The sequence below is a fragment of the Aythya ferina genome (assembly GCF_964211825.1).
Source record: "Aythya ferina genome assembly, chromosome: 2".
Lineage (NCBI taxonomy): Eukaryota > Metazoa > Chordata > Aves > Anseriformes > Anatidae > Aythya > Aythya ferina.
In genome coordinates, this window is record NC_140297.1 from 50,487,564 (window position 1) to 50,631,742 (window position 144,179).

Consider the following 144,179-nt stretch of genomic DNA (forward strand, 5'->3'; position numbering starts at 1 on the left):
GGGTCCATCTTGATCAAGCTAAGGGAAGTCTTAGCTCAGAGACTCTGCTAATATAACCTTTATACATATATATATATATATATATACATAAATATATAAATATATAAATATATATATATAAATAAAATAATATATAAATATATATATATACATAAATATATATATATATTTTTATATATATATATACACACACATATGTAAACCAGAACATTCCTTTATTTCTTCTTTTTATTTTTAATCCCATTTCTCCCTTCTTTTTTTTTTTTTTTTTGGCAGTGGCACACCTTGTACCATTTTAACAGTTTTTGCCCACATTAGCGTAAGATTCTTCTAATAGATATTGCAGAAACCCAAGAATTCCTATAAAAGTAGATAATCCCCAAACATTCAAATAAGGGTTTGATTCAGCAATATGACCTTATGTGATGTTTGCTAATGCAGTTGATATTCCTCCCAAAGAATTAATGTGAAGAACACAAGATCCATTGCAAGTTGAACAAATAGGTAGGCCTACCTTATGTTATTCTTAATGGACAAGGACAAAATGATTACTTTTCCATATTTGTGTTCCCACTTACTACTTAAACAATTACAAGTACTACTCAAATAGAAGACTATCATAGTCAAAATAAGATTAAATTTGGAGAGTTCTGGTTTCAGCCTTATTTTCTTCCTCCTTAAAGTTTTAAAACATTATCTTGGGCTTCTTACCTCCTGAAAATTTTAATCTGAGACATTAAGTTTAAACATAGCTATAACAATGAGACACCGCATCTGGACTAATATATATACACCTTCAAAATTGTTAGAAAAAATGGCAGTTCTGAATATTTAAGATTAATGTTCTGAATATATTGTTCTTAATATCCATCATTCTCACCTTCAGACAATATTCAAGTTAATTCAAGTTGGTTTTAAACTGATTTAGTTGATTATTTTATCCTTTCTGGCTGATGAAAACATCAGCCCTTCTAATTAATAGCTTCTCTTGAGAAATCGCCCCCACAGTACTAGCAAATGCACTGGACTAGAGTCTTACTCAACATGATCTCTTAGGTTTATAAATCTGAGCGACCAGCTGAATAGTCATGAAAGTCAGACAGTAAAAGCCTTGTCTTCATACATACAGAAAATGTACACTACAACACCAGGAAAAGAATTTTAGTCCTACTTACAATCTTGGACTAGTTTAAGAGGGCTTTGTTATCATATCAAATACTAGTTTGTAGCTTAATAACATATGTTAGTGCTTTATTAATATGACCAGACAGACAGATAGATGAATAGTAATCTATAGGGTTTTAGTGGTTGGCCGAAAATCTAATTTGGGACTTCCCCATCTCCGCAGACATAAGCAGTCCTCCAAAAACATGCTTCATGTGGCCTGGGTGTGGTTACAGTCTGTAGCCCTAAAAAAAAAAAAAAAAAAAAAAAAAAAAAAAAAAATCTGCAATAGAGTGCACACTTCCCCTGCATGCAGGCATGCAGGAAGGGGTAGGAGAAGAACAGAGAGAACAAAGCTCCCCCTGACCCTGGACGTCCCCCTCAAGTCCAGCAAGGACTGGAGCACCTCAAGGGGGCAATTCTTCTGGGAGAGCTGGAGAGTGCAGGGTGAATGAAAGGACAAGGGTGCAGGCTGGGAAAAGGCAAAAGATGGATAGAAGATGGATAACAGATTCTGCTATCCTGCCAGAATCTATTCTTCCCTGCTATCCTGCAAGTGGGGAAAGCCTTCTCCAAGCACGAGTCTGCCAGAACCACCACAGGGCTGCTTTGCAAACTCAGCTCACACCAATACAACAGGGTTTTTCTACTGAATAATGATACATCCTCCTGGTCAGACGTATAACAAGCCAGCCCAGTCCTGCAGCTTTGACTTTGGCGTGTGAGTATCAGTGTTCCACATCTCTAAATCTTATGAGTTTGACCCTTCTCCTGTGGAAATAAGTATGACAAAAATACCTGCCATGGTGAAAGACAATGGAACAATTTGTTTTTGCACAAAGTGTCAAGGTCACCCCAAGCTCAAAAATACCGTGGCAGCTCCAGTAAAACCAGCCTAGTAAATATAGACATGAGATAAACTGACTGTCTGGTCTTCCATTTTCCTGTGACCTCTATTACTGTTCTTTGTTCCTCTGCCTATAACCTCTATAATTGTCTTTGTGATCCTTTGGGTCAATATGTTTATCAGTCTAAACACTGCCACTGCTCTCAAATTTTGCAGATGACACCTAATCTGTAAAGTTACATACCTATTCTGCTCATTATTTATTCAAAAACTTATGCATTTGACTAATACAGAACACTATCTCAGTAATAGATCTATATTCATTAACATATAACTATGCAGTCTTACCAATTTATTTTGCTTTTTTCACTGCTTACACACACACACACACACACACACACAAAAAAAAAAAAAAAAAAAAAAAGCCTACCCTACTAACATTTTCCAAGGCATACCATTGTTTTAATAAGCATATATCAAAATACAGACTGTTCTTGAATGACAGTCTCTAGATGAGTCCCAGACCTGAATAAGGCTACTGGGCTTAACTGAACTTCTCATAACACCAATGACAGTCTTCTAAGAATGAGTTTATCTCTACATGCAATGAGTCAACAGAATAGACACAGTGTCACAATGCAATATTGCTTGAGCCCCCTCAGGAAAGTTGAGGTGCTATGTTGATCAATATTGATAAAACAGAATTATTTTTTTTCCTTAAGCCTGTGATTTTGCAGTAGGGATTCAATCCAGATGTTAGTAGAATGACTGCAAAAAATTAATCTACAACAATATCGATACTGCCCATCACCATGCAAACCCAAACATATGTCATTACTGTATAAATAAAAGCATGTTTTCTCAGGCCCCACTGTTGCAAACTCCCATGCAAATTACTTCATGCAAATGTCTAACTGGTCAAGCCCTGGTCAAGCACATGGCACATTCCAAAGGCAACAGCCTGAAACATTGAAACTTACTCCCACATGCTTTTCCCCATTTTTTCCTCTGCCTAGTGTTATTTTTAAGAAAAAGTGCCAAATTAAAAACAATAAAACTCCAGTAAGCCTATTCTCTGCAAATTTGGTGCTTCACACGAGGCCAGAGGTGTCATGAAAGAAAAATGTCATCCATAATATGAGACTGTTTGGAATCAGATTAGAGACCTATAATGTCAGTAAACTCTGCCTATAAGGTCAAATTACAAATTCTATATTTATTACATATAAACACACTACATTTCCAGAGTCTGCCTTCACAGGCACTGAGTAACGTATGGGGTTTATCAGTCAATAGCTCTTTTATATCATACTACAACTATATGCATATAAATATTCTGAGTAATACATTCACAGGACAGTAATCTTTTTTTTTTCCCCTTAAGTGAAAAAGAGTGTGGGAGATGGTAATGTTAAGCTGCTTCCTCAGTGATGACAGGAAAAGCCTGGAGAAATCACCATATGCATAATGAGAGGTAAATATTTACTAGATAAAAGCCAGGCAGAGGAGAAATGACTACCTAAAGGCTGCAGCTGGTTGTCTCTGCAGATTTAAAGGATCAGCTACCACGACAGTAATTCTAAGAAAATCTCCTATTAATGGATAAAACTAAACTGTGTGCAGGGAGTTTTGCTGGCAGGATGCATCCCCCGGCAGACTCTGTTCTGTCCCTGCTGAGACGGATGCACCAGCGTGCCTGAGGGCAGCAGGAGCTGGCCAATGACACCCATGAGCATAGACGTGGGGTTTCCTCAACTGGATGCTGACCTCCATTGTCCCCACAGGAAGGAGGGCAGGGGTGAGCATGGGCTCCACAGCTCACAAGGAAAGGCTGCCCCCATGTCAGGACCTGTCCAGGTAGGTGGGCGAGGGGATGCAGGAGGTTCCCTGCCACCACTTCATTTCATAGGTCACCAACCCACCATTGGGTTCTGATGGTTTCTGGCTGGTGCTAATGGAGACTTAAATCAGTGACCTGAAGTAAAGACACTCATCCTATTACAAGCCTTCCTGAGCCATCTAAATTCCAACACAGCATTTTTTTATTATTTAATTCTTCTTAAGCTCACTTCGCACAGATGTAAGTGATCACAGAAGATTCAAGCCAAAGAAGAGACAGGCCCTAAATACTGATATATTCTTCAATGAAAACTCTAGAAACGTCTGTTTTGCATTATTCATCCAGTAATCCCACCTATATAAGTGGTACACATGTGAGAGCTGTTTCAGAAGTTTATGAGCTCTATGAAATTTGAATAATCAGATTTTATATTTTGATACAAATATCAGAAGCACTTGGATACAGATATCAAAAGCATTCTTGTGATAGGTTATTTCATGAAGATGTACTGTATGGAAAAGTCCAGTTTAAAGCACTGAAATGACTTACGAGAAATTATCTTTGCTATAAAATGTTATATCATTATATCAATAACTCTGTCCATGAGGTTTGCACTTCAACTGCCCCAAATACTCAAATAATAAAACATTATTGTAAGACATTTTCTCCCACCTTCATTGAAAAATAAAAATTGAAAGCTCTGTTCCAGGAAAAAAAAAGAAAAAAAAAAAAGAAAAAAAAAAAAAGATTCTGCTAATTCAGGTTATAAGTTTCAGGGAAACATTTAAAAATATGTTCACAGAAAACTGCACATGAAAAGTCTAGGTCATTTTGTTTAATCACACAAAATGAAAAAATAGCTGTGAAAAACTGAAATTCTTGGAAGTTGTGTCAATAACTAACTGCAATCAGAGACTGCAGAGCAATTATTAACCTACTGATGTTGATCTTCTAGGCAGTGTAGGCTCACCAGATTATTTTTCAACCTGTTTTAGTCACGAAATTTGTCTAGCTATATTGTTTGCTACCTACATTTTTTTTCTGCAAATTGGATAGACATCTATTATATATCCTACAGTATAATTCAAGTTATTATCCTAACAAGGAATTCTGAGAAATATAAAAATTTTGAAGCTAAAATGAGTGTGAAGGTAGATACTTTCCTTGTTTTATCATCAAGAAAACAATACAAATGTTCTAGCATCATAAAAACTTTAAATATCATTTTAAGTCAAGAATATATATCACTTTTGAATAAATATAACTGATGAAGAAAATGTCCTTTGAAGTAAGCACTGACGAAATTGCTTTCTAGATATGACAAAGAGGATACATTTTACATCATAAGACTAAATACCCAATTAAATGATGATAGTGGATTGTAGATTACGTAGATCACTAGTCAGTCCTGTACTGTTCTCCATACACAGACACCACAGTCACAAGCACACAGAAATAACTTTATATAAAGAGTTATCAGAATTTCAGGTCCCCACCCACACCAGTTCTGCACATGGGTGCATAGAACCAGTCACCTGGCAGAAAATTAACGTTACTGCAGGTTGTTGTCATACTTCATTTTATTTGATTTTAAAATCACTTGGATTCCTGGAGTTGTGGGGTAGGAGACCTGTTCCTATCTGGCAGAAGTATAGGAACCTATAGCTGTGGCTTCAATTATATAATAGAACCTATTAATATATATATATATGTGTGTGTGTGTGTGTAATCAATATTTCCCTTTCTGAGTACCTCTGCACCTCCTATCTTTGGCAAGTAAGCCTTTCTCCCTGCGACTGACTCATGTAACCCCACTGGAGCTGTCAGGTGCCTTATATTATGCTCTGCAACTCCTCCAGGAGGCTCTTTCCATATTATTCCTCAGTTTTAGAATTATTTGTGATGAAAATTACCTCCACTTTTACTGATGAAAAAGTAGTGAGGTGGGGGTTGGTCTGTTCTCCCACGTGCCTGGTGACAGGACAAGGGGCAATTGGCTTAAGTTGCGCCAGGGGAGTTTTAGGTTGGATCTTAGGAAGAACTTCTTTACTGAAAGGGTTGTGAGGCATTGGAACAGGCTGCCCAGGGAAGTGGTGGAGTCACCGTCCCTGGAAGTCTTCAAAAGATGTTTAGATGTAGAACTTAGGGATATGGTTTAGTGGGGACTGTTAGTGTTAGGTCAGAGGTTGGACTCGATGATCTTGAGGTCTCTTCCAACCTAGAAATTCTGTGATTCTGTGAAAACAAAGTAAACTAAGTTTACTGAGTAGAGTGGTCAAGTCTGGACATGGAAGAGAGCCATGTCAGAGGTGTAATATCAGAGCAGAAAAGGTTACTTAAGCTGCCACTGAGGGCATAGTAAAAAAAAATGGTTAAATCAGCTGTGTCTTTTGCACTTGGTTTCAGTGCACTTTGCATCAAATCTTTGTAAAATATCAATTCAGGTGTTCTCATTAGAGTATGAAAGAAAAAACAACCAGATACACCAAGGCACATTTTTACAGTCTCAGGGTGCACTGTGAATAATAACATAAAGGTGGTTAATTAACATGTGAGCCAGCCTCCATTTTCCCATCTCTGTTGTTCCCATTTACGCATAAGCATGTCGTTCCCATTTTTTTTGTCCTGTGGTGCCTCAGCAGAAATGCAGAATAGAAAGAAATTGAGCAAATAAGTCCTATAGCTCTGTGGGAAGGACAAGAACAGGGCTCACTCCTCTAGAGCCTACAAAGCCATCTTCAGGCAAATTTACTCCCTCTCAAGAGCAGGGGAATGCTTATAGTGTAGGTGGACAGGGACAAAGCCAAGGAGCAGCAGGGTATTCCCATGCTGTAGCCATACCAGCTATATATGTATCTTGGCTAAACACGTGATTTTTTCCCCCCTCATTTCCACAGTAAGTCATACCACCTGTCCTGAAGGCAACTGCTTATACATGTCAAGGCTACAAGTTGCTCTGCTAAAAGGAAAATCACTTCACCTGCCTAATTAAGTCCTGTTTCTTCAAGCCTCTTGCATATGCATCAATGGACAGAGCACGCACAAACCTTGTGAGCCACAGGTGCACATGGCCCTGGTTAGGACATTTTATCCATAAGTTAGCCCATTTAGAATAGCTACTGCAAACTAAAGCCTAGTTGCAAGCTATCAAAAGAAAACAGGACTAGAACACAAAGGTTCATTTTCTTCTGATGCTTTTGCTGTCTTTCTTTGTGCTACTGCCTTGTTGTTGAATCCAAAGGTTTGTATTGGTTCACTTATTGAGCAAGACTTCTATAGCAGCACCCAAAGTAGTCTCTGTTACTTCTTAATTGAGGCAGCATTATTTTGTTTACTTTCAATCATAAGCAATTTGAACAGTTGAAAAACCTTTACCTTGGGAATGTGGTTTCTAGTGCATATTCTTATTCCACTGAACAAAGACAAGAGATATTTTATCACCGTAAGTAATTTCTGTGATACCATCAGAGGGAACACGTTATCAAATTTAATACTTATAGAATAATACATTAATTTATCCTTTAATCTGAACTGCTACTTTATTAAAAAAAATAATAATCTTAGCACAAAGAATCAAATTAAGTCTAATCCCCAATATGACATTCAGTAAAATGGACAAGGCCTAAGGCAACTTATATTTTCTTTCATCTCCTATATGGTATGCAGTGGGAAACCTTAAAGTACTGTTTATCAGCTGTTAATCAGAGTTCATCCTTCAAGAAAGGTACTCTCAGAATTTTAATAATTTCCCATCTTCTATTCGTGTACATATTAAATAAATTTATGTTCCACTTCTGCAGAAGATCTTATGAAATTCTGTCTTTATGACTTGTACACACTGGGTACATGAATCTGTTGTGCATAAATATTTGGAGACAACTTTGAACCAAAAAGAACAAGAGTAAAAGAAACACTTTGCATGAGAGCTCTGCAGTACTAGTCAAAGTTAGGCAGGGCTGGTGATAAATCAATATCTTAAGGAAAAAAGGCAAGAAGTTCTTAATGGTAGCTATATGAGCATCAGAGGAACGGGGTGTTTTGAAGTAAAGAGGACTTTGTTTATTTCTCTATGAAGTATAAAAACAGTGGTCTTCTCTGAATGAAGGGAGGTCATTTTCCAGCTTTGTAAGACATGATGGATGCAATAAAACTGTGTCTTTATTAAACATACACACCCCATTTAGAGATTTCTATCTAAAATAAGATATCTCCTTTTAGAAGTTAAATGGCTTAAACTGTTACTAGGACCAACAAACATCCAAACTACAGAATTGCCATCCATTACAGAAGTACCATTTGAGAGGGTTAGTCATGGCTAGGACACATCTAGACAGTCTCATTAACAACATTTTCATCACCATATAAATACTAGATGGAGTTTTGTAATTTTATCTAATTTTCTTTGTTGTTTCCTATATATGTCTTGCTATGCTTACATGTTACTCTATATTTGAGATTGAATGGTCAGGAATTAAGTGTCTCTGCCTTTACAGAGACAAGGTGTTGTCAGATGCTTGGAACCACACTGACAAAACTGTTAACACGTCTGAAATTAGTAGCTTGTTCTGCAAGTGCTGAAGTAATTGTTCTTTAATTTCCATTTATACAGTTGGCTTTGTTAAATGATTAGTTTCTTTAAACTTGAGAAAGTAATTATGAGCATGGATAGCCAGATAAGACTGAGATTAGATAGAACTTCATTAGTACTTTGTTATTTTTGTTAGGCTTGATGATCACATCAGAATTCTTAACAAAGAAATCAGACTTACACAGAAATCAAGAGGTTAACAGAATCAAGTTAACAGTCTTACTAAGAAAAAGAAGTTTCTGGCTATTTGATACTTTCTTCATGCTTAAAACTACCTTAGCCAAGCAAATTAAGACAAATAAGATATTTTTAAATGATGATTTTAGGGAAAACTTCAAACAATTATTACTTACGATTGCCCCTTATAATTCAAACCATCTGCCTTGCATACATTTTTACATGCTTTGGAATGTATTTATGGCAACTTTGATGTTTAGCTTGTGATAAATGCACCAATCTGTTTACATTTACTTTATCACATATAGAGGTGTATGTGTGACACTGAGGGTCAGACAGACTTTCCAAATATATTCACCCAAACTCACACAAGCTTTGGGACTTGTAGCCACAGTAGCTTTACTACCCGAAGGAACACTTGCCCACTGGTATGCTTAACCTCATAGTATTTTCTAATAGGATGAAATGTTAAATATACATATGTCCTGATTGCCTCATTTATTAAAGCAGTATGTTCAAGATAGAGTTTATGTACTACTTTGCAAAGAGCTCTCTCCTTCATTATGCCATACCTGAAGACTCCTAAAGACTCCGTAAATGTATTTAAAACTGAAAAAGAAAGCATCACAGAACTTTGTTGCAATCTTGCTGATTAATACATACAAATGCCTTCTTCAGAGTCAGAAATATAATAAACTATACTTTCAGATGCATCAAATAAAGAACCTTCTCCATCAGCCAGGTCTCCTGGGAGTCCTGCTCATTCCTGCATGTATCACAATACTGCCAAAGCACAAAAAGAGAACATCAGGAGTTAAAAGTAGAAGAACCTTTTTTTTTTTTTTTTCTGTTCAATTAGGCTAAAATGCATTATAAGACATGGAAGTCTGTCTCTAAAATATTGAAAGACACAGTGACAGTTCAGCTCTTCAATCACATGCAATCTATGTAATTTAAAAGTTAGGTAGGACTCACTCTGCAAGTGCTTTCATGCTAGACTCAATGACAGTGCTGGGGTAGCAATAACCCATTTTAATAAAAAGTGATGTTACAAGCCTCCACCAGTGAGCTCTGAACTGGGACAACGTGTCCTTATTCTAGACACTCACCATGGCTGGTGGCTTTTCCTCCTTTCTACACTCTCCACTGACACCAGTTTGGATGGAGGAGCCATCACTGACCACTGACCTTGCAAGATGTCCCGTTCCCCATTAGTTCCCCAGAGTTCCCCATGAGTTCCCCAGAAGTGGCTTCCCCATCTTTCTCCTAGCTCAGACCTCAACTTTACTGCACTTGGACCTGGCTCTGAAACAGGCCTATGAAGGTTTTAGCAATGTCACCCTACACAGTTAGGTGACACAGGCAAGTCGCAGTAACGTAACAGGTCATAGTTACAAGTCAGATATTCACAGCAGATCTGCACCCTGTTTTTTAAAAGAAATATGTTCTAACAAAATTATTTTTAGCTGCACAGCATATTTTAGGTAGCACCCCTTTTTCCTCTGGATTTTATGCATTTTGAAAGTCTATAATTTCTACAATGAAAGTCTGAATTGTCTTCCAAATACAGTTTGAATCAATGCATGAGGAAAAAACAAATCTTTTCAGAAAGTAAGAAAATATTCATTAGTTATTTTCTAGCATTACAGAAGCATAGAAATTAAGAATCTAGGTAAATACATGCTAAAATACTAAGAATCTAGGTAAATACATGCTGAAATATATATATAGTACATACATAATCCTCATGCTTAGTGAAGGGAAATACTGAATTGCACCAGCCAATGAGAATCATCCTCTATTTAGAAAAAACGAACAAACAAACAAAAAAACAACCTAGAATATAACACAACCTAGAATATAAAACAACCTAGAATGTAACACAAGAAGAAAAAGAATTATTTAAATCATCATTTTTATCTTGACAATTTAAATCAGGATTAAACTGGTGATTTTAATGACTTTGATCTAAATCAATCCCCTTGACATGAATCTAGCCCGTTTTTTTTTGTAATCATTATTGTTCTCAGAGCACCCTGATGAAAATGGGGTTTGTAAATATGCTACTATTGTACATGTGGCTATTTCTTTATGGATACACTTTGCTGCATGTGTTTGCAAATTACTCAGAAGAAAAACATTAACTATACCTTAGTGTACTTATGACACAGCCCATTTTACCAAGTAATATTATTAAACGGGAATTTGAATTTAAAGTGATATAACTTCCCATTCTTTAATAACACTGCAATTGTTACAAGGCAATTTAGAATTAACCTAATTTTGGGTCACCAGCAGACCCATCAGTCACAAACAGAGGCACAAAGCCTTAGACCTGCCACTTGGCATCCAGAATCCTCTGGATGAGGCTACAAAAACAATTGTAAACTACCCTTGCTCTGTAAGGCCGTGAGATATCACAACCTCTGTTGAGTGCTAGAGTCACAGTAGTAGTAATGCAACTATAAAATACATCCACTGCCCATCAGCTGTAGCTGATGTCTTTCTGATTGAATGACCATAATAACCCAATCTGTGCTCTTCTCCCCTGACTCTCTTTCACCAGTCATCCTGCTTCAAGATCCTTCCCAGCACTACCACTGTCACCCATTTAGCAAGTATTGTACTATTCCCATGCAACAGCAATAAGTTGCCTGTAATCGCCTCACTATCTCAGCATCTTAACTGTTTGCTTGTTATGGCTTTATGTTTTCCTTCATTGTGACAAATGCTGAGGAAGAGGTTTGTACTCACAGGTGCAAGTTTATGTGTGTTCTTTTTCAAACCCCTTGTTAAAACCTATCTTTATCTATGATACCAGCAAAGAACAAATGAGCATCTAGCTCCGGCTGCTGCTGTGGTGAGATCAGTGCTGCCATACTGACTGGCAAAATTATTTTGTTTTCTACTCATTTCTGTTGCTGCTTTTCTGTCCTACATGTAAACTATAAGCAATCTGAAATGGGTCTTCCCTTTTTGTCCTGTAATCATCATACCTCAAGGACATGAGATGCTGATCTATGACTAAGGGCAGCAACAACTACATAACAGCAATAATAAAATATAACAGGGGAGAAAAGGAGAAGACACTATTATTTCATTCTATCTAAGCCTGGAACAATTGTCTAACGGAATTAGGAAGCTCCCACTACGTAATTATCACTGACTATGTCAGCCAAAGTCTAACTCACTGGGTGCATCTTTCACACAATAAACCATTTAGATAAGTTGAGCTGGAGTTTATGACCCTCCATTTGCCAGCAACTCTGGAGTACTAGTATGCATTTTCAATTTAGAATAGGGAAGCAAAGGACTCTATTTATAAGGTTTCATGTTTGAGCTCTTAAAAGTGAGGAGGGAACTCAAAAGAACATTTTCACACTTGTTTTCCCTAAAAAAAAAACTGTTCCAAGAGACCAAAACCAAAGATAAAATATCCAGGATTGCGCCTATTTCTGAATGAGAATTTAAAAGTTTATTCCAATTTAGTTTCATTGCCCTATCTTCTAGAAACATCATGCATTTTGCAAACAGTTTATAGTAACTTAGAAAACCCTTACACCTGGTGAAACAGTTTCAACATATCTGCTTTTACATATAGCTCATATTTCACAGCATGAGATGCCAATGCAAAAGAAAGCAGCATAACAAGATTTTACAAATCATGTTGTCTTAGACAAGGTTTGCAGGAAGACCAGGAATTAAATTTAAGATGCCTGTTTCTGATCCCCTGTAATACTTGCTTCCCTATAGCTAAAGCTAGAACTGTAAGTTTTAGTAATACATGTACTGTGCATGTTCTTCCATTAGAAAGTAATCCTGTTGTTTTCTTTCATATTAAAAATAATAATAATAATAAATAAATATGTCCCCCTCTGGAAATTAAGCCCTAAAATAACATACAATTAGAGTACATAAGTACTCATATGTACAGTGCATAGGGCCTACCTCAAATAAATATTAAATTGCTGTGTCTTTCTTGGCACCCTGAGTAAATCTGAACAAATAACTTCATGTGAAGAACTGTACTTCAAGTGCCACGTTTCTGAATGATACCATTCCCTAACTTAAATTCTGCCAAGTTTCAAGGTATGTCAATTTGTTTTTATGGGAGTAAAACAGTCCAGATCCAGGTGTTCAAGACTGGAGAAATGCCCAGACTCCCCTTTAAACTGCCATTCTTTTTAACCTGCTATCATCAGCATATGAGCCACTTTATATCTGTTCAATGCACCATCATTAGTAACCATCCCACTGATGTTATCATAGCTTAAGCAGTTCGGTGGTCCTGGAACAATTCTGGTAGTTGCTTCTCCTTCTTCAGAGGAACAGACCATCAGCTGCAGGCAGTCACAAACTTCAGGCTGGAGGCTAAAACGAAAAGTGACTCTGTTATGTTTTCTCTGATACAGCAAGATTTACTCATTTGTAGTGAAAGATGTAGCTTGAGCTGTGTATAGAGGTTTCAGTGAGCTGTGCTGAGATCATGCAGTTGGATCCTGCCTGGTTTCATAGCAATCTCACTTGTTCAAAACAGTCGACCTGAGCAACAGCCTTTTAAATTATTCAGTTAGATACCAGCTGTTTTCATTTAGCTTTCAGAAATGCAGTCACAGTTTGTACCCAGCTTGGTACTATTTTTGAGGCAGACAATGTGCAGAGATACCCTCATCTGAGAGCCTTGGACTGGGCTCAGGATGATAATGTAGCATGGGTACATCTTGGATACATCTTAAATTAGATTTCTTTTCATTCCACTGCCACACATTAGGCAACGTGCCTTTCGCAAGGGAACAAGTTGAATGCTGAAGCAGAAGAAAAAGGGGGTCTGTGAAGTAGGAAAGACATAATGTTCTGGGCCCAATGAATGGAAATTTACATCTCTAACATAACAGTAGCAAAACTCCTCTTGAAGAAGGTTAGAAAGATATCCAGGAAGAAGCAAGGTCGGAGAAAGTGAAGACAGGAAGGGAGAGGGAGAGGGAGAGGGAGAGGGAGAGGGAGAGGGAGAGGGAGAGGGAGAGGGAGAGGGAGAGGGAGAGGGAGAGGGAGAGGGAGAGGGAGAGGGAGAGGGAGAGGGAGAGGGAGAGGGAGAGGGAGAGGGAGAGGGGGAGGGAGAGGGGGAGGGAGAGGGGGAGGGAGAGGGGGAGGGGGAAGGAGAGGGAGATGGAGAGGGAGAGCGGGAGGGGGAGGAGGAGGGGGAGGGGGAGGGGGAGGGGGAAAGGAAGGGGGAGGGGGAGGGGGAGCGGGATGGGGGAGGGGGAGCGGGAGGGGGAGCGGGAGGGGAAACAGGAAAAAAACCAGTGAATCATTGAGAGAGAAAGATAGGAAAGGTATGAAAGACCAATGTTTTCCTTTCTCTTCCACAAGAGAAACATTAGAAGGGCACTGCCTGTACAACAAAGCACAGTTTTGCCAGTGTAACATGCATTTTATCTAGTAATTTTCTGACTTAATGGTGTCAAACAGGATACAAAGCCCATGGCTCCTGTAGCTGACGCCAGCTTTGAGTTTCTACTCCCATCTAATTCCCAAAATTTAATTTATTTTATAAATTAATTAAAAAAAAAAAAAAAAAAAGATTGAAGGGTTGGCTAAGGGGGAAAAAAGATACTAGGAATTACCATATTGCTATGGTAAAAACACATCAGAAGCAACTCAGAATAGCGTAACCTAGCCACAGATGTGCTAGGAAATGTTGCTTAGGTGTGCTCATGAATTATGCCTAAATCATATTCCAGGTGATTTAATTCTGTTGCCTACTATATGTTCGATAAATCATAGAATCATTTAGGTCAGAAAAGACCTTTAAGACCATCAAATCCAACCATCACCTAACAGTACAAGTCCACCGCTAAACCATGTCCCCTAGTGTCACATGCGCTTGTCTCTTAAACACCTTCAGGGATGGTGATTCCACCACCTCCCTGGGCGGCCTGTTCTAAGGCCTAACCACCCTTTCTGTGAAGAAATTGTTCCTAATATCCATTCTAAACCTCCCCTGTGCAACTTGAGACTCTTGCCTCACACCCTATCACTTATCACCTTAGAAAAGAGACCAACACCCTCCTTGCTGCAACCTCCTTTCAGGCAGTTGAGGAAAGCAATGAGGTCTCCCCTGAGCCTCCTCTTCTCCAGACTGAACAGCCCCAGTTCCCTCTGCCGCTCTTCATAAGTCTCGTTTTCTAGTCCCTTCACCAGCTTAACATGATCCTCTCATCAACATCATTGATAAAGATATTAAATAAAACTGTCCCCATTACCAAGCCCTGGGGGACACCACTTGTAAGTGGCTGCCAACCTGATCTACCTCCATGCACAACGCCCCCATTGGGCTGTTGCTGCTACAGGTGTTGAGATGTTTATGTAAAAGGCACAAACCAAAACAGTTACTGACCGGCCAATTATATCCAGGACTGAGTCCTGAATTAATCTCTTGACTTTTGTCCCACAATATTCTCAGCTTGGAAACAGTCACATTTTTTTCCCCATGTTTGTGACAGAAGTCATAGTTTGCATTAGAGCTCACATGAGGACCCTGACAGGAGAGTTTGAAATGGCAGGCAGTAGATAATCATTTTTGAACTTTGAGATACCAAGATGATCACAACATGTATAGACCCAGGAAGTTACATTGTAATACCTTGCTAATGTCTCCCAAGCTTTTCAGAAACCTTTATGGAGTTATTCTACATGAAAAATGAATCCTAATACACACTTTCAAAAACCAGACTCAGTACAGAACAAAGAGCCCTTGAGGGGTGAGTTAAGCTCCAGCCTGCCACTTTTTCAACTTCCATGTGGAAGTAGAAGCATGCAGCAGAGGATGCAGGAGCTGGCTGGCCAGCACAAAGGCTCTGCACTCCCGTGGCTGATAACACGTCCCGTATCACACAAATGTATGTCACAGCAGCTAGTGGGAGGCCTCCAGTCCAGTACTTTTCTTTCTGCCCATTCAGGCCATATCTGCTGGATGTGTGGTGTGGGAGTACAAAGCTTGCAATGTGTTCAGCACGATTGACTCCCAAGGAACGCTACTTTGGTTTGGAAAAGAAAGAAAAAACAATACGGTCGATGTGTGTAGTCACATCACACGCTGCTTCATGAGGAAGGTAATGAAATGACACACAGGAGAGGTGGGCCTGATTTCAGAAAATACTATATGCACTCTTGAGGTGAACAGCCTTCATATAATTTGTAGGTAAGTCAGTGATTTGTAAACAGGTGCAGTCTATTAAAGATAAAACTTAGGCATATACAGCCTACTGTGGTGGTTTTTTATTTAAATCTAGTTCATTTATTATCTGTATCTCTATGCACTATGAGAAGAACTGGTGGAGAAATGGAAAAGAGTTAGTAAAATGAATGGCTTAGCAACGGATAAAGAGGGAACAATATTGTCACAATATAAGAAAGAACAAAATTGTCTAAGCCAAATTTCAAAAATAAAATAGAAACTTCTGCTTTTCTTTCCCTTTCTCTCTTCTCTTCTCTTCTCTTCTCTTCTCTTCTCTTCTCTTCTCTTCTCTTCTCTTCTCTTCTCTTCTCTTCTCTTCTCTTCTCTTCTCTTCTCTTCTCTTCTCTTCTCTTCTCTTCTCTTCTCTTCTCTTCTCTTCTCTTCTCTTCTCTTCTCTTCTCTTCTCTTCTCTTCTCTTCTCTTCTCTTCTCTTCTCTTCTCTTCTCTTCCACAGGGCACGCGGATGAATTCACAGTGTTACCACAAGATGTGGAGGCCACAAGCAGGAAGGGGATCTTGTGGAGGATAGAATAAATCAGCAGAGCGAGATTCAATGGTGGCAATGACAATGCATGGCTGTAAAATGCTGATTGCCAGAGCCCAGGTGAAGGCTCACCAAAGACACAGCAATTTTGCTCTGTTTTGATTCCTCAAGTATGATTGCAGTTTCCCAGAGCTGGGCTGGGGCCACCCGTACCAGCTGGAGCAGAGGCAGCACTGGCAGAGCAGCGTGAGGAAATGACAGCTGCAGGGATCTCGAGTTGGTGATGTGCCAATGCACCTTTTCAGAAGCACTCACCACTCTGGCCCACGTCAAAGACAGGGTCTGGTGTCAGGCAAACCTATGGTCAGGCTCCAGATGTGATTCCTAACATCTAGTTTTCTTTTACATCAATCTTCATTGAAAAGCCCGCCCATAAAGTTGCTAGATTTCACTCATGGTCTACTACTTTTCCTTCCAAAACAGCCAAGCACCCTGTTAAGTAGAAATATGGTCGATACAAAAGAGGTTTTTTTTTTTTTTTTTTTAATGTATTAATGTATTCATGTGTGATTTGGTCTGGTGTACTTCCTCTAGTCAGACCCTTGCCTAGCTCCACATTTCAGGCAGCAATGAGCACATGAGGATTTCCAGCGTGCATCCATATGGATGCTCATATGTTGTGGTGTGTGACTGTATGTTTTAGCCTGACTTCCCCCCCAGCTATCTGGAGGCAACAACTTGTGCCACCAAAGAGTCCCCAGAGAAACAATACGTTTGGCAATGCTGGACTTTATTATAATTGAGAACGAAAACAACGCACGCAGGAAACCATAAAACCCCTCAAGTTAACTGTAGCCAACTGTAGCAGTCCTGGAGCAGCGGAAGGGCTGCTCTCCAAGCCGGTCGCCTGTAAGTGACTGCGGCTTGATAACATCACCTGTCCTTCTGCCACTCCCGGCATTATTATTTTTTTTTTCCCCTTCTCCTTCTGATTTTGATCTCAGTCCCAGGAGCAACGACATCGGTGATGACACAAGCTGGGCACAACAGCGTGCACAGCCCCGGGCAGGGCTGGGTGCACGCCTGCAGCGCCCAACTTGTCGCCCCCTGCCCCGGGCAGGGATGTCGCCCCTGCCTGACACCCGTAGGCTCCGGAGCCACCGGCATACATTTGGTTTGCAAATGGCCTTGGGAAGGCAAAGAGCTGCACGCAAAGTGGCGAGCCAGGAAGCTTTCCAGGCCCTGCAGCGTGTGGGTCTGCAGCTGGGAGGTTTTGCATCGCAAATACAACGCAGGAATTCACCGGGATAACTAACACGGGGCAAACATTAACCTCTTACGCCGGTGGCTTTGCGAAACAGCCGGAACAACTTCCCTTGGCGTTTGCTGCTCTTTTTTCATGGAAAAGAGACTTTATGGCTCGAAGCCAGCCGCAAATTAACAGCCAGGCGAGGCCATTATGTCGGTGGGATGCTTTAATCGGTTTACAAACCAGCGCTCAAGGTGCGATGGCTATCCGCACGGGAAGGGCGGACAGAGGTCCCCGGCTCCCCGCACCCCAGGGAATGCACAGCGCTCGGGGCGCTGCTGGCCGAGCGTTTGCAAGTGCTTTGTATGGGAAAAACCTCATTATAGGTGCTCTCCTAGGGTGTCCCGCCCCCCCGGGTCGCCCCTCCCCGACCCCTGGGCGCTGCCGTCGGGCCCAGGGCACGGCTCCTGCCAGCAGCCTGGGAGCGATGCAATGATGACAAGTGCAGGCCGGTGTTAGGGTTCAGTTCCAGCTGATTTTATTTCCTTCCCGACGAAAAAAAAAAAAAAAAAAAAAAAAGGTTATTTACAGAAGGTATATCAACAATCTGACAGGCAGTGAACTTGACATGGTTAGCTGGCATGATTTTTTTTCTCTTCTTTCCCAACGTTGCGTTGTGGGTGATCGTTAGACAAAAAAAATAAAAAATAATAATAATCTACACAGCATATTGCACAGGATGGATGACCAAAAAAAAAAAAAGTTAAACCCTTAACGGAACCACCTCATTAGGCAGACGTCCTAGTGCCTGTCATGTTATATTAACATACATAAACACACAATCTTCTTTTTTGCTTATTATAATACAGACTTAAATGTACAAAGATGTTTTCACTTTCTTCATCTTAAACACAACAGCTATAAACCTGAATACATATGCTATCATCATGCCATAAGAGACTAAAACAATTATATTTAGCGACAAGTAGAAAAGGATTAAATAGTCAAATACAAGAATGAAAAACGCAGTACATAGTGTCGCGAACTCAAACCGGCATTTAGATAGATCCAGTGGTTTAAACGGCACGTTTTTGCTTCGAAAAAAAGTGCAAAAGATGTGGTTTACAAGTTAAAGGTACAGGATCCCTTCTACGTAAATGCACCAGTTGCTTTACTTCATTTCGGGATGCGAAGTTCCTTTCTCCCCCCCAAGAAGGGTAGCGTACAGTGTACACGGCTCGGGCTGTGCGACCCCCCTGCGCCCCCCTCCCCAAAAATGAACGGGACTGCACCGCGGGCACTGGCGGCGAGGGATGCTGTCACTTTAAGATGCCTGCAGATTGGAGTGTAAACATGGACAAAATAGGGGCTGATTTGTGTGTGTGAGTGAGTGAGTGAGCGAGTGTTTGTGTGTGTGTGTGTGAGAGAGAGTGTGTGTGCGCGCACACGTGTGTGAGATACTAACCAGCGGCCCTGTTGTTAAAATCAGGAAATCCAAACAGCGATTTACACCGATTTACACCCCCTTTATATATTTTTTACAAAAATACACTGAGAAAATAATCAAACGTTTTCATCTCTCTTCTCTTTTTGTTTTTTAAAAGTGTCAAAAGTCTACATTTAAATATAAAAAATTAAAAGTTAAAACTCTAGCCCTTCAGTGAAGGAGACATAAAAACGGTGCGGGTAACAACGAGAACTACCAAAAAAGGACAAAGAAATACAAGTCAAAAATGTTTGGCCAGTATAAATACGTCCACTTATAAAATGGCATCCGATTACATTTACAAGGAAAAAAACCAACGATACGAGGATGGAGCATCGGTGAGAAAAAACAGTCTTTTCATTTACAGCTCTAAGGAACAAACACATACATACTCTGAGAAAAAAATTTGGTCCTGAATTTCTTTTTTTAAAAGTCCAGCACAGATTTGAGTTGCGTTTGAATCCTTTAAAGAGTTAAGAATGAAAAAAAGCTGGTGATATTTTTGTAGGAATCAAACATAGCGCCATCTATCTGCTTTTATATTATCCTAACACTATTTGTTTCAAACTGTTCAACAGTCTTACAGAAATCTTAAAAAGATAGACAGGATAACATGCTATATTAAACCCCACCAGTGAAATAATCCAACACCATCACGATTCTGAGTAAGAAGAAAAAACTACTTTTTTTTTCTTTTTTTTTTTTGTATTTTCTTTTTTTTTTTTTTTTTTTTTTTGCAAAAAGCAATCGCCCTCCACGTCCCCGGTACCACAACGTTACAGAAACTGTTCCGACTCGGTCTCCGTTTCGGAAGAAATTTTCAGTGTTCTTGAAGTTTTCGGCCTTTTTTTTTTTTCTCTCTCTCTCTACATATAGCGTAAGGTGACTGAGAAAAGCGCTGCCGCCACCTCATCGCGTACGTGCAAATCCGTTTCAGTTTATTATTATCTTCCCAAGCCGGCTCCCACGTTTAAGTCTGGCTCCTCTCCTCCTTCGCCAGGCTCTCAGTCCAGCTCCGTCCCCCTCTCCTCCTCCCACCATCGGCGCCTCCTCTCGCTGCAGAAGAAACCGGGACGGGATTTCTCCCCCCCCCCAAAATGTGAACCTTGCAAAGGCTCGGGTGGACTTTTGTGTGTGTCTTTTTCTTTTTTCAAGCAGTTCCTCTCGCTCTTTCGCGAGAAAGGGCGAAACAGTCGAGACATCCAGCACAAGGCATCGCTCCCCTCCTCTTTCGCACCAAGCGGGCGATAACAAAGGCCCCAGAGGTGTCTGCGGTCCCCCATCTGTCCCCCCCCTCTCGTCTCTCTTTTCGGGACAAAACAAAAGAAAGGAAAAAGGTCGCGTTTCGCCGCCGCCAGTCTCTGGAGAAGCAGGGCCGGGCTTGTCCCTCGCAGGGGGTGGGCGCCCATCAGCAGCAGTGTCCCCGGCCCCTGCCCAGCCAAAAAAGCCCCCCGAGAGCCCCGACGGGGCGGGCGAGTCCTCCCGGCACCGCGTCTGCGCCTTCTCCAGCTCGGGCCGGCCGCGGAGCTCAGTAGGTGAAGACCAGGTTGGAGATGCTGGACTCCAGCCAGTCCCCCGAGATCATCTCACTTACCTCCGGCGTGCAGTAGTCCGGGAACTCGAAGTGCGAGCCCGAGCCGGGCTCGAAGTTAAAATCCAGGTCCCGGTCGAGCACGGAGGAGCCGAAGCTGCCCAAGGACATGCTCTCGAAGCCGGGGCTCGGGTTGAGGTCCAAGAGGTCGTCCTCGAACTCGTCGTCCGACGAAGAGGAGCCGGAGGAGGAGGAAGAGGACGAGGAGGAGGAGGACGAGTGGGAGGACGCGGAGGAGGACCGCGCCGTCGAGGGGGCCGGCGACGAGGCCCGCAGGCTGGTGTAGCTGCGGTGGTCGGCGGGCGAGCCCGAGCCCGAGCCCGACCCCGGAGGCGAGGGGCAGGGGGCGCCGCAGTCGCCGTCGGGCCGGCCCGCGCCGCCGCCCCCCTCCTCGTAGAGGCTCAGCGGGTCCCCGGGCTCCGCCGAGCCGCCCAGCGTGGGGCTGCCGGGCACGGCGCCGCCGGGGGAGCCCGAGGAGGAGGAGGAGGAGGCGGCGGCGGCGTTGGCCGCCTGCCCCCCGCCGAAGATGTAGACCCGCTTCAGCTTCTTGTCGGCCGCCGCCGCCCTGCCGGGGCCCGACGGCGGCGCGCTCGCCGCCCCGCGGGGGGGCCGGCACAGCGCCTGGTGCTCGGGCGGCAGCAGCGCGGCCGGCGGCTCCCCGGGGAACGGGGCGGCCTTGGCGGCACCCGCCGCCGCCTTGCCGTGGGGCCGGCCGCCCGACGGGGGGGGCTTGGGGCCGCCGCCGCCGCCCTTCTTCGGGGCGGGCTTGGCCGCGGCCGCCGGCCCGACGGGGCCCCCGCTGCCGCCGCCGCCGCCCGTCCCGCCGCCCCCCCCGGCCTTGTCCGCCTTGTCGCCGGGCTTGGCCGCGCTGTTGCCCGACTTCACCTTCTTCCTGGGCCGGTACTTGTAGTCGGGGTAGTCCGCCATGTGCTTGAGGCGCAGCCGCTCCGCCTCCCGGATGAAGGGGATCTTGTCGCTGTCCTTGAGCAGCTTCCAGCGCTTGCCCAGGCGCTTGGAGATCTCGGCGTTGTGCATGTCGGGCGACTGCTCCATGATCTTCCGCCGCTCGATCTGCGACCACACCATGAAGGCGTTCATCGGCCGCTTGATGTGCCCGCTGGGCGTCTTGCACCAGCTCGGGTCGTCCGCCTTGCCGCCCGTCGAGGCGGTGGAGCCCGGCGTCGGCGACGAGGCGATGCCCAGCTCCAGACCGGCCCCGGACTCGGACGTCTCGGCGGCCAGCAGCGCCTCCGTGTTCTCCGCCGTGCCGCTCTGCTGCACCATGGCGGCGCCGGGGGGCCGACCGGGGCTGGGCGCCGCCGCGGCGCGGGGCAGGGCGCGCAGCTTCTCACGGCGGCCCCGGCCCGGAGCAGCCCCCCGCGGCCGCGGCCCCGCTGCCGGCAGCGCTCGCACGTCCACACCGGCTCTCCCCCTCCGGGCGGCGACGGCAGCGACTCGGGGAGGCTGTTTATTTCTCTTGGAGTGTTTTTAGTTGTTTTTTTTTTTTTTTTTTTTGCTTTGGTCTGTTTCTGGCTTTTTTTTTTTTTTTTTTGGAGGGGGCGGGGGGGGTGTCGGTCTGATCTTTTTTTTTTTTTTTTTTTTTTTGCTTTTCTTTCCTCACCACCTCGAGGCTCGCCCCCCCGCCTCTGCCCGCCCGCGGCGGCTGCTCCAGTGGCCGGGTGCCGTCCGCCTGCCCCCGGCCGCTTCAGGGGGGAGGCGGCGAGCCCCCGAGAGCGCCGGCTGCGGCACCCGTGGCGGCGGCGGGCGGCTCGTGCAGGCAGAACGTGGCCGTGGCGAGAGAAAAGAAAACCTCAGAAGAAAATTAAAAAAAAAAATAATAATAAAATCAAAAATTAGCAATAATTAAAAAAAAAAAAAAAGGCACGGGAAAAAAAAAAAAAAAGAAAAAAGCACGAAGGTGTACGTCCCGGCAGGAAGAGCGGCCAGCCGGGCGCCGAGCCCCGTCCTCCGCTGCTGCTGCTGCTGCTTGCTGCTGCTTTGCTCCGCTCTGCTTTTTGCTCCGCTTTGCTCCGCGCTCCTTTTTGCTCCGCTCCGCTTTGCTCCGCTCCGCTCCCGTCCGCGCGCGCGGAGCCCCGCGGAGCCGCCCCCCGCGCTCTCTCGCTCGCTCGCGCGCGCCCCTCCCGCCCCGCGCGCGCTGCTCCGGCTGCAGCTGAGAGCGGCGCCCGCGCCCGCCCCGCGCCGCTTTATCCTTTCGCGGCCCGCGCCGCGGCCAATGGCGCGCTGTATCCAACGCGCCCGCGTGCCAAGCGCCGCCCGGCGGCCGCCCATTGGCCGCCGGCGCGGCGCAGCAGGGAGGGCGGCGTGCAATGGGAAGCGGCGGCGCTGACCTCATCGCGGCGGGGCGGTGCCGCGCGCCCCGCCCCGCCCCGCCCCGCCCCGCCCCGCCCCGCCCCGCCCGCACGTGCCCGCCCCGCGCCCCGCGCCCGCCGCTGCCAGCAGCAGCAGCAGCACCGCGCGGCCTTGCAGCGGCCCTGCGGGGGCGTGCACCCTGCACCCGCACCCCATGCACGGCAGCGGGGGGTTGGGGGGGGGCGAGGCCGCCTTGCTCCCCACGGGTTGCACGCGCCGCTCGCCGGGACGGCGGCCCCGGCACGGCAGTCTCGGCGGTTTGTTTGTTGGTGGTGGTTGCTGCACGCAGCACCGGTCGAAATCGCTTTTTGAAGCAGAGGGAGAGCACGCTGTGGGGTGGCTGAAAGTTTTAGGTGCTCTGTACGTTGCACGTCACGTATTTGTTTATATATTGCATGCATTTCACACGTATGTTGCATATATGCCACATACATACCACATATATACTACATATACACCACATATATTACATATATGTTACACATTTCTGCAAGAAAATGTATGATAGCACACCTGAGCAGCATTTCCAGCTGGTTTGAGAGCAAGCCTTGAATATTAAGGTGCCGCACTGGACTTACACCATTGCATGGCCACCAAGGGTTTAGGGAAGTCCTGAGTGCCTGACACGCCACCCAGGTCACCTGCATTACTGGAAATGCTTCCCGAGGTACCTCCAAATTAGTGCTTTGCTTGCAAAATCGATACCTAGCTCTTCCTGCTAGGCATTGGGTAAAATGTTGCCTTCTGGCTTCCCTGAGGACACCCGGTGACATTGGTGAGTTTCACACCTTTGGGCTTTGTGAGAGGCAAATCGTTCGATGCTCTTCCCCCCAGCCCCAGAGCTGACACGCAAACTGTTGCACCACAGCCCAGCAGCTCGTATGGACAGCAGTGCCCGTGGTGTCAGGAGGTTATTTACACTCGTGTGTATTTACATTCACGTGCAGCAGCCTGACAAGCTGGGCCTGGAAGAAGTCCCCAGCTTCTGGCTGCTTCACCTGTCAGCAAGGGCATCTAAAGGGAGGGATTTCAGTCCTCATTGGGCACAGAAACGTGAATTTGCTTAAACCACACAGCGTGCAAGATATTCTTCCAGACAGGTTAAAGCAGAACTAAGAACTAGTGGGCAGAGGTGAGGAAACAAAGAACTGCAGAGAACATTTCCATTAGCTGTGTTATGGCGTGCAAGGTCTCGATGCCCCCAGTAGGATGACCCCCAGGTACATTAAGCGTGGCTTTAAATTCAACGTGGCTTCGGTGGGAGCAGCCACCACGCGCGGTGTCACCGTGGTTCAAGCACTGTGTGTGTGTGCGGGATGGACAGGGGTGTACTGGTTCCCAAAAGAAAGCTTCCCACATCTGCAAACTCACAATTTAGAACTCCTTAATGAAGGAATGGCAAGGATACGACGTGAAACTCTGTTAAAGCACTTTGTTACAATTTCTTGGCCGTCTCCTTGTAGCTAATTGCTTCCACCCCTAATCCTCTGACTGAACCGAAAAAGCTCCTGCAGCCTCCCCAGGTTTTCAGCGCGGGGACACACCAGGAGCGTCCAGCTCCCACCTGAAACGCACTTTCAGGATCACGGGCCAAATTCCGCCGCTTTTTAACAACTTGAAAGGAGGAGAAACGTCCCTCCATTTCCTGAGGGCTTCCCCGGCCCGGGGCGCGGCGGGGACGCGAGGTGGCAGCGCTGAGCCTCGCCAGGCCGGGGACCGCGGGGACACGGCCGGGACAGGGCCGGGACACGGCTGGGGCACGGCTGGGACATTGCTGGGACACGGCTGGGGTTTGGTGACAGGACCCAGCCGCCCCGAAGAGCCCCGGGGGCCGCCCCGCAGCCCGGCCCTGCCGCCTGCCTCCATCCAGCCCCTCGGGGCGTGGAGCGGGGCGGAGGGTCCCGGGGAGGAGGAGGAGGTGGAGGAAGAGGAGGAGGACCCAGCCCCCCCCCCCCGGCTCTCATTAGCCGCTTAATTAAACCAAGAGGAGGGCGGAAAGGGCGCGGAGGTGCCCGTGGGGTGCGAGCCCGCGTGGGGCCGCTCGGCGACCCGGGGGGAAACATCCCGGCTCATTACAGCGATTCCCGGGACATCTTGCTTCCTGACAGCCCCTGACAGGCGTCAGCACGGGGAAGAGAGACAGCGTCTTATATCCCTTAAAAAAAAAAAAAAAATACACCCGAGAGTATTTCTGTCTGCTGCTGAAATCCGTCTCCGTAACGTATATTTTGCCTTGCCATTCTGCGCTGCATTTTAAAGAGGCGCATGGCAGCGAATTTGGCCTGCTTGAATTGCAAATGCCGAGGCCAAACCAAAGGGACACTGTTAAAAACACCCTTCCCACCATCATTCTGTTGCCTCTTTTGATATAGGGGTAAGAAAGTTGAAGAGATACTGGCAATAAAGAGGAAGAAAAAAATAATAATAAAACAACCACAAAACAAAACAAAAAACTGGCTTTTCAAATAACATGGTGTTAGCTTATATATTCATGATCAAAGGAGAGTGTGCCCAAGGATCACACATACACTGAGACATTAGCTGGGCCCTCCTACTTCATCCTGTTTGCGAGAAGCAAACCCCATTGTACGGTTGCATCACCCCAGCTCACAGAGTGCCTTTGCTCAACATGATTCATAAACACTTTGAACTCTGTCTGATTTCTTTGTTAAGAAGAATTGTATTGCTTGGAAGCGTTATACAGATGATATTATTTACTCAGGAGTGAAAATCTGTTGCCTAAAAATGTACGGTACCATTTCCTTTAAAAATGTCCATTCCATTGCATTGTACTTGAACACGCATAGATGTGCTGTGCTCCTGTTATGAGAACGCGGAGACATTTCTAGCTCATTTAATACAATAAGTAGGTAAGGAGCCATTTGCGCATACATATTTATATTAATTCAGATATTAATCACTTATATGGAAATGCTTGGTTTGGGAAGGTAGAAACACCTCTCTGGAGTTTTTTAATAAGAAAATATGATAATACCTTTTATCCTTTATCCACTTTGGTGACTTTTTAAGTCTGAACTTGTTCTCTGTGAATAACACATTCAAAAGCCTTGTTAAAAAATAAGAAAGAAACTCAGAAAACACACTGTCCACATTTATTGAGGGGGGAACTGAAAGCCCTATCCAACCATATACGATTTAGGAAATGTATTTAAAAAAAAAAAAAATCTTGTGAGAAAAGCTTTTACTTTATTTTTAAAGCTCTTTTGGCAAGCCTTTTCTGCAAAGGTTGAAGAGGAATTACCAGTCTGCTGCATATGTATCAGCAGATTGCATATGCATGAGCCCAAGCTGCAGTGGAGGCTGCCCCACGAAGGGAGCAGCGGCTGATGCGTGGGTGCAAGGCTGTCCTCCCCTCTGGAGGGTTCACAGGGGGATCACCCAACTCCTTCGGACCACTGAGCTTCTTGAACACAGCTTTCTGCACTGCCCCTCTTGCTCCCTCCCAGCCATCTGCACTCTTCCTTCCTGCATGCTCTCGCCTTCCCATGCCTGCTCCTACACAGTCATCACTATCACTCTTGTAACATTTAGCTCATCTTTTCCTGTCATCTCCACAAGAAAGCAAACAGCTGCAAGAAGGCAGTTCGGAAGAAGCCCACATAAGTATCAAGAATGAGGTAATAGTTCTGCCCACTTCCACAACTTCATTATGTCACCCAGGCTTGAGCATCGTTGATAAGACAGAGCTACAAAACCACCATGCACTGAATTACAGTCTAGCTTTCTAAAATCATTTAGAGAGATATTGCATGCTATTTAATTCAGTGTATGGACAACTTATGTCAAACAAAGCATTGCTTATACTTAGCATTCCTGAAAAAGAAGCATTAGGTAATCTCTGGGCACATAGGATTTTATTTTTTCTAAAATTTAAGTCTTAGCTTTGTTAACTTATTTCTAGAGAGATCATTTATTGAATGATATGTTCAAGGTAACTAAGTTGAAAAAAAAATCTTGCATAGGATTTAGTTGAGATCATTGTCTTTTTTTTTTTTTTTTTTTTTTTTAAATTCTTTGGCTTATTTAGTCCTGTGGATAACTATCCACAGGATTCAACTCTGTGTCAAGAAAATTCCTTTACCAAGCTGCAGCTGGTTTAGGTTAACCTTGCAGTCTAAGACAGGACCAGCAGAGGTACACAAACTTGTGGAGGATCCACCTGGCTTCAGACTGACCAGAAAACTGTCACCAAGCCAGCTTCAGGGTTAGCATGGAGGCTTTCTGCAGAGCCTCCAGCAGAGCCTGTCTCCAAAGTAACGCTGTTTACTGCTCAGGACAGAACAGTAGAGGTAATAACTGCAATTATTTCAAATGTCTTTAATTTTAGGATCTCCTAAGGCACGGAAATAACTGTGAGTAAAAATAGCAGTGTCCTGCCACTAAGACTGCCACTAAAAGTGGCCCATCATTTTCTGACATTTCAAGTTTAGACAATGTTTAGCAGTTTTTATCGTAAAATTACTTTTGAAATTCATCCTTCTCCTCCCCTCATTCAGCCCTGCGTTCCTTCAGAAGTAAAAGATAAATTTCTTTCAGGCAAATTTTACTTTTCTCAGGTTTTTGTTTGTTTGTTTGTTTTGTTTTGTTTTTAATTTGGTGTTTCTGATACACAGTACAAAAGAGCAACAGCAGATTCTGGTGGGAAAAAGCAAAATACATTTTAATCTAAAGTGAATGAGAGAGAAAGGTAATCTTCTTACCATCTTTTTATTTTCTTTTGTGCTCAGGACAAATACAAGTCTGGCTTTCTTCCTGGTTTCCTTCCATATAACATAGTTGTTATTAATGATGGTGGTGGTGTGACAATTAGTACGTGTTTTGTTTTTTTTTTTGAATATTTTGTTCAAATGACACCATTCTGCACTTTCCAGGGTCTATTCTATAACTTCTGTCACCTACCTCACTTGTGCCACTTGTACAGAATAAGGTTACCGGTTTAATATCAAATGTGAATATTTATTTTAAAAATAAAATGTATCTTCAAAAGCTTTTTTTTTTTTTTTTTTTCCCTCTCTAATAACTGTATCTTTTAGAAAAGAATGTCCGCTGGTAAGGTTCTACACTACTCTTTCAATATAGCACTAATCTACCTGTCACACTCCAGAAGTGTATACACTAGTAATCTTAATGTGCAGGTTTGCAGGTGAGGCAGGATGTCTGAATTTACATTGCTTTATGGAACCTGTATTTAAGTTTGATTAATCACTATCAGAAATAACGAATTGTCTGTATGGAGCCTCAGGAAGCCGGAATAGTATACTTTGGTTTTTATTATGAGAATCAGAGATTTTGCATATATTATCACAACATTTTAAATTTCAGCTCATGTGTTTCCCAAATAGACATAGTCTTATCTAAGTATCAGAAATGGGTTTAAAAACCCTGAACAGTTGAATTTTGCTTCCTAAAATTACTGATTTATGAATATTGCATAAGTGGATGCCAACTTATACTATATTCTGTGGGTTATAAATGTAGTAGTTGAAAAATGTGAAAAATATTGTGCTCCTGATAGTCAAAGCACTCACATAAAAAGATTATCTGCTATACCACGCTTTGTTTTGTTTATCAGGACTGCCTTTGAAATTTGAGGTACAAATCGTGCTGGTGTAACAGAAAATGTGCCTGTAGCCAGGAAAGACTGTGCACGGCCGGTTAGTTTATTCTTACACCCATCTCATTCAAAGAAAAAAAACTTTTTTTTTTTTTAAATGCCTGAGTATGCGACAACTTCTCCAGCTATTAGCCTGCCCAGAGCTGTTAACATTACATACTTAGGTCCCAAATAAATGCCAGTAAAGTACCAAATGAGGTGCTCCTATACAGCCAAGCGTCACCCAGGTAATGCAGAAGGTTTGCCTTCAGGCCAGCTCTGACACGCCTGCTCCTACCAGCAGACTGCGACTTACTCCTCCAGGCTCAACCTCATCAAGTGCAGGTTTTGTGGTTTTCCTCTCGTTCCCCATACTTCTCCACCCAGCATCTGGCCAGGGTCTTGCTGCGGTACCCCCACTGTCCCTGCCCCACCATGGTGGCTGCGCCCTGCTTGCCTCCATGCACCCACCAGTGTTTGTGCAGCTGCCTCACAGTCAGCACTGGGGAAACCATCACCAAATGGACACCAAGCAGACAAATGCCTTTTTTTTTTCTTTCTTTCCTCTCTTTTCTTTTACATTTTAACTTGCAATCAGCATCCAGATTTGTTTTACTGCATGGTTATGCAAATGCTTGTGTGGAGTGACAAAAGGGGGACACACATGGCCTGTTAGAGGTTTTGGTAGCAATGCCACCACTTGGGTGGCAGTGGTTGGTGGCTGCCCAGCCCAAACTGTGCCCAGGGGATGCAAAGTGTCACCTCAAATCTTACACACACCTCTGCTGGTGTGGCACGGAAGTTACACGGTTCCTAAGGTAAATGTTTTGCACAGAGTAGAAGTAACCAGGATACAGCATTGTAATATATCCTTTAAACCTGGTGTGTCTTACACCTGGAGTGTAAGTAATGCTCATTCCTGAGGTGTATGACTTTGTCAGGAAACATCCCTGAGGCAACAAGCACATCACTGATACAAGAGCATGCACATTTTGCACATATTGTCGGCAAGAATCCTGCGTGTGATTTTTTCTCCTGCTTATATAAAAAGAAAAAATATTAATCAGCAGACATGAGAAACAAGACCACTGGGGGGAAAAACAATACAAACACCACAAATATTTATATTATGGAACTAAATAACAAAATAAATATATAAAATTATTATTATTATTAATAATAATAATAATAAAAATATCAAGTTCCTATGGGAACAGACACTGGAGATGCTTACTTTTTGGGGTAGCAGTATACTGCCAGCTGTGGTGTAGGATAAAACCACCCAAGCCAGCTGGAAAATGAGCCATCTCAGGAACTAGAAGTAAAAGTAAACGTCAAGGTCTTCATCCCTGGTTTGTGCATCCTCTCGGCAGTGATTCGGGGATTCCCAGAGGTGTGCCCATAGCAGTTGGGTGCAGGCTGCAGTGCAGAGGTGCCCTGTGCTCCATCCAGCTCTTATCTCACCACCCCTCTGTGCATGGCTCTGCTCCCCTGGCATGGAGGCTCAGCAAAGCAGCTGCTGGCAGATGTTCAGCTCCTTTGCATGGCTTCACCCACCCAGAGCTCCTCGTGTCTTGAACTTTCTGCTTCCTTGCTCTCAGCCATGGTGTTGCTCCAATGTAACTCCAGAACTAATTTGTTTTTAATCAGGTAAAGGAAATGAAAACAGAACTCACCCAGCACATAATTCATGTTCACTCTAATCTTGCAAAAATTTACCTATGGGAAGCTTATTGATTTCACTTTCAGAATCACATGTGGCAAGATAAATTGCTCACCTACTGATGAAGATAAAAATCATCCATCATTTAATTTTCTCAAGTAACCTATTCCTGGTTTTCCATTTTCCTATCCCAAAAATAAAATCTCATCCTTCCTTTCTGTTATAAATGGAAAAAAGCTCTGCTGTTCATATATAGATACAGAGTGTTTCTTTTTGTAATCGTATATCCTTCATACCTATATTCACTTACTGAGTTTTCAAAACATGTGCTGCTCTACTTCCTGATATTGATGGTAAAACAAAAAGGGATTGGTTCTGCTTCTTGGGAAAGCTTAATATCCAATGCAAAAACTCTTGCAAGATAGGGGCTCAGAACTGATGTCTGACCGCTCTTTCGACTGCTGACAGATTCCTAAGCAAATCTAGCCATGAAAGGGTATCTGACACCTATCTCACAGACACAGCTGGCATTCAACTCAGATGTTTGATTGCATTTGCAATTTTCTGCCTTCAATTGCTCTTCCTTTGGAATACAGGGCAGTAGCGCTATATTGTCCATACGTTAACAGGAGTAGCGGAATTTGCTGTTTTGTGGGGACTGTAATATTGCATGCAAACCTAAACTGTGTCTGCCTGTGATATGCCATTCTTTAAATGTGAGACTTGCATAACTGACTGTTGCAGTTATTGTGTAAAGAGGACAAATTACAGCACAGGTACGTTTTCAGGAAGCAGTTTTTCAGGTTTAATTCATACAGAACAGCATAGTACCTGGCTGGATTAAAAAGAAAAAAAAAAAAGCTAGCCCTTCATATCCAGAGGGCATATTCCTTACTTTTCAGGTGGGTGATCCCCTGGCACAGGCACCCAACTGCCCTCTCAGTCCAGAACAAGGCTGCTTTGTCAGGGGGGTGCCAAGGATCGTGCCCACAGGACAGCACTGTGCTGTTCTATGCCTCCCACTTGTGAGTAGACCAAACAGCATCCAATGCTACGCATGCAACGAGTCCCCTCTTTTTCTACTTTCAACTGCTTTTTTTTTTTTTTTTTTTCCCTCTCTTTTTGTCTGAAACAAACACATTCAGATGAGTTGTTCAGTCCGTGTGGGTGAGATACAGCCTTGTTTGTTCAACTCACTCCTTCCTTCTTTTAAAGCAGGGAAATACCAGGTCAAATTTTGCACTAACTTGAAAAACAAATCAGCTGCACAAAAGTTTTTCCTTATTATTTCCTCTATTATTTACCAAAAGAAAAAAAAAATAGACAACAGTTACTCTGCATTCATCACAGTGACTCGTATAAAGCATGTGATTCTTATGTTAAGTAGCAATTTACAGATGGCCAGGTGCAATCAACATATCTAATCTTATCATGCATTTGTTTTATTCGCAGCTGCAACAGTTGGTGTCAGTTAATAGGTTACTAAACACGAAGTATATTTATTTCCTTTCATCCTGCTTTGGGGCTACAGAAGTGATTTGTAAACTGTTCTAGCTGTTGAATTTATATTTAATTTTTGTGTGTGGCTTTTTTGTTATTTAGTTCATGCTATTTAGGAAGAAACAAGACGTTCAAGTAAACTTTTTTTTTTTTTCTTCCATTTGTTCTATTTCTTTTTCTATGAATTTACAGACTTCAAAATAAGCTGTTTCCTCTCTTGGTTTCTAATCTAAATTAGACCATTATACTGATGAGGTTAAAAGATTTTGTTGTTATTCTTTGTTTGTTTTTAAAGAACGATGTATCATTAATAAAGGGCTCATTTTTACTAGTTTAGTATGCATCAAGTCATGTGGTGGATTCAGTATGTGGAATCATAATCAGTATAAGCTAATTTTAATAGTAATCATAAAAATAAGGATTGTATTCTGTTCTTGCTTTATGGCTCACACTGTGGCCACCAGGATGTATAGATATATACAATAGTAAACTAATAATCAAAAAACCTCAAAGGTCTATGTATGCTGGAATAAAATTAAAGAGCCTGTCTAAAGTTAATGTTTAGTCCCTAACAATGTTTGTTTGTTTGTAACAGAGTGATAGTGTCATTTTTTTCCTTTTTTTTCCTTTCACTTACATCAAGAAAATTTTGTGTCAGTTAAAGAATGATGCTGTAATAGCTCCTCTATAACTCACATGCTCATACACATTTGTATCTTGAAATCTGCTTCCCAACAAAAGGAGTTTCAATAATAAAGCAAACAGATATTGGTTCAGGTCAATGTCTTCATAAATAATTAGGTATTCTCAAAAGTAAAGAAGGTGCACATGTAAATGAGTTGAACAACAACAGCAACAACAAAAGATAAATAAAGAGAAAAGAATCTCAGATTCTGACCTTGACTATGGTCTTAAAATGTATGGACAGCAGTTTTTTATCACTGAAATAAGCAGAATATATGCATAGTAATTGGCAACCATTACACCTATGAATTTAATGAAGCTGAACAAATAATTGTGGGAAATAATTTGCCTATTTAGATTAGCCTCTTTCTCTGCTTATATTGTTTTCAGGTTGGTTAAGTTCCCTCTGACTTTTTTTTTCCCCTGAATTATATTTTCACTTTTCAATGCATTTTTGTTTATCTCTGATACTTATCCCAGCATGATATATGCATTGCTGTATAAAATACTGAAAATAATGTTTAAAAAGTAGTAGTTGTTCATAGACTGAAAATCTAAGCTGAAGGCCTCAAAATATTTTGTAATTTGATATAAATAATGACTGTATGCATGCCAAGATTTTGCAGAGAAATATAATCCTGTTTTCTCAACTGGCCTGGCTTTGAAATCTCTGGTGGCCATGCTCCCTCATATTGTACATCACCTTATTCTAGATGGGAAGACTCTTCTCCAGGCAATGCTAAAATCTTTCCATCCAGGCTGTATGTACACCAGTTATTCTGTCACTGGGTCTGGAGACAGGATTATCCAGCCTGACTAATACATTGTAAAATGTATGGATTTTCAGTTAGTCAAATAAGGCCATAATTGTGATTTTTAAGCCTCCACCTTAAGGAGTTTTTGTTGTTGGGAGGTGGAGCTGCTGCCTTACATGATTTACTTGTGAAATCTGAACTTTACTTTCAGAGGTTGAATATTTGAATAGTTGACTCCTCATGCTTGGTTAGACATGCTAATTCCAGTCTAATGCAGAAGATGCTGATGCATACATACCTGTTTGCCTGTGCGGTGTTTTGTAGCTCATACTCAGCGAGTTCACTCACTGTCTACCCTGCAACATGGGGCTGGAGGTGTGCTGGTCTCATGTCCCCCACTCCTACCTCTACTTCACCCTGAGTCCCCTGCAGCCAGCACAGTCACTGACCTCACCAGGGTTTGCTGCACTGGGTTGATGCAGCAGAACACTCAGTGTGGAGAGCCACCAGCTTTATATCCCCCCCCAAATACTGATGTGCTAGAGTAAGGAGTAGAAGTGCATTGCCCTGGCTCACCCAAACTGGAGATAGCTGCAGTGTGAGCACCAAAGGAAGCTGGCTGTCAGGGCCAAGCTGTCAGGAGGCAGGCAGATGGGCTGGAGGGGTGCCTGCACCTTGCTCCCAGTGAGCTGTCTTTCTGGCCATGGAGGAAAGCATTAAACATTACAAGTGGCTGGTGGCACCTCTTTTCAGAGTTTTTTTTTTTTTTTTTTTACTGTCTGTGTGTGTTATGTGGCCACAGTAACCCACAGATGCCCCCTGACCATTCTGGATTGCCCTGCCCTTGGAGCTCTGAATGAAGCATCTTTGCAGCTTTTATCCTGTGTTTTATTAGTAAAAAAAAATAAAAGCAAGCTGTAGCACTGATAGTTTTAAAGGATGCTCTGAAACTCTAAAAGGCAGGAACAAAAAATCATAAACTTCTCTTTAGTGAAGCCTGCTCTTATCAGCAGCAAGGGCTAGAAAGGACTTTCCTTATCTCTGGCTCCATTTTCAGCACCCTTTGATGTGATTTCAGTATTGGTACTAATAAGGGTTTCACTACTGATCAAAGTAAGAAAGAAAGGGAGAAACATACAAACAGTTGCCCATTTTGGTGCCACAGCAGGAGGGCATCTAGGCAAACACTGCTGTTCTCTGCCCATGTGAAGTGGTACATCGAGGAAGATGAGCAGGTCACAAGAGTCTCATCACCTATGCATTGAAGGGAAACCAACTTCAGGCATGAAGGAGCACTTGGGACTCCAGCCAAGGCTGTTCCACATGGCAGAGGCACCTTTCCTCTGGGGGCCAGGGAGAGATGTTAGAGACTCCTGAGTCTTGTGACTTCTGCTTGCTGACTCAGGCACACATCTCAGCATCTTTTACAGTCAGTTCATGTTTCCACATTTTTCTTTTTTCTCCCAGAGCAGGGAGAGCAGGAACACTTTGGTTGTTTGCTAAACAAATGCTGAGCTTCAGAAGTCATCACAGGTCTCTGGGAATAAGGATCCACACACCTCCTTTTTGACTATTACTTTTGACTGTAGTGGTCTAAAGACTTAGCAAAAAGAAATCTTCCAAAGGAATATTTAGTCTTAGGAGGAGCCGAGCTCATATATATAATTTTTAGAAACATAGCAAAGCGCAGAGCTGAAATAAGTAGAGCTTTGGAGATGAGTGCTGCTCTCTCCCTCCCCATGTGGTTTCAGTGCAATATAAATCACCAGGTACTAAAATGCTTGTCATCTCACTCATGTCTAGCTGCTCTTTTACTACGTGAATGTGGGCAAATTTCTTATGTGAGGCAATGTTTATTAAGGCTATCTAATCTGATATATTTTCTAGTGAGTGTTTCGGTTTGGTTGTCTTTTGTAGTGCATGGTCCAAATCCAAATATCATGTAGTCAGTCTTTGAAATAGATAATCCATTATATTGATAGCAGTGACCTTGAACTCACCTGGCTCTTCTGTGCCCTAAGACTTCTGGGATTTGCCCTTTTACCATAGATACACAGGGGTGTTTTCATCCTGGGATTTCATCTGTTCAGAATTTATGATTATTTGATTCAGTAATCTTCTCAAGTCAATCTGCAGGCTTTCTGCAAATTTGCCAGTTTAAAACTTGAAATGGAATTGTATTAATTTTTCCTTTCAATGACTAAGCACACCATCTTTTTAATACTGACAGTTCAGACACCCAAGTAGTAATTATTTCTGACAGTCTACAGGTGAGCATATTCAGCTCAGAATACATTACTAAATACAGTCTTCTGGCAGACTTCAGAGCAAGCAAACACTACTGACTTCCCCCCAACCTTCCCCCCCCCCCTCCCCCCTTTACAGGATACTATTTTCTATTAAGGGCCATTTTGTTGAAGTACAGCACTTAAAACTGAGAAGTGATCTTCCGAGACTTTTGTTTGGTCTCTTGGTTTTGGGGCATTTATGGGGAGAGGTAAGAAAACATCCTTCCTTCCATAATCTGTGAAGAGACACCTGGATTTTGAGTCTTAAAAGGAATGTTACCAGATTCAGGTTCCTGCCTCTGAAGGAAATGGGCATTAAATTAAGCATCAGTATCAGCCAAGGGAAATGAGTGCTATTATTTGAGGGATGCAGGAACTTAATTTCCATCCAGGGCAAAATGTTTGAGAGAGGCTGTTCCTCCTGGATGCAACACCATTTATTGTTCAAAGTAGCATGTAAGAGAAATCATGGCTCTCACCAACCTATAAAACAAACCTCCCTGGTATCCCCTATGAGAACTCTTCTACTTGTGCCCTGGACTTTGTGTTTAGGGAAAGACAACACAAGGTAGTGGTAATGGCCTCCTGTTTTGGCACTTACAGATATAAAACTGTGACAAACTGAAGGGACCATACTCTTAATACTGGTACTGATTTGGTATTATTAATTACAACACGGTTTTCCAAACAAAATTATATCTGAATGACAAAAAGAAATTTCTGTGATCCTCATGGGTTCAGGCAGTGTAACACACAGATAGAACTAAATGGTAAATGGGGCAAGCACACTCTTGGCCTTACAAAAGGTGTGTTGTGGCTGAGTAACTCAAAAGATCCATTAGAATAAATTATCTAGAAGGAAAACAAAACAAAACAAAACAAACAAACAAACAAAAAACACAAAACATAAACAAACAAAACAAACAACAACAAAAAATAGCACTCAGAGTTCAGTTAAGTATTTCATATAGTACTGCCCAGAAAATTATTAATTAAACTTGAGAAGATGGGGATCTTTATAGTGTTCTGAGGCTGGGGAGAAACCAAGTCAGGGGCCTCAGCTCTGGACTCTGCTGATCTGGAGGGAAGCTAGCAGTGAAGCTGTGAAAGGATTTGTCTCGGCATTGGTTTTTATTTATTACTTTCATTAATGCTTTGGAAGCACATTAAGGAAATCCACTCATAACACAAAGAAGCATAGCTAATGCAGAGGATGATTTGGATAACATACATGAACTGTGTTTCTGTATGAATGGGGCAGGAGAGATAGGATAAGGAAGTACAAAGTGCAACTCCAGGCTGCTACAGATTACCAGCAATTGTTTTTACTATGGGGTAAGTGTTCAGTGGTTATAAACAACAAAGACAGAGAGAGCAGCCTGGGTATACAAATCTGTCACAGGAAGAATGTCAGTTATCAAGGTGCTGTAGCCACAGAAAGCTATAAATTTCATAATTTAATAAATCATAAATCATATTGTTACTAAGATCAATTTAGCTTTTTATTTATTTATTTATTTATTAGCAGAGGTTATGGAAACCATTAGTGTCGTTGATACAAGGTTCTTACTAGATACAAGTGTCTTACTAGACACTGCTGAAAATTCTTGGGTAATAGTCATATGTTTTCAGGAAAGATGAATTATAGGCTTAGAGAAGAATTACACTCTAAGGAAGTGGAGAAACCTTATATATGTAGGTAGGATAAAAAAGACAAGCTTCATCAGAGTAAAGGTGGAGAGGGGATTGGACCCCCGCCTAATTAAAATAAAGAGCAAATAGGGAAAACTTAAAGATTTAAGCTAAAGATGGGTTGTCAAAAGATTAAATGGCTATAAAAGAGCTCTGAGCAAAATGAGAAGTAATTATTAAATCCAGAGTTCTATCCATTGAAATTAAGTGGAGAGAGCAAGAATATTTAAAATGTAATTTAAAATGTCTGCCTATCAGTCTTTAGACTATATTAGTAAAACATTTCTTTTATTTTAACATTAATCTAGGCATTCTGTTAAAAGAAAAAAAAAAAAAAAAAAAAAAAAAAAGATTAAATCTTTTTGCACATATTCACTTAAAATATGCATTTTTAACATATAAGAAAAGAGACGTTCTCTTGCCAGACAGAGTAGCAATGGTCTTGGTATTGCAGCAGGTTTTCACAGTCAGAAGCACAAGTAGAGTGCATGGTAGCCTTAGGCTGGTGTGTGTCTCCTTGGCATGTCCTGTGCATTGACCAGCTGCACACCCAAAGCTGCAGAGGGATGAACACTGCCAGTCATTCTGGAGGTGGAACAAGCAAAGCCTGGTGGGCAGATCCTAACCTTCCAAAAGATCAAAGGACAGATCTAATTTGTATATAAACTGGTATTCATTTCATAGTACAGTAAATATACACTTTTTTAAAAATATATTTTCATTGATTAACATTACATTTCAAACCTAGAGTTGTATTTCATGGTATTTCAGACCTAGAATTTTGGTCTTGAATTTGACACAATCAATTGAATAAGCTTATTATCAAATAAATAATAATCATATAACAATCTCACTAACCAAAAACTTGATCAAGGAAGATCAACTGGAAAAAAAGAAATCTATTCCAAAAAAGTCAGAAATTTGCATTTATGGGAGTTCTGTACACAGCAACCCCTTGGTTTTGGGGTGCCTGGTCTATGGACATGTGCTGGCTTGCATAGGGCTGGGGACTCAGTTGTATTTCAGCCAATAGGGAATTAATCTATTACTATCAGAAACAGGATCACGTGTTTTATTATTATTCATTAAGATGGAGAACTGTGAAAGAACCTTCAGGAAAATGGTTAACGTAGATCAGAGAAATCTCTTTTAATATAAATGCTTTAACACATTTTAAGCATATGTTTGAACGTGATAAAAATGAAATATGAACACAAAGAAGAAACACACTCGACTTTTTTTTTTTTTTTTTAAATCTGTTAACTGAGGCTTGTATTACTTTGATGCTATCTAGTTCAGTTTTTAAGCTATTCTGGAAAGGAAAAGGGGACCCATTCAAAATGAATGCTAATTGCATGTAACAGCTTAGCTAGAAGAACTGGTTCAGCTTCATTTGCTGACTTTTTTATATATATATATTTTTTAATCATTTGCTATATTGTTGCTTAGCATAACAGCACTTTATAGATTCAGATAAGATCAGAGATACACTGCATTTTGTGTAGTGTCAAATACACACAGAAATGTGATTTCCATCCTCAGACTGTAGACCAAAATCAATACTGTACATAAAATCTTGGCTTGGTTAGACCAATGGGAAAGAATAATCACTATCATTCATTTCAGGTTTCAAAAAAGAAAGTCACATTTTTATTTTCCACAAAAAGAGATTTTTTGTTTTGTTTTATTTTGTTTTGATTGAGCTATATTTGATTTACAGATAGAAGGAGAAAAAAGGACTTTGCAAGGGGCATATAAAACTACAAAAACCAATAAATGCAATGATATTTAAAGTTTAAAGGACAGCAATCTGTAAGCTGTGTGACTGCAAAGTGCTTTCACATGGCTCGTGAAAGCGCTGTGGATTTGAATGCACATCTGCTAATCGGTGTATGCTTGCTGTGTGCTACGTCTCATTGTGCTGGAGTTCCTCTGAATGTCTGAGAGTCCATCAAGCACAGTTTCCTGTTTCCCAACAGCAGACGCTGATGAAAAACAAAGCATAAGAGACTGGGTAAACCCAGACTGGTATTTCCACGGGGATATCCTCCTTGTCCTAGCAATTGGTGCTTTGTCTAACAGAGCATGTTGTGTTTGCCTGCTTGACTTTGTGTCTTAGCATGACACATACATGTGGGTTATCCTCCAAACCCCCCCCCCCCCCCCCCAAAAGATGGAAGGCTCCTAGGTTAAGGATGAGATAGAGAGTGAGGGTCATTGGGTGTGTGGTCCTTATCTGCATGGCAGATGCCAGTGCTCCAGGCACTGTGTGCACTGCTACATGCTGAATGTGTGTGGGGTGGGCCTGCTGAAAAACCATGTACGTGTACAGAGTATGATCCTCTAGCCATGGTCCTCCAGCGCACATGCACCAAAGAAATATGCCACTGAGAATTTCAACAAATTGGTTGTGTTTTTTCTCTGAGTTACTGCAACAATACATATAAACATGACACAAAAGATGACAGTTACATGTGAATTTACATGGTTGCCTCAAGCGCAATTAGAATGTAATTTGCACTTGTTCTGCATGGAGGGTAATTACCATGGACTTTTTAAGGGAGTAATCATGACCTGTAAAGCAAAATGCATCCCTGAGCTGGCAAAACATTCAGTTTTTGCATGTTGTCTCTTCACAGGAGTGCAAGATCTGCATGACATGAGACAAAACTTCTTTTTATGGTGAGGGTGACAGAGCACTGGAACAGGCTGCCCAGGGGGGTTGTGGAGTCTTCTTTTCTGGAGACATTCAAAACCCGCCTGGATGCGTTCCTGTGTGACATGAGTTAGGTGTTCCTGCTCCTGCAGGGGGATTGGACTAGATGGTCTTTCCAGGTCTCTTCCAATCCCTAGAATTCTGTGATTCTGTGACTTCCCTTCAGTATTTGGTACCATTAAAGCTATCTTGCAGCTCTGCATGGTGCTACATGGCAGTAAACATTTATACTGGTAACTGTTTGACCTCTGTTTAATGCAGGTTTGATTGAGTGCTGTGAAAATGTTTATTCCTTTATATAGTAGTATATGCCACAACTTGCTTGTTTCTTACTTTTAAAGATATGCAATTTAAAAACTAAATGATAAGAGGTGGCCTTCAGCAGTATTTTGGGACCAGTTTCAACAATCTTGTTTATTCTGAGTACTTTATTCTGCAAGGAAGTTCACTGCTTTAGAGCACTGAACTAAGCTGTGTGCAGTATAAAAGTCATATGAAAGTGCAAGTACTCTTATGGTTCAACAGTAAAACAAGTTATAAATCTGCATGTAAAATGTTTTCCATTAAGCTAGTGAATGAGCTGATGATTTGGTTAATTCTAACTAAGTCACTGCGTTACCACAGCTTCATAGATCCCAGCAGACTAAACATGAAACCTGCATTACATGGTGATTTATTGCTCTGCTTATTCTAGAATGTCAGAAAGATTATTTGCAGAGAAAGCTTGCTAAATCTCATTAAAAATAGATATTTAGTGTTAGAAAAGCTAAGTTGACATCTGGGGTACAGGGAGCCCTGTGTACAGAGAGGAGGATGATACAGGAGGACCTAGCAGGTTTGCCTGTGGTCAAGCCAAACTCATAGGATGCTTCCCTCTAACCCCATTGGTCTTTTCCTTGGAGGAGATGAGGATTATCTCCTTGCTGCCTCACAGCTAGATGCTTCTTTTGATCCTATGCAAGGCAAGGTGTTCAGCTCCTGAACCTTGCACTGCATATATGTAGGAGAATTTCAAGCTGGGACCTGCCAGATCAACACACCTGGATGGGTGGGACACAGCTGAGCTCTTGCCCCTCTAGCTAGGAAAGGTGAGACCAAGTTGAAATTGTGCCTGAGAACAGGAAAAAAAAAAAAAAAGAGAGAGAGAGAGAGAAGGAAAAAAAAAAGGGGGGGGGGCATGTGGCCACCAGGGCTGTGGTGCGAAGAAGGGAAAGGTGAAAAACATGTAAGTTAAAATGAGAAGAAATACAATAGATTTTCGAATGTTTATTTAGTACCTTAATGGGAACAGAAAAACATGAAGTGACTGTGCTAATGGATCATATAATTAGATTTAATTACACCAGTCCATGAAATATTATCAAATTATTTGTATTCAGAATTTTACACAAAATCCCCAGGTTCTGATATTTTTGAGGCTATTGGATATAATATTAAGCAGTTCTGTGTCACAGAGGGCCTGATTCTGGACATGAGGACTGTTCTGGGAGTATGGTGGCAGATCCATCCTCAGTGACTCATTGAAGTGGCACTGTTTTACTACTGACTGTAAGTCTGGAAGGGAGTCTTTGTTGATCCATTATCACTTTAGCTTGGATCAAGAGGGTCCTTTTGAAGCAAATCTTCCAATTGTTTGCATTTACACTGTTTATGTTGACATTGCAGAGTTCCTTTGAAGCACACAGGCTGGATTCCTTTTGGATGGCACAGAAGTGGAAGATGTGCCCCAGAAGTGCACTCAACACCCATCCACCCTCATGGAACCAGACTGCAGCTAGGACAGCAGAAAGCCCCACAACTGCTACTGCCTCAGAGCTCAGTGCTCTCCTTTTACTTTATATCCTCTCCTCTATAATCTTAGCAAATCAGATCTTGAAGGATAATAGTTTTTTATTTTTTTATTATTTTTTTTTATTATTATTATTTTTTTTTCCCCTAGCCCAAGTTCTCGGGCCTGCAAGAGTCTTCCAGACTCTCACTGCCTCACTGGTCAGAAGTGCTCCACCACCATTTCAGGATTCTGCTTCCTTAGGGGAGTGTTTTGAAATTTAATGGAAAGCTTGTAGAAAATTAAGTTAATACCTACGTTTCTGCCCATTTTAAAGTGAGTGAGTGAAAAACACAAGTCTGGAATGACTCTAAAGAAAACCACTGGTAAGAGCCATGAGTCCGTGACCACCCAGTAGTGGAAACAGGGACGTGTGTGTGTGGGGGGAGGCTGTTTTAAATCTGGAACTGATTGCATTCACTTTAGCACTTCCCTGCATGCTTATTTCTACTTGCAATTTTTAAATCCAATTTTTATTTTTAGCTCGGTGTATTTTAATGGCTTAAATGAACAAATTGGATTTGTTTTCTAACTGTAACCAACAGTGATTGTTAAAACTACGTCTAGTAAGAGAAAGACAATTTTAATGTGACATACCAAGCACACAAAAATACACAGACATGTAAACACTGATGAGGTCTTAGGGTTTTGGATATAGGTGTGAGTTGTTTTTATTAGAGGATTAGAGTCCTGCAAGTTTGGGGAGAATTTCAGGTTTCTGGGTGGGCTGTAGCAGATTGATGGCTTTTTATCTGCAGCCTGCTGCATTTGGCCAATATGTGCTGTGTACTTACTCAGTTTTGTCCTTTTATAGAGGTTCCCCTACTTTATGCCATATTTTTTGCTTTTTATTTCTTTCCAGGATTGTTTCCTCATTCATCCCTGGCACCACTGCAGTCTTTCTTAGCTAACAGAAATACCAATTGGAGCACAAACAAAAGCTGAAGAAACCGAGGCCCCACATGGATAATCTCATAGATTATTCCATGATTAATTATCATAGATTTATCAAATGCCATATCCAAATAAGGTCAAACATGTAATTTTAATCTTCCACAAGACACACAGACACTGGTCTGCACAAGCCTCAATTTCTGTCACAGAAAGCTTGAACCGACTTCCATTAATGATAAAAAAAAAAAAAAAAAAAAAAAAAAAAAAAAAAAAAAAAGATTAAAAATAAAAAGATGTAATGTTGATAGATTCTGAGCTATGTACTCAACATGTCAAGCAGATCATTAGTGACTGACACCAATGATGTGCCATGGACAAAAAGATGTCTCTTTTGTGCTTGTCCTTTACTGACACTCCTGTCGCATCCTATTCACCAGCCTGGAACACTGATCCTCTTGTGCATTGGATCAAAAACATCCATGTTATTGTTAGTAGTTTATGTATATCATTTTTTTTTTCCACAGTTAGCTTTCTTTTCACTTGGATGAAAAAGACTGTTCATAGCACAATAATCATCAATGAAAAAAATATTTAGCTGTTAACTGAATGAGTATCATCTTTTTAATAGGTTATAAGTCCCAAGTCCCAGAGGGAGACTCACGAATTCACTTCATTTCCCTGATTTCACATTTAGGTCTCCACATTAGCTATAAATGTGTAAAACCACATGGAGGTAGTTCCTATTTACTACATCGCTGAGGAGGCACACGGCTCTTTTTTCTTCCACCATATGGTTGAAGTAACTTGCACACAAGCAATTTGTTCTGATTCAGCTGTTTCAGCAGGAAGAATTTGCAGAAGCAGGATTGGGAAATACACAGGATTCTCTTTCACTTCTGTGACAAGAGTTATATTTTTAATTAGCTCCTGTTAGTCTTCAAAGGGCATCCTGTAAAAGTTCAATTCTATATCTCAAGTCTGAGTCCCACTTGATAGGGTCGTTTTTTGGTGTGTGTATTTAGGAACCAGTTTTGAAAGCATTACAGGTTTTTAGAAAAGTCAGTTCCTTGATGAATTATGTTAAATAAAGTAAGATGTTTAGTTTGTTGTTGTTGTTGTGGTTTTTTTTGTTGTTGTTTTGTTTTGTTTTGTTTTTTCCTCCCGATAGATTTGACTTATATGAAGCTTACTGAAGATGCAGGGAGAAGGGGGTGGTAGTGAATATGCTACTTCACTTGAATCTTAAGAAAACCAGCTGTTGGGAAGGTATTCTACAATTTATGTATATTATTTTTAATACCTGAAGGTCCAAGGTTTGTAAGGGAAGGAAGTAAAAATTAGGTCACTTAATAAAGGGTAGGAAGAAATGTAAGATTAGTGCATTTCCTGTTACTTGGTTACACAATAGTATAGTTAAAATAAAATATATTTACTAAAATCTGAGATCAGTAAAGTTGAAAGACTATTGAAAATAAATATTAGCTGATTAAAAAATTTGCACTTAAGTACCTACATTGGCTAAACCTATAACCAACATATATTAAAACAAAACAAAACAACCAGGGAAAAAGCAGAGAACATAAAACAGCCTTACTAATTTGCAGTGATGCTCTGAGATTTTAAAAAAGTAGCAGCTGAATGAATGTGGCATTGCATGTGTTTAGGGAAGGAGAAGACAACATCCAAAGGACTTGTAAAATGTTTTGAGTTCATAATTTCACATAATAAGTGCAATATAATTGGTGATGCCTTAAAAATTCAGCTCTAATTCAACATCCTGTTAGCAGTGCTATGGTTAAGACCCTTTGAGAGAATGTCCCTTTAATGTCACTGGCCCTTAAGTTTTCAGTTTAATATTTAAGCTGTTTCTAATTGAGTTCAGCTAAAACTTGGCATACAATTCATGGGCTTGGATGCAATTTTCATTTTCATAAAAAGGAAAATGGGGAGAGAAAAAAGGCAAATTTTTAATCTGTTCTGTTCCTTGAGTTATTAAGTGGTAAACAAGGTAAAAATTTCAATGTTGTAGTTGCTCTTCCCGAATTTGTCCAAGTGTGATTTCTTACCCTACATTTAATGTAACATAATGCACTGTAATATAGTAAATACATGTGCATACATAGCCAAGAACTAATCAAAACACTGAACTTTGAACCTTTTGCAGTAGACTTTAAGAAAACCAAATCAAAATCTTGGGGAGTAGGGGGGTAGGAGGGAGGAGGGTGAAACGACTAGGAAAGGGGCTCTGTACATGTTACAGGAAATTACATTAGCCTTCATCAACACAAGAAAACTGAAGTGAAAAGCCAATCTCAGAACACAAAACTAATGTGGGTTTTAGGAAAGTTCCTGAACTTTTGTCAGTGGATATGCCCCATCCTGCATTTCACACATCCCTGACCCCGCCAGGGCCTGCCTCCTCCTTGCACTGCTGCCAGAGCCAGCTGGCTTCCTTCACCCTTTCATCAGCAAAGATTGCAAGATATATACTCCAGCTTTGCAGAGCTTTTAGGGAATAAAATACTTCTGCCTATCCCCAAAGAGACAATGGGATTACAGGGAAAAATCTTGGGAGAAGTTTTGTGTTCGTTATATCATCAGCTGGTCGCACAGAGTTGGGAAGAGAAGTGCTTCTTCCTGCCCTGTCCTCACCCACAGCTGTAATGGTTGGTAGAAACACATCTTCTGCCATCTACAGACCATCTTTAGCTTTGGAAGGGCTGCTGCTTGAAAGACCCCTGTTAGAGGAACATCCACCCAGTTTTTTCTGAGGCCAAAGAGGAAAGGAGAGGACCTCAGCAGAAGAGGAGAATCATGGCCAGTTCTGAAAAGAGCCTCCCCCTCTCTCCCTGTCTTTTATCTGGGGCCTCCAAGCACACCTGAGTTTTCTGGTGCTAGCTCTGAGAAGAACCAAGAGACACTGCAAGAGGTTCACTACTACCCATTAAGATAATACTAATCATCCATCAAGTCCATACATAGCAGAAAAACAGGCACCGTTGGCTTTCTGGAGTTTGCCTAAACTTCATGCTTCTTTATAGTTTTTATAAGAGTTATATCAGTATGAAAAAATATTCTTGAATACCACATGCATGGTGCTATGGAGGCACAGCAGGCAACTGAGGATTGTGGTGGTTAACTTGTGAAGGGGAGGAGAGAGGGCAGGAATCTCCCCACTAGACGTCTGTGCTGATTTTGCTGACTGCAGGAATTAAATGCCTTTGGGGCATTTAATAAAATATCATTAAGGAAGTGACAGGATTGTGGCTATATTACTCGTCCATTAACTGGATACACATGAGAACAGACATTTCTCTCCCTGAAGCAATATAGCAATGGACGTGCAGTCCTTGCATGGGTGCTCTACTGTCTGCATTGTCTAAGAGAATTGCACCTTAAAGATACAACACAGCTTTTACCACTATTATGTTTTTAGTATTGCTTGTCTGTTTTTTTTTTTTTTTTTTTTTTTTTTGGTTCAAATTCCTTCATTATAGCAGAATTCTGTATTATGTCCACTTTAATGTAATTTAGCAAGATCAAAGTTATAACAATGGATACCAACTTGGTGTATAGTGTTTGCTCACTTACTTGACTTTATGAGTACTTTATAGTGAAGTTATAAAGTGTCTCATTGAAATGAACAGTCTCCAGAAGTAACTGTGAGAACCAATTTAGTTCTGGCCTGTGCAAGTATGGCACGTCCTTTGAGATGAGTTGAAGCTGAACTGTCCTAGGCCAATGCAATAACAAACATAACATAACATAACATAACATAACATAACATAACATAACATAACATAACATAACATAAATTCTTTCTGTAACTGATTGGCAAGATGATTTATAGCAATTTTGGATGGAGCTGCTCTAGCTTTATGTATCACTTAAGGAGGCAGATATTTTTTCAAGAACATGCCCCACGTTCCCCAAGGGAATTCTTGAAGTCCCAGGTGGTGGTAAGGCACTTCCTGTTGACTCTGAACTTTAAACAGTTCTCATATTTGCCGGCTGTAACTTTAAAGCTTTCCACTCCAATTTCCCAGAGGCATGAGCAACCAAATGTTCCAAGTGGTTTTAGTTGGGAGCTACAGAGAGCCATGAAAATCAGTCTTGGTAGTGAAATGTCTAGATGGGAATTCAGAAATGGGTTCTTGCCAATTAAGACTTGCCATTCAGATGTGTCTACCTGATCACATTACTTCTCCAGAAGTGAGTCTGTAGTCACATTTCTTTTTTTTTTTTTTCTAACCAAAACCTACTTTTTTTTTTTTTTTTTGAGAAATCTGGTTTACAACCAATAATTTTAAGCTAATTTACCTATCAATAATGTTTTAATCAGTTGCATACTATTATATTGACTATTTCACTGCAGGAGGAAAACTGCTCAGTAAATGCCAAGTTCTGTTTTGTAAAGAATGAAAGGAGGAAGGGAAAAGAGACGGCTAAAGACCCACATGTTCCTGATGCAAATGGTACATATCACCCCCAAATCGCTTGCAGGTGTACAAGAGTACGGCCACTCTTTCTAGCCCAATTTTTGTATGCAAGGTCATCCTTCTGGTGCTACCTTAGAAACTGGCCTTATTCTATAGAGGACATTGAATGATAACACTGCAAGTCAGCTGACTGCTGTGTCACAGAGCTGCTGCTTTCTACATTATCGCAACTGCCAGAGCTCTTAGTGCTGCAGTTTTCTAGTCGCAGTGCGGCAAAGCAGACGCATAGACCCAGGCACAAAGCAGCATAGATTTTTTATTCTTGTCTTTTTTTTGTATGAGGGAGATTTTCCTGGTGTTAGCGTAGGAACAGACATGCAGCCTGGATGTGTTGGCTTCAGCCTGGCAGCGCTCTCAGCTGAACAGGGACTGTTCGGAGCTCGGTACCCAAACTGCCTCTGAGGAAGAACGCCTGGTCTCTCATTTTGTATACTAAGAGGTTCTTTATGCCATGATGATATACCTGCAGCCATAGGACAAAGGAGATGATGGTATTTGTCACTGTTTGCCGGACTGGGGCCTTTGCAGGCACTCCACTGCTGAAGCCGTGCCAGCATCCCAGGGTCGTATAGATTGGTAATACAGATTGCCGCAATTTCTAACAGCAGTATAGCAAAGCTCAAATGAGAAACCAGACTCTGAACTAAATCAATCCCAGTCCTTCTGGATACAGGGCAGCAGGCGACTAGCAATGACACAACCAGCCATCAAGTGGAGAGTCTCTGGGACTGCAGTCTGTATCAGTTGGAGTCTGTGAGAACGAAACACTTTCGATTATCCAGTCGCTTCTCCTTCTTCTAATACTACAATTACTACAACTGCTGCTACTACTACTACTACTATTACTTCTTTTTTCTTGCCTGTAAGAAGCTATTACTTGCGCTTGGTCTCTGAGTGTATGTTTGCGTGGATTAGTTTGCCTGTAAAGCAGCCCTTATCTGCTCCTGCTGGAAATCAGGGCACAAAGTCAGCCTGCTTTAACAGTTGTTTCTTCCTGCGTGATGCTATGCAGCTAGAATGGGTTACACTGACAACAAAGGAACCAACACAAAGCATCACTTTATTTGCTGGACTGTTACAGGAACATAACTCTTCTACGATATGATGCCCTGTTCTCTTCTCTTCCTTTTTTTTTTTTTTTTTTTAATTCATCTAATCGAAGAGCATAACAGACACCATCGTGGATGTGGTTTTTAATGATTTGGAAAAGACAGCCTGTGGAGACTGTGATTTGAGACTGCAACACATTTAGGTTATTGCCAATTTGAAATACTCGGTTTGTGAAGCACAGCCCTAAGGGACAAGCGCAGTAACTGAGAAAGAGATTGTAGATAAAGAAATAAAAATGACAAGCGTAATGGAGGCTCTGCAAAAGAGACTGTCAGAGAATCAGTTCATGGATGGCAATTTCACCAGTCTGAATCTGAATAATTCATAGATTGAAATTACCCTGCTTTCACCTTTCCATTTAAACCGGCATGATCTGAATCTCTAATAAATTTTCAAGATAAAGTAAAATGCCAATTTGAATCTGAAGAGCTTTTAAAACCAGATGCTACACCCTGAATTTTTCGATACCTTTTACAATTATCCTGTGAGAACTGCACTTCATCACGAAGCACCATTACCAGTGAAAATTACTGTGATTACAATAGCAACAATAGAATACCATCAAATGATCTCCAATTTACCTAATTTACCAGGGCTGACTGTGTGCCCATTGTGCTTTACTACGTCTGGCATTGGATCAATATCACAGAGGAACAAAAATGCCTTAGTATATGCTTCCTTTTGGTGCCTTTAACTTCGACAGCACAGGAAAATCTATCTACTGTTAAATGGTTTTACAGCCAATCTACATGCCTGCTGTAGGAGCTGATTGATTCTCTATGATTTTCTTTAGTTGCTGGGCATTGGATGTCATTGTGTTACTAATTTGTTTATAACGTATACTTCTGCACAAAGACTGCAGCAAATGAGTAACAGCACAGCGGCTCTGCACTGCTACAGCAGTAGCAGTGCTGTCGCAGGGGAAGCCAAAATGAGTTCGGTGCCTTATGTGAATAATTGCTTGTGTCTGGGTTATAAATGCTCTCTAGCATCACTGGTCTTGGTTGCATGACATGACAATCGAATGCAAAAGCCATGGTCAAGGGAAATGATTGTGTGTAATCCTAACGAGATTTTTTCCCCCCTATTCAGCAGTTAGTAAGAGGTTGTGAGAGATAGGCTGTGACTCTGTTTATAAATGCGTGCCTGTACATATGCATGTACATATGTAAATGTAAAGATAGCATGCTTTGTGAATATGTACCAATCACTGAAAGTAACAACTTTTACGGACAAGCCAGGCACAGTGTTTTGCCACAATCTGCTTGATTGTAACGTATCTCTGTTTTGGAGGTGTAAATTTTCTATAGGATGGTTTGTGACTTCTGGAACAGTAAGAACCATTTATGCAGTATGTTGGTGCCTATACCTATGCTACACAATGTAATTTTAATCATAGAGTCCTTGTAGCATAACTACAGTACAGAGAAGTTAGAAAAATGTACAGAAGGCTATAACAGGCATTCTTCATGGAGACAACTGTGTCTGCTGTCTGTATGTGTGTGAGTTGTACACTTCAATCTTGTTTTTCATTTTGTAACCAGATTTACTCTGCCTCCAGGGAGTACTTGCTAAGGAAGGTAAGCAATATTTCTTCTTATTTATATGACTGTGTTGCATTTCTTTTGGGGAAAAATGCATGTTTATAGCACATAGTTATATAATAAAGCATGATCTTGTGACATCTAATTAAGTGTTTCAGTATTTGTACATGTTAAAACTGGACAAGAAAGCATATTTAAAATACACTTCTTTATTCAAAATACACTTACAGAATTGCTTTGCACAAAGAATTGGTTTTGTATTCAGCTTTGACTCTTTGTTAAATAAGAAACTATTATACCTAAATAACGATGTTCTTGAAACCTTTGGATTGTAGATATTTTGTCTTCTTAAAGCACTGTTCATTGTATTTCTAAATTTCCTGTACACAAATGAATACTGTTCTCTGAGGTAGAAGAGACAGAAGGTTTTAGAGATTGAGCGGTGATAACAAAGGAATTTGAAAGGGGACAAAATATGATTATTGAAAAATCTTGAATTTTAGATTATTCATTAATGTGATTTGGCAGACTGTTTTTCTTAGGCAACATACTCTCAAGTTACCACACCAGCTGGAATTAATCAGTCTATTCAGTACTAAATATATATTCTTAATTTTTCACATGGTATTCACAACTTAACAAAGAAAAATCTGCACATAACAAAGACTTAAACCCTAGTGAAATTATAAAATCTATACTATGATACTGTGGTGATAAAACAAGAGATTCAGACTAAACTTTTCAGAAGATAACTGTGTGTTTTGGTTTAACTGTTCTATGATAACTATTTTATGATTTTGTGTACATAAATATAACATACTTGTATAATTATGATAGGATCATGCAAACAGGATTTTGAATGAAGAATACCATACAAGTACCTGCTAGAATTTATGTGATTATTATTACCATAATCATTTAGAATCATATACTGTTTTGCAATTGTAGTCTGTTAACTATTTTATTTCTGTAGAGCATTTGCGTTCAGATTTTTTTACCAGTCTTATCTGCCGTGACAGTCTGTAGAGAGTGGCTTGTCATGGGTCACTAGATATCCTCATTAACAGCAGCAAAGCAGAAACAATAAGGAGTTTAAATGCTCTTGAAATGTTTATCTCAGGGCCTGAGCCAAATTGTGCTATGATTCACTCTGGCATCTCCTAACTCTGTATTCTGAATTCTTAATGTGCCACTGGCTTTCTCCTACTGCTCTGTACTGGCCTCATCTTTATAATGTTCAGTGCTGGTTAGGCCTAATGCTGTCTCTCAATGTAAGTGCCTTCAGTAGTTGCCATAGGATCTTAGGAGAGTGCCCTCAGGAGGTGAGGTTGTCTGTGAGACTCACTCTGTTATGAAGTACTCTGAAAAAGTTTGAGAACCTCAGTGAGTAAGACCTGCATTTTGGGTTGGTGGTTGTTTCAAAGAAGGCAGGCTGCCTGCAGGGTATATTGCACATTCTAATCAGGTAAAAAAACATTAAAACATTTTCAGCTACAGGATCATGAAGTGAGTATTAGCAATACTACCCCATAAAAAAGCATTAAAATATAGCCAACTGTACCACTAATGTATTTCCTAGTATGGCTATCACTAATCAGACACAGCTACAGCTGAAGAGTTTAAGCTGTGTCATTGTATGTGCTGAAGTAAATGGGAGAACCTACAATATTAAACTTCTAAAATAAAGCCAAAAATTTTAGCAATAGTGATTCAACAGTTAATCTACATTATATTGCAATACAATATTAGTCCATTTTTGTGCTTATGCACAAAAATGCATTGTGTTTTACTTGTCTGTAAATGATTCTGCAAAATTAGGGCCAAACCACTTCTTTAAGTTTCCCATTAAACAGAATTATTCACTTGAGTAAAATTCCATTGATGTATTCTGCTGGATCCACACCCTCACCTACATCTAGGCACTGATTGTGATTCAGTCAGACACATAAAAAACATATGGGAGTCCATTCTACTACCACTAGGGTTAATGGCAAGACGCCCTGCGCCACTGATATAAAAAATGCATTGATTCATTTTCTTCCATTATGAATATTTTGTGAAAGTTATTCCTGGCTTTTTTGTTTGTTTGTTTGTTTTCTTGCTTTGTTTTGATTATAAGGGTACAGGCCACTATAGCTGACATAATGTTGAGCAGAAGATGCTTTCTGTTCACTGGGACACATTACCTCAGCTAAACATACAGTTAAACCAGCAATGCAGGATAGGATCATTTACAAATGGAAGAGACCTTCTTGACCATCTGTTCATAATATTTGTATTCAATACGTTAGCAATTCTTATTAGCTTCTGTACAACACATACGTTTTGATCTGTAATGGTTGTATCTGCTTGGACAAAAGCCCTGAGTAGGAGGGTCTGTTGTGTTTGTTTGTTTGTTTAATTGTTCGTTTTTCACCTTACAATTTCTTGAATTAAATATAGCTGCCTATGGAAATATGATCCCCTGAGAATGCAGATTAATGCATTATTGATAAGTATGTATAAAGCATCTCTAGATGCCTCTGCAATATGGCTGCTATGAAATTGACACCATTATTCCCAGACAAAAGTCTTAAGAATAAAGTAAGACCAAAGTGACTTGAAAGGATAACAGAAGCATTTCCAAAACAACCATTCCAATGCAGAAAACTCAGAATTAAACAGAGGAAAATCCAAATGAGCTCATAAACACAGTTAAAATACGTAAGTGGCTTATCCCCTTTTTGATGCTATGTGATAACCATAGGATGTGATAGAGGTAAACGATTTTGCCATTTCAGTTTATATTATACACACTATCAAAAAGCAAAACCAAACCAAAACAAAAAAGCTTTGGTTTTAAAATATTTGCATAGCACCTCACAGTATCAGTTCACTTATTTTTTTTTAATGAAATATAAACATATACACCTGCTCTGTGATTTTATCTGCACAACTGCAACATAAGCAAAAGTTCTGAAAATTGAATGATTTCTGACAGACAGAAAGGGAAAATGGATTCCAAAATGTGAATTGCAAAGAAGATAATGACTTTCCCAGTTCTTATACCAATAGAGTTTATTGTTGTGTGTTCAAGATCAGGTTACCCCCTAATTACACGTATGTTAAAATTTGTCATATTGAACACAAAGTTAAAAATGAACATTAATTCAAAATAAGGCCCCAGCTGTGCCTGAAAACTTTCCTTTCCTTTCCTTTCCTTTCCTTTCCTTTCCTTTCCTTTCCTTTCCTTTCCTTTCCTTTCCTTTCCTTTCCTTTCCTTTCCTTTCCTTTCCTTTCCTTTCCTTTCCTTTCCTTTCCTTTCCTTTCCTTTCCTTTCCTTTCCTTTCCTTTCCTTTCCTTTCCTTTCCTTCCCTTCCCTTCCCTTCCCTTCCCTTCCCTTCCCTTCCCTTCCCTTCCCTTTCCTTCCCTTCCCTTTTTTATCCAAAAGCATATTTGCAACAATATACTTAATCTGTGACTTGACATGCATAACCTGAATACACAATGAATTAGCACTTGTGGAAAATGTTAAGTTGGGAAATGTTCTTGAAGTAAAAATAAAAGAAAAAGAAAAAGAAACACACACACACACACAAAATCCAATTTGTTTTGATTTAACTCTAGGTTGCCATTGTAATGTTCACTTATACTCAGTATTTTACAGATATTGTGCACTAGGGAATATACAGTTGAATTATACTCAGTTATACACAGTGAAATGTTCAATAGAAAAGGCTTTTCTCATACTTACCAATTTCTGTTTCTTTTGCTCCTTATGTTCATTCAAAAAGTATATCAAATGGCACAAGGGCAAAAGAAACCATCCAATCTTCTGACTTGTAGCGATACCACCTGTAGGTAGTAAGTGCTGAGAAACTTTGCTGAGACTGGGGAACAGGTGTGATCATACATCCTCTGCTCGTAGTAGGAATTGCCTGGTTGTTTGGCTAGGGGAGAGAGAGATATGCAGAGAGGTTTTGAGATCGGTGACTACCCATACAGTTATTAAGTTAAATAAAACATAGTTATTAATTACTTAAAGAGAAGTAGGTACACTTTTAGTTTCTATGTGTTTGTGGGCAGCTCTTGTTATATTCACCTAGAAAATTCAACTTATCAATCAATACTGAGACTGGAGAAAAACTATTTCCATAACCCAATACATTTCAAATATGTTTATTCACATAGACATTCATACAGAGCAGTACTCTTCGAGAACAGCTTAAATACTGTTTTATTTTGGTTTGTTTTGTTTTGGAAGGAAAAGGGGATCTACCTAAGCCCTGCAGATCTAATATCTCTAAGCTGACCATATAGTTCATATTAGCCTGAGTAGCTAGATCCCATTTATACTGGAAAGCCAAAACATTATTTTCACCTTTCCTCTAAGTGACACAGCATGGCTGGTATTATGCACAGAATCAGCATGGATTAAATTCCTTTTCTAAGATGGAATTATTTTCTTCAAATCTTATCAGCATTAAACTTATCAGCTACCTGTTCCTGAGGGACAGTCTTTGTCAGGTAAGCTGAGAGGCCTGAGCTGGTTATGAATTGCATACTGTTTCATCTTTTTTTATATTCAATGGCTCTCTTATTATATTTAAGAGGTAGAGTGTGACCTTTCCTCTGCTACAGAACTTGGTGCTAGGCAATCACTTAAAACAGACTTTTTTATGATATGCGCTTCATCTTCCAAATGGTTGACAGTTGTGTCTAAATTGCTGAAGTACTGAGCTCTCACAACAACATTTGAAGCCAGGGGATGTGCATAGGATGCATTTCTCTGTAAAGGAATCAAAAATATAACCTTCTGGTACTTCACATTGTATGTCCCAAATAAGACAATACTTGATACCTTAATATCGGTGTATTTATTTATTTATTTATTTATAATTAAGATTATCTAAACACAGTTCTTTCATCTTATAGGACACGTCATGAAAATAATTTCATTAACAAATATGAATCAGATAATGTACAGACAAGTATTAGAGGAAAACCTTGTAGGAAATTTGCATTGCTATCACTAGTGTTATGTGGTAAGCAAGGATTGGTTTCTCATTAGAGTGTTTGGTTGCTCATTAGAGTGTTTGTCTTGAGCACAGAGTAAGTTCTTTGCCCCATGCTGTTGCTTCTTTTGTTCCATCTCAGCATTTTTCCATTTTGTATACTGACTTTTTTTGTCACAATCCCTCTGCACGTGCAAAACACCTTCCCTGGGCTTCCCACACCTTTTACAACAGCTATCACTATCACTTCCGAACCTACTTCCCAGTCTTTGGCTAGTCAATACTAATACTTTCTAAACAGACTTTTCTTTGCCATTCTGCTTTACGCTCTCCTTTCTGCCCTCCAGTTGAGCTTTTGTTTTTCAGCTCTGTGGTATGAGGCTGGTTCTTTATTGCTCCAGTCTGGCCTTCAAAGTATAGGCAGCTCCAAGAACCCCATCATGGGTGGATTTTCATAAAGAAACCAATAGGTATATCTCCCAGGGAGAACATCTTCTTCATTGTTCTCCACCTCTACTAGACTCTCCAGACATGCAGGCATGAGAACATTTACTGTATTTTTAAATAGGGGCAAGGCCATGAGCTTCCAAGCAATGGCATGCTAATAATTCATAACAACAACAATAGGAACACATAGGAAAAAGGCAACATGATGCAAATGCTCTGCATAGAAAATACCAGCTGAATGACAGAAGTCTGGCAGGATTGTAAGCAGCAGAGAACAATGTCATGTAAACGAGAAGCACTAAAAGGCTTTAACAGAAGTTAGAGTTACCTGCATACGCTTCCTATGCCTAAACCACATACAGATTTGTATGTGTACACCTTCATATAACTGGGTAAATAATGACTTTATTATGCATTCCTTCTCCTTAAGAACAGTAAGAATATCCTAATTCTGTATTTGTGTTATATATATATAGAGAGAGAGAGACATATAGACATATACACACACAAAAGTTGGTCACTATATATAAAATCTACCATTTAAATAGGAATGTTTCTAGATTTTTCACTCAGAGTAAGTTGTTCATTTTCATCACCCACAGAAACAACTTTACCTTTTTAAGAGACGTATTTTCAAAGGACAAATATGAAATCTAGTAAATAAAATAATATATCCTGGAATATCAGAAGTAGAGAAACTTGTTGGTTTAGACAAACATACAATTTAGATCATGAGAATCTGTGAATATTCCTATTATGTGTACATGAGTTTTAATTATTCTACCTATAATCATAAAGGTTAGGGGTCTTTTTGTTTATTTGTTCATTTGTTTTAAATTATGATTATGAACTGCATCAGAGCCATAAGACCATTTGAATTCATTCATAATCCAGCACTCAGTCAATCTTGCTATGTCTGCATGAGAAAATTATTTAAATAAGCAAGCTGAGACCAAAGTTAGATGAAGGAACATGGTGTATTTTGCACAATGAGAAATGCGGTTTTCATATGGCAGATCAATAACCTAGTTATTTTAGAATTGTTTTTCATCCAGTTTCTAAATAGCGTGTTATGTTTACTTTTTTTCTCCATCTTCAAGGATTTACTGCCATTTGCAAGTACTTTTATGTGATACTCTTCTCTACTCCCAAATTGGTTTATTCCGTTTTCTGACAATTAATGCACATAGAAACTACAGAAGCTACTGAAACCTTATTTAATAGCTTCCCAAATATTACTTTTTCCTGTTGGATTCGAATGTAGTCCACTAGGAAAACTTGCTTCAAAACTCAATGTAACCAAATGGCAGAGGCAAAAGAAGGACCTGCCAAAAATTCAAAGTAGTTTGACCCAAAGATTAACCTAAAACCATACATTCATTGCCCCTATTTCATACTACCCTCAATGTTGATGGAAACCAGAACCATGCTACTAGCTAATTTAATTCCTTAAGCTCAGTTTGCCAGTTAAAACATGAATTTTTTCAGAGGTTGGACTACATGGACCAAAACTTTGGATCTCACCTGTCCATTTGCATCACAGCAGATACATGAAAAGGTCTTAGAACCTGGAGATTATAAATTTAGATAACATCTAACTATATTAAAGAGAATGCTATGAGGGGGCTAATGAGGGGAAGAAATGAAACATAAGGCAGAAATTAGAAGGGATGGGACCAAAATCTGATCTTTATTACTTCTAAAGGTTTACCCTCAGCAGAATACTCTACCTAGTATACGATAGTATATGCCAAAACATCTCTTAGGATCCCTGCCACTCTTCAATTTCAGCTCATGACATCTTCACCATCACTGAAGAGAAGAACTTACTGAGAGACACCTAAGCTCTACTGAGCACTGATTATACTCAGTGTTACATTTCTTCCTCCATTGTGGCTGAACATATGTAACCTTCAGAAACACAAATAACCTGTCAATTAAGAGTAGCTTCTCTTTGTTTCTCCCTGGGAATTGTACTTTCAATTTCAAAAGCTAAATGAAAAGCTATTCACTTACAAGTGACAGTGGAACCTTAAAAAGTTCCATCTGCTGATTGGGTGCTATTGGGATGGGCAGACCAGACTTCAAAGAGGGGAAATGCATTCCTTAGAAGTGCCTTTTCACTTTTCAATATACAAATCATTTTGGCCATTAAGCACTAAATACAAGGAGAAATAAAAACTCCTAATGAGAAACATGTCCTTTTAAAAGAGGACATAACACTATTAAAGTATCTCATTTGTACTTCCCAAGCAAAAGTAAAAAAAGTAAAGAAAAAACTTGAAAATTGTCAGCAAGCTTGCAACATCATGGCTGGTACCTGAGTAACAACTACAGACAAAAAAAAAATAAAAATAATTAATGAGGTGGACTTCTTTATTCTTAAAAACTTACTGAGGCCTTCAGGCCTGTAGTTTCAGTTAGCTGTTAGTTGTAAAAGCTATCACTATCATACAGTGGCTAGTAACTATGAGTAAGGAGTGGTTAAGAAGGAAGAAGAGAAAAAAAGGTTTCATATAAAGCTGAGTTAAAGTAAACTGAAAATTGAGTTTCTTGCTTTTGACTATTTTGCATTATTTCTACTACATCTTTGCACCACTTGATTTCAGCCAGTAACAAAATTATGGAAATATGGAAGTGTCTATTTTTTGCTGTATTTCAGACAGTTAATCCTGAAATCTATTCTGTAGCTGTCCATAAACATGTTTCCAAACATGTACTTTTGCGCTTGATTGCTGGAAAAAAGGTAGACGTTCACATCTTCTTCAGTAAAGAAACAGCATATTTCAATGATAGTAGACATGCAAAAATAAACCAGTATTGGAAATTTTCAATCAAAATCTTGTATCATTTCAATAAAACTCAAATCAATCAAATTAATGTCAATAAACAAATAATTAACCAACTTTTCACTAAAAAAAGCCTTCATCACATGTACATGTTTTTTCTTATTCTAAAGTTATTTAATTTGGTTCTGTGACTATTAGGGCTGTTATATTTTTTTTCAGCAAATGAAGTGAAGCCTGTTATAGCCATCCTGCATAATTGTGCTTCTCCTTGATCAGCAAGGTGGGAAGTTTGTATGTGCCCTTTTCCTCTACATGGTACAGCTAAATTCCTCCACTCTCTGGTCAAGTACACTAACAATGGGACATTTGATATATTATTAGATTATGTTTTGATGTATTTTCAGAATATTTGATGAGCGTATCACCTATAAACTAATAGCTTACGCATACTGCAACTGATTACAGTTTCTTCCACAGTAATCTTTTGTAAGTAGGCTTACAGAGTGAATATAAATAACCAATTTAAGGTGAAAATAAATGTATAATTATATTAATTTGCACACATACATTTGCAAAAAGAATTTTGGCATGACTTTCAAATACACATACGTAATCCTTTCACTGTTTTCAACAGGATTCTGTCAGTTGTTTATATTTTGACACAGATAGGGGAATACCTCTATTTTGATTTTGCAATATTTTCTTTTTCTTTCTGCTCCTTGGCTTTGCTGATGAGAGGATACAGTCCAGTTTCCAAACAAATAATTCCTCAGATGGCATAGTGGCATAACACAGTTTTGAATTTCAAGGGCCACTACAGTGTTAGGTGAACCACATTTATTGGCCATTAACAGGGAGACCATTATGGGCATGACAGGCAGCATGAGAAAAAACCTAAGCACTGCTTTCATGTTGTGTCTCCAGGCAAACCTCATAACTGCAATTTCAGCAAATTCCTTCTGTGTTTGTGGAATTAGTTTCACAACATTTTTCAAGTTATTATTTTAACTCAAAACTCAAACATTGTTTTATGTTTGCTTTTTTTTTTTTTTTTTTCTGATATTCAGACTATGTCTTTCCATAGCAATTGACATTTTTTTTTTTTTCTTTTTCCTGATGCTGTTTTACACTAACAACAAATGCTTATCCGAGGAAACCAGTAGCCAAATGAGGTCAGATTGGTGTAATAGGTAGACTTTTTTTTCCAGCTGTCTCTCATTGCTGACCTCATAAAAGCATTTTCTAGAATGTAAGAGACTAAAAGAATACAACAAGGCAAAATAAAAGAATTAGAATGGTAAACTATGGAAGGAAGGAAGGAAGGAAGGAAGGAAGGAAGGAAGGAAGGAAGGAAGGAAGGAAGGAAGGAAAGAAGGAAGGAAGGAAGGAAGGAAGGAAGGAAGGAAGGAAATCTGCATGTGACAGATTGCATCTTTCCATTTAGAAAAATCAACTTCCAAACACTGGAGTACAATATGATACTGTCTTATCAAGTTAAATTGTTTTCTTGTAGCAAAGCACAAACTTAATTACAGACACATTTACATATGGATGGCATTTTCCTAAGCCCTATTTCTAACAACATGCATAAATGTGATTTAATTCTTATATAATTACATATATATATATTTTGCCCTTGCTTTTACAAAACAGGCAAGCATAATTCTTGGAAACTGTCTCCTGGACGATCAAAATACAGTTCTTTAGTTACACAAGGCAGTTTCATGAATTTAACAATACTCAACATTAAATAACTTTATTTTTTAATTATTATTATGTTTCCCCACTATTTGTACAAGAAACTCACCACTTTTCTGGTCAGAAACCTTCTAATTTCCAGCCTAAATTTATTCATGGCCAAATTACACTCATTTGTTTCTGTGCCAACATTGTTCAGTAGAGTAAATAGTTCTTATCCCTGCCTACTGTTTACCATTGTATTGTGTTTTTAGAGAATAAGTATTTTCTGTATCAGCTTTTGCTTTTGTTAGACTAAACAAGTAAAAATTTTGCAGCGTTGTTCTTAAGATGACTTCTCTCTGGTAATCACTGCAGTTCTTTACCTGTTTTATCTTCCATGATCATGATGAAAAAAAAATTGTGCAGGAGCTCTCAGGTGCTTTAGCACAGATGTTTTCATTTCTCTATGAGAAATACTGTAACTGGTCCATCCTTAGACAACATCTGTTTTTTCATGGTTGTATCCTACTGACAACTTAACTCCACAGTCACCTAATTTGCATACCTAGATCCTTCTATGTTGTTTGCAACTCATCTCCTATTTTATAGCAATTTTTAAAATTAATCTCTCTGCCAACACTAGTGTTTAAGAAATAGTTTAATAGTGTTTGTTCTTAATGTGCTTTTTCTAAAGGTAACGTATGTTTTTAATAAGTTGAAAGAAAAAGGAACAGTGTTGGGAGACAAAGGGAGATAACATACTGAAAGCACTGGGAGTGATGCATTGAAGAGTAAGAATTTTTCAGAAGTCTGTGATAGAACGTAATGGTTTAAGTCTGGTATGATGCACACAGTAACCTAGGATTTTTATCTGTATGTCTGCAAATCTATCTGTTTTCTTTTGTGTACTCATAGATGCTCAGATATTGTATTTTACTTTGTACGGGGAAAAAATAAATCTTGGATCCACTAGAGCAGGAGCTCCCAAACTCACAGAATCTCTCAAAATAGCATAGTAGCATGCAAGAAGTATGGGGGTGTGCAGTCCATCACCTTCTCCCCAGTAAAGCTAGGGAAAAGCTTTCTGGATTGTCCAAGAAGCAGATTTTTTTTTTTTTTCTGTTGTGGATCTGAAGCATGGCACATAGCTTCTAGCTACTTCCACATTGTTAATGGTAGAAAACAATAGTGTCATCTAAATCAAAATAATTTCATAAATCTCTGTGTTAGACTGCTCTATAGTAGCAGTATTATTTACTAGTCTATTTTTAGAAATCACACCATAGTAGATCTGTCCTTTTACTTCTTTTTGATTATTTTTTGAAGTTGACATAACAATTAGCACTTAAGACTCACAGAGTCTATGCTTTTGGAGTAGCATTGAAATATTTTCTTTACATGACTGTTTCAGATTAATTAGGATTTGCCTATTTATTTACATCAGTACTTCTGCAGTTGTTCACAAAGCAAAAGCCTTTTGATGCTATCTGGTTGTAAATGTTGCATCTCAAGTATTAGGCATTTAGAATGAAGAATCTACATCTGTTAGGTTTAAAAAGACATTGAGATTTTCAGAAGCATCTTAATGATTTTGCACTGGTAGTTCCACTAGCCAGGAATGTGGAAACTTTAAATCTTTAAGAAAATGATTTAGATTTCCATATTTTGACATGGAAGCCAGCAATTTTAAAATACCTGTTGCTGTATGATTAAAGAGAGTAGAAGACTAGCACATTGTTGCTAGCTGGAGCTTCTCCATTTATTAGAAAGATGAACTTGCTTTTTGAGGGATTTTTTGGAGGAAGAAAGATAAACCTTTTTAAAATGTGATATAGTTTGTTTTTTCTTTTTTTTTTTTTTTTGAGTGCTGGAAAAATAAAAATCCTTTCAAAAAGGAGTTAATTACTAGGGCATGCAGCTTAATAGAATTCTCAAAAAAATCTTTTTGTCAGTTCTAACTTTGATGGGAATCTGCTTATTGAGATGGGAATTTGTATCTATATAGGATTATTTTATTAAGTTATTAAAAGCTAGTTTTACTTAGTGTGCCCTCCTTGACTATTGCTATATAATACCTTCTTTGATGTTGAAGTGGTTAATTTAACGTACTGACTTTTTGGTGTGTTGCTAGTTTTAATATGTTGTATTCTGTTTAGGGAATCCCTGTGGAGCTGATAGCTGTGGACTAATGACTGGTATAACAAGAAGGTAAGCTCTGAGCATTTTTCAGAGTTAACATAATGACTCTCATCAAAAGAAGAATAAGTCTTGGTATTTTTATTTTCTTAAGCTGAGTTTGGAAGGCTTTGATTTTACAAATCCTGAGATCTGTGACTTATAAACTTAACATATGCAGATAGTAGTTTCAAAAATTAAATGAGTTGATATTTCTGTCAGAAGAGATTATTTCTCTTGACCTATAACTCACAATTTTAAGGAAATATTTGAGACAAGTTCAGACATCAGAAACTTGTAGCAGAAACTTGCAAATGACCATTCTGGCTTGACAAGATTAATTTGAAAGTGATTCTTTCCTCTAACTCTCCTCTTTCAGTTTTACTAGTTGTAGTTTACAAGACTATTTGTCAAACTGGGACATTTTTTTTCATTTCTCTCCTCTTTAGACAGTGATAGACTTACTTTGTTGATAAAGCAAAGGGACTTACAAACTACCTTACAAAGAGAAACACGAGACAAAGTAAAACATGCAGTGGATGGTAATACCATATGACTGATTTTAGTCTGATAGAGTTGTTGGCTAATTAAGAAAGAATTAAAGTACACATGACAGATATCAGTCACATTGCTTAATACAGTGCTGGAGGATACACAGAACCACAAGGGTGATGAAAGCACTGCAAGAACATAAACAGAAGGAAAAATAAAATACAATTACTGCATGCCAGGATAGTGGATTTTGTAGGTAAACATGGTATTCTTGTTTGACAAGATGTTATTTTCCACAGCATAATTTTGCCATGACTACAGTTTCTATACAGAAAGAGATTGTTAAGCTATTTAAAGCAGCTATGATGGCTTCATCGAAGAGCAGAGATTCACCCTTGAACATTTATCTTATTATTGCATTATTCTCAAAGTAAAAAGCAATTATTTTTCCTCTTGTGCAGAACATTCTGGTGCAATTTTAAAATTAAAATCAATATTTTTTTCCTAGCTAAGAAGATTGAACTTATATGAGATGCTTGTCTCACTAATTACTTAATATAAAATAAAACCTTTTCTATGGTATCTATACGAAGAAGTATCCAGAAAATATTTTCTATGTAAAATGGATTTTTTTTTTCCTCAGTCATCTACCTTGAATTTCTTGTGTTGAGTTCCTTTACATTAGATTTCTTAGAGCTCTGACTCAAGATGAAATAACACTGTTGTTTCATAAAAGTAGATTTCTTAGTATGGAGATACAGAAAAGTTGTCTTTAGGTATACCAAAAAATAGTTATCTTTTCCTTGTTTTTATACTATCTCCATTTCTTCATAAACTTGAATCACATAAATATGTTAGACCACCTAATTAGACACCTCAGTTCCCTAACACCAGTGAAATCAATCTGTGTTAAAATAAGAGGGTTAAGGTATATGCTTAGATTAAGTGGTGGTGGTGAAATGCTGAAGAGCAAAAATACATGCTCCACTGTATGTACAGCAGAAAGATTACGTAAGTTGTAATTTCACATTGTAAGAAGATACATTCTGATTCAAGAACAGAAGTGTGGAAAATTCCACTCGAGGAAATAGGGGCTGTGCATCAGCACAGATGCTCCTGTACCATGCAGGCTGATGCAAGTATGCAGCAGCTGATGGGACAGCCCTTCTGCTCCTTGCCCCAGTACTGCCTTCTCTTCTTCAGTCTGTCAAAATGGGAGTGGTTTACAATAATAGTCTACAATGTAAGGCTTTTTTTTTTTTTTTCTTTTCTGCTTCGAAGTAGTTTGATACTTAGAGCAAGTCTATAGCCAGTGAGGATTTTCTTGTCTTTCAAGTAACTACTTAAAAATCAGGTATTTCAGGGCATATCTTAACTTGTGTAGATGACACTAGAGTATTGTATGCAATTAGTTATTGACTTGTGGATTAATTTAAAGAGAAGTCAGTATGAATATTGTGCATGTTACCTATACATAACCATTGAAACAATATAGCAGATCGCATATTTACTCCCACATTTGCTACCCATGCATTTCCTCCTCCTTCACACACACAACTATAGCAGAGAGGGCTGTTCAGATGGCTGTCTGGGATCTGAACAGAGCAAGCAGTCCCAGGTGGGGCTGGGAAATGAAGAAAAAACTGTTCCAACTGAGATACAAACAGAATAATGCAGGAGCTACGCTGCGACTAATGAAGGCTTCTGATATCACAGGTTACCATAATAATTAAAAGAGCAGGAAATAAATAAGCAATTCCTCCCTTACAAGCACTTTCTAAAAGTATATAAAATGACTGCAAACTGGTGGAGTTGAAAGGGAGATAAGGATGTTCATTCTCTGCTGGGACTGGATGTGGGTTACTCCCTTTCAGGTGTGTGGTCTAAGCTTCAGGTGATGGGAGTGGTTCCCTGGTTTTTGAAGTTTGACTTTTTCTTCTTTTTTCATCTTCCTCCTGGCATATCACTTCACTTTCTCATGAACAGTGTCATTAGTAGAGAAACAACCAGATGTCTCAGGAGGGCAGCTTTCATTCTGCTGCCATAGTATATATTTACCCTGAGCCACCATGTTTTCTTTTGTTTTACATGTATTTCCCCTCTACCTGAGCTCCAACTGAGCAGCTGTTCATTTTAAAAACACTACCAAAAATCAGACAGAAGAAAAAAAGCTATCCTTACAAATCATTTGCACATTCACCTCCAAACTGGAAGTTTCTCTTTCATTTTCCCTACCCTGTCAGTTTATTTCTAGCTTTGTTGAGTCTTAGTGGGCTTTGTGCAACTTCCACAGTCCTGTAAAGTGGATTGTTACAAATAAGAACAGACTCATACTGCCTTTCCATGTGAGTATCTAGGTTGCAAGTTCTCTTAACAAAATTAATTAAGACAAAAGGAATTTTCCAAACAATTCTGCCTTTAGCAAGAGAAAAAAAAATAGCTAAAGGAAATAGTTAAAGGAAAATATCTAAACTACTATTTATTACAGAGAAGTATATAATGGTAATTGACAGAGTACTTTTTGAAAAATGTGTTTGAGCACTATGCACATGGACATTGAATATGCACTCCTTTCAAATCCCCTAGTAAGGAAATAAAATAACTATTTGCATTTTACCCTTGCACATAGGTGCACATATTATAAAGATAATATATGTATCTTTTTGTATGCTGAGACATTACTTTGCCTCTGCCTCAGCCTGTCCAAGGTGTATGAATATTGACTGTTTAATGTACACCCCATGGTGAATAACTGCTTACTTAAAGCATAATACTGTGTGACCTTGTTTTTTCTGTTAATTATATTTTTCCCTTGTAGAAAAGTAAGTTTACTCATTCTGAGTCATGCCAAACCACATAATCTGGAAAGGAATATTGTGGCTCTACTTGGAAAGTACTAATTGGGCTTCAGCCATCACTGGGAAAGTTGTATAGTCTTTTATTATTTTAACTGGCCAAATGCCCTTTGTTCCCACATTAACAGCCTCCCTATGGTGCCTGTAACTTTGATATCATTTTCACTTTTACGCTAAATTTCACCAGATGAAAGACACAAACCCTCCAATTTTGAAATAAAAAATAGCATGCTTTGTTAATCTTTTATTTCAGAAGGAAAGTCTGTGAAAATGATAACCTATGTCTGCTGGCCAAAGTTTTTGATCAGTAAACCCATCCTGCCAGCTGTTCTCCTTGGCAAGAGGAAAGATAATATTTTGGTATCTTTAATTTCTCCATTTTAGAGCAGAAGTTTTGCTTGTGTCATCATTTAAATCGTGCATGGTAACATCAGTCTTGCATACAATACAGCACTTTATAAAGAGCTGGGTTTGGACAGTATTACTGCAATGTTGTAACAGAGCTGTTTCAGAACATTAAACACAACTCAAGTCACTTACAGACTAGCAGTTATTGCGGGTGCTCTGGTCAGTGCTACTGAGGAACTGCTTTGAAAGTCCTAAGGAAGACACTGAAGCAGACGTATAGGGGCATTTTAGTCTGATGTAACTGGCAACTGAAGACACAAAATGTCCCAAAAGACTGAGCTCTCACTTACATGCCTGTTATCCTCATCTCATGAGGCAGACTGGAAAAGGATCAGCAAGAGTATTTCAGCTCCAGTCCTCAGTGCATGATGAGGGATGGCCTCAGGCAGGGGACAAGAAAGCTGACACTTCTAAGAGACAAAAAGCAGTCACCTAAAGCTTCAGATTTAACCAGATGCACTTCCTACATTGGGAATATCCTATCCAAAACATGGACAGGGCATGTTCTCCCTCCAATTTGGTCTCTGACCACAACTTTTAATTTCTGTTGAAAAGGAAAGGGTGTTTTTACCATGTTTAAGAATATTTAAGAATGTCTTTCTTGATTTCCAGGTAACCTGAAGCTTGAGTGGTTACAGGCATATTGGATTCCACACCTTGGCAGAGGATTATTTCAGCATATGTTCCAGGACAGCTCAGCACTTAAGACTTACAAGGAGAAAAAAAAAAAAATGATTCTGCAATAATTTGTTTGGATCTCTTGAAGGTTTCAAGGATTGCTTATAGTTCTCAAGGGGCAGGACAAGCAAATTGATTGGGAAGAAAGTAGGTTTCAAGTCTTTGCTTGTCTAAACATAAAGCCTCTTTCACTAAAAAGAAGAATGGGGGAAGACAAGGAATTATTTTAAAAGAAGAATTTCATTCATTTGTGCATTACGGTAATTATACCGCTGTCTTAAACGCTTGGAGGTGGATGGTGTTTGTGACCTCTCTGGTATGTTTCGTATGTTTCATGCAAACCTTCCACTGTCCTGAAACAGAAGTGGGCCCCCTATCTATTAAAGCTGTCTTGGGCAAGTCAGCAAACTCTGTAATGGATCCTTTATATCCCCCTAAACATACCTAATAGTGTAGGGCTCATTCCAATGAAATGGGGGAAGTTCCTACAGTCTGACTACTTCTTGTTGAAACAGCTTGATTTAAAAGCTGACAATAAAATAGATTGTGCATTTTGTTAGCAGGGCTCAGCCCTGTAACCACATTAATGAAACGATAGCTGTATCAGGGATGCAAGCTGACTTAAAGATGTCCCTTCAGCCTCTCTAATATGTGAATTCAGAGGAGGAAAAAAAAAAAAGTTTGTTTCAAGTTTTAATTTTCCCCAGCAGCATATAATGATTTACTGCCTTTATCTGTCTTTCAGGTTCATGTTCATTGCCTCAGATGCAGCTACAAGTCAGTATTTTAGCTGACATTTTTCTTGCCTGCTGAACTGACAGAGCCTATCAGGGTAATTCAGGTAAGGTAAGTCCATTAATCAAATGCAAAATTATTAGAGAAAAAAATATTATTAATATTTATTATTAAAATTTATTATTAATATTAGAGAAAAAGAGCATTTGTTAGTGCTCTTTCCTGAATACTTCCCTGATTTTGGAATTTGCATGCCCCATACAGTGGCCTTCCTAGTTACATTGCATGTACTGCAATTTCACAAAGGTGCTCCAGAGATCTTGGTCAGAGGGAAACCATAAATTCCAGCCCCAGTGGTAACTCACTGCTGCTACTCTCCTGCTCTAAAATACTGCTGCAGGTGGCTGAGGATCCCACACAACACAAAACAGGGCAGCTTTGGGATGTATCCCCAGGTGGTGCACTGGTCACACCCTGTGGGCTACATTGCTGATGCTCAACAGTTTCTAGCTGTATGGAAGCACTTGAACAGCACCCTCTTATCTTAGAAAAGAGAAATATTATTAATTGCAATGACTGTGCAAATAAAGGTAATGCATTAAAAAGTAACATCTTCCATCTTTTAACTTTCTTCACAATAACTTGAAAATTGCAGACAATCACTTATTTTTGAATGAAAGGAATAATAATTGGGGGGGAGGGAAGTGGGGGTGAAGAAGTAATTCTTAAGTCCTTAAGTCCCATATCAAAGAGCTACATTAAAAGTAAAGGTAAAGAAATTAGACATTACACATACATGAACATACAAGAAGAAATCCACTATGGAATAATCAAGTTTAAGAAAAGAAAAGTGGGGAAAGTAGTAGGTTGAAAAAGATACATGAGAACTGACAGTCCCAAGAGGAAGATATTTCCCAGCAGGTTCAATTCTCAGAGTAAATACTTAAGAAAAAGCTTCTATGGTTAAACAGAGGGTAAACGTTCATTTGAAAAGACTATATCCCTCAGAAGTTCAAGGTGAAAATAGAAAATAAACACATCATATGCCTCAAGACACACAGGGCCATCAAAAATTTGCAGTTAATCCTTTTCCGTAGCAAACAGGACACCTATCAATTAGCAGGACCAGCAGATTGCTAAGGTACAAAAGGAGCACACAGAAGAGAGAAGGCCGTGGAAGCAAACTGCATGAGTCATTTGCATCCCTGTTTGTAATAAACTCAAGGAAGCTCCCTTCCTGGAATCTTTCTCTATGTAGTATAAATTGAGCAGTAACAATTTTCCAGGACTAAGAACAGCTAAAACTACAATTTGTCAGCATAGAAGGGAAGATAAACAGAGAAAAGAGCTCTCCAAAACATGAGTAGCAAAGACAGGTCAAATAGGGAATGGAAGTTTTTGTATCACAAAAGACAGTAAACAAGGATGTGACAAATAATTGGTTAATTCAAAGCTAATAAAAACAGAAGCATTGCCTCATTATAACACATAGATAACTTAAAATTTCCTTGCCTCAGGCTGTTGTGGTTTACTGAATTTGATGTGAATTAAAAATTTCTTGGACAAATTGATCCATCAAGATCTATTCAACACAAAGATACTGCCTCTGACTTAGGATGTTGCATCTCTCTGGAAGCTGGGAAGATAAGGCAGATAGCTATGTAGTGATAGCAGATAGCTATCACTTCATGCTTATCATTTTATAACATTCTTCAGTAGTAATCATCCACTTTTCACCACTTCTTATCAGTTTTGGAGCCAAGATGCTGGGCTAGATGGATCTTTTTCAGTCCGAGCTGTGATGGCCCTTCTAGCACTCTGCCTTTAAATAGTCCCTGCAGTTTGTGTAGAACATTCAGTGAATTCATTTGGGTCAATCTGAACAACATGAGTCATATAAAGGACTCCAGACTGAATTAAGACTTAAAAAAAATAAATAAATATTAGGAAGAGATAACTAAAAAAATAGAATCTGTGAGTAACATAAAGGGAAGAAAAAAAAATATTAAACTTGCATATATTCTTTAACTCTTCAAGTAGAGGCAACACACATGAGATGACAGAAAATAATTCTTCATCTCTGTAAAACAAAAAGAAAAACAACAACAACAAAAAATACTCTTTTCCTCCAAGCAGGTGAAATGACAAGAACATTTCGATTTGTTCTCAGTTCACATCCAAATCAATGCTTTTTTAAAAAAATCTCTCTGCAACTTGATGAATTCACAGAAAATGGAGAGTATGTGAATATATCAGAGTGCAAAAATCATAGAAACTTACTTAAAAAAAAATAAAATTAACTGAATTAATTCCATTAATACATAGCCCCTATAAAAAGGGTCTTGGTTGTGTTAGTCCTCTGTCGTGAAAAATGATTGAATGTAGATGTTCTTTCACATTGGTTACATAAGTGGAATCCTCACATAGTACAGACTTCTCAGGCTTCACCCAATTATACCAAACTACATGTATGACTGTTACTACAGCAGCTGAAGATCTGCCCAACAAGCGTACCGTGTTGGCTAACATAGCAAAGTTGTAAATTCTGCCCTAAGGAAATGACCATTTTAAAGTAGCTCATTGCACATGAGACTGTCGGCTGACCATTTACTGAGTCTCTCAAACACCAATCTCTACATGCAAGAAGGGAAAGAGAAGAGAAAAAAAGTGGTACAGTCTGCACTTTCTCTTTTTTGAAACCTTGTGCTCAAAGGGGGCCTCCAAGCACCTACAGAAGAAAGCAATAAAATAAGTCAATGCAGCTTCAGGATCTGTAGCTTTCTTCTTCATGGGTAGTAGTATAGTCCCTATCGCTGTCTTGGGTATGAGGCAACCCAAAACCTTTCTGAACCTGAGCTAGGAAGGAGTTTTCCCACTACTGACACCTACAAAATTCCAGTTGTCAATCCCCTCCTTAGTGAAATGCTGGAAGAGTTATTTACAGTTAAACTCAGATGTTTTCTAAATTGACTGTTCTGTCAGTCAATAGCAAAGATGTGACTGAGCTGCTCTCCAGCGACTTTCCCCTAAAGTGCCTTCAGAGGTTCTTCCACCTGACAAACCACTCCAGTGACAGGATACTCTCATGAGATTCATCATTTCCTTCAATGTAACCAGACCTCAGATCCATCACAATTTTAGAGCCTCCTAAGAGAGTCATCCTCTTATTGGCATTCTTAGTTTATCCAAGGATTTGTAACTTACTGTATGAATTCCTTGGCCAAATTCAGTAATCACATGAATCTCAACCCTCACATTTTTGTTTTAGTCAACTTCTGCTGGTAAAAATTCTCACAATACTCCTTCCTGAGAAATACAGAAATCTTTTGTTCCCTTTTCCCCATATACTCAGTTAAACATCCCTGACCATACATACTTCTACATTTCTTCTCAATGGAACCCTGAGACTTACATATCTTACTTCCAATTGTCCACCTAAGTATTTATTCACTTTAATTTCCAGGCCAAATAACTGAACCAAAACAATTTAAGTGTATAATGTACATGAAAAGTTTTGCTTTGAAATAAAATGCAATAAAATGCAAATAATTTTTGCATTTCCAACTGCTGAAGCAGAATTGGAGACATTTAGCATACATTATAACTTGAAGTTAACCAATATACTAGGTTTCTTTCGGCATAACCTTGAAAAAAATACAAAAAGTATATTTCCATTATTGTATGAAAGAAAGACACAAACATGCAAAAGTGTTCTATTGTTATCAGATTTAAGGAATGAATTTTTAAGCATTTATCTACAATATAGTTAAAATAAATAGCCCTGCTAGAAGGCAGTGAAAGCATTTTGTATTCATTTAATCATTAAACAAAATCATGAACATTTGTTAAAACAATAGATACAGATTATTCACTACCATTATGCTTACCTAGCTGGAATAGATACCTGATAAGAATTATACTAGAACTACAGCTTCTAATGAATGATTAAAGGAAAGGGAACAGATGTGAAGAGAAAGTAGAACAACTATACTTTTTTTTTTTTTTTTTCCTTCCCTGGGGTTGCATAAGTGGTTCTCCTTCATTCCCTTCTTTCAAGCTTTGCTTTCTGCTCTCTATAACATAAGAGACTGAATTAGGACTGTATTTGAACTATTTCCCACATTGTGGAAGGGAGCCATTTTAGAGGAAAACAAACTCTTTAATTTGAAGTGTCAAAAACATGTTTTAACAAATTTATTTATTTGTTTATTTTGGTATTCTGAAATCTAATTTGACTAATTTTCTACAGTTTTGGCTTAGTCAGATAGAGACATTTTTGGGGTGAAAATCATTTTTTCAAAAAGCTCCAAGATAGTTTTGATGTCCATGGTAGTCCATACAAATATCACAGGAAACTTCTGGTATATGCAATGGCCTAATCAGCTGCAACTTGGATAATACACAGAAAGTTATCTAACTGGTTCCCAGATGACAAGGAAATCTGTGTCCCATATGCTGTTTAGAAAGGCAGGTCTTAAAATTTTAATTACACAGGAGAATGAAACAAAGCTTGCTTTTAGAAATATATTTAAAATCATTATCATTCATTTTTTTTCCACGTTATATATCTCCTTGAACCTTGTACATTCATCTAATCCACAGTTTGCTCCTTTCTCACATGCACAACTGCTTGCAAACTTTGTCATGTACTATCTAACTTCACTTAGAGTTTTCTTTTATTGTCATCCCAAGAATTCAGGTCACAGAGAAACAAACTTGACAACCCAGGAGATGAGTAAAGTCATCATGAGTGAACACACATAGTCACCTATGTGAGAAATTAGTATGCAGTTAGCTACTCTACAAATCTAAACTTCTATACCAGTTTGCTGGCTCCTAGTTGTCTTTTTCGTCCCAGTGGAAGTGCAGAACTTTATATAGCAAATAAAAGCTCCCTGATTTTTCACAGGCAAATTTTCATAGACCTCTTATAAAAAGCTCACAGACCTCCAGGGATCTGTGGGCTATCTATGGAAACCAACACAAGCGGAAGCATGCCAATTTGTTCCCGCCATAGAAACTCTTTGTAGTGCATAAAGACTGTAAAGTACTTTTATGCCACTTTCAAAAAACATCTTTTTCAAATTCAATTTCTAGTTAAAAATACAGACCTGTATTTGTAAGTGGCTTGTCTGGGTGAAAATGGGAAATCTATGAATTATCACAGAAAGCTGATTGATTGTGTGTCCAATAGTCCTGTGTTTTCCGATTCTAATTACCCAAATAGTTGAGAAAATTTCCCTCCTGCTCCCTAAAGACATTTGTTTGTGTTTCTAGACAGAAACATTTCTCATGCATAATGAAGTATTCATGGCAGTAGCATAGGCTTTGACTTTATACATCGGTATTATTAGCACTTTTTACTTACCTTTTAAGGTGGTAGAGCACAAAGAGCTCTGCCAGAGAAGCTTTATCAAAACCTACAGTGGCAGTTCAGGGGATTACCAGCCACAGCTGTCTGCCTTCTGCAGGGGGAATGCCAGCCCTCAGCTGCTCCCTTTGCTATCCTGATTGCAGTGTAGATACAAATGCAGTTTGGTTTCCTTATGATACCTGCATATAAAAAGCAAGAAGAAAATTAGTTCATGGAAGAGGCAGTTGCTCTGATATCTCAGGTCACAGACAGCTGCCCTCTAGCAAATCTAGCTGTGGTCATCCCTGCATTGAATATGTTCAAGTTAAAAATAACCTGAGTTTGTTTTTGTTTTTGTTTTTGTTTTGTTTTGTTTCTCCTTTTTTTGAGGGGGTGGGGAATGTCTGATCCAAGTTGTTTCATGGCCCCGTAAACTTTACAAGGACAGCTGAAGGAGGGCATAGGTTGGGAATGAACAGCTGGCAGCTGTTAAGATGGCATTGTCAGTGAATGGCACTGCTTTCCTACATTTGCACTGAAACAGAGTTTGAGCATTCAGATAATCATCTATGACATCTGAGATATGGGAGCAGCATCAAGCAGATGGGCAAATACCTGCTTAAAGCTAGCTCGAGTCACTGGAAAGGACATCTGGTGCTTCAGTGACCCTGCTGCAGCTGAGCAGCAAGAACTCTGCTGTGTTTATGAACTGATATTTTTCAGAAGCTTGTACTCTGAGTGGTATTTTTGAATGAATTTTCACAAGTTAGACAAAAAAATTCTGCTGTCAGATGTGCCAAATATTAAGTCCTTGTTGCAACACATGAAGTCACTACAGCTTCTCAACAAAACAGTGTCAGGAATGTAATTAAGATACTTAAGCCAGCAACGTTTTCCTTCAGCCTTGTTCAGCAAAATCATTTTATCTGAAACTCTTCACTCTGAGGCACCTGCTAGTTTGGGAGCTTTCACATATTTTTACCCCCCCCCCCCCCCCCAAAGGAAAAATTAAAAAAGTTACATACACCTGAAAGCTGAATTTCTAAAGACAAATTAAGGGCACCTGTGACTACATTATCCTTTAGTCTAAAAGTTACCATGTAAGTCCTTTCCTCTTCTCTTACATCCAACCCCACACCATCATATTTTTCTAAGTAAATGCTGGGGCCAGCATACAACACTAAAAACATATAGAAATGACTAATATGAAAGGGCTGAGTAAAAGGCCTTTAAAAATAAACCAAAGATAAATCATTACTTAAGAATAATTGTTTTGTTTGCTTGTCATTAGACATCTGTACGTTTACACTGTAAATGTTCCACTGTTTGTCTGGGTTCAACCGTAACATCTTTGCAGGGATGTCTTCTTCTTCCTCATTGTTTTTACTTGGTTTCTAGGGTAAACAAAACCAAATCGTTCCATCCAAAGTTGCTACAGCATTAGAACTAAATAACTGTATAGGATGGAAACTTAAATGCAAGCCTCAGAACGCATCAAAGGTGCACTTTCTTGCCCCCTCCCCTTGGTAGCCCCCAGGACCTATTTGCAGTGACTTGGGAGAATTCAGGGCAGAACTTGACCTGAAGCATGTAAATCTAGCCCTCCTCTTCCTCCCCCTTTTCAGTCATCTGCTAACATTTCCAGACCACAAATACTGTACTACGTCTGAACTGTTTACTTTGCTGGGAATGCCATCTGCGTGGTGGCAGCTGGGGTGGGAGAGAAGGCACATGCGCTAATCAGTAGTGATAAATACAGACAGTGGACACAATTAGAGGAAATTGTGCTGCTTTCCAGAGCTCTGTATCTTTGCATGCTTCCATTAAGTACATAAACCTCTTCTAAAACTGATGTCAAATATCTGGATTATTTAGCAAGAAAGCAAATTCAGAACATTTGAAGAGAGATGTCAAACAAGCCAGTTTGGGCAAAATGCAAAGACTACTGAAAGTGCTTAAGTCATTTATGACTAAGTGCACTTTTTAGCATACTACAGTATACTGGAATCAGCAAGGGAAAATAAAAAATGACTAAGTATTATCAAAAGGAGTATGTCTTAAGAAATCCAAAATGAAAAAGCAGTGAAGATCTGGAGAAAAAGTTTCTTGCAGACCAAAGATAAAGTCAATAACCACATAACTGACGGCTGAGTCTAAATCCTAAAGAGGAATTGCTGGCATAACATTTAAATTTTCAATAGGCATTTAAAAGGACTGCTTACATTTGAGCTATCATTTTCGCTGTGTTATAGAAAGGGAAATTCAGTCATTAAAAGCCCATCTTAATGTATTCAGATCTGTAAATAAGATGATAGCAGAGGAAATTTTAAAGATTAAATTTTTGCTCATATCTATTTGCTAACAGCTCAGTAACAACAACCTCTATACACAGAATCACAGAATGGCTGAGGTTGAAATCCCCTTCTCAAAGTAAGGTCCATGAGGGAGCAAGTTCCTCAGGGAAGCATCCAGTTGGGTTTTGAGTATCTCTGAAGACACGGACATCACAACCACTCTGGGCAACCTGCTCTAGTGTTTAGACAGCCTCACAGGAAAACAAAACCAAAAACAACAGAAAAAAATATGTTTAAATGAAATTTCCTTTGTTTCAGTTTGTGCCCATTGCCTGTTATCCATTCCCCTGGGTACCAGCGAGGAGAGACTAGCTCTGCCTTCTTTCCTCCCTCCTATAGGGTATGTGTAAATATGGATAAGATCTCCCCAAGCCTTCTCTTAATGAGTATAAAATGGTAATAAATATTAATAAAATATTTAAAATGTTTATTTTGGAAATACTTCAGAAGTATCGTCCCTGATTTGTCCCTGATTTCCACACTGAATACAGCTCCCAAGAGATGGGAATATTTTCTAGTCAAGTACCATTATTGTTACGAGTTTCATCAACTTCAGCAGATCTTACTTCAGCAATATTGTTTACTTTCAAACTGTATCTAGGTAACTTATTTGGTAAGACTTTCTCCTCTTCCCATAAGTATGTTAATTTTACACATTTCAACCTTTGTTTTCTCACTCTTGGAATTTGTCTAAAATACACAAAATTTCAGAGCAATCAATAACAAGAAATGAGCTCAGTCCTTCAGCAAGTCTACAGCTGCACTAAACCTGAAGGAACTAAATGACACAGAAGAGGCTTAATGCCCTTTAATTTATGGAATTTGGATTCACATCACTAACTCGATTTGCCTTAACTTGGCTGTTCTTATTTAGAATTGCCTGGAAACAGAGGTTTAATCTCCAGTGTTGCACTTCTCTATGTGCAAGTCTTAAAAAAAAAAAAAAAAAAAGACCACATCATATTAGTCTTACAAATTTAGCTGATGTTGGTTCACTAATAAAAAACCTATGTAATCAAAAGTGTAAAATGCATTCACGTCAGTTAAAATAGGATTGTCACTATCTGCTCTTCACCTAATTCACCCAAATCCTGTGGGTTCAATTTCCGGTCTTAATGGAGGACTTCTCTTTGTCTTCAGCAGTTTAGCTCAATAAACTCTTCCAATTTTATCCAATTAATCTTAGATATTTTTTTCTTGAAGAAGAATCTGGAACTGCAGACCAACTGCAATGAAAAGGAAGAAGTTTTTCTACCAACCACAGTGAGTGATTCCCAAAACATCAAATAAAGCACAAGCAGATTATTCTGATATATTAAAAATAGTGAATTACATTGCTTTGCATAAATTTTAACAGAAAATTTTAAAGTCTTGAGTTAGCATCTGAATTCCATTTAAATAAATTAGCCTTAAAAAAAATCATGTTCTTAGTCTCATGATTTTTCAGTTATCTTGAGATTTATGACTACCACCACCACTGAAAATTTCAAATACCTTCATAAAAATTGAATGGTGTCTGGCCTGATTAAGGTTACAAAAGAAAATGGAGAAGATATTCAAGGCTTGATGTGCAACAAATGGTGAACCATTTGTGTACTGGTTCTTATTCTTCAACAGTGCATATCATTCATAAATTCCCAGTAGTGAAAATGGTGTTAACAAGATGCATGAAGAACAGATTTTGATAAACTGAGGCAATTTACATCACATCAGAGATTTTCGACAGAAAAACGGGCACTTACACAAACTCTGCTGTCACCTTCAATATCATAATTTAAAATTTGAAGCACAAGACCTGTGACAAAGCAGGAATGCTATGTTAAATCCTGTTTTTCTTAAACTCTTCTTTGACACAAAAGTTTTGCTCAGCAGCAGCCAAACATTTTCACATGTCCTAATGTTTGCAGATTTTTGTTATAGCAACAAGTGCTATTCCCCTGTTTTGTTCTTAAAGAAATATTTCCCAATTCAGAAATGGAGCAATGATTGAACTGTCTAGCTAGTTTAATAAGTGAGTAGGTTTGGTAACAAAGCAAGTTACTGAAATGGCCACAGAGATTTTTGTGGTTGTCAATGGACTTTGGGAGTGCCATCTCTCCCAAAAGAACCTCTGGTGCACGATCCAATTTCTATCTCAACTATCTAAAGTTTCTTACTTCTAATTAAAACACTGTATGTGCTAGTTAACCAGGAGAATAATAAACTTAAAAAGGTAAATTGTAATTTTAGTTCTGAGGAACAAATTTACTTTAGGCTTTTTTAGGGGAACAGCATAGCACTACTTCTTACACAGCTTTACCTCCTCCACAGAACTTTCTGTTCTGGAGGAAAATGAACATTTTGTGTTGTAAAAAGAGATCTTTGAAAAACAACAGCAACAACAAAACAAGAACAGAACAGCAGCTACTCTTGCTACCTGAAAGATCTTGGTGACAATGTCATTTTTTCCAGAAGAAAATCTGCAAGGCCTCAGGATTTCCGTAAGCATTTTGGACTACTGGGGTGGAAAGGTGGTAGTTTTGGTAATGGTTGAAAATACCCCAAACAGGGTATGATGATTCCTAAGTTCTCTTCCCCAGATTCAGGAGAATATTCCTTCCCATACACTTTAGAGTAAGATAGGGAGTAAGGAGCGGCATGACAGTTCATCCCCCTTCTGCTAGTGGTGTCTGAGAAGCAGCCACAGGACAGGTGTGTTTCTTGGGATGGGTTATAGAAGCACATGGCAGAATAGCAGCAGTGAGACAAGCAGGAAGCAACCAGGTACATACAAACAGAACACCCCAGCCTTTCTGGCTCTGAACTATGCATATAATGTGCAGCCCTACATGCATTTTCATATAAAGCAGTTTCTTTCTTTAATGGAATCCATTAGAGAGATATCTGAACTCCTGTTCATCCTGCTGCCACTGATGTGCACTAGGCACAAACAGCACAGTCCAATTCTCTCTATTTTCTTCCTTCATGAGTCAGAAAGTGTGTATAATGTGCTAAAAGTAGTTAGAAGTGGCGAGATTAGTAAATGAATGAGCTATTTAGTATAATGAATAAGGCATCATTCAAAGACTGCTTTTTAAAATATTCTTTCCCACTCCTCAGTGAGCCTTGAGAAAAAGGTATGCCAGAAAGTTGTTCATGCTAGAAATTACGTTCAGGCTGAATTTACCCTTTCAATAGGGGTCAGTAGTTTACAGAAAAAAAAATAAAAAAAAATACATTGAAAGAGAAAATGTGGGCAGTATGAATGACAGTGAGAAAAGCAGTGAAACAAATTCTGCGGTTCAAATATGTTGCTCTGTTGTGTTCAGCTGAGCAGAGATGCCTTCATTTTGCCCACTAAAAGTCTCCTTGGGTCTCTGTAGCAAGTGCAGACACTCATTCAAGACTCGGTCAGAGCAGAAGCCAGGGTAGGTGTGCAGCCCATTGCCTGCAGGAACCTTCCTCTTCACAGACTGCTGAAAAACAGGATGCTGCCTGGCTAAGTGAGGTCCTTCATTTAGGATGTTTCACATTAAAAAGATTAGCTAGCATTGTAAAAGGCAAGATATCTGTGTTACCTGAGAATAATAACCACAGAATCCTTGAAATGTAAATTCTTGTTTTTACATATATTCATTCATGCAAATACAGATCCTGACCCAGAAATTTTATTCAGTTGAGTAATCTTCCTTTGACTTCAACAGTATTCTACTACATATGAACAAAGACACTGTCAGGTTTTGCATTTGAACAGTATCCTCCATTTGACTTCAAATGGGACTGTTGTATTATAAAAACTCCTAAATCATGCCAATTTGTCCAGACGAGATTTCAAATCTTTTTAATATTCAGCTTCAGCAATACAGAAAGCAACACTGCCAAACACTTCATAAACATTCTACTGTGCTCACATTTTGATTAGAAAATTTTCATAAAAGCCATTTCACATGGGTGTTGTCACCTGCCCTATGCTAGATGCATCATCTCCTCTGTGCAATTAGTTACAAAAGCATTGAAAAATTAGTTTATGACCTGGAATTGAGTGTTGATAAACCCTCCTGAAGACATACCCAAAACATAACCCAGGAGAATCCTCAACAGATACAAATGATTTATACATATACAATAGCACATACAGCAACCTAACAAACTAAAGACCTACCAGGAGCAGCAGTGACTAGTATCTGCTTTAAAAGGAAGAACGTAGAAGAGACCATAACTGAGGAGTAAGAGGTTGAATCCTCAAACTAGGGAAAAGTACAGAGCACACTAATATTTGGGGGGATTTACAACATCCGTGTACTTTCTGATGGAAATACAGGCAAGGAAGGAGCACAGAAAAAGAAAGGTTTGGGCAACCGCCATGGAAAGTTGCACATTGACAGTACACTGCTGCTTCCTTATTTAGGAGATAATACTTGGTCTTCTGAACCACAGGTTCACCTCACCCACCACATGATCTACACTGCCATAACAGGAGCATCCAGAATACACTCATTTTGGCCTCCTGTTCCACACATGCTGTCTGCTGGCTGTCTCACTACCTCGCTTGCTCACAGGACGCCACTACAGTACTTCAAGGGAGTGTATAAACAGGAGGGGAAAACACTGTTTACTTGTGTTGATAGTGATAGAACAATGGGGAAAGGTTTTAAACTAAGATGGGAGATTTAGATATTTAGATATTTGGAGGAAGTTTTTCACTCAGAGGGTGGTGAGGCACTGGAACAGGTTGCCCAGAGAGGTTGTGGATGCTCCATCCCTGGGGGCATTCAAGGCCAGGCTGGATGCGGCCCTGGGCAGCCTGTTCTAGTGGTCAGCAACCCTGCTCAGAGCAGGGGGGTTGAAACTAGATGATATTTAAGGTCCTTCTTAACCCAGGCCATTCTATGATTCTATGATTCAGTGATTCTGTGATTCTACCGATGCACTTGGGACACCACCATTTCTGATGTGGCAGTGGCTGTGGCTTCAAATTGCAGCAAAACTGATAAAATAACCAGCTGCCATGAAAAGGGTTGTCCCTGCACTTCCCCTCTTGCATGCCATCTCCACCTCCCTTGTGCCAGCTGTGGTCCTTGGCTGGCCACATGGTGAACCAGCTCAGGGAGATGGGCAGCACCATGACAGCACTCCCAAAAAAGGCAGTTCTCAGCTTGGTGTTGTCTTAGTCAAGTTGGTCATTAAACAGCAGCAAGCACAAACAACTACTAAAAGCTATTTTTCACATGTGGGTTAGAAAAGACAGAAGCTGTGGTATTCCTGTATGAACCAAGAGACCCAAAATTCCCCAGTATGGTAAGCGCCACTCTGAAAACATTACATTCTCTTATTCCTTGGAGCAAATCATTGGGGGCCTCATACTGAAAATATATTTATATATATATATATGATAAACAGACCAAAACAGTAGGTTAGGAGCTGAAAAAACAAAACAAACTAAACATAATAAATCATCAACACCTCATAGCATAAGAAAATTCCTGTGTAGTGTCATCTGCTGATTATTACAGTTTCATTTACATTGGAATTTGCATTGTTTCCATGCAACTTTTGAGCATCCAAATAATTACAGTTGTGTTACTGTATTATTTTAAATCTAGTCAGTGAAGTGAATAGAGGAGCCCATCCCTGTGTTATTCTGGCCAATATTACATTCTATTACATAAGAAATGGGAATTAAATCAAATTTAATGCACCATTTTAATAAGATGACAACTGCAGTTCTAGATTGCAATTATGGAGATAATTACAATTTCATTGGTACTGCTTAAGATTAAGAGTACAAAATTTACCTTGGATGAACATTTCATTATCTAAGATGAACCCAAGCTATTTTTCTTCTAAATCATATCTTGGCTTATTTTATTTCTTAGCTTTGACTGTTTAATAAAGGCATAAAGAATTTTACAGGTAGAGTATATCAAAACAGGCTAGCTGGTTCAACGTCAAGTTACTGTACAGTGATTTAAAAAAAAAAAAAACAAAAAAAAACTAATTTTGAAACAGTTCTGGAGGCTGAGTATAAAGATTATTAAACATAAGTTTTATATATGCAGAAAAATTGCTTTTGCATGAATTCACTTTTAAAATGTTAATATATGCATAAGAAAATTGTGTTTCTTAATCTCTGAAGAAACACTTATCACTAGGAACCGCTTAATTCTTTTCCTGTGCTTGATTTATTAGCTTATGAAATTATGCTAATAGTTTGCATGCTAATGGTTTTGGGGCTCAAATGACCTGATTTTAATAATGAAGTAATTTATGCAGTAAATGTAATCAGCATCTATGAATCTCACTTAAAAGAACATATCAGTGATTACCTATGCTAAAAACAAACGCTTGTCAGCATGGTACACAGTATATGTTATGACAGGGAACTGGGATGTGTTCAGTTCATCATACCCTTTAGGCTGGTTGAGTCCCACTTCGATGAGCTACACTAAGGCCTACAACTGCAGCTCCCTTAACAGTTTACACAGCTCACTGTCAGCCAGCTTCCTCACATGGTCACCTTTTAAAGAAAGAAGACAATGGCAGGAGATGGACAGCACCAGGACTGAAGGCTAACCTGGAGACACTAAGAATTGCTCCATGAGTAAAAGACCTCAGTGACAAAGAAACCTCACACACTTGGGTAGAGGAGGTTGCAGGAAGAAGGGAAAGTGTGTGTTTAGTTAAGAAGTTTTAAGCTTTACAGGTGGCAGGAAAAACTGCGCTTTTATTAAGGATGTGACCTGCATGGCATATAAAAGGTGAAACTCCTTGCAACATTTGGGCAGCCAGTGTGAAATCGATCCTTCACAAAGATTCTTTCCTAAAACAGCTGTATTTACAGACCTGCTCACTGCAAGGATGTATTTGAACCTCCATCACCCTGCATCACTTCCTGCACTGTTCCTCAAGATGAGAAGAAATTCAAGACTGTGCTCTGAAATGTAAACAGCAATGGTTTCTTTGTAGTAATGGATGCTTATGTTTTGATAACCTGCTGAACATCAATATTCACATTGGCATAAAAAAAAAATAAATCAAAAATATATTACTAGCTGCCAAAGATGATCTAACTGTTCAAACATGCAGACAGAAGCTTCAGGAGTTCTGACTGGACATTATCCAAAATGTATAAAGTCAATGGAAGAGCTGGATCATCCCTTCCCCAAAGAAAATGAAATGCCTAAAGGCCAGAAGTCCCCTCCCCTTCCAAAGACCAATACTGAAAAACTGTATTTTGCTTAATAAATATTAATAAATACCTTTATTGCAGCATCTCAAGCAGATGGTGAAAAAATGGCTTAGAGCACTACATGTATTTCCTGAGTTTTTAGTTTTGCAAAGCACAGAGGTGATATGCTCTGAGTGTGGCTAATGTTTTTTATCCCAGGATTCAGACTCATAGATTCATGTGATTTATTTCTTGTCCCTCTAAATACCTGAAAGAGGAAAACAAGTGTGACACTGTAGGGTTTGTTATCTTTTATTCTGGTCGTAAACAGACATACATAAGACATGTATGGATCATCCAAAAACAGCTCATCAGAAGTTGTTCAGACTGTTCCTTCTACAGACCACATAGGCCTCACCGAACAGTGAGATGCATAAAACTTTTGAGTAGGGCCTCTAAGAATCTCATGAAGGCAGTCTTGGTATAAAACGTGAGATAAAGGCCAGGCTGCTGCCTGCACATAGCTTCAGAGGATGGCGAAGCTGACCCTCTGTTTTAGCCCTGGGTAGGTGCTGGGCGCAGGAACAAGAAACCTGCTGAAAGTGTCCCTGTAGAAGCAGAAACAGGACTTATCCTGCAAGCTGCAAAGTCTCCTGCTCCAGAGAAGCCCAGGCTGGGCTGAACTCCACTAGTATAATAATAAGAGCAAACTTGATCAAAGCCTGTGTGTTTGCTTTAGAAGTGGATGCCATACACTCTGTTACCATAGAGCCGTGACAGCTTAATGAGCCATCACCCATCAGCTGCGCTGCTGTTACTATGTGTATGTCCCTGCCCTGCCCCCTCTCCCCAGAGAAATGATCCTCAGCCCCACCGAGAGTCTCGCAGACAAGTCCTCACTGCACGGAGCTGCCTGCTGCCATCCATCTGACAAACCCAGGCATCCTCATCTCGCAAAACAGGATTTCTGGAGGTGAAAACTCCCCTCCTCCATTTCCATACGCTGTGCCTGGAGGACACTCCCCTGACAAGAGGGCCCTGCTGTCGGCAGAGGCAGGGTCAGGAAGGCAGAAGATAAAAGGACAAATTTCAAAGTTCAGACATAGTTTTTTTGGCAAACTGTAACAGCTCAAAGGGGTAAGTATCTGTCTACTGTACTTGGAGCTCTGACAAGAATAACTTACCACTGACAAACTCGGCTCACAAACACCACAAACCCAAGCCACAGAGCCCTCAGTTCTGGTGCACGCTTCCCATCAGACACACACACAGACGCCCAGATAGCCAGCATCAGCATTTCAAAAGCAAACAGGAAAATCCCGACATGCTCCTTCTCCTCCACTTGTGGGAATCTCAGCTTCCCCGGCTGGGTCAGGACCTGGGGCCCTGTGGTCTCTTCAGCTGTGAGAGGAAAGGGAGCACTGCAGTTGCTGCCCTCTGCTCCTGGACAAGGGTTCAGAGGCAGACAGAGGGCTGGGGCTGCCCATGTGCTGTTGCAGTGCCCATCAGCAGCCTCGCCTGCTCAGCTTTGGCTCTCTTGCAACGTGGGGAAGCCACCTCAGCCCTTCTGCAGAGGCACCGAGGTGGTGGTTAGTATTAGGAGATGCTTGTTGGTCCTGCAGCGTTGCACTCATTTTGGCTGAGAGCTTTCTGCAAGAGGGTGAAGGTTCATGTTTGTGTGTGTAAAAGTACAAAATCTGAAGGGAAGAGCTTGGGACCTGGGGTGCTCCCTCACCTGCTGTGGTTCTGGAAAGGAGGCACAAGGAGGAGGTATGCATCCGTGGGCACTTCACTCTAGCCTGGAGGGCTATCTGTGAGGTTTCATACTGACACAACAAAGTATTGACACACTAAAACACAATATTTACAAACAGACTAATCTGTCCTGGGAATAATTCTAACACCACAACTCCAGAAATTAGCTCAGTAGAAACCATCCTTTTATTTACTTACCTACATCAAAGCAGAACAGAAACACATCACAATGTAAGCAAAATGCTATATGATTTGAATCTATCAAATTATTAATTAGCTGTCTTAAATAAAGCAGTCTGTTAGCAGAGTCATCTTCATCCTACTCTTGTTTCTTACGCTGTGTCTTGATTTAATATTAGGTTTTAAATACTTCTGGGCAAGGATTTGTTTCCCTATATACTTGTTTTACTCCCAGTAAACAGGCCTGCAGTTTCTAAATGCAATCAGCAATAATATTTATTGCTTTTTTGTGTGCCTATCCAGAAAAAGAAAATTGTTACCAGAATAACACTCAGAACAATAACAGGATGCAATTGTGCACCCTTTTCTTCAAGCTCACATGCTTCACTCCAGAATCATGCCAGTTTGTGTGGAAGTCAGCGGGAAATGTGACCAAATGAGGACTTCTGATTTATTTTCCAGGCATCTCTCTGCCGGATTTATCACAGCTAATGCCTTTTGTTTCTTTCTCTTCATACACTAGGAATGTAAGTAGGCCACAATGGCAAATCTGCACATTTGGTCAAGAAAGTTACTGTGATTTCAAAAATAGGTGTGAAAAACACCATGTTGCAAGCTGGGAAGGGAATAAAAATATGAGATTCAATGTATTCATTATTTTTAGAAACAAGAACAAGAAAAAGCCTGGCTTCCAGGATTGCTATGAAGCCTTTCCTTAGTCTCATCACTCCATTTTAATTCCTGGACTCTCAGCAGCCCGATATTCCTATATCAGTGTGTGCTCCTGCAGAACACTGATGCTTCCTGCCTAGGAATGGTTAAATGTATGGATACGCGTTTCTGCACATCTCTGCCTCTTTTTCTCCCCATCCCTGCTCCTGAATCAAATGCCTCCTGCCTCCTTCTGTGTTGCTTCATGGCTCTTTGACTCCTCTCCTCCTCCTGTGGCCTGCTTCTCGGTACCCCCCTCTCCTCAGCACAGCAGCTTCAGGCCAGGGTGACCTCTCCCTCAGGGTCTTTTGTCTAGTTGTCTCTGTCATCGTGGAGTGACAGGGAGCAGGATCACCACCCCAGCGTCTCCCTAATCAGGCAGCACTCACACAGCTCACACGCCTGCCTGCAGGCTTCTCTCTTTAATGTGACATTGATCATCATGACACAAAATGGTCACAGATATCTCTTCCTAAAATTCAGGAAAGTGACAGCTAGAGACAGAATCACTATTCTATGGCCTCAAGACTATATGGATTATTCAGGTTAGGATAAATCAGGATGGATATTTGCCCTACTTCCATATTCTAGCTATTAATAACCAAAAGCACGCCAGATTGTGGCTTGTTCTGTGTGACTGCACAAGGGAGCAACGCTGCCTCCCCCACACCTCCCTGTACACATGCACAGACTAACATTTTTGGCTAATATCTGAAAGACATTTGCAAACCCAGCCTTTGAGCTCGGAGTCAAGCCTCAAGCACATGGAGGCCCTCCTTCACCAGGCAAGAAAAGGAAGCCAAGACAGGCTGTACAAAGATACAGAAGACCTGTTCTTTGGTCTACTGACCCAGAAACCCTGCAGAATACAAACTGCTTCCCTCCCTCTGCTTTCTTCAAGCCACAGTACAGTTCAGTTCAGTCAGTCAGGGCTCACCCCCTTCGATAAGCACATTGCCTCAAAATGTACCTACTTCTGGGAAGACCTGGTAGAGAAGATGGTGAACACTCACCTAGAGAAGCCCAGTCACACCAGTCCCAGAAAGACTCTTATCCACTGTACCTATACAGGATTTCAGTACGAAGAAGCAGCACTTCCTCCTCATTACTGAAACAAAGAGAGGGAGAGCAAGCATATAGTTACAGAAATAAATCAAGTTGCACCTTCCATGGCTTTAAAATAGCAAGTGAATTATCCTCCATAATGAGTCAGTGCTCACCTTTTAGAAGGATGTGAGACAGAAATTGTACAACGTTTCAATGTTTCATTGCAGAATGCAATTGCAGAATAACTTTTTTAAGCCTTTTTTTTTTTTTTTTTTTTTAATTTTGGAAGATTAAACCCTCACAAGCTTAAAGTTCTTCCACTTTTTAAAATAGTCTTTCAAATGCCAGATTTTGCCTTTGGTTGCAAAGGGAAAAACAGATATTTTGCAGTCCACTGAGATGAAAGAACAACCCTGACAGCTGAGACAGCTTCCCTGAATAGGATCCCTCTGCTCTTGGGAGTTGGAAAGCTATTCTCTGCCATCCCTTTTGGGTCACTTATGCAATCTGCTCTAGCAACTGGTGCCAGTTCAGCTCAGCTACAGACCAGACTCTCTGGACAGTTGAAATGCCATTCCCTGAATCTGCCTAGGAATAAAGTCTTTATACTTCTGTCAACCACCACATACATGGCCTATTACTGTAAAGCATTACTGCTAGTCCCAACAGTTAACCATTTTAATTTTGAGATGATAGTTCTCATATGGCAACTGCATCCCACAGCAGTTATGCAGGTAGTTGAACTCTCTTTTGTCTGTGTTTCTAGCCAGTACTACATATTTTATTCATCAGATAAAAAGCAAGCAAAGCAACAATAGAAAGAGTAGGTCAAACACCAACAGCACTGCATGAGCCTCAACAACACTCATTTGTCCTCTCCTGCTTCTCCCGCAATGCTCCAGCCACTGTTGACTCTGATCTTACTTAGTTGACGCATGGCCTCAGCAAATGCAGTTCATAATCTCCACATCTTTTGTCCTCTACTGAGTGTACTGCCAGTATTTCTAAGCAGCAGCCTCAAACAGGCTCTTCCTGCTCAGCTCATTTAATAACTAGATTTGCTAGATCTCTACCCATTATTTGGCAAAGGGCATGATATTATTTGCCAGGTCCTATCTTGGGTAGCTCTTCCAAAAGTTGTTTAGGCCAGAGAAATAAAAAGTGTCCTTCATTTTGTTTCAGAAAGAAACCCTTAATTTTTTTTTTTTCCTGCTTTCTTTGATTCTAATTGTAATATTATCCTAGGCAGAGACATCTTCAAACAAATACTGGTCAGAGGTCTCCTGAGGACCTAAACTAGGTTTGCCTTTGTACTGAAAACAGAAAGAAGAAAAACCTTCAGGTTTGTTACATGAAAAGGTTAGTCAGGAAATAACTTGGAGAAAGGAGAAAAGAAGTGTAGCAGTTCCACACTGCAAATGTAATTTTAAATGGACTTTCCAGGGGGGTAAGAAAATGAAAAAAAAAAAAAAAAAAAAAGGAATTTTTTTTTTTTTGCATCCCTGTTAAAAGAGCAATCCACAATCTTGTTTGCTGACCTTTCTAAATTTGGGGACTGGAGCAGATCATTATGGATGGCAGACAGAACAACCCCTCAGAGGAATTACAGAGAAAAAGGCACAGGCAGCCTGAAGGAGTAGATTGTTTTGAAAGAAGCTAATCTATGAGCAGAGACAGAAAGTGAGAGGGAGATTTCTCCCCTTATTGCCTATACCTATCAGCCAAAATCTGAAATAGGAGATCCTTTCCAACAGTGATTCTCAATATCTTACTAATATAGACTATGTCTTAACAGCTATGGTAGAGCCTGACATACCTAATGGATTAAGTTTCAGATCAAGGCTACATGAATCAAGAATGACTGCTGGACTGAAAGCTGGAACTGAAACAGGGAAACAAAAATTCTGGAGAGCAAATAAAGAGAAATGGGATCATGTCCACCTAGAAGTGAGACTCAAACTCAGAAAAAGCTCACGCTTGAGCTACAGTGAGCCTCTGTTCACTGTAGAGGCTTATCGCTCTATTGGATCCCACATTATAATTAGCAAATGAAGCATCAAATGATGAACGTTTGATTTCGTTTGCAAACATATATATACACAAGATGATGAATAATCAATGCAAAATACAAAAGCTTACCAAATTATGTAATTATACATTTCCTGCAGATTTTCTGCAGTTTTTCTTATAATGTCTGAATGTTGCTTGCCATGTTATCAACAGCTTTTTATTATTTAAATATTTAATCCCATGATTAACGCATTTCTGCATTAAACAGATATGAAATTTGGTGCTGCCATATAAAAGGTACAGATGTAAAACTGATATTGTATGTCTTTTGCTCAAATATAATTCTGGCTTTGTAAATAACTGATAAATTAAAATGAGTTTCAATACAAATATTCCTTTATTTTTATATTATTCCTTATAATATACAACATCTGATGATATTTATGGAGACATGCTGGAGCTCTTAAGGTTATTTTTTCCCATCTGACATTACAATTATTTTCCTCTACATGTATTTCAGAGAAGCACTAGTCCAATAAAAAACTGTTCCTAGGGAAATTCCCTTGCAGAACACTGTCAGCAAGAGCTGGTACCAGACAAACAGGTGGAAGACACATTAAAGTCAACTACCTAAACAAATCTAAACTCACCCTCATATTTCTCTACTTAATAAGCCAGAAGCTCAGAGGTTGAGCAACATGCACAGGAGATGCGTGAATGTAGCAACACATGTCCTCAAAGGCTACTGGGACACAAGCAGCAATTTTGCAGCAGCATACTATAGACTTACCAAGTATATAAACATATTTCTTAGAGTAATGTTAAAATATCAGATGGCTTCTTTCACATGTATGTGAAGCTTTTGTACACCATGGGAGCCTCTTTTTGTTCAGTGTCTGGGCACTACTCCCTGATCCAAAAAAGAAGCAAGAGACTCTCCCTCCTTCTCCAGTCCCAGGAGTGTTTGAGATTCACATGGTTTTGTTTGCTTCACTGAGAAATGGGAAAAAAAAAAAAAAAAAAAAAAAAAAAAAGGTTAAAAGGAGGGTCAGACACTCATACCACTCTGCTTTTCTGTTCTTATGAAAGGGTGATGTTTGCCTACCTAAAATAATTTTATTTACTCAAAAGGTAGGGGGGACTTTAGAGGCAGAACACAAAGGTAAATCTGGTTCTGCAGAGACAACCAATAAGGGTTCTCAGAAGATAATTCTGAGATCAAAAGTCAGTTTAGCTCTTAGATGCAACTTGGGTGTTCTTACTGATGAAAATTGTCACCTAATTCCTGGGAGGATTTCATCAGCGTAACAAAAGACACCAATAATCCCATTTAAATGCCTTCTACAAAAAAACTTATTTCACCAAGGAATTGATTCTCTAGGGAAGTCTCATTTCTCCAACAAGCACCAAAAATCCAAGCTCATGCTTTCTCTGATATATATCTATAAAAGATACGTCTGATACATGAATACATGCATTTACTAGTTGGAGCTGTTTATATATGTTAATCCAGAAATAATTTATGTTTCCATTAGACCAATAGATGACCCTAAGTGAAATCCAGACTGTACATCCATTACTGGGCAGCCTTTGGACCCTGCCTTGAGTATTATGTATACTGCACCATTTAAACTTGAGCATGCTCAGTAAAGAAATTTATTTTAAGAGCAAAAAAATGAGAAGATTCTTTATTAAGCATATCCATGTCTTGAAATTTCATCAAATATTCTGACAGTAACTCACTAGGCCCAAGTAAAAATTTTATTTAACTACCCCTGATTTAAAACTGTAAAGAGTAAAAGTATTTTTCTTAAATGAATGATGCTGAATCCATTTTGGGCCACATCATGATGCCAAGTGTGCCAAAATAGTATCAGCTATCATTGTGTACTGGGTTTCCCAAGAAGTTACAAATTGATTTGCAAGGTGAGTTAAAAGCTTGGGATATGTTCTCTATGGAAACAAAACTCAGAATCTCAGGGCAAGTGGTGGGATTTTTTATTTTTGTCCACATCAGTCGTTAGGAATTCATTCATCAATCTCTAGTGACTCAATCACTAGGAACACGAAGCAGAAGCATTAATATATTTTTGGAAACTAAAGGAATGTACACATGAACTTTGAAATTCAGAGATGGACTGGATACAGCAAAGCTTATTAAACTACTTCTCTACAGTTATTTTCCATCCTTTCACTACCCTGAAGATGGATGCAGGAGGTTAGAATAACAAAACTATACATCAAACATTAGAGATGAAAAGACTTTCACCGCATCTTTTCCTTCCTCTGCCCCAAATGAGGTGCAGCAAGCTAAAAAAAAAAAAAAAAGCATATTATATCCATACCGTCACACAAACAACCTCAGCTTTCAAGACTGCTGTGGGCTACAAAAATAATATTATTTCAAGCATGCAGACATACCTTCCTGAGTAGACATCCAGCATTGGGAAAGAGACCTTGTGCCATGAAGCCATCCCTTAAGTAACTGATTAAAATATGTCTGTGTATCAGCTGGCCTATCACCTTAGGCGGCAAACTGAGGAATCTGAAAGGGAAGTCAGAAGAAAATAAACTATTCTTGGACCATCGTTGCCTTGCAAGTAAGCTCACTTGGCCTTTGAACAAGCTAAGCATTTTAGCCCAGCTGCACTCCAATTCAAGAATTTAATAGTGCATTGGAGATACATACATGGGCCACCCACCTTACAAATGGTAATCTCACTGTAATGAGCATAGTTCACTCGTAGTTCCAGGGCAGAAGGTGACAGATGGGAACAACATCCTGTATATCGATAAGAGAACTAGAGAATAATAACAATGGCATCTTTCCTTGAAAGCTGCTTTGGCTCTGCTTTTTCCAGTGGGACTGAGTCAGAGGCATATAACTCAGCAAGCTGAAAAACTGTTAGGACTTCTACGTTAACCTCTGTACATGGGCACTATGCGGTACGTCACATGCTAAGGATGAAAAGCCTTCTTCTGAGAAAAACGACCTTCTTTTTCAAAATGTGGGTTTGGATGTTTACCCACACAGGAGTGAAATCATCAAACCAAGGTCAGTGTTTTCATTTGAGACTAACCCAGACCACAGATCACAGACATGGCTGTCTTCTCTTGAACTTTAGGAGTGCCTGGAAGTGCTTGGTGCCCAACCTGGTATTTTGAATTTCTTTTATAGGTAAACTTTAACCACAGATGTTAAAATGATATAGGGTCAAATATACAGTGAAATGAATATTCTGGAAAGGGAAGGGAAGATGGAAGAGAAGACAAAAGTATTACTACCATATCGAAGAGCAGGGAGAGAGGACATCAAAGAAAGCACACGAGGTAGCTCAGGGAGTCTCCATGAGTTTAAGCTTTGAAATTCAGCATCCCAGAAAGGCTTGGATCTCTTGTCTTTCTCTGGTACTCTGAGCTAAAATCTCTAACAAAAGAAGCCCAATAAAATGGAAGCCCAAATTCTCATTTCTGAGCTGTACTTCCCTGAAGTTTGGCTCAGGAATTTTAAAGGAGCAGGTGGAGTTAGGATCCAAACTTTCACGGTCTTAGGCATTTTAACCTGGGGCATGAAAGTTGGCCAATGCTCTCTGTGGCTGTGTGACAGATTGCCACCCCATGTGCCATGAAATCATCTGGTGAGCCGCAATGAAGGTTGTGGCATCTATCCTGCAGACATTGAAGAGGGGAGCAATGGAGGCTGCTGAACAATGGCAAGAGGTGTCCTGACAGAACTAGCAAAGGAGGCGTAGGTACCATCTATCTGCCTCTTCTTGTGTTAAGTTCATCCTAGTTACTATCAGTCCATCAGGATTATGAAACTTTATTACATCCACCCACAAAACCAAGGAATTAAAATTAAAAAAAAAAAAAAAAAAAAAAAGAGGGGAAAAATTATCTCTAGTTCAAACACTGAAGATGGAACAAGAACAAGTCTTGTACAAACATTTCAGTCAAATAAACAGGGGAATTCAATAGATGCCAAGAAATTTATATTAGGGAGTCTCACTTAGGAGATTTTAACAGCCTGCATAGTAGGCTTCAGTGGAATATTTTTGTATGACATCTTAACAACAAAAACTGATGAAAATTCACATTGTTCACAGTGAAAAGAAAACATCAGGTCTTTTTCCACTGTCTTCCCTTTGGTTTAGTCTTGCCTTGTTATATTCTAACTTAAGCCAATTTGGGATGTTAACAGCATACAAATATGCTTTTCCCATGAGATGTCAGGAAAGGGTTTTTTTGTTGTGGTTGTTGTTGTTGTTTTGAGCTAGAATTGTGTTAAGCTGATTACTTCTTTTAGTTTCTTCTTAATAATAAAGCATTTTTAATTGTTTGAATCCTAACAGTTGATACAGCTGTTTAGAGAGCCAGGGAATGCAAATGAAGACTAAGAAATTCTTTCAATAGAAAATCAGAACTCTATGCTATGGCAACAGCAATTTTTCATTGAATTACAGATTCCTCAGGGTTGCTTTCTCCATATTGACAAGATCATTTCACAGGGAGAGGAGGTAAGGGAAAAGAGAGATCTTACTGAAGAAAGAGAATTGTTATGACGAGCAATTAACAACATATACACCAGCATGTCACAGTGGGTCTTCTCCTTTCATTCCATGAAATAGACTGATTATAAAAACGCTTCCCATTTGAGTGCCTCAACCATAATGCAGTTTGCATCAAGCTGCATTTTCCCTCAGGCTGAAAAATACTGACATCAACAGGAACACCACATGTGTTGAACCTGCCATCACCAGCCTGCAAAAACCGCTGCCCTCACTATTTCTCATACATCCTGGTGAACTGCCTGCTTGCACAGACCGGGCTAACTCAGCTCCACTATGAAGTCTGTTGTCACAGGGACTTGTGCTTTGCCATTTCCCCCAAATATTTGCATTTTTCACATGCTGCTTTTTTGATGTCACCTCTTCCCTTTAATATCCATGCCAAACCGTTACAGGAAAAACAGCCTTGAAGCCTGCATAACCTCCACTTCACTTGCATGTTAGGGAAGAGATTCATAATGAGTCGTAATAATGTAAAGGCTTGTTTACATGACATTATCAGCATATGCAAATTAGCCTTCTCTAATCATATCAAAGGTGGTATTGACAGAGTTGTGATAAAATGTGTCTTGATACATACATGGCACTATTTTTTTTCTTGTTCTTAAAGGGGCTTTTTCTTATTTTCATTGCTGGTAGGATCTGCCGTGCATTCCCCACTGAATATCACTACATGGTTTCTTAATGGAAAACTAAAGGCGTCTTTATTGTTCCCTCTCCTTTTCCAAAATTCCACTCATATCTATAAAGAACTACCCTTTATACCAATTAGTTAGACAGTGAAGGTTTTTTTCTCTTTTAATCACATATATGTGAGTAAGAAACAATCCTGGGCACTAAATCACAACTGAATAGTAGGTTTTCTAAAGGAGTTACTTGTGTCCAGACCAAATGTTAGGCAGCAAAACCCTGGAGAGTTAATGTTGGCCTATGGTCTGTATTTGTGAGTTTAATCTGGGTACAGCTACGACTTGTACTGCCACGAGATACTGGACCAAAAGTTTACACAGATTCTATGGCATTGCTGCCTAAGCCTCTGTGTACACTGAAGTCCTCTGTCTATGCCTCAGCTCCAGAAGGTTTTCCTGTGAGGAAACAGAAATGATTAACCAACATGGTTTCTCTCTACTCCCAACCTCCTGGGGTATCTTGCACCTTTGAAATCATGGCTTTTTCATGGCAGTTTAAACAACTGAACAATATTTCTACAAAAAACAGGGTGCTGAAAGAAAATCACTTTGCTTTCTCTTCAAATTTTAAAAACATTTAAGTGGCACAAACCTCGATATTTTACAGAAAGAAGTCATGGAAAGAACAGCATAACCACTTATTTTCTGGTCTAGAAAATCAACTCTATCTTCAAAATTAAAGCTTTAAAAAGAATCCATATTTTATCAGACTTAGCTTTTGAACATACTAAAAGAAAACAGGCAATACTTCTGATACTGTTGAGAACACGGTAAAATGAAATACCAAATATGACAACAATCAAAGACAAGTTACCCTTTGTGTATTGGGATCACCACAACATAAAGGTGCATAAGATAAAACAGAAAAATAGAACAGAATGTGCCGTTTTATTTTCTGTTTGCCATGTTCAGATTCCAGTAATGAACCTCAGTGATGGGGTGGCACTAAGGGGCCTTAAACATCCATTGTAGACACATTATTTTTGAAGGTCATAACTGAAAGATAAACAAAGTTATCCTGCTCTAATTTTCTTAAGGTTATCACAGAAAAAAAGGACCCATCTTCAAAAAACATTTATCAAGGATCTGACTGTGATAGCTGTGTCTTCAAAAATCACATTTGCACATACTAAAATCGTATCTCTTCCCGTGCAGTAAGACACCTGTGAGCAAAGGGTTCTTTAGTGTAAGCAAGTGCTGGCCTGAGATCACAACATATGCACACAAAGAGAGACAGCAAGAGATATTAAATCTACTATTTCCAAGTATTTAAATAGGATTTTAATGTTAGGTACTCCTTTTTCGTACTACCCTACTCTAGCCTCCTTCACCTTTGAAGCCCCACTTGCAAAATCTGATCATGGATTTCCCCATTACAATATCTTAACTCTAGCCCTTACCTCCTTTCTCTCTTAGTACATATTTTTTCTTGGTTGTTGTTGGCTGGGTTTTGTTGTTGTTGACCAGTCCGACACATTCAGAAGCCCAGTAAAAATACCCAAAAAATGCTAGCAGAATGATCTTGCCCACATGTTCACAACCTTCCTGGTATGTCTCCTTCTCTTCTATCTCCTGCAGGTGTCAGGAAGATCAGTGCCTTCTGCTGCAAACCAGCCCTGTGCAGGCTTGTGCACAGTGTTAGAGGAAACCACAGAATCACTGCTGATTAGCAGTTAGTAGAATCCCATCTCATGCTCTGATTTTGGAGGGAAGGGAGGAAGGAATAGACAATATGCTGCTATTAATTTTCCTAGAAGTTATGTATAACAAGGAAAATAATATAAACGCTTGCAATGTGTTTTTCTCTTCTCTGCACTTTGCAAATGCAATTCTTCTAATTTTTCTAACCAAACATTGAACTAAAAGCAGTTTACTAACCATGGAGGATTTAATGAGGTTTTTGGAAAGTATACACGCGTCACAAAATGAATTCCCCTCTATGTTTTAATGCTTGTGGGTCAATTATTTTATCTGAAGGTTGGAACTGACTTTGGGTAGAAGCATACAAGGACACTACTTGAGATGAAGTAGTAGCATTGCCTCATTTTATAGGTCAATCATCCAGTATTTCAGTCTAATACCCAAACAAAATGATGCATCTCATTTCTGCTTCAGGTTATATCTGCTCTATTTGTTCTACTGAGAGCCACCTACAAAGTTTCTGGAAGCACAGAGCTCGTTGGCTGTCTAATCTAACAGTATGAATATATGTAAATGAGCTGTTTAGCACATAAACTGTTCCCAGGAAGATTCACCAACTAGAGATATAAGATAAAAGCAATAAAACATATCTAATATTCATACAACAAAAATGGCAAGAGATCTCTGCTATAGGATTACTTCTAAAAAATGTTTCCTATGTGTCCCATCTACCCAGAATACAGGGCTTTGGGCTGCCTGTTGGCACTGAAAGTTGTATTTAATGCTTCAGAATAGGAATGGAAAAGCACAAGCTTGTTCCCCTCTATGACTTTATTCATCATGGAGAAAAGCCACTGAAAATGGGGTGTGTTTTTCCCCAGACTATTTTACATTCAAAACAACAGCCCTGTCTGCACTGGAAAATTCCACAGTGAGTGGAGACCTGCAGAGGACAACCGGGCACATCACAAGAGACTGAAAGAAAGGACTTGGAGAAACAGGTCCATGTTTTAACCAGTTTGAAAAAGGTAACTGTGCTTACAATAAACATCACTCAGGCCTTCAGAAGATCCCTCAGGGAAAAGAAAAAGTAAAAATGTCAGATTCTAATTTTTCTGATATTTCTAAAATTATGGATACTGTCAGCAAGCCCACCTGCTTCTCCACCTGTCATTTAGCTCTTCTCAAACATTTTTCAGACATATTTTGAAACAATTTTTTTGTGGTGGTCAATGATTTTTAGTGAAAGTTAACTGCATTTAACTCCTTACAAAAATCAGTGCCTGTGCTGGATTGTATATATATACACAAACACAAACATATACTTCAACAAAGACCTCTGTCCTCTCCATCGGGTATTCGTAAACTCTTCCGCGCTAGTTCTAGTTGTATTATTGTGAAGTCATAGGCAACCTGAGAAAGGATTTTATATGAAGTATATATCCATTCAGGACTCTAATGCTTTCCATAAAATGCATTTAACGCAACACACAAAGATAAACACAAACCATCCATGCAGGAAACATACTCATGACAGTCATTCCGAAAACTCATTAAAATTTGCAAGGCATGCACAACTGCATCTAAATCTTTGGTTTGTTCTTTCAATCCAGATGCTAGCAGAGTTGGGAAAAAAAAAAAAAAAAAAAAAAAAAAAGACTCAAAGAGTGTTATAAGAGCATTCTGGGAACTAGACTGAAAGCTAACCAGAGCTTCCACTTTGCTTCTAGAATAGCCATGTTATAAAAATTATACTCTGACTAAAAGAGCCTTTCCAGATGTAGCTAGATAATACTGAACTCTGTTTCCACTAAGAGCTTTAGGAATAGTATTAGCTCACATGGAAATAATTTTTTAACTAGCTGGGAGTGGTTCCCTAACAGTTCCTGAAGCTGTTCCCCCATGCTCATATCCCCTCCTCCCTGGCTCATTTTAGGAGCTACACCCAGTGTGCAAAATGACCTCTGCACCTAAAGAGGCACAAACGATTTTATTCATGGAAAGAAAGGCATATGATAACTAACTGGCTAAAAACACCATGAGAGTCAAAGCAGAGCTTTGTACAGCTTTTACCTGACAAAACCAACATCATTATGCTGCCTTAATGATGTTGTGTTGAAATACAATGACTACAGTTTTACAGGGTCCCAGTACTACATTATGACAAATGCAGCTTCCCATAGGATGATGTAAGAAGCTAAGAAGCTTCTGGACTTATATTTTCTTAAAGTCTGTAAATTTGGAAGGTCTTGATTATGAGGTCGATAAAAAAGAGGATTATATAAAAATTAGTGATGGTGGAAGAAGAGTCAATTTTATACAGACACAGCAGCAAAGATTTTGTGCTCTAGCCCATGTAGACTGAACCATCAGGATCACTTTTTAGTTGATCTCTCACTTACTTACCTTATCAGAGTCTTTGACCTGTTCACTTATATTTTTTTTCAACACTCCACCTGAGTTTATTCCATCTGTGTTTATTTCTGAGATACTAGACTCCAAAATGTCACAGCAGTCAGAACAGTTTCTTCTGTGAATAGTTTATGCGAAATATTCACATGAAAGTTGAGGAAAGGAGAAATCAAGAGCTTCAAGCTCAAGTTTGGAGGATATAAGGTAGGTGACAATTCCAATGCTGGAGGAAAAAAAAAAAAAAAAAGTCAACCAGAAAAAAAAAGATTTCTTCAGTACAGTAAAGACACATGGTTGCTTTCCAAGTAACAGACTACTCAAGCAGGTAATACTGGTTGTTCCAAAGAACAGAACAAAGAAAAAAGAGAAGAAGAAGGGAAGGGGAAGGGGAAGGGGAAGGGGAAGGGGAAGAGAGAAAATAGGACCACATTCTGTCTTCTGTTAGGAACTTCTTAACCACTGTAAGGTACGGATCCTTGGCCTGTCAGTCAGACACCAACAAATTTCACTCATCTATAAACTCCAGGTTTTATTGTTGCAATGCCACCTTGCTTTGTCATAAAGTTCAGAGGGCACAACAGTCAGCTAGCTGCTCCTGACTCCTACCTTGGCATAAGAATACCTTAATAACTCTTGAGCTAACTAAATGTTTTATAGACTTCTGTGGATGCTCCAGTGAACCTGGAGAGCTGACCCTGACCTAAGCAGAGTCACAAGTGGGACTGGGCATGCCAAAGTGGTAGGAAAGCAGTTTTACCCACACTCTTCCTTACTTAGGATCTGGCTCATTCTATGATGCCACATAACTTGAGGAAACACCTCCACTTACCTTGTGAGCAGCCTTCCTTCTGCTCTCCACCACTATAATGGAATCCTGGGTTCTACACTGATATTTTGTGCCAGGTCTGTATGAAAGACACTATGGCCATGATCTCCCACAACATCTGTGTTTCCATCAACAAATAGGACATGCTACAGACAGAACCTGCATAGAATCTGGCTTGCCTTGCATTATCTCTTAGAGTTGTGAACAACACTAGGCAGCAACCTCTTCATCCACAGCATTGACTGACATGTATTTTTCCAGCTGAGATTCCCTTAAACATATTTCCAAGTACAAATAAAACTATTACAAATGAATGAAGTGATTCCTCCTAGTGGCTGCAAAATAAGAAAATAAGCCAGTTGTTATAATTATTGTTAAATATTTAGGAGTAAGTCCCCCACTTTCAGCATGAATGGATGGATAGAGACATTAAGCCTAGTTATGTTATTAATAATTTACACTAACTTTCAAACTGCATTAAATCTTCCCAATTCATAGCCTGTACTCAGAATTTGAACTATCAAATTGGTTCATTGACTAACTTAATTTTCTGCTGGATTCTGTACCAGCTTTGCATTTCAAAATGAGACTTCATTACATTTGTATCTTTGTTGACTACCTTTCACCAGGAAACTGACCCCCAAAATTTCATTTTTCTATAATAATATATAGCATTGACACCTATTTTAATCACAGCCCTCAGAATGCAAATACAGAAGCTGACATGGTGACTTAATTGGATTTTACATGCCAGTTTGGACACACATTTGTTTAAATCCAACTTAGATGTGGCTGACAGTTTAAATATCACTACATTGTAAGCCAAGAAGACAAACCAGTCAACCACAGCACTGCTAACTATATGGATTTCCTATTTGCTAATGTAATTCCCTCCAGTTTACATGTGTTGCAAGCAGTGACTTTGGAAGCAAACAACTGCAGGAACAAAACACCAGATTCAAAACCAGCTTGACTTTAAAGCAGTAAAAACAGTTTATTTGTAGGACTCTGTCTCTGAAATATCCATACAGTTTCTAGCCACTTACAGATCTAACAGTCTGGGTACCTACGCAGCTAAAATAACAGGCTATCACAACACCATAAAACACTGCTTCTGCCATCTATCTTCCCCAGAAGATGAAAGATTCCAGTACCCTTCCAGGAACAACTGTAGTCCATCTGTGCTTTCAGTAGAGAAACCTCCAACCTCAAGTGGCCTCCCACGTTTGTTCTTGGTTGAATCACCAATCTCCCATGAAGGTCACTCTGAGGCAGAAGGATGCTTCTGAAGCACTCTTGCATGAGTTAGCACCTACATGCTAACCTGTGAGGTTCTGCCAGTATTTACATGGGAGTGGCACTGCCCATGACCCTGGACACGTTACAACCCCCTGACCCCCCACCACATCTGTCTTGCAGGTGTCTGCAAGGGGAAGGCTGACAACATGCACACATCACCACTGTCACTGCTGCTGGCTGTGTTGAGGAAGGTCCTGGGGAAGAAGGTAGCCACGTGAGATCTAGCACCAGCACAGCAGCCACGGTCTGGGGAGAGAAAAATTGTCAGGCACAAAACCTTTATTATATCTGGACCCACTACTTATTTCTCTTTGAGTTTCTATAAGCATAATTAGCTCTAAAGTGAACAAATACACACAGAATCACAGAATGGTTGGAAGAGACCTTAAAGACTACCCAGTTCCAACACTCTGCCATGGGCAGGGTCACCTTCTACTAGGCCAGGTTGCCCAGAGTCATCCAAGCTGGCCTTGAACACTTCCAGGGATGGGGCATCCACAGCTTCTCTGGGCAACCCGTTCCTGTGTCTCACCACTCTCTGAGTAAAGAATTTATTCCTAATATCTAATCTAAATCTACTCTTTTTAGTTTAAAGCCATTACTCCTTGTCATATCACTGTCCTATACAAGTTAGTGCACTCTGCTGCCCTGAAACCATATAAGCTGATGACAATGTATATGGTGGGTGATACATGCATCACTGTACCCAAAAATCCAGGAAAGCCTTGCCCATTTGCTTCTCCTTGCAAAAGTGTCTAAGGTGTATCGTATGCAGTGTTGAAGAAAACAGGTAACACTTCTTGCCATACACCAGGGAATTGACTGCCCCTTCAGGTATATTTGTATGGGAAAAAACCTCTTCTGTCAGTCCCCCCATTTTCGCCTTTATTCCCACCTTTATGTTCAAATTTATTTATTTATTTATTTATTTTTACTATTTGCTTTAGTGTATGAAACAGCTGTTTCTTAGTAAGACAAACTTGGCAAGTTTGAGGCATCAAAGCCTGACTGAGTTTTCCAAGGTATGATTTATAGTTGCCTTTTTCTAGTACTGTATGTGGAGAAGCCAAGAGTGAATAATCCTTTTGGGAATCAGGAATCCAAAAGTCTTGTATCCTAGCAATAGCCACTGTAAGGCAACTAGCCTAAACATATTTTTGTTAGATTTTGGCAATACTGTTTCTTTCCAGGGTAGATTGAAACCTGGAGTGATTATAGCATATTTCTTCACATAATTGGCCTGTATATTAGCATAGAATAGACAATTCCCCAAAATTAGAGAATGACACCAATGCAAGACATTTTTAAAACATAAACAATATTTTATGTTTTAAATAAAATCTAAAAATAGCAACTATTATTAAATAAACCTAAAAATAGCCATATATACTTGATTTTAGAAGAGAGGGAAACCTTCTCATTCAGAGTAGTTTTATATAGTCACACAGTTAGGATTTCATTAGCTGGTTAGATTTTATGTAAATAATAAAACAAAAACAAAAAACAATACTGGATGGATTTTATAAAAGCATTACTTCTATATGGTCATTCCTGTTGATATGCAGGTTCCAACTTAGCTGCCAAATGTCTTGCTTTATTTTTTGTTTTAAGTTATACCCTTGTTTAGCTCTTTTTGTACCAGTCAGAACCAACACCTGGGCAGGCTGGAGAGCTGGGCAGGAAGAAACCAAATGAGGTTTAACAAAACCAAGTGTAGAGTCCTGTATGTGGGAAGAAACAATCACGTGTCTCAGTACAGGCTGGGGGATGACCTGCTGGAGAGGAGCTCTGCAGAGAAGGACGTGGGGGTCCTGGTGGACAACAGGTTGGCCATGAGCCAGCAGTGTGCTCTGGTGGCCAAGAAGGCCAGTGCTGATGTTTGGCAAGGGTGCTACAATCCATGTGCCCAAGGGGCAGCCTGTCTCTGGCATCCCAGGAGAGCCACCCCCAGGAAAGGGACCTTCAGCTGCCCTGACCCTCCTCCTCCTTCCACACCAGAGCCTCTTTCAGGCCACACAAGCCCCCTCCCAACACGGCCATGTTGGGGGTGGTGCATGGCGCGCCATCACAGGGGCATCACCAAGGCTCCCTGATGTCACTGTGGCATCCGCCCCTCGCTGTGTTCCAGGGCCTATAAAAGCCCCTGCGCCTGGCCCACCCCTTGCTGATCTCCCAGGCCCTCTGGCGAATGACAAGCATGGCTGTCCTTAAGAGGCCCTGGGTTGACGGCTGCCCACGCATTCGTGGGAGCAATGCGAGCTGGGTTATTGAACCCAAGATGAAGTGGAGGCGGAGTGAGAGGGAAGACGGAGCATCCGTGGCAGACGGTGTGGAGCCCATGGAGGTGGATCCACCTGCGGAGGAAGAGCTGATGGAGGTGGATCCACCTCCAAGCCATCTGATGTGGCACAATGTCATCGTGCCAGGGCTCCCACCTGCGAGACAACACCACCGTCATCGCAGAGCCGCCCGGACTGCTCCGTACTCCCGGCCCTGCCTCCGCCTCCACAACTAGGGGGGAGAGGCCATCCTTTTACCACCTCGCAGGATTGCCTGCACGATGGCCTCTTCCCCCATCCCCTGCCCCCCATCCCCACCTCTTGTGCAGAGGTGTCATCTCTTCTGCACAGAGTCCCAAGCAAGCAGTGGACAAGAGTGCACTCGGCTTCCTGTGGGCTGCTGCACCAGGGCGACAGGAGGAACCCTCTGAAGGCCACGCTGGGCATGGGTGTCTCGGTCTGACGACAAGAAGGCTGCCCAAGAGGTGCTTGAAGACAAAGCCGTGCCCTGCATGACGGTGCACAGAGAACAGCAGCAGGTCCCTCAAAACGGTGACGCAGACAGCTGCTCCTCTGAAGAAGCACAAGTCTTCAGCTCTGCCAGAAAGAAGCACAGGAGTGCAGCATAAAGTCCACTCAAGATGTTTGGTTACCGGTTCTTCCCAAGGCTGGGCAACAAACTGGTAGAATAATCCTAATAAAAATAACAAGGAAAGACATTGTAACAACAACCGCAATAAGAATAAACAACCAGTGAAAGCACTTTCCTCTCTTCTTTGGTGTCATTTTTGCAACTGCCCCTGGGCTCCAACATCCCGTTCTGGTCTCCCTGGTACAGGAAAGATCCTGATGGGTGTGGAGTGGGCCCAGCTGACGGCACTGGAGGGATTGAGGGGCCGGGGCACACAGCATACAAGCACAGGCTGAGGGAATTCCTGTGGTCAGCACACAGGAGAGAAGGCTGTCTGCTGGGAGGGGGGAGTAGAGAAGATGATGCCCATGCCTTCTCCGAGGGGCTCTGTGGCAGAAAGATGAGTGGCACCAGGTCTATGCTTGCAGGTGAAGACAGCCCAGCTAGGAAAAAGAAAAAGATTGACCCCACAAGGGTGCTCAGACAGGACCGGTGTTCAGAAAGGCTGTGGAGTCTCTGTCCTGGGAGGTAGCTGACCCTGAGTGCACAAGGCTTGGTGTTTCAATCAGGGAATCACCAAATGGTTGGCATTGGAAAGGACCTTAAAGAAAAGGCTGAGACCTGGGTCTGTTCAGCCTTGAGAAGAGAAGACTGAGAGGGGATCTTATTAATGTTTACAAATATCTTAAGTGTGGGAGACAGAAGGATTTGGCCAACCTCTTTTCGGTGGCTTGTGGGGACAAGACAAGGGGCTATGGCCACAAAATGATCACAGGAAGTTTCACACCAACATGAGAAAGAACTTCTTCACGGTGGGAGTGACAGAGCACTGGAACAGGCTGCCCAGGGAGGTTGTGGATTCTCCTCTGGAGATATTTAAGGCCCATCTGGACATCTAGCTTTAAAATAGCTTATTCTAAAACTATACTAAGCAAAAGAAATCAGCAACCCCACTACAAAAACATGTACCAAAGAATCAGAATCTGAAGTTTGAAACAGTGTTAGTGATTGGGTTTGGCATCTGGCTACAAATTAGTTTTAAAAATCACTTTAAATCACAAATGTTGGTCTCAGCCTCCACCAGTGCCAAACTTGGCACTGAGGCCAATGGCTCATTCTTGCTAGTCTCGCAGCTGAGCCATGGCCCACCTTGTGGATGATACAGAGAGAAGTGCAGTTCGTGGAGGAAACAAATAAACTGAAAGATATATTAGGCTGAATCCCATTCTGCAGTTACCTGAGAGTGTACAGCACAAGGAATGTTTCTGTCTGTGGTATCAAGGGCATCCACTGCTCTGTTGAATGAGCTGTGATATGTGGGATGTTGCTCGAGGGAATCTTCTTTAGTCTGTCTGAAACTCTGTTTAGAACACAAGAGCAATGTTATTCTCTGCAAACCCCCAATCCGTTCAACAGCAAATCACTTTTTAAAACTCAGGCTGTTGGGACTAGTTTTAAAGCCCCATTTAGTTGAATGCTGAAAGGTACACCTTGTATTCAGTCCTCACCTTTTTACTCAGATCCATGCAAAGCTCATGAAAAAGCAATGAAATTTTCAATGTGGGTGGAAGGAAGTTTTATGCTGCAGGAAAACCAAACCAAACCAAACCAAAACTTCATGTTTCAACTTTCATATGGAAAGCCTGTATTACCACCACCTTTATCGACCCACCAGGTGTGGGACGACACCTGGAAGTCAGACATTTGGATGTGAATTAAGAGTGAGGAAAAGAGTTGCAAAGAACTTATATATTTGCAAGAGACACTGAGAAGAGATTCATGGAAAGCAAAATGTAAATTATGTGTGTCTGTATGGAGTGTGTAAACATACTGTGATCTCAGATGAAAAAAAAAATCAACTTTTAGTAGATGGGGCTTCTGCTGTGTCTAAACAGCAATGAACCTGTAAGGACAGAACCAACCAGGGAAGATACATAAACCTGAGGTGCTGTGTAGACAGTAACACCTGAATTGTTTTTCTGATTTCAAAGTTACCCATTCTGTGCTTGACAATATTGAATAAGAATACACATCCTTATAAACCAAGTCCCTTATAAGGCAGGAGATCATTAAAAATGATCATTTTAACTGCAATGAAACTCTTCTTCAGTAAAATGAATTTCCCTTAGGAATTCAGACTTCATAGATGAGAGAAAAGCAATGGGATGGGGAGGAAATGTAAAATATAGTCATTAGGGAGTTTGCTTTCAGGTCTTGATTTTCACTGTTCATGAATAGGGTTTTACACCTTTCTCTGCCAAATATTTAGCAGGGAAGCTGGCACAACTACAATAGGAACAGTCTCTCCATCTGAACCTGCAAGAAGCACCTGATGACAGAGTATATGAAAAAAAGCAGTGTGTAAGTCCACAAATAAGACACATGTGGCAAATAAAAGACTCTCCTCCCTTCTTCCCCCTCCCCCCCCCCGCCAACTTTTGCTAATAATTGAGAAAATATCAGTTAATCCTTCACAAAATGAAGACTATTTCTTCAACAAACAAGGATGATTTGTATTGGGAAGATGGGTAGATTATGAAAAAAAATAAGGAAAAAATGACAAACATATAGTTAATTAAAAAAAGAAAACTAGTAAAGACCAGAGTCAGGAAATAGCAGTTTGTATCAATCTATTTAACTGATGGATAACAAGCTCCAGAGGGAGGAATTAAACTAGTTGCAAGAGCCTTTGACCCTCAGAAGAGAATTAAAAAGCATAATGTCTCATGTTGGGAAGACTGAATCATTCATTTTAGACAAAATAAAATTTACAGTTTTGTTTGGCAGCAATAAGTATTTTTTTAAAGACTAAGATACACATTTAGGTTTAATATTTGCAGTTTTCATGAAAGCAAACTTTGTGTTTCAGCTGATGGGAATACTTCAAGAAATAATATTGCCCTTAGTCCTACAGGTACACAGACAAACACACAATTGCAGAATCAGCAGCTTCCCAATTTTCTCAGACTTTTGAAACCACAGCCATTGAAGCTGCCCCACAAAACCACACAATTAAGAAACATTTTAAAAAGTACACCAGAAAAACACGAATAACCCCAAAGAAATACACAGGCCCAGAGTACAACCTTTCCCGCTTTATATCGTGGCTCAAGTGTACAGAATCTCACAAACCCACTGTCTAAACACAGTTAAATAATATATCAACACTAGATCTCCTTAGGCTGTGACAGGAGGCAATAATGTCAGTAAACAATTTTTGCATAATTTAAGGCCCCTTTTAGCAGAACAGTGTGAAGCAGACACTGTGCAAATGAGGAGGCCAGTGAAATCAGACACTTTGCTACTCCTGAGCCAAATCACTGCTGAGAATTCATCAACAATCCGTAATATGCAAAGAATGATGGAAGTGATTCTATACTGTGTATGATGTACAGGTGTCTTTAATTATTTTTTCCAAGCATGAGAAACAGCAGTCACTGGCTAGGTACCATTAAAAATAAGTAAGAAAATAAAAGGCTAGAACACAAGAACAACTGAAGTCTGGCAACAAAGAACTTCTGTGTTTCAAAAGAAAAAGGCACACTTAGTCAATACTGACTATAAATATGTCCGCTTCCATTTAGGGTGAGGTGAGAGGGAGGGTGAATGCACGGCTCTTTTGCACAAGCTTTTCCAGATGCCCCTGATTGTCCCCCAAGACGTGAGGAATGCAACTATCTGATGTGAAGAAGGATAAAAATCAGTAGGTTTTGTAAAACTTAACTGAATTCTGCCATAGGTGGTTTGTGCCCAAGTTTACCATCCTTAATAAAAGATTTGATGATTACTTTTTATTAAGTATCTGAATATCAAATGATGAACAAGATGCTATGAATGACCATAATACTGCTTATGACATTTTCCTTCAGTGAAATGAAAAAAAAAAATGCAGCTGAAGTTGAAGGCCCAAACATTTTTTGTTGTGAAGGGAAATCAGATTTTTCCTTCAGTGACTTGAATGTATTCCAGCTACAGAAATCAATAGCTTCAGCAGGTCAACAATACAGGGGTGCTGAGACTGAATCTTGGAGTGAACAGGCAGCTAATACTGGAAAAATGCCAAAGCTACATTGACATTATTGGTGGCACCCTGACCTGACACAGCAACAGAGAAGGAGATGCTGGTTAAGCTTTCAGTAAAAACATCTGCAGTACTGGAAAAAATGCATAGCAGTAGCTGAAAAACCAAGGTATTATTAGCACTTTCTGTCAAAATGGGATCTGTCAGGACAACAACAACTGCTACAGATAGAAAGAAAGAGTACCACTTTTCCTGGCTGATACAATCTCTGAAGAGCAGAAAAAGCAAGTACTGGGTAGTAGTTAAGAATTTGTAGCTACAAAGCATACTGAAAAACATCTGGGTCAGAGAGCTGTCAAGCAAGCCCCATTGGAAAGACTGCATTTATTCATGAAAATTAAAAACTGGAGGACCAGAGTGAGATGGGGAGCTGAAAAGAGGTCATGGAGACAAAAGAAATTAACAGGAAAAAGGAGGGGTGGTGGTGTTGTTCCTTTGTTCTGGAACTACTCCTACTCCTTGACTAAGTAGACAGAAAGGTGTGCCAAATTGTGTTCTGTGTTCTGTTCTGTTTTTACAGTGCTTAGCAGAAGGGACACCACTATCCTACTTATTTGGGACCAATGCTCCTGCTGGAAGATTCTCTCAGTAACCTAATTCTTGAGGTCAATTATCATGCCAAAAGAACTATTTCTGCAGGACAGTAATATCAAGCTGCTTAATACTAGGCATGTTTCTTACTTCCATTGAGAACACAGAGAGGGCAATGGCACAGCTCTCTCCCCTATGCCATAATGAAACCCTTGCACCTGCATGCTGTGGCTTTTCAGAGCGTCCACTGTGTCCACCAGGTCATCAGCCTTGGTCACAGCCAAGCATGTATGCAGAAACTGTGGGGCAGCCAGCTTCTTACCCAGAAGTTGCCCAAGAAGAAGGGGAAGGACTCAGCTGCTATAAGCAAAAGAGCAATTCATGCTCTTTCTTTTAGTTTCTTTTAGACCATCTTTGCAGTTGGTCTTGAGACCTACATGGGGAACGTGAATTGGCTCCTGTCAGCCAGAACCTCTCCCAAGCTTATTTCACCCCATCTGAGTCCCTCAAGGAAGGGAAGGCATCCCTAGGAGGATGATATTGGTTAGTGAGGTGTTCACGTTCACTGAAACAATCCACCTAATCAGATTATGGAAAGTAGGCCATCAGAAGGGGAGGCATTAATTACCCTACTAGGCCAGAGTAATCACATAGGACATAAACTGGATGCCACTGCTGCAGAAGACATCTTCAATTAAGAATGAAATTTAGGAGACAATGCTTTTGCCGTCTTACTTGAACTGAGCAACACTTTCGTGGTTTTATTGATTTCACTAGGATTTCCCCAGAGGACAGGTAATACTTAGCATCAGGAAGATGGAAAGAATGGACTAGGACATCATAGCCACGTGGGCTGCAGTAGTATTTATGGATGCTTCACAGATCAAAGCTTCATTATACTAAGTATTGAGCAAACAAACCACGAAGCTCACCCGATGAGCTGCTACTTGCACATTTGTAGAAACAGTGGTGAATACAGATGGCCTGGCCTGTTGCTACAGTGCACTGGTAGCAACAAATCTGCAGGATAAGCAGCAGTCATAACATGCAAGTGACAGACCATGACCAAGGATTTTTGCGTTTATCTTTATAGAGAAAAAAAAATAATCAAGCTTAATTTCCTTTAAATGCATATCTATACAGCTGTTTTTGTTGCTTTTGATTACTTTCCAATTTCAGCCAGTGTTTAATACATCCCTCTCCCCTACCACACATTGCCTGTTCTGAACACTCTCTTTTCCCACTCCTCCTCTCCCTCTTCATCCCAAATATACCTTTTATCAGGAAAATATTGCGATAATGTTTGAAATTTTCTTTCTTGTTCCCTCCCACTACTATGCACAGGGAGCTCCTCAGACTGTAGCTCCATTTCAGTATCTGACATTACCTCCTTTCAGATCACAGTCACAATAAGTTGGTATTTATTTCACCGCTAAAAATACAAAATTTGTCCTATATAATGTAGCAAAAAGTTTACTCTGTTAACAAAAGAGGCACTGTTGCTACTGAATAAGCAAAGTCTTATTTTCTGAGTTTAAACCTTGATGTAATTAAACAGAGAGGTTAATATTGCATTCCCAAGTAACACAGCTCTGCTAATGTCAATTATTCTTTGCAAACACAGTATGAGTTTTGATTAATGAAACAAATCAGTCCAACCTGCACCACTGCATAGGCCCATTGTACTTTATATGACCTTCAGGTGACTGATTGCCTGTTCCTTTCCCCAAAGGGTATTACCAGCTTTTTACTTTCTTGTTCAGCCTTTTCATAACCATGGACTGCAGAGAGTCAGCTGGAACAGTAACACCCAAAAAGAAAAAAAAAATAGCACACAGATGGCTTTTAGCTCATGCATCAGGGCCCAGCCTTCACACATTCACTAAAATAAATAAATAAAAATAAAAATCTTCCTGAAGGAAAAGTTCTGAATGTCAAAGAAGAAAATAGTATATCCTCCACTATAAGATGTATAGTGGGAGGCAACACAGCAGTGACAACACCTGTTTGTCCTCCTGAAGCCTTCAAACTCTGTGATTATATTCTCTGATCATATTTCTACTTTAGCTAGGGGAGTCTGTGCTTCATGTCTGTTAAATTCATCAACATTTTCCTCACAGAGTTTGTACTGCACAAATAGGCCTTGCTTCTAAAGTGCCTCTAGCTATAGTTTGAGGTAGGTGGCTGCATCCTGGCAACATTTTCAGCATTGCCCTACTAGGTAGGAAGGAGAACAGCTATAGTTTCACAGAGGCTACCAGGAGACTATAGCACTATGCTATAGATACTGTATGTATATTAGATATATTCACATCAGATATAAAAGAGATATTTTTACTGGGAACAGTAGTATCTTTCATATCAAGTTCTCATTGATGCAATGTCAAACAGAGGTAGAAGAGGTTTTTAATTTCATTTCTTTAATAAAGACAAAGAGAAAAAATATATATTTCTAAAAGCCTTGAAAGACAGATTCGCTTCTTCCACCAAATATTCATATCTAATTTGGAGAAATTAGGGTTACCTATATGACAAAGTTTACTCAGCACAAATTTTTTAAGTAAGTCAAGTGCCATACCACCCATCTGCTAATCACAGGGTCTGACTTGTTATATGAGACATGGGGCTGATAGGACTACCAGGCACTTTTCAAAGTGTGCATGTAACCTTACTGAACATTTTCATGTTTCATATAACTGAATATATTTGCATGGTCCAGCCAAAACAGCTCAGCAATCTTTGGAAAAGTGCAAAGGAAAAATACCCCCAGTCTTACTACTTTCCTGCTTGTCTTCAAGAAGCAGGAGGAACACTCGTGCTGGTACTACACGGCCATTGCACTGCCTGACAAATTTGATTCAGCAATACAATTGTAATTCAGTTCAGCAATGGACCCAAATTCACATATTCACTTGATTGGCCAGAGTACATGGAGTTTATGCTTTCAGCAGGACAAATAACAACTTGATCTGACAGTAAGGCAAACAGTTGAAATAGCAACTGCTCAACATTTTGGAACAGATTTGAAGTGCTAGTGTGAGCTCATACTGTGTCAGCACTCTGCAGTATGTGGCTAAGACATTTTTGATGGGAGACCATGAAATCAGACTTACTGCCAAACAAAGTAACTCATACTGCACCCCTGCTACTATTGCTTTTAACCATCTCCTATCAATTTCTGTCTTGGAGAGCTGGGAAAGAAAGGCTTAGAGATTGCTCCAGACTTTATTGTCCATCAACACATTCATATTATGGGTGGCCATACACCCAAGCAATTGAGCCAGAGAACTGGGCCATGCAGTTCCTCTCAACCTCAACTTCAGAGTTCAACTGAAAATACGTTTAATAGTGCCTTAGAGACTATTAAAGGGAAAAACAGAGGGAAAAACAAATGTGCACAATCACAATTCAAGTTGTGCACACAAACTACCTCTGTTTCCCTCCACAAAATCCCAGACTAAAACAATTTCTAGAGCACACAGAGATCCAAATTCACCTACAGAAAAATCTGTGTGAGTGACACCACAGACAAACATGGTTCGGTCTTTGCTTTTCTATCCTTCCCTCTTCAGACTCCAATACAATGCCAGCTGGTCTCAAAATGAAACGGTGATATTTTCTTGGCAACGTTTCGTATAACATGTTCAAGAAAATCAGTTATTAGAAACACAGCCCACCTGGTGCATATGCTCTTCCTCACTCCAAAATTAGTTGTGGTATCAGACAGAAGGGAAATAACAGAAGGATCAACTTGTGACTTGCAGGTAATGGCAGCCTCATCAAAAAAAACAAGGCATATAACACCAGCATGGGTAATTATATGAACCTAGGATACCCCAGTAAAAATCACAAGAACACAGGAGCTGTAATCTTCCTAAATATTTGCCTCTCATTGAAATAAAAGCATTAGACTTCTAAATGGTAGTTTAAAATAAAGGCAATAATTTGTTTCCAGCTGGTACAATCATTTAATAAAATGCCTGCTGTGTCTCCAGGAATAATATTCTTCTTTCCCTGGCAACAAACATAATTACCCTGGTTTTGGACCACCAGTTAAGTCCATCCCCAAAGTGTTCTCACTCTAAGTGCAAGATATTCAAAAAGAATAATTTGCCATATGGAAGATAAGAAATTTTAAAAAGCATCCTGAAATATGCAAGTGAATTGGGAAAAAAAATCTAGCAGAAGGCTGAAGCCACTTCACTGTTATAATTATTCATCCAACGTTTTAATAATAAGGAAAAAACAACAACAAAAACACAAAACAAAATAATCCTCTCTCTTCTCAATGAAATTAAAACTCCACACTTCGTAGGTGTTAAACTTAGCACCTTCAAGCTATAAGGAGGTAAGGAGAAGAGAGAGCCTCCAACTGGCACTAGACTGGATGAAAATACTACCCTGAGCTGTAGTTAACTATCTGACTGACATTAAATGGCATTGTTTGTCAACAGCCAAAGAAGAATGAGGTGCTAGGTGTTGCTGAAGGGTTAATGTAGCACTGTTTGTAAGGCTGCTTTTAAAAAGATGTCATTTACGTAATGTATAATAGCTATTTCTCTTCTCCAGGCTCCAGAACAAATATTTGAGTAATAAAAATAAAAATGATTATATTGTTTTTCTTTCCTAAAGCACAAATAAGAGAAGAGAGAGGAATAAAACTGTCTATGGCAGAACTGTCCCAGTAGTACAATACATTTTTCAACATTTTGATGAAGCAGCTTGTTTGGACAAAATAGCTGTGTGTTTATGAAACAATGTTATTTAGCACTTTAAGCCTGGAGCTGACATGCATTGTTCCCAAGCAGTGTGATGAAGTTTGAATAGTAAAAAGGACGTACTTTGTTTTCCTTCTCCCCACATAGCTTTAAAAATGAAACGTAAGATCAGGAGAGATACACTTAATGGCAATTCTTGGAGAATCAGTCAAAAGCAGCTTCATAATAGCTGGAATGCAGCAAGGTGATCATAACTCAAGCACACGTGCCTTACAAAAGGAGCACATAAGGATGAGGAGGACAGGAATAACTACAGGTACTACAACTCAATGAGATGAGAAATTCATAGTCCTCACCAGATTCATCACTCCTCTAGGAGAAATATAGCAGCAATGTAAAAGGGGTGGTAAATAAATACTTCAGGAAACTTTGTTGAGCAACAAAGAACTACATTAAAAGTGTATAATAACAACATGCATATAACAATGCAAAAGTATATTCAAAACCCAGATATTTATTACAGACTACAGCCTTACTGGAAAATAAATAAATAAATGAAAATAATAATAATGTCTTGCTCACTGTCAACATCCAAGCTTTTGATTAAATAACTGGTCTGACTTTTCATGCTTCCAGCAGTCTGAGAACAGCGACAATTAAAAAATTTGCATACATTTCCCAAAACGAGCAACACCCAGGATTTTTTGCTAGCCCCTTTACAGATGTATGCTTTTGCCAAAGCAGTGCTAATTCTCACAGCATGTTGCTGCTGCAGAAAGGAAAGGTCCTCAGGCTGTTCTAGTCCAGACTCACTGGGGAAAGCTAATGGCACTCCACCCCTTGCAGTGCAGTTGCAGCAGGGCTGTCCTTGCCACCTTCTTAAAGGCTAATTGCAGAAACACAGAAGGGACCTACCTGAGGTGGCCTGAACTTCCTCTAGCTGGTCTCATGAGCTGCAGCTGGGCACAGCCGTACCCAGGCTGGCTGGGGGCTGTGGCACCCTGCAGTTCCAGGTACGTCTATCCAGGCAAGATGCTGTTCCTTTAGCTACCCCCACTACTTAAGCTTTGGCACTGAAAGCAACTTGGAATGTAGCAATTACCTTGAAACCCTGGGCAACTTCACCGCAATCTCAGCTGAAGAGATATTTCCTATAGTACAAACTTTCCCCTGTAATCTCTCCCTCTCCTTTTAAAATGAACTTGTTACAGTCCTGTGCTGTTTACTTTCTTCTCTTCAGACAAGGATCCACACACGTACCACCTTTTCCTGTATTACTCAAATTCATTTCTCCTTGAAGGGAATAACACGTACAAACTCCAGCTGATGTAACGTGCAGTAACCTTTAATTTAAGTTTAAAAAGTCAGTAGGAAACATAAGATCCATGGTTCTGCTTATTCCAGTGACTTGTGTTCACCAAGTCTCTTTACAGTGGAGCTGGCCAAATGTGAAATACTAATTGGGCTTAATTAAAGTATTTCATGAGAATGTATGCACTTTGTTTAAATTCAGTGAAAATTATATAAAAAAGGAATACTCTTATAAAGGTCAAAATGTTTCATTTTGACATTTAAATTCTTTAATATAAGTGACACAACTGTGGGGGAATCACAACCTATTGTACTTCACGCATATAAAGAGGACATTCTTTTCTAGGGAGCTCGAAGTCTAAATGGACAAGAAAATAAACAGGGATATAACATCCAAACATAGGACTAGACTGTAATACCTCCATTCACATTAAAGAATAATTTTTTATATAAATAATCCCACTGACATTAGGACTACTGATGAAATAAAGGACTTTATTTGCCCAAAAAAAGATGATGGGCTTAACCCAATCAGGTTTAGGAAATGCAGATATCCCATGCAACCTGTAATTTGAATATATTTGGTGGCTTTAATTCTTTGTTACTTCTAGTTTCATCATAACCCCTAAAGATTCCACTCTGTATTTACTTTGGCCAGTTTCAGCCAAAAGCCTGAGGCTTCATCCCTTCCTAATCTTTCACAAAGTGATGAGGTGCAGCTGTTCAGATCTGCTTTCCAGAGATTTGCTAGTCCTCCCTCTACAAAGTCTCTTCTGAATGTGATTGAGGAGGGATAATTGGTATTAAATAACTTCAGGGAAACAAACTATTCTGAATGGCTACAGCTTGTGATCTTCTTACAGAAGGCATAATAATAATAAAAATAATAGTAATTACTGAGTGAGAGAGAGGGATACTGAAATTTAGTGCTCACAAGTAACTTTGCAGAGACTCTGGCATCTACCAATTCTCTAATTCATCATAGTTTCAGAGCTGCTCTATAGCTTTTCACATCTACAGATTTATATGTTCTGCTTTTGGTAAGGCTTTTCAATCCAAGCCAGTGGCCCTTCTGGAGAATGACCAATCTCTTCCAGCAGCCTTCTTCTCTCTCACTAGCTGGATCCAGCCTCCTCATCTTCCTGTCCTAGAAGTGAGTGAAGTACATAACAGCAATAATCTAGCTCCTTAAAGCATTCTTTACATTTTCATATAGTAGGAAGAAACATGAACAAGTGGTGAAGCCAGCATGTTGCAATGACAACTCAAATCCTTGGCTCTGCTGGTGAGTTATCAACCTATTTCCAGAGTGATGTTTTGAGTGATGATTTTGATGATGTTGTGAGTGTTGTTTTGTTAAGGGCTTCTCTTTGGTGGGAAGCCTGCCTCTTTCACAGAGGTCAAGCAGCTCCAACACAGAAAACAAGCTATTGTAGATGACATCCATCAAATTCTAACCTGTAACATACAAAGACCTTTAAATCTATTGTCTTTCCTCTGTTTGCCATGACTTTCTGAAATCAGTAACCTTTCAGGGTAAGATTCCAGCTTCAACGACAGCAGTGAACTTTCTCATTGGTGTGTATGAGACAGAGACTTCACTCTCAGTGCTCAAGATTACAGAATTACCAAGCAGTCAGGTTTGGGGTGACCTCCCAAAGTCAGCTGGCTCAGCCCCCTGCTTGAAGAAGGGCCAGGTTTGCAGCCAGAGCTTGGTCAGCATAAAATCTCTGCTATACTATAAGAAGAAGAAGAGTGGATTGCTTTGTCTTCCTGGAAGAGGCTTCTAAATGAAAGCAACATTTTAAAGGAAATTCTGGGGAAAAGCCTGAAGTAGCAACCCCTTCCTTTCTCCTTCTAGTTTATTTATTAATACAGTCTCTGTTATATACCCTTAAGTATAAAGATTCGACCACTCCAAAACCACTTATAGTTTCACTGCAGCACAGACACCTCCTGCATGAGAAGTTCCACAATCTGCTTTTTGCACATGCTCCTGCCCTCAGAAGCTGCTTTTTGCCTCCAGTCCTCAGCAACCCAAATCCTGTCTCTCTGCCTGCCCACAGCTGATTTCCTTCTCTCTCCCTCAGGCCCAACACTCAGCTTCTCCCCTTCCTCCCCCAGGGTACAGCAACATCACTGCAGTGCCTGAACTAACAGCAGATTTATTAGGTTGGCCTCTGCTCCACTTCAAATTCCAGCTTCAATATTAGCATGTCTCATTAGCGTGCACACGTGGCCAGCTGAGAAGCAAAGGAAACACAGAAATCATTCAGCACTCGCATTAACATCATGACATTTTAAAATTTTGCCTTAAGTGCAGACATGAGGGGGAGACTAAGGCATTTTATCTGTACCTAAAGAAATCAGTGGCAAAATTTGCCTAGTCTAATCTATGCAGCACACAGGTCTGTTATCTACCACAAAAAAAAAAAAAAAAAAAAAAAAAAAAAAAAAAAAAAGTGAGATAAAACAAATAGCCCCCAGCAGAAATGCTGTGAAGAAACCCTCCGGTCAAATGTGTCATGAGAAACACAGCATGAAAAAAACAGGTTTTCCCCAGCTGAGGGGAAGGACAGAAGTGTAGAAAAGAGAGGTTACACTTCCATTTTTGGGAATGGTTCACTTTAAAGAACAAAAAATGTGGTGTGTCAGCCACTGGCAGAGGAAAATGGTAAGTTATACTATTTTCAGCTATAGATCTAAACCTTTGTTTAGTTTGGCTTCTTCCCCAGTCAGGTTTCTTCTTAACCTCCTGTCCTCAGCAATGCTACTCCCTCCTCCTTTACTATTACGCAGCAAGGCACTTAAAGCTGAAGACATCCTTGGGGGGGGAGGGGGGGGAGAGGGCACATGTTATGGCTCAGAAAAAAACAGCTAATTTAAAAGATACCCTAAGCTCAGGGTGAGTCCCACCTACTGTGTGTGCTTGAGGAGTCTCTTCTGATAGTGTCTGTACATGTAATACAAAATACTGGGGGTTTCTCGTAAGGGCCGCAGGGCAATGCTACATTTACTCCGACTGAATTTTGAACACTGGTTCCACTTACCTATCACCACACATCCTGGAATTTAGCACCTCTGACTTTTTTGTGTTCACAAGCATATTTTGGGGAAAATATTACTAATTATACTGCACGTGTAAAAATGTGCTTCTCATGGAAATTACAGGCAATTTCAGACTCAAGACCAAACAAACAAACCTCTTTGTGGGAAAATAAAATGGGAAAACATAACATAGGAAATATTATAGAAAATCACCATTCTCTTGTGTTCTTTTGTCACAAATGCTCTCCTCTGGCTTTAACCATGTGCTTCAGTTTTGATGACACAAAAGGGAAGAATTCCTGCTGCTTCTTCTTGCATGTCAATAGCATTAGTAAGCATCACTGTCTCATCACTGTCTGTAATCTCGTCTTGATGATGACACCAGATGTCAGCTTCATACAAGCATTCAATTAACTTTTCAAATACCACAAGGGTTTAATTTTATTTATTTTTAATGTAATATATATATATACACATTCTCTATAAATTAATGCATATGCTTTTACAACTGTTTTGGAGCTATCTATATCTCACAAATAAAAAAACAGCACTGTGAATCAGTCATGTATAAACACAGTGAAACCTACAAAAGGATTTTGACATTAAAAATGCTCCTAATGCCACATTTCACTTCTGGTGTTCAGCCTTCCCATGGAGCCCTTCTCTTTCCAAAGTTATGTGCCCTGCTTCAGTGCTTGGCTTTGAAACCAAGCCTCCAACCTTTTGGCAGTAACCCTCCAACTCTCAGAGTAATGGGTATCTACGTTGGTGTGTGCGTTCCTATGGGACACTGTTTTGAGAGTTTTAGCAATATCAAAGAGATGGTTCAGTTCTACATGACATGTTTAGCTCTTTCTATAATGGACCAACACATAAAGCAAGAGTCCCACTTCCCTGGCCTAATACTCCAACCTCCTGTTCCTGGCACTGAGCAAACCTCTAGAGATGTAGACCATCAAAGGGTGAGTGCTTTCCTGCTAGTGTAACTCCCTGCACTGCCTCACTGCAGAAGCAAAGGAAGTGGCAGCAAGGTAATTGCCTCATTTGGAGGCACCAAGCCTTTACACTGGTTTAACGTTATCCATAAAGTGCATCTGTGGCCCTTTGTGGATTTATTCCTTTTCTTTTAGGTCCCTGGCAGAAGGATTTTCAACCCAATCCAGCCCTGCAATGGGAAGCTAGATACTTAGAGGTGGTCAGTGCTAGCACAGGAGGGTGTTTATGCTTATTTAGACAGATGTTTACCACTTGCAGTACCTGTGACCCTTCCTTCTTTGCTCATTTACTTCATCCACTCATCTCAGTATCTAGACCTCAGTTTGGAGGCTTTGCACATTGACTCCTTGCTCCCATCTCTTAATCTGTTGCCTGCTGCTTTTCTTTAGCCTAAACTTCTCCCATACCATTCTTCTTGCTAGGACTGGTTTCCTCATGCTCTAGACGCAGGAGACAAAATACCATTCACCACAGTGACAACAGAGGAGCCTCCACTGCTCTATCAATAGATTAAACCTCAGGAGCATCCTGTCCCCCGTGGGACCTCCATGAAGGCTCCACATAACTGGCATTCCAGACAACTCGCACTTGAGACTGCCTCCCACAGAGAGTGCCGTGAGTCAGCTTTGAGTGGCGAATACTGGAAATAGAGCAATGCCTGTATTAACACAGCCATGCAGTGTGCATGGGACTGTGGTTTCAGACAGGTCGCTTGCAATGGCCACATCTAGGTATCTGTCTGAAAAATTCCCCACCTTTTCTAGTTTGGCAGTATTTTTCAGGCAGAAGTAGGTTCTCTTTGGGAGGGAAAAGCTGTCAAAAGAAAGCACACAGACTGAATTGCAATACTGGATTAAAAAACAACACATTGTTCACAAGACCAGGAATGGCAATTCTCCAAGCTGGAGGTGACCCTGCCTTCAGTACAACATATCTCATACTCTCTTTGGGAAGAAAACCATCACACTGATGGATGTGCACCATGCTATCATTAGAAAGCAGGGGAGGGAACCTCACTGCCCCTGGGATGAGGAGAAGGACATATTCAGTGCCAGAAAGGACGTGGTGAAAAGCACCATTAATACTATTATTGAAAGGACTTCTACCACCATGGACTACAAACCTGAGCCATCCAAACTGAGCCTGGTACATTCTTCACCTTTTTTACCTATCCTTTTCCCCTAGCATTCCTTGAATTAACTGAGGACATGGTCAAACTTTCTGAAGTCACTAGGCTAAGGCTGCAGCCACAATGGGAGGAGCAGGGAATGCATCTGCTAATCAGACAGATCAGACAGATCACTGCACTTGCCTTGTAAGAGTGGGTATTGCATGGGAAAAAGGATGACAGACAGAAAAGTAGATGTGGGAGGTCTGATGATACAAACCTGGTACAACCAGCACAAGGGTGTATAAATAATACATGACAATCAGCGAGACTTTAGAGTCTGACAGTAAAAAAAAATAAATCATAATTGTTATTAATAATCGAGGCCCTTCTCAAAGTGCCCTGGAGCACTATGTGGAATACTTCCTCAAGGACTGTGGCAAAGTGTGGCAGTGATCCTGTCCTGCACATCTAAGGCAGCGGCTAGCCAGTAATCTGCAAGAGACCAGCGTTGGCGCCGGGGTTATCAAATCAAGTCCCAGAGATAAGGTGGCTGACTGGCCCTGCAGTAACTGCTGAGAGGCTGCCTCTTGCTGCAGTGTGTTTGCGTTTCTGCCTCATGCTTCTTCCCTTCACCTGGAGCTGCCTCAGCATACTGGGATGGCTGAAGGGTGGCAGGTGGGATGTGGTGCCAGCAAGGTACCAGGGAGCATCAGCTTTGCCGCCAAGTATCAAGGCAATCAGTTCACTGTACAGCATGGGTGGCCCAGGGGGCTGCTTTGGCAGCTCCTCAGACTGACAGACATGGGGCAACAAGCAGGAGGGAGCTGAGATTGACCTAACAGGGCAGTGTGGACATAACCACAGGTCTCCCACAGCTGTGTCTCTTTGCTCCGCTCAGTACAGGAAGAGACCCCAACCCTTCATTTGCTCAGTTGGTCTCCCCACTCAGCCAAGTTCTCTAAATACACTTATTCCATAACAGTCACTGGGGTACTGCAGCAGGAAAGGCACAGTACAGCACAGCCTGTCACAGCTAGTAGGAAATATGTTACACCAGATAAGTTCTGAAGTCCAGACTCTGTTGAAATCTGCAGGGTAAATTTATATTCCACCCATTTCTCTTTCCCCAATTTTCCCATTTTACAGTATATTTTAAAGTACATTCGTTCAAAACATAGACAGTTTTTTTTCTTCACTGCAAAGGGCCGTTGTTATTTCAATAATCAGTTTTTCCCCACGTGCCCTAACACCCTCTCACAGCACTGTCATTATCACAACTGTAGCAGCACCTCAGAACCTATGTACAGGCAATGTATACTAACTGATTTAATGGTCTTAACTACCAAGACTGCAAAGGTTTCCCCACCCACCCACCCTTTTTCTACTGTTTGCTCCATTTGCTGTCCAAATGTCAGTGTTCATTGTCTGCAAAATGACTGTTGAACCAATGATTATGGTGTGGCGTATTTCCTTTGAGTGACAGTGCCTGCACAATGACTTTTCTCCAATACACCCAGCAGTCAGCATTAAGTATTCTTGGCATGTAGCCTGAATAACAACACACGCTGTCAGCTGGAGACCTGCCAGCATTGGAAAGTCCCTTAGTTCCAGGAGCTAAGATTAATTGCCAGCTATTCTTAACATTTTCTCACCACTCCACCCAGTTTCTTGGGTCTTCCCACCCACTACAATCCTACAAGTGCCTTTGTGGAGTTTCATAAAACTTCCTGAGACAGTTTCGGATGAGTGGAGAGCACTTAAACTCCCCCATGAATTGACTGACTTCACATGCCAACAGTGCTTTCCTTGACTGTTACAGATGGGGGTTTAACCAGGTACAGTTCTGCCTCTATTACCAATTAAGACTCCACCTGGATAAGTTTGTCTCTGAGGCAGGAGGTGGAGAATACAAGATTTAAAAAAATAGGCAGCAGAAAGCACTCCTGTAATCTACCTAGCCCCCTCTTTTAAACCAGGGTACGAAGGCAAATCCTGTGAGATGGTGAACATCACCAACTTTCATGAAGTACAGATGAGATGAGGGCAGTTATACCAAATGCTACAGGCTATGGACATCTCACTAACAAGCCCAAGTTTATACTTCTGGTGGAAAAGCACAGAAGGAATAATAATATCACCTACTTCTTAGCATGGATCAGCCTTTTCCTCATGCAGTATTGCTCTCCGAACAAGAAAGAGGTTTCACAATTGTGAACCACAATCCCCTTTTCACCAAGGACTCTAACTATGATGAGAAACGGGGGGAAAAGACACACGGGAAACAAGAAAGTCTCTCTTCTGGCATTTCCAGCTCAAAGAAAAGCAGGAGGTATGAAAAATCTTCACATACTTTTCACTTTGGCTTTCCACCCACAGTGGTTAGGATCAGCTTTGAAGAACCACCAGAGTTTTTGATCAAAGTTTTATGGATAAGACAGCTTGGCCCATTAATGTAGAATGACTTTTTTTTTTTTTTTTTTTTTTTAAATGAAAGGTGTGGGTTTTCCTTAAACAGACGCCTGTGAAGGCATCTAACTCCTCAAGGCTTGAGCATCCTGGTTTAACCAGTTTTAGGCAGTGCATCAGTTCTGTGATAGAGTTTACTAAGAAAAGAGCAGTTCATTTACTCTTTCTCTAGCAAGTTTTTCTCCAGTGTTTCCTAGCTCACTTGCTATTATATTTAGGACTGATCTGAGTCAGGAACTTTGACAGAGGCTTTATATTAGTCACCAAAAAAGACTGTTATGTTGCCCATTTCTATTTTAGACCTTTGGCTCCAACCCCAGACTTTCAGCTCTTACAGTGAGCAATGCCAGACTTTTGTTTTTGTATTAGGCACCTATAGAAAAATAAAACAAAACAAAAAGCTAAGAAGTACTTGCAAAACATTTCAAGTAGCTGCCCATGCAAAACATATTCTGGCTGTATCACTTCAACTGCAAGATTACAATACTTATAACTGCATCTGTATCTTTACAAGCTGAGCAGCTATATCTGAAAAAAAAACCTCTCAAAATCAAACAAGCAACAAGCTAACCTCCAGACAACTTTCCAGTACAGTTTCCATAATAGCTCATGTGCGCAAGCAGATGCAGATCTTTATTGTTCAATTATCTGATTAAAATACAATGCTTTTCAAAAATGGTTGCTCACAGGTAAAGAGACAGCCACTTAGGCTCTCATTCAGTCTTGGTTTATATTAAGTGGTGTTTTCAGTACACTGTCAAAAGTACCAGATCTACTTTAATCCTCTAACACTTTAAGCTAATGGATTATTAATCATACTTATCTAAAAGGAGTTTCACTCACAAGGTATTATTTCAACATAAATATCGAAGTAACTACGTGTTAATTAACATACTTTTTGAGATTCAGTTATTAAGGTTGAGCTAAGGAAGCAAATGAGTTCTTCTGATCTTCATAAACATGATGGAAAACTAGTAATAGAAAAAATAATTTACAAAACAGCAAGGACTTGGAAAGCTATAAGGCTGAATTACAGTAGTAAAAAAAAAATAAAAATATAAAAAAAAATAAAAGCCAACAGTGTAAAATCTGGAAACAAACCACCTCAAGTATTTGTGAACTGATGAAGAAATTTTGGTACCAGAGTGATTCAAACTGCTGGAAACATTTTGGAAGTGGGACACATTTTTTGCAGCAACCTCATCAAAATGCTGTTGTATTACCAGGAATGAAAACTAACATTTTGTGGAGAGCAGTCCCTTTAGTTACATGATGGTCAGTATGATGTGTGTTTCTGATATTTTGGAAGTGTCACCTTTGCTCACTGCAGCAATTTCAATTGCTAGAGGCCTATTCTCGCTTCTCTGATACCCACTTTAAGATTTCAAGGAAGAAGCAGCACTTTTTCCAATCACAGGCACCCTCTGATAGAGGTTAAAAACAGGACACAGGAAGGTTCTCACACACCCCATCCCTATCCTCATATACACACTCCACCAGTATCCAGTAACAAATACCATGCACTTAAATGGGCACTTTGCCCTTCCATAAGGCCCAAATTCCCTCATTGTTGCTGGCAGAAAGAGGAACCAGGCTCAGCAGCTCACCTGGAAGGGCAGTAGATACAGGTGCTGACTCACAGGCTGCTTGCAAGCAGTGCTCTGAGGGGCAGAGGGTATATCAAGGATCACCCCAATGTACCTGCACACTACTGACACTGCAGCACGGTGCTTGCAGGATCTCCACAGCTCTCTGTTATCCTGCCAACTGATGGAAGATCATCCAAAGCTATTAAAAATGGAAAAGAACACCTAAAGCTTCTCCCAAATATATTTCCATATCCATATAAGCAGTCAGTTGTTAAATGTAACATTTTTAAACTAAGCCAATTAGTATATCAACACTTCTGTCTTCTACAGTAGCATTTGTCTGGGGGACCTCTCTCTCTGGGGAAGAGCAAGCAGATTTGAGAGAGTGGACTCGTTCTCTATGATCCTTGAGGAATATCCTTCCAACTCTGGATATTCTGTCATTCTAAGAAAACTTCACCATGGACCTCATGGCAGTTCACCCTAGAGGCATGGCTATTTACATGGTATTGATGCATTTCAGTTTAGTCTTTGAAAAATAAAACGATGTGCTCTCTTTTTTAAAATTTTCAGTTTAGTGGCCATTACTGTCCATTTAATAATAACATCACATATGTTTTCAGATCCACAAAGTAAATAAATAATGTCATTTGATACACATAACACTAACTTCCCTTGAAATAACGTTATTAGTGTAGCAAGACTTCTGTTCAAGAAAGTTGATGACCTCTTCTGCAGTGGAAGATGGATACAATCTTCATGGAATCATAGAATGTCTCAGGTTGGAAGGGACCTTAAAGATCATCTAACTCCAACCCCCCCTGCCATGGGCAGGGATGCCACCCACTAGATCAGGTTGGACAAGAACCAAAAGTTGTTCGGCCTGGCCTTGAACACCTCCAGGGATGGGACATTCACAGCTTCCCTGGGCAACCTGTTACAGTGCCTCACCACCCTCTTAATGTCTAATCTAAATCTATCCTTTTTTAGTTTAAGTCCATTCCCCTTGTCCTATCATTATCTACATGAGTAAAGAGTCCCTCACCATCCCTTGTATAGGACCCCTTTAAATATTGAAAGGCTGCACTGAGGTGTCCCTGGAGCCTTCTCTTCTCCAGGCTGAACAACCGCAGCTCTCTCAGCCTTTCTTCACAGGAGAGGTGCTCCAGCCCTCTGATCATCTTTGTAGCACTCCTCTGGACTTGTTCTAACACATCCACATCTTTCTTGTGCTGGCGGCCCCAGACCTGGATGCAGCACTCCAGGTGAGGCCTCACAAGAGCAGAGCAGAGGGGGACAATCACCTCCCTTGGCCTGCTGGCCACCCCTCTGTTGATGCAGCCCAGTATGCAGTTGGCCTTCTGGGCTGCAAGTGCGCACTGCTGGCTCATGTCAAGCTTCTCATTCACCAGAACCCCCAAATCTCTCTCCACAGGGCTGCTCTCAATCAATTCTCCCAGTCTGTGCTCATGTCTGGGATTGCCCCAACCCAGGTGCAGCACCTTGCAGTTGAGCTGGCTGAACCTCATGCAGTTCACATGGGCCCAGTTCTCCAGCCTGTCCAGGTTCCTTTGAATGGCATCTCTTGCTTCTTTGGTATCAAGTGCACCACTAAGCTTGATGTCATCTGCAAACTCAATACCATTTTCTATGTCATTGTTGAAGATATTTAAAAGCACCAGTCCCAAGACAGACCCCTGAGGGACAGCGCTCATCACCCACCTCCACCTGGACATAGAACCACTTGACCACTACTCTCAGGCTGCAGCCATCAAGCCAATCCCTTATCCACCAGATGGCCCACCCTTCAAATCCATGTATTTCCAATTTAGAGATTAGAATGTTGCGTGAGACCATGTCAAAAGCCTTACAGAAGTCCAAGTAGATGACATCAGTCAGTCTTCCCATGTTGACTGATGCAGTCACTCTTCACACATCATAGAAGATGATGTTCTTCCTTACAGAAGGATACAAACCTAAAGAAACTCATTACCGCCCCCAAAACAAACAAACAACAACAACAAAAAATACACAAAGTATGTCAAAGAAAAGGACAGAAGATTTTTGTTCATATTAAATCAAAAATAAGACATTACAATTACTAGCAAGGTCACCTTCTCCCTGCTCAAGTCCTCTGTCACTAATACAATGTGAAAAGAAAGTGTAAGACCTTAGAGTCATTTATCCTCTGGCTCTGTTTTTCACTAATTAATTAAATGAGTGAAAAACAGGAGTTCAGGGCCCATAGATCAGCATCAACACAACGTATTTCGTAACTGTACTGTGAGGACAATTCTAAAAGCCAGTTGCAGCATACTTATTAAAGAGGCCTTCTGATGTAGCCCCTTATAGCAAAAACCTGCTGGATGCCCAGATTACTCAGTTACACCTCATTAAATTATATCAGTTGTTTATTTCCAGCATATTCTCCATGTAGCCCAATGCCTTTCTAACCAAAGCTGCTGGAAACCTGTTTAATTGCTCAATTGTTTTTTTTAAACATCTTAGGCAATGGGTGGAATACTGTAATTTGTTAGCAAAGGCAGAGAGGATATATTAAAAAAGAAGAAGGGGGAAAAAAAATAACAGAAAAACACAAATCAGAAAATCAATGCTGTTGCATTAAGGTTTTTACTAGTTTCCTTTCAGCTATATTTTCTTTCATGTTCTTGACCAAAGAGCTCTTTGGTAAGGAAATGTTCATAAGTTGCTTCCTGAACAAGTCTCCTCAATTACTTTGCTGCCTCTGCAATACAAACACTTGCAGAATTCTTTCTGAGGGCAGCAGCAGCATTAGTGGAGCAACAGGGGTGGTCTTGTTACTTTAAACCTCTTTGAAAATTCACAGCCTGCAATCATCTCTCATGCCAGTGTCCACTCTGGCTTGGAGGCAAAGAAAAAACAACTTTGGAGAGGCCTATTAAATAAACTCTGCTTTCACAACAGTAAAATCCCTAATAGTTTTGATTCACTGAAGCAGTGTTCCCAAACAACTCCCTTTGTTTTCAATCACTTTTATAATAGTCTGCAACTAATAAGCCAGACCAGAATACCTGTCTGTGTGCACACATATAAATTACCTTCACAGACTGAACTTTTTTAGGGCTTCTTGTCAGGATGGAGTCATTTTTTATTTTTGTTTCTAGAAAATCTATTAACTCCAAAAACAGATTTGAAGCTATTTGCTCCTACACTTTTAACAGCTCTCTTTTGTTAGCACTTCCATATTACTTTAAAGACGTACATCACTTAATGAAAAATAGAGACAATAAGTGCATTGTAGTGTTGTTGCTGCAGATCCATTATCAACTCTTTCCCTATTTATTCCAGTTGAAAGGGGGAAAATAATTTCCAGTTCTTCCTCACCGGAAAATCCAAAGATATCTTTCATAAGTTTAGGAAGCTTAGGGCCAAAAGCAAAATGATTTAAAATGGATAGGCACTGAACACAATGCGTTCCATTCAGCTCCTGTTCTTATGCTTACCTATCTCCAGCTGAAACATTAAACACTTAACCCACAAGACGCAAAGGGATTTTGAAGCCTCCCTCTTCAGGGATGGAAATAATTATCTCCCAAGCTGTAGGTTCCAAGGGCTTAGAAGAGGTACTGTATAAAGAACTAATTACATTAGAAATGGCACGAGAGCATGGTGTCCTGAAAAGGTGACTTGTGGGCAGTAATGCATTGCTAGGAAAGAACATACACTGCTTGTGTAAAAATAAGGGAGATCACTGAAAACTGGCAGATTTGTGTTCTCAGCCCTCAAAACCACTAGTTTCAGAAACACACTTGCTGGATACATAAAGGAAAAATGCTGGTATGAGAAAGCCTAATTTTATGGGGTCAGGTAATCCTCAAGGAATATATAGGAAACCCAGGGAGACAGCCCTCCCCAAAGCAGCTGGTCGACAGGGAATCTAGAAAGCCTTGCTGGTTTACATCTCTCTCTTCTGAATTTCTCTTTCCCACTCTCCAGTGTCATACTTTGTAGATTAGTGCTCATGAGACATTCAGAGTACTGAATACATTGGGAATACATTGTTAATAATTTAAAAAGTACTTTTTAAATGAGGGAAAAACAAAACAAAACAAAACAACAACACTGAAGGCACAGACTTTCAATGGAATGCTTTTTACACCCTCTTTCAACATCAGATAGTATTCAGCAGAATTTCAATGTAAAAAAAAAAACAAACAAAAAAAACAAAAAACGCAACAGCTGCATCTATGCATGCATGTAATGTATACACTTCACTATAAAACCTATGTAATGAAGTCAGAAGTGAATAAATTTAATTCTCTTTCACAAAATGGGACAGATCCTTTGTTGTGACAGCATGGGATCATTTCCACAGGCTTCAGTATCAATTCTTTCTTTGTCACCTTCTTTGGATTTGCTGCTTTTGTTAAGCTTGACAGACAGGGGGAAAGAAGCTTCCACTTCTCTCATCAGCACAATTAATCACCATGCTGCTTAAGTCAATGAAAACTAACTAAAACTGGGTCAGGAACTTTTGGCCATAAACTCACTAAAGTTCAGTCAGCTATCCTTAGTAAATATCTAATAGCAGGAAGTAGGGGAGGAAATGGAAATTGAAAAGTGACTTGAGATTCCTGATATCCTGGACATCCATGATAAATTACAGAACTTCATTGTGTAAACGACTTTCCATAGAAAGTGCTCCAACATTTGTATATACCTAGATGCTTAGCTCTAAGCCACATCAAAAATCACAGCATTTAAGTAGAAAGCAACGTCAGAATGTGCTTCAAAACTTAAAGGGAAAAAACACAGGAGATGGCTACACAAACTTAAAGGGAAAAAACACAGGAGATGGCTACACAGGTATGTAGCTAACTACGTGTTCAAGTGATATTTGTGTAAGTCTTCTAGTTAAAAATTAAGACAGAATAGGAGAAAGAGCATGTTTGTACTGGAGACTGAAGCATTTCAAGTATAAATCTGCATGGAGCTAGAGGTTAGAAGAAGAGAAATGTCAGCATCAATAAGTTTACTTTCCAGTTAGGTGAAGTCCCAAAGTCAAATTTAACTGGAAGTCAATAAATTTCACTGCTACCGAAACAGTACGGGCCACAGCAGTTGTGTAAAATCACACACTGGGCATACAACTGTAACAGATGCAAATAGCAATTTGCTATCAGCTGGAGAGTAGCCATGACTTACAGCAAAAAACATGCAAAACAATTTTATCTTCAAGGTTTCACAGAAAGGCATAGAGTAGCAGGAAAAGCAACTAACAAGAAAAAGGGAGCTAAAGTTAGTCAGTCTTGTATATCCTTTTGCATCGTAGTTCCATTTTTTTCCTCTTCACCAAAGCTTTGCTACAGATTGAACAGGAACAACTCTGTTGAAATAAATGGTGCTCATCACAATAACTTGATTTATCCTCTGTACTGTACCAAAAAAAGCTCACCATCTCAAGAGTAACTGGTGTCTGTCATTCGTCTGTACACACCTGCTTTCTGGCCAATTTACAGTGAATGACATTTATAGTGTTATTTACCTCACTATCAAAACAGACTTCCAGAATCTCAAGGGTCATCAAAAGTTTGCAGGAAGTGAGTAAGTAAAATTGTTTGACTGAACCAGATTGCCAGCTCTCCACCCAGTCAAGGTCAAACAGCTGTGGGGTTGTGTGTGGTGTGGTGGTTGTGTCTTCTTTTCATCTGCACTTTGGTGAAAACGTTTTGCATTTTTTCTTTGCTGGGGGGGGAAGGGGAAAAGAAAAAGTATTTTGTCCCTATTACCTCACATGAAGTTGGAAAAAAAAAAAAAAGAGTAAATACAAGTATGTCCAAGAGATGGGTGCAAGATCCTGGACATGAATGTAACAAGCTTTTGACAAGGTACCGCTAATAGTTCGTGATGACATAAAATTGTATGTCCAACCTTTTAGCTGAAACAAAAGGCGAAGGAATCTTTAGGGCAGTGCAACCACTGATTCATCTCAAAATGAGAAGTACTGATTATTATCCTAGCCTAGGGGAAAAACTGCTTGTTTTTGTCACAGTAAATCTTGAACGCTTTTCATGAAAGTTTCTTTCCTTAATGAAGTATTTCTTCCTAAAAAAAAAAAAAAAAAAAAAAAACAAAAACAGGACAGCATGTTAATACAGCATTTCAGATTATAGCACTTTAGATATCCTTAAAGTCAGGTTTAATTGGGGCAATTCGCTCTAGTGAATCAAAAGATGACATTCGTCTCCACTGTCTGGTTGGAATGCAAAACTGAAAGCAGGGCTGAAATGTCAAGGTAAAATAATGCTAATAATTATTCTGAATGCTACATTCCCCTTGACCTTGGAATTTAAGAGGCTGAGATGAAGGCCTTTTGTCAAAAGTCAGGAAGTCACCTGGAGACTTCATTGACATTTATGATTAATACAATCTGGCAGCATTAGAGCAGGAGATACAGAATATGCTATTATTTTCTGGCATGAGGGTAATTTCATCTTATATTGTTGTGGGATCTACAGAGAGTACAGAACAACATACCACCTGTAATATTACTGCTAATGTTCTTAGGTATGAACATGAACAAGCTTAAAGTGACAACCACAATCTCAATAAAATAAATTTCATATTACTGCCATTAAAGAGAAACAAACCTTCTGCATTTCATGTAAGTAATGATTTCTCGTAAGACACAAAACGCAGGGCACAACGAATCCCACAATCCAATTGCTTCACTGTTATGTCTTGTCATCACAGCAGATTTTCCACTTCATTTGCAACTTAACACTAGAATGATAAGCCTGTGGGGTGAAGATTTTATGTATCAGTGTCCTGAAGCAACTCTTACAGCCTTTATTTGCACCTCACACATAACACAAGATGCCTCCCCCACTGATGGCAAGCACAAGGCAGGGAAAACACTTATAGTCCTTTATGGTCAGTGTCAGAGGAGACTCAGTACACACAACTCCCATAAAAAACACTGGAAGGAGACAGCTCTCCTTTGCACTCCTCCTTCAATTGGATCATACTCCAGGCAAATCAAACGCTGCAATTGTCAACAAAAGGAAGAATGAATGCAAATATTTGTTAATATCTTTGCTGCCACTTACAGAGTTAACCTTGGCCACATGTCTACCTTCCTAAGATTCAGGGAAGTAACTTATTGACACCTCATTGAATTTACAGGCTTGAAAAATTTTAAAATCTCTCAGAAATTTGGCCGTTTAAATTTCATATACACAGGTACATTTAAAGATAGAAACACATTGAAGATGCTGGCAAAAAAAAAGGTTCTCAAAAGAATATACCCTAAAAATGACATGCAGCAATTAAAGCATGACTCATTCTCTGTCTTGATTCAATGCTGGGCCTTATCTGTTTGAACTAGAAATAAAATAGTGGACGAAAAGAAATGTAACATGGGTATTTAGAGTAAAGACGCAATTTTCTTAATTTAGTTTGGTACTAAAGTAATTAGAAGAAATGAAGACGCTTCACTTTGAGGCCTGTCTACTGGACATGTATAAACCAACACATTTTACCTAGCTACATTCTTAGCTGGAGTCCATGCAAATCTTATACAGGTATTTTCATAATGAACTCCTACTGCTCATAGCGCCCATTATAGTGCCCACTAATAAATGGCAGAATTTTTAAAGATGGTCCAGTTAATGATTGCAGTCCCTAGATGGATTGTTTATAGGCTTTAGCTTATTAAATGCTCTGTGTAAGTATCCTAAGCCACATCTGAAATATCCCATTAATAATTTTTATTAAATTAAGCCTGGAATTATTCCAAAATATTGAAGACTTTTCCATTCAATGTATTCTCTGTGTTAGTCATACATATGAACTTTCACTAAATGCATTTCTCTCTCAAGAATTAATATTAAACTTGTGGATTTTCTGTTAAATACAAGTAAGTTGAGACCACAGAAATGTAACTGTGTTTTAATTGGTGAAAACTGAATTCATATTTTGACTTATGAATTCCATAAATCCTATATAGGCATTCCAAAAAGAATAGTAATACATTGCCTAAATAAAACAGGCCAAATTTTTTAAAATGGGGGAAAATATACAGAGCGCTACATGACTGTTTGGTTTGAATGTTCAGTTACTGTTACACATACGCACATGAAGTGGCTATCTACATATGTTAATACAGCAGCAGACACGAGAAACAGCCATCTGTATATTCTATATTCTAATTACATACGTAAATGTAGTAATTGCCCATTTATTTTCCAGGAATATTTGCATAGGTTTTCACATTCTTTTCTAAATAAATTCAGCACATCACTGGATGAGCTTTTTCATATACACAGGCCAGGGTTTATATTTTTAACATTTGCATTGAAATACCAATGCTATCAGGTTTTCTCCAGTGGAGAACTGGGCTCTCTTCTCCAGCCATGGAGCCTCTCATAATTTAGGTGAAAGCTGTAGCACTACAATGTACTCACCTTTCCAGCAATGGCAGCCTGAGGGTTTGGAGTACAGAAGAGGACAACTGCACCTTCACACTTCGTTCTCCACTAAACCGAGCAAGATCACAGGAAGATGAAAGGATGAGATTAACTGGAGCCCAGAATGTGCTGCAAAAGTCATTAAGCATAGAAAGCTGGCTGGCAAAACACAGGAACTTCTGAGAGAAATGGTCCACCTGGCCCAGTCTGTTGGACATGAAAGAATCCTGCAAGCTGCTGCCAGACTGTTTTCTAACCTTTCCCAGCTGGAAAATGGCCAAAGTAAGGCTTTACAAGAGATTGCTCTGCCCACAAGAGACCATTGACTAAAGGCACAGACCTGGACATTTTTCCCTGTGACAATTACTGCATTCAAGCAGTAGCAGCAGCCAGGACCATGACTGAGAAGGGGACATCAATCTCTTCTCCAGCCGGGTAGCATTTTGAACACAGTTGTTTGCTGTGAGCAGCCAGCATACCATAGCTTGGAAACACTTAAGTTTCAACCTAAGACTACAAGGCAGATATTTGACTCAATAACTGGTGTACTAATTCAGTCGTTGCCCAGACCAGAACTGCTCTCAGCAGCTGAGCAGGAAGCTGGCTAAGGAAGCACAGGCTTAGTGACAAATGCTTAGCCAGGGCTCCCAAGCCTGCTTTCCTCAGTTACTGCCAGAAGCAGTTCCTAACAATCCCCATGATTTCCAATTCAAATGTTTTGAAACATTCACACATGGGCATCTAACATTTAGATAGTTGTAATACATAGAATCACAGAATATCCTGAGCTGGAAGAGACCCACAAGGATCCTTGAATCTGACTCTTGGTTCCACACAGGACCACACAAAAATCAGGCCATATGTCGGAGAGCATTGTTCAAGCACTTGTTGAAGTCCGGAAGGCTCAATGCTGTCATCACTACCTTGGAGAGCCTGTCCCAGTGCCCGACCACCTCTGGGTGCAGAACCTTTCCCTAACCCCCAGCCTGACCCTCCTCTGCCCCAGCTCCATGCCATCCCCTCGGGTCCTGTCGCTGTCCCCAGAGAGCAGAGCTCAGTGCCTGCCCCTCTGCTCCCCTCCCCTCGTGAGGGAGCTGCAGGCTGCCATGAGGCCTCCCCTCAGCCTGCTCTGCTCTGGGCTGAGCAAACCCAGGGACCTCGGCCTGTCCTCATATATCTTGCCCTCTTGACCCTTCACCATCTTTATATCACCAATTTTACCACTGAAGGTGTCGTTTATTTATTTATTTATTTTTTAAATTTATTCAACTTACTGAGTTTCCAAATACCACCAGGGCCATGCTGCTGTAAGAAACTAATATGCTTGTTTCTTAGAGGATAAAAACACCTCATACCCTCAGTAAAAGAACACTAAAGAAATTAATGAGGCACTTTGGTAGAGAAGCTGAAATTTTCTGCTCACAATCCTGAGATAGATACAGGAAATTTCTATGGCCAGTAACACAGCCTTTGGGACCTACAGTCAACCATGTGCAAACATGATAGACCAGTCTGAAGATTAGTTAGGAGACACTAGTGTTGAAAAGTGCCTGCAGCTAGTCAACCACATTTTGCCTCAACATTTCTGGATAAAACAGAAAATAGCATTTATAAACACACATTTTTGTGTGTGTTTATACACACACGAAAAGGCAGGATTGTGGAAACAGGACTTTATACAGTGCAACCAGTCCTGGAACATGTAGACAAGTAAAAAATCAAATAAAAATAATTTAATAAAAAATAAAGAAGGAAGGAAGGAAGGAAGGAAGGAAGGAAAAAGCCAACAAATGTATTAAAGTCTGAAGAACTATAGGCTGGGTCTTCTGAAAGATGTTACATGCTTCTACGAGTTCCCTAAACCATATCTAACCTTGAGGCAAAAACCTGGAACCATTAAAAATATACAAAAATGAAAACAATGCCTGGAGGGCTTCCCAAACATCCGTGCCCTCTGTAGTGTCCTCATTGCATCTTCTCAACTGACAAAACCTGAATCTTCACCAGTTCTCCTGGGAACTTCCAAGTTCTTCTCTGCTTAGGCTCTGGCATGGGTTACAGTGTCCTAGATGTCAACAAGGCTTGCCCATATACATCTGACAGGGTTAGGTACTTTTGCTTCTTCCCTCTATTCTTCTAACAAAGAGGGAATACCACAGTATTCAGACAGGTAGTCTGAATTGTAGCAAGAGGAAACGTCAAGGAAGAGGGATTTTAGAACTATAGTGGTCTCTATATACAACTCTCCTACCTATTCCCTGTGAAATGAGTTTAGAAGGCCAAAGATCCTCAGACTTTTCAGTAAGGTTTCTCCATGAGGAAATAGCTTCTTAGCAACTTCTTTGCCCTGACCTAATAGATGTTTTAAATTCTTTATAGTCCTTCTGCTTTCCAGTAAAAACAAAACAAGCTGTTTAACTTCATTGCAGCCTGACAGTTAATAGCTCCTGCATTGTCTCTTAATCACACTGAAAGGTCTGTTGAAGGATGTATCATTGTTTAACTTCCTGCTAGCTTTTTTTTTACACAGCCTTCCATTAAACTAAATTAACAGTATTCATATTGGAACCATAATTTACAACTTTTTAAAGAGACGTGACACAAATCTTTAAAATCATAAGGGGACCACAAAGAAAGTGAATGAAAGAAGGGTTATCCTAAATCTTTCAAATCAAGGACTAGGAGATTGTCAATGGAACAGGCAGATGGGAATTTCAAAGCAAATAAAAGGAGGTGCTTCTTCATATAGTTTGCTGAGAAGGTTGCTGCCCCTTCCTAGCTGCAGAATGTTAAAATTTACCTGCCTCAGAAAAACAAAACCAGGAGAATTCACAGGGAAAAAAAAAATATATATATATATATATATAAATAAATAAAAATCCACATCCATCCCCCACTCCTCACATCTATCTAAAATAAAATCCTCAAATTAAATATATGCCTCCTGTTAGGAATGCTGTTAGGAACGAATACTACACTTGATTTTAGCTAAGTGGCTGAGAAGAGATTCAGAGAAAAGACAGTAAAGTAGTCTGACCCAGCATGGCAGTTCCTACAGTCTCATTACGGAGCTATTCCATGCCCTTTGCAACAGCAGCCTGCCTGTGTGTGTGTCTGTGGAGTAAAGCAAGGACAAGACAAACAAGCCACCATTCTATACTAACATCATTACTGGTGTAAGATATGAACGAGTGGAAGAAATATGTGCCGTCACATTGAAGAGTATAAATCTATCTATTTATCTAGATAATTCCTTTCTTGACTGGCTAAATTTATTTCTGTCCCAACTACTATTTTGCTTCTTTATTTCTCCTTTGCTCTATGACATGCCAGCACACTTTCCTATTCCTCCAGAATCTCTCAATTCTTTAAAACACAACTTTTCTATAGTTACTTCAATCTTGCCATCCCTTCAGGTTAAAATATTAATACATTTGGCCTTTTGACATCCCCATGTGATTTGTGTTGTATCAATCCAGATTTATAAGTTTTCATTAGAGAAAAATAAGTGCCTTATTCAAAGGCACATCACATTCTGTGATATTTGCAGAGAAAACAAAAAGCAGGCCCCAAACATCTTGTCCTATGCTCCATCTATATTGCTGCATCTTTCAAACTGGAAACTAGAAAAATCTTTTTGTTGCTTTCAATCTGAAGGCAGTTTCCCTCATTCCTCTTCCTTTCTGAATGATGGTAAATCTAGCAATTCTAGTCCCCTGAATAAAGTGAAGAGGCATTTGCTCAACTAGCACATCACATCCTTTTTGGAAAAAGAATTAAGACCCGCTATAACTGGGAATAACTGCTTAATGAAATATTATACGTATTCTAACACTGTGGGTCAAAGCAATAAAATCCGGAAACTCTTTCATTCAGATACTCACAAACACTCCTGTATTCTAGTTTGTCTGCTACACACCAATCATGATGTGAGCCACAGTTAACTGTCCCTGTGTCCTCCAGCCACTGCAACCCACCTTTTGGAAATTATATTATTTATCTCCATGGCCCAGTGAAATTTATGATGCAAAAAATGTTCCAATAATATTAGTTCACCTTTTTTGTTCCAGACAGTACAAGACACCAACCAGGTTTGCCAATAAAACATCATCTTGACAGTCCCTTTTTCAGATTCTTCACTACCAGACTAAGGTGGAACTATCTGCAAATGGTGGTTACCTTTAGATAAATCCTGCTAGGTACTAGCTATCTCCAGTCACTGTGCCATTTTAATTAAATGAGTAAAGACAAACATCCCATTTGAAAGAAAACTAGTAACTTTTGAGAAATAGGGAAGGGCTTGATGAGATGATACCATATTATAAAGCTTTTGTTGTGGGCAAACAGAATCCTATAGTTGAAAGTAATTATCTCATCAAGTTCCACCTCATTAGTATTGAAACGAGACATCATAATGAACAGTGGACTAATAATTCATCAATGAGGATTTGGTTTTAGTCCAGCTTTCTACATTTTCTGTAATATATTTGCTGGTTTCAGCTCATCACCCCCAACTTCACTGGACAAGATGACACACCTCTTCATTCTCTATTCATCAAAAGCCGATGGGTGAATTAGTAAATTAGATTAAATTTCCTTTCCCAGTGCCAGAGGGGCACTGGGAAATTTGCATGAACTCCCTTCCCAGGACACGGCGCGTGGAGAAAAGGGAGAAGCAGGAATTGTCAGAGCAAGTTCAGTTTTGCCCCCTGGACCTTCTGCATTTTTGTGGAGGAGTGCAGAATGTATCAACACACCCTCTCTTCCACTCCAAAAAGATAGCACTATGATGATAAGTGGGAGATCACTTCACAAATTAAAGTTGGCTACAAAATATTTTGGGACTATCTGTAGTGAGACAACCCTCTTGTAGATGGAAAATGGCATAGTAGAGACTACAGAGTCCACTGGTCATGCTATTACTCAGGCAGAAGATTAAACTTTAATACTTTCCTTTCCTTTCTATCCTTCCCACTGTGATCCCTGCCCCCCACCCAGCCTGCCCTCTAGATATTAGATAACCCAAACAAGAAAGAGAAGAACCTTTTTGACAGTAATGCTGAAATCCTTCTGTTTTGTAATGCATTCAAATGGGAATCAGACCAACTGGATCCTGACCTATTTATCAGACTGAAACTCCTGCTGGGAAGTATCAATAAAAAGGCCCACTGGGAAGTAATTTAGACTGGTCCTGGTTATTAAGGGAATTGTGATGTTGAGGATAGTTATCTTAAGGAAAAAAGAAAAAAAAACAAACAACAACAACAAAAAAAAAATAAAACAAACAAAAAACACAAGAAAACATTTTGATATAGTCTTATTTCTTGAATATTTATCTATCCAAGGTATGATAAATTTTTACTGCAGTTTTCCTTTAAAACAAGCTGGCAGGTCAACTTCCAGTGGCAAGAAATAAGCCTGCTTCATTAATCTAACCAGAACACTTAACAGACCGCTTAACAGAAGTTGTTTCTCTGAGGTGGCCAAGGGTCTTCACTGGCAGTACACACACAATGGTTGAAAGTCTGCACAGAACCCTATCATGTTTCCCAGATTTCCTAGAGCAAAGCAACTGCAGACTTTTTGGCTTTTATTATTATTATTGTTGTTGTTATTATTATTATTATTAACAACAATAACAACAAAACTCAGGAAAGGTAAAGTAAAGCTCTTTAAAAAAAAAAGCTCTCAGTGGAGCTTTCACTAAGAACTATTCAAAGCAAAACATTTTCAAACCTCACAGCTTCAATCCAGCACAGATGCAATGTGTGGCAAATTAGGCAGCCCCACACTTGCTCCTTAGCATGCATGTTTCTACCCAGCCTTTTCCCACAGTAGGCAAAGTAAGGAAGTTTTCAACCTCCCTGCAAAATGCTGGGTGTTTGGCTTGTTTCTGCCTTTTTAAAATGAGCCCTGACTGAGAAGTCTCTGTCCTACATTACATTTTTGGCAATTTCTTCAGGGTGAGGCACGTTGTTTCTCTCTGCAGGCCTCTAATCCCTCCCTACACTGACTTAATATGAAGTAAAAACACTTTACCAGAGAAGCCCATGGTATGAAGGTCATGTTACCTTCTGCCATCCTTTCCATCTCCCAATTTTTCCTACGAGTCTATATATCCTTTTAAATCTTAGGTCATCTTTATGGTGGTGCCAGCTATTATTACAAATGCAAACTATTTTAAATGTGTCTGCACACACACCTATATACTTATATATATGCATATTCTCAAAACAAAACAAATTAAAATTACAGTCTCTTCACTGCAACAGATTGAACACACTCAGGGAGATGAACACATTATGGGATCAAAAGATAAAGAACAACAACAACAACAAAAGAATAAACTTATTTTCACTTTGAAATCCAGTCCAGTGGGCAGGAATCATTGAGTTAAATTCTCTGCTCTGTGTTACATAGAAGGTCAAACTACATGGTTCCTCTTGGCCTTAAATGCCTATGAAAAAATATGCCACAACTCCCTTTGCAGTGGAAAGTAGGATATTTGCTTTACCCCTCATGTTGAGAACCTGCTCATGAAATCTGCCAGAGCAATAGATATTTTTATTAGTAATTTCAGATTAAAAATATTAAGCACAGCAGGCAAGAAATTCACAGAATCGTTCAATGTTGTTCTTAAAGCCTGTATCTATGATTTCATCATTGCTGCTAAAGCTGGTGCTGTTTCCATGGCATTCCTGATGAACCAGTGACCCAGCTTCTAAACAATTTATTTATTTTTATTAATATATTGTTAATTTACACATTTTTCACCCATTTATGCTAACTAGAGTTCATTTAGAAGAAGGATCTTTCAGTTTATTAGCTGAGAGCACTAAGCATGCTTCAGGCTTGAAAGCATGAAGTCAGTTTATACAACACAGGTAACCTGTACCTTTTAACTTCTCTTAGGACAGATATGTCTCAAGTGTCTTACGTGCTTGCAAAACAGACTTCGCTGAAAATGTCTCAATAACATCTAGAAATATTTATTTTACCTTACAGTTTATTTTTTTTAAGGTTGTGTTCACAGGGCTGTGGGATCTAGAACATGTAAGATTTTGATAGAAAGTCCAAATCGTGTGTATTTTCTTCCCACAGGGCTCTGATGGTTTGTGATTTGTGAATGTTTCTTGATTTTCAGTGATCTTAAATACACATTACATAAAGATTTATCAGCATTTTATCCAAGATTCATAATTTTGCACCTAATTTTAAACATCCTCCTCCTCTGTGCTCTGCCCCAGAGGCATGAGCTTACCACATAAAGGTAGAACTAGTCAAATAGACAGAGAAAATACCACAAGACCATACATAAACCACAAATATAAAAGTTTTTTTGCTTGGGAGAGGGGATAGAAGGGGAAGTGATAAGACCTGAACAGGGAGCAATATTTATTTTAAAATATTTTTTTGCTTTTCCTTTGGATTTTCTGAAGTGGGAAACAATATCCAAAGCAGGTGGGCATGGGCTGTGTTATTAGAGCAACACGATTTAAATACTATCACTCTTTTAAGTAATATGCTCCAGTACAGAGTAATGGAAGACATTCTGGTAGTCTATCATCATCCTGAAAGAGATGCTGTATCATATTTTTGCCTGGATCTTGGGAGGTGACATATGAGTGGCTATTATATTCACTCTCCGGTCAAAATAGTTGCAGGGAGAGGATACATTGCTTTGAGCATCTAGTAATAACACTTTGCATAAGCTTTACTTCATGGTTATGTATACTGTCCACTCACTGTTTTTTTGCAAGATAAAGCTGATGACCAGGGGAAATCCTTATATCATTTACAGTTCATCTAAAAGTATTGCCAGCTCCTGGGATTCAAATATCACGAGTCAGCCTCTCCAAAATCATAAGATTTTATTAAATGTAAAAGGTAATTACATTTGTTGTTGTTGCTGTTAATTCAATTTAAAAGGAAGGAAAGAACTCTTATGTAGACATTTAGGTAGAGCTTCCAAGTATTTATTGGCAACCACAAGGCAATCTGCTTCATGATAATGCAAGCTAAGATCCTCATACATTTAGGTGATAGGTAGCGTAACTGTGAAAATAGACTGAAGTCACACAAGCTTGCAAGAAAATATGATGCAGTCACAGATGTGAATAGCCACACTACTCAGCTCCTCTAACACCCTTTGTTGAGCAAGGAATTAAGACTTGATCTTTTATTACCCAGGCGAGGAAAACCCGCAGACTTACCCCACATGATGTGGCACTTCCGTGCTCCTACAAATACCCCAGTGAAGAGATCCAAGCAAATGCAGAAGCCACTGATCTGCTGTTCAAAAAGCTCATTCACCATTCAAAACTAATTTTTGTAATCACTTCTGGGAACTAGGAAGAAAAACAAACCCACAACCCATCAGAACTGCAATGGCAATGCCAGCCCACACTTCTCCAATCACCATGAAACAGTAACTTTTTATTGAGCAAAATGAGTTCAGCTGCAAATGTAGATAGACTTGCAGCTGATGGGACCACCTCAAAACTGCTTATTCGGAATGCCAGAGCAGCCTTCACATATGTGAAGTGCAGCACAGGGAGAATCTCTTTAAGCTTTTATTTTGCTTTTTGTTTTCAGAAATACTTACTGCATTTCCTAAAGAGTCCTTCCTTGCTGAAATACTTCTGGATTTTTCTACTACTATTCATTTTAAATGGGTTTCAATATTTGATAAGACAGGTTAGAAAGAAAAACTAACTCCTAATAGATTGGAGCAATTACAGACTACAGGTTGGGATTGATTGATTGATTGATTTTTGTAGGTTACTTTAACTGTGAGCCTGACTGATTTAGAGGTCAGCAAACAGCCTGTTCTCAGGTTGATGGTGCTTTTTATTTTATATTAGAAAATCTCACAGTGCAGGTGGAATTTCTCCCTTCATGGATTTGTTCTACAGCATACCAACAGTACCTGGTTATTTGTGCAGAATTTGAGAATATCTGGCAAATACCATGCCTGCAAGAAGGACCTACTTGCTAGCAGTCCTGGGCATGAGGAGGCAGGGTGTGCAAATTCATTTTGAAGAGTTAATTGGATTCTAATAACTTCAGTTTTTTTTATTTCTCTCTGATTTATTAGCTAAGGAAGTAGTGGAGGAAGTAAGGCTACTCTTTTTTTCCTCAGCTAATGGAAGAGTTTGGATAACACCATGCTGGGATTTGGAGGAACAACTTATCATCTATTCTGTTCTCTTGGGAACAGAACTGCAACACAGAGTCACTCTTCTTAAAAGATGAAGTCATTCCTTTTGGATGACAGAAACAAAGAGAATCTCTGGAGGATCAAATCTGCTTTAACCGTCTACTGTATGTGGACTTCTCCTAGGGAAACATGAGCAAGGCTTCAGCCATAACCACTTCTTCAGTGACCTACCACTGAAGTAAATAGGTGAAAAAGTACTTTGTAGGAAACCACAGCATCATGAGCAGAAGGCCTCTATTTCACTATGGAGCTGAGTGAAATAAAGAGATGCTGATCAGAAAGTCTATTATAGTGTGGGGAAGTCATTATCATAATCCTATTCATTGTTTTAGTGACAACAGTGTAAGAATTATTATAAAAAAATGAAAGTAAATCTTAAAGGAAAAAAAAAAAAAGCAGATTTTTTTTTAACCATTATTTTCAGAAATATGGTTTACAGTATTGAACCACAAACCACTGTTTCAGGCCAGCTAAGGGACTGGAGGGATGGATGGGGAAAGCAGGAAATACTTAGCCCATTTTCACAGTCGGAGAAAGCCTCAGCTTTCACTAAAAAGAAAAGAAACATACATCAAACAAACTGCCAGAAATGAGGAGAAAGAATTTGGAAGAATAAATCTCATATACTCCACACCAAAATAATAGGAAATCAAAAGGAAAAATGTTTATTTTTGATGTTATTTTCTTGCGATTAGATTAAGAAAGATACTATGATATCCAACAAATTTTTAGGGGTGGAGTTGGGGAATAGCTTAGAGCATTGGCTGCAATGTTGATCAAAAAATAAAGAGAAAAGAACAAAAGCAATGTTTTCATAAAACATCAAGTTGTGTTTCCCACATATTTAAGACTGCATCTATTTTGTAGGTCAAAATGACCATTTGGTCCTTACATTAGCCGAATCCCTGATCTGTAAAGCACAAAGGAGACCTTGGTGAGGGCACCTTCTGGCACCTATCTGAACAACATCCAAAAGCCTCCACTGCCGAATCCTCATGTCCTCAACGTGGTGGTGCCCAGCATCTCTCACAGTGCCAGGGACAGGCTCTGTGGTCATATGAGCTCAATGGCATATGAGCTCTTACATATGAGTCCATGAAGTGTTCCTGTTAGACACTAGTGTTTAATGTCCTTCTACTTGTTGCTTTGATTTGACCCTGCTTTCAGAGTGTTAATGAAGGGCTTTTGCTTTAGAAAGCCTATTTTTTTTGCCAAGCCTGCTTCTGTCCCCTTCCCCCCTTTTTTTGATATTTATAACTGCAACACTCATTTACAGTTGCATAAGTGTAAAGCAGGGTGTCTTTCTGGATTTTCACACATCTGCCCACATAAAATTACCACATTAGTAATTACCTAATTGTCTAAGTCAAACTGTAGTGAACAGAGATTGCTTTTGCAATCCTGTTACTTCAGAATGCCTTAAGACAGTATAAAAGTATGAGTACCAGTAAAACGTGTTTTCCAGAAAAAAGAAACAGTTTTCCTTGCATATTCGTTGCAAGAGCTGTATCTCCTCCTCTGTTTAGTGAAACTTAATACAGGGTAAACATTTTTTGTCACAGTTCTAACTTAAATTGAAATATTGCACAGCTCTCACTTTGAGAAAAAAATAATTTTGTCAGGTTAAAGAAAAAAAAAAAAGTTTATCTGTTCTCTTTCTCAGATGCTCTTTAGGATACTAAGAAGCCTAACCTTTTACTATCACATTTCTGCCCAGTATGACTGCAGAGGATATACAAGCTCTGATTTTAAACTTGTTTACACATATTTCACAGAGAAGAAATGAAGGAGACAGAAGTAAAAAAAAATGATTTTCCATGGTCACAAAAGCTGGTCCTAGAAGCACAGCTGGGTGTCAGATCAGGACCTCTTGGCAGCCAGCCACAAAAGATGTGCAACAGAGAAAAAGCATTTCCTGTAAGGAAGCATTTGATTTTCAAAGTTGCGTGAAATGTTCACAAGAAAACCATGTAAATGCATGCTGGACTTGGAGGGGAAGAGAGGTGGTGTTCATTAGAAACTGGAAACCCTCATGTTTCACCAAAAGATTTGCTCGTCACAAGCATTGCCAGCTAGCCTGAGGTGATTTTTATGTTTTGTATCAAAACTAAGTGAAAATTAAGTCTCTAGCAGTTTCAATGTAAATGTGCTTTGAAGTTCATTTCAATGTGACACCAGTCAAGCTCCATGGATTATGAAGGATTTTAGTTCACACAGAAAGAAGGCAGTATTTTCCTGAATCTCTGCAAACAGGCTAGCGTGTACAGTGGTGCTGTGGATGCTCACTCCTGCTGCCAGCATGCGTGAAAGCTGCAGACATTCCCCTCCTTTCCCAGCCCACAAGCTGTTTGCCATCACCCCATTGCCAGGATTTGCTGCCCCAAAGGCAACCCACAGGGTGCAGAGCCCTCTGCTCTGTATCAATGCAAACCCTGCACAGACATTTTATGCTGCTTTACAGAGATTTGCAAGATGGTCCTTCGAATTACAAAAAACATCTAAAAATGGAACAAATGTTCAGTGGAAACCAGCACTGTGCATTATTGGAGGTGGAAAACAATGCTTTTACACTGCAGCGGTCGTGACAGGTAAGAAGACAGGCGAAGACAAGCCTTAAAGTAAAAAAAAAAAAAAAAAAAAAAAAAAAAGTAGCTTAAATTTCTGGAGAAAGGCAATGGCAAAGCAGAAAGAACAGGAGACATGGTTTAACTTAAGCATCTAGAAAGTTGGAAAGTCATTGTTGCAGGAACACTGGGGGTGGACGGGGTACATCTGTCAGATTTATGAGAGGATGGGTACAGTGATGGAGCCGTAACATAACAACAGCTGAAAGAACAACAGTAAAGCTGTAGTTGTCTGGGGTGAGAGAAAAGGATGTATTCTATAGATGGTCTGCAGAATGAATGTATGAGTCTGGGTTATAAATGGAAAGGGATGTCAAATGGAGACTAAAAGGAAAAGAGAATTCAGATTCACATCTTTCCTAATGATGAATGTGCATGGTACTCTTCACGAAAGAGTTGTAATGTGTTTTGGTAGTGAAGGGGTTGGTGTTGCTGGCCACTGGAATACAGAAGAGCTAGTGCCAAAGGAGCACTGGCTTCCGTGCGCTTGAGGATAAAACTGTCCTCTGAGATGGGACTAGCAAAACAGATTAAATGAAAAAAGATGTACTGAACTTTGTCTAGAATGAGAACAGAGAGGAGGAAGTCCATGTGGAAATTGCAAGAGACATATTCAATCAGTTTATATATGAATTTAAAACTAAAATGTAAGTGGAGAGAAAGGAAACTGGATAATAGCTTGGATACACAAATTTATTCAGAAATGTTTATTTTTAAAGGGTGAGAGACTTCTATTTTTTCTTGTGACTAGACAGAACTAAATGAAAGTGAGTGCTAAGAAGGATAAAAGCAGCAAATACGGTGAAATACAAGAATAGAGACACAGTGACACATGGAGGGGCCATGAAGGAAAGCAGGTCAATAACCTTGCTATGGACAATATGAGCTGTGGAGGAGAGCTGTGGAAGATAAGCAAACAGAGGGAGGAAGACAGCTCCACATCTGCTCACATCCCTTCATTAGAAATTTGCATAATCACATGCAAAAAAAAAAAAAAAAAAAAAGAGCTGGCCAAGCCGGAAAGGGTCTGAAAGACTGTCAATGGTGATGCAAAAGTTTTGTTTGTATAATGCAATTGCAGTCCTACACATGTAGAGAACTCCTAATGTAAGATTACCTTAAGTTCTCTGTTTAAGGCTATCATGCCAATATTAAGCCAAGTTCTGGTGTTTTCTGGTTTAAGAAACAGGGCTTCTAGCAATTTCTCCTCCTCTGCTCCAAAGCTCCTCACCCTACGCTTATTTCAGTGTGATCCCAGCTAGAGAAAACATAAGGGAAAAAAACCAACAACTTCAGTGATTAAATAGCTTGGATGCAAAATAAAGAGGCTGCACGATATTTTACTTACCTTGTGGTGCAAAACAACAACAACAAAAAGAACAGGAGAAGGAAAGATTGAAAATGTAAAGTTTTTACCTCTTAAAAGTGTTCTCCCTCAATTAACCTGAATCCACACTAATCCTGGACAGAGTACAGGAATAGCTGACTTATCTGCACCTTGGCTCATGTTTCTTCAGCAGCCAGGGCCCCATTCCCCCAAGTTCTCCTGGTGCCTCCTCCAGCATCATGGCACCAGATGACACCTGGTTATGATCAAACTGCAACTTCTGCCATGAGGTTGAGGAACGGAGTGCCAAAGGCATCATGCTTATGTAGGACAAGAGATCTTTCTTTTGATTGCCTTGTATTTTTGCTGGGGTGTGAAACAGAAATCTGCCCATGCCTGTTCTGCTTCCTGCTGTCAGGAGGCTGCTCAATAATTTGGTTCTCTTTCTCTCAAGGAAGCTCTGCTGGCCTGCTGCTTGCTCCAGCCAGTTACCGCTGCTCAGCAATGAAGTCCGAAGTGCCACAGACTTCCAGGGGCCCCTTGGCACTGGCTCTTTTGTGTTCCAGTGGCCAGCAGCAGCTCCTTAACTCTTCAGCAGCCAACGCTCATTACCATTTTTCTGTAATTAAACAGTGCTGCTTGTTCTCCTCATTAGATTATCACAGCAAACTGATGGTTATTTGAAGGAACTGCCACGATAGGAGACAAAACACTGGCAACAGATAAAACAAA

General features: G+C 39.9%; 1 protein-coding gene and 4 long non-coding RNA genes across 5 annotated transcripts; 1 reads left to right on the top strand and 4 right to left on the bottom strand.

Annotated features, from left to right (window-relative positions):
• Positions 1-19,933: 19,933 nt before the first annotated feature.
• On the bottom strand, positions 19,934-22,079 carry SOX4 (SRY-box transcription factor 4). Its single transcript, XM_084509682.1, has one exon. The coding sequence runs from the start codon at positions 21,945-21,947 to the stop codon at positions 20,601-20,603; it is 1,347 nt and encodes a 448-aa protein (XP_084365808.1). The 5' UTR covers positions 21,948-22,079; the 3' UTR covers positions 19,934-20,600.
• Positions 22,080-49,153: 27,074 nt separating this feature from the next.
• LOC311430680 lies at positions 49,154-84,004 on the top strand. The gene is made up of 5 exons (XR_014688936.1): positions 49,154-49,211; positions 49,821-49,856; positions 61,887-61,938; positions 67,084-67,179; positions 81,139-84,004. It is a non-coding gene; the product is annotated as an uncharacterized lncRNA (long non-coding RNA).
• LOC311430681 lies at positions 49,520-77,068 on the bottom strand. The gene is made up of 2 exons (XR_014688937.1): positions 72,442-77,068; positions 49,520-53,749 (listed from the first exon to the last, which is right to left on the bottom strand). It is a non-coding gene; the product is annotated as an uncharacterized lncRNA (long non-coding RNA).
• Positions 84,005-98,735: 14,731 nt separating the features above from the next.
• Positions 98,736-112,339, bottom strand: LOC311430683. Its single transcript, XR_014688939.1, has 4 exons — positions 112,221-112,339; positions 103,213-103,335; positions 101,663-102,038; positions 98,736-99,311 (listed from the first exon to the last, which is right to left on the bottom strand). It is a non-coding gene; the product is annotated as an uncharacterized lncRNA (long non-coding RNA).
• A 14,303-nt stretch (positions 112,340-126,642) lies between these two features.
• Positions 126,643-138,689, bottom strand: LOC311430682. Its single transcript, XR_014688938.1, has 4 exons — positions 138,490-138,689; positions 130,274-130,405; positions 128,459-128,605; positions 126,643-127,913 (listed from the first exon to the last, which is right to left on the bottom strand). It is a non-coding gene; the product is annotated as an uncharacterized lncRNA (long non-coding RNA).
• Between the last annotated feature and the right edge of the window lie 5,490 nt (positions 138,690-144,179).

Excerpts from the sequence above, each read along its gene's own strand:
- SOX4 (XM_084509682.1), bottom strand. The coding sequence starts at position 21,947 with ATGGTGCAGCAGAGCGGCACGGCGGAGAACACGGAGGCGCTGCTGGCC.